This window comes from Arvicola amphibius, chromosome 11 (assembly GCF_903992535.2).
Source record: "Arvicola amphibius chromosome 11, mArvAmp1.2, whole genome shotgun sequence".
In the NCBI taxonomy this organism is placed as follows: domain Eukaryota; kingdom Metazoa; phylum Chordata; class Mammalia; order Rodentia; family Cricetidae; genus Arvicola; species Arvicola amphibius.
Genome location: NC_052057.2, coordinates 12,906,352 through 13,028,247, shown reverse-complemented (window position 1 = coordinate 13,028,247; position 121,896 = coordinate 12,906,352). Strand labels below are relative to the sequence as shown.

The 121,896-nt window shown below is 40.5% G+C and overlaps 1 protein-coding gene, 1 long non-coding RNA gene and 2 other non-coding genes across 6 annotated transcripts; 1 reads left to right on the top strand and 3 right to left on the bottom strand.

Moving 5' to 3' along the window:
- Positions 1–14,810: 14,810 nt before the first annotated feature.
- On the bottom strand, positions 14,811–79,893 carry Kpna4 (karyopherin subunit alpha 4). Of its 3 annotated transcripts, none has more exons than XM_038347197.2 (17): positions 79,547–79,893; positions 53,573–53,617; positions 52,821–52,910; positions 52,682–52,711; positions 52,532–52,584; positions 48,632–48,727; positions 47,807–47,892; positions 45,220–45,306; positions 42,817–42,986; positions 42,686–42,730; positions 35,908–36,039; positions 32,735–32,863; positions 31,082–31,186; positions 25,323–25,394; positions 23,485–23,647; positions 20,594–20,688; positions 14,811–17,671 (listed from the first exon to the last, which is right to left on the bottom strand). In XM_038347197.2, exons 1-17 carry the CDS (start codon positions 79,613–79,615, stop codon positions 17,573–17,575), a joined length of 1,566 nt encoding a protein of 521 aa, XP_038203125.1. In that variant the 5' UTR covers positions 79,616–79,893; the 3' UTR covers positions 14,811–17,572. The 3 variants fall into 3 exon arrangements, with proteins under 3 accessions (XP_038203125.1, XP_038203127.1, XP_038203126.1); XM_038347199.2 differs by lacking the exon at positions 79,547–79,893 and adding an exon at positions 72,603–72,621; XM_038347198.2 differs by lacking the exon at positions 79,547–79,893 and adding an exon at positions 63,116–63,183.
- LOC119826951 lies at positions 32,190–32,508 on the bottom strand. The gene has a single exon (XR_005287514.1).
- A 264-nt stretch (positions 79,894–80,157) lies between the features above and the next one.
- On the top strand, positions 80,158–97,574 carry LOC119826530. Its single transcript, XR_005287442.1, has 2 exons — positions 80,158–80,291; positions 97,442–97,574. It is a non-coding gene; the product is annotated as an uncharacterized LOC119826530 (long non-coding RNA).
- Positions 97,575–104,586: 7,012 nt separating this feature from the next.
- Positions 104,587–104,695, bottom strand: LOC119826996. The gene has a single exon (XR_005287547.1). It is a non-coding gene; the product is annotated as a U6 spliceosomal RNA (small nuclear RNA).
- Between the last annotated feature and the right edge of the window lie 17,201 nt (positions 104,696–121,896).

Here is a 121,896-nt window from a genome sequence, read left to right as displayed (position 1 = left end):
ATCTGCTCTGCCAGCTTCTGGGGACCCTGGCAGCTCTCTAGGAATCAATGGGGGTTGAAATGTGTGAGGATTGCTGCATATTTGCATCCACACACAGAGACAGTTATCTTTTGGTTACTTAAAAAACCTTTTCATTTAGAGATTGAAGAGCTCCTCCTCTCCTGCCATGAAAGGTCAAGGACATCACTCTGGAGGATGGAGGGTGTGTGAAACCCTGTGCTTCCCTTCTCCCTGCTTCGTTCTCTGTACTCCCTCCTCTGTACTCCCTCCTCCGTCCCCATTCATTAGACTCCAGAACAGAACAGAACAGAATAGATACAGTGTTTATTTTCAAGGCTGGGAAGAAAGGCAGAAGGTGCTGGAGAGGTGCGTACATGAGGCCTGACAGGCCAGCTCTTTAATCTATCCTTTCAAGATTGTAGTGATCTTCCCAGACCACAGTCACCAAGCAAAAATTGGTTTAGTCATCATGAGGAAAATGGGCTATGTGACTGCTGTACTTTATACTGCATAGTGACTCCAAATGAAAGCGATGCTAATAAATGACCCAATCCAAGAAGAAAGAGAAGGGACAATTTTCCCACTGAAAAGAGCATAAGAAAACTTAGTCAGTGTTACACACTTTTCATCCTGAAATTCTGCTGCTGTGTTGAGGTTTAAAAGGAAGCCTCAAACCAAAGTGATTGCTCCAATTAAGGTTCTTGTGAGGAAGAGGGTTTTGCAGTTCAAAGTCCTACTAATAACTGGTGGTCATATTAAAGTGAGCCATCAGTTGCTGACCTATTAAGGTGTTGTATACTTTGTGGGCAGAAGTAAAACCTATGCTACTGTAACCTTTTCCATGCATCTGTTTGTTCTTCAGTTTGAGGGAAGCTATCATGAAAGTAAACACACACACATACACACCCCTTCCCTGTACATGATCTAAATAATACAACCATTGCTATTTTTGTTTCTGTGGTTCTTTCCTTTCTGTAAAAATCTATTTTTTCTTAAAAAAGAAATATTTAAAGAATCTGTTATTATTATTTTAATTTAATTTAACCTATTTAACTTCTTTTCCATGCACTGAGCCAGCTAGGACTCACAAAGGTAAAAGACTGGGATTGTACCATAGAACAAATCCAAGAGAAGACCCTCCTTGGTTAAGGTAGTGCCCAGGAACAGAGTGTTCTGCCTTGAAGGGTCTCTTCAACCTTGTGTCCCAGCCAAGTCTAAAAGACAGCATCTCTCAGTGGGCAGCAGTAACTGTCCTGCCAGGTGACACTGAAAGCCAGGGAAACACAGAGGCAGCGAGAGCTCTTCACTGATTTGATACGGTACTTTCTGGCTACAGGGGTGGCCACAGCCTAACTTCAGAACTGCCTGTTAGGTGAGGAAAGGGTGCTCTTTTCAAGTCCTTTCTAGTTTGGGGTTGGAACGATGGCTCAGGGTTCCTCTCCAGGCACCAGGAACACATGTGGTACCCAGACAAAATACATGCAGGCAAAACAGTCACACACATACAGAAAGGGGTGGGGGGGGGGTCACTTGGTTTGTATGAAAGTTGTTTTAAGGTCTTGGTACTTTCTGTTGTCACACAGCAAATAACCATATCTGTGACAAGCCTTGGCATGAGGTTAGAGGGGAAGGCAACATTGGAGATGGGGCTGCTGGAGTTGCTGATATTTTAGCATAGGAGCTACTGAAGTGAGTTCATGCTTTGTATTTTTATCACTCATATATGTCATTCCCTATTTAAAAGGAAGAAAAAGAAGAAAGGAAGAGAGAGAAGGAGAGAGAGAAAACCCTGAAGAGAGTCCTGCTGGGGGCCGCTGAGGCTAACAGTTCTGTGCCCTCTACTTTCCTTCTTCCTCTCCCACCTGAAGGGTTCAGAAGATGTGCAAGAATGCAGAACATTTCAAGCAGCTGTAAGAATCTCCATTCTTGGTCATTCCTAAGCAGTGACCCGTTGGGGATGCGTGTTAAGGAGCCTTCATCAGCATTTTCCAGATTGAACCCTCCAGCTCCCATGGCCATGTAGATCTCAGCCAGCACTCTCATACAGGCCTGGGCCAGCTGCCCAGGGTGGCACCACCCACAGGATGCTGGGCCCTCCCATATCAATCAGCAATCAAAAATTGCCCCCACAGACATGTCCACAGAGCATCTGATTGAGGCAATTCCTCAATAGAGGTTCCCTTTTCTCAGGCGTGTCAACTGGAAGCCAAGACTGCATCTCAGGGTTCTGTACACAAGTCATCAGAAAAACAAGTGCTGTAAAGTGCAGAGAGAAGACAGACCCTGGACAGAGATGGAGGAAGTCGGGAGGTGGGGGATGCTCTTACCACAACAAATGCAGAGCCCTGCAGGCTCCACCCAGTTCTTCAGACCCGCACACTCATTGGCCTATGCTTGGAGGAATAAACTTTACCAGCTGAAGATAAACGTGATAAGTGCCTTGAAAGCAGGAACTAACTGAGTTGGCCTTATTTTACCGCTGAATATTCCTATGACCTAAGGCCCAACGCAGCACTCGGTAAATAGAAGGTGCTTAGGAAACACTGTGGCCCAATTAACTGATTATTTCATAAATTGTGTGCTATGTCAAAAGGTGTCTTATTGGCATGGTCTATGCTGAAGACAGTAATTGTAAATAAAAACTTTTTAAAATGTCTTTTTGTACATAGTTCATGCTGAACAAGAGATGCACCACAGAGGCCCAGCCAGACAATTCCATTTTTGTATTTGCTCACTATTTTCCATACAATAGTTAACATTTTAGAGCATACGTTAGATATATACCAACTTTCGTGGCAATGCTGGTTCTATTTGTCAAAAGATGACTTCATGGGTTATTTTGTTTGTTCCCTGAGCTTTGAGGGTGGGGGCCCAGTGGAGATCCACAACCTGGGCTCTCTCTGCACTCTTCACAGCAGCTCCCAGAGTAGCGTCTCTGAGGATGACTAAACTAGACACAGAAAGGGTTCCGTGCCAGATAACAAGCCTCTCCACTGACACAGTAATTCTAATCAAGCAGAATTGAGAATTAAAAGTCCATGTTTAATGAGTAAAATGCTCCCAGATGATTTTATTGGCCTCCAGAGAGGAAACAGGAAAAGAGACCAAAAAAGCACATGGCCATTCTCTAGGGGGCTGTTTAAATACCTTGTCTTGAGCATCTCCAGGGGAGGAGTGCTGTTTGGTGCAGTTTTCTGAAATGCAGCAGGGTTAGAGAGAGAGGCAGTGGAGGAGGGAAAGCTAAGGTGAGCTCCCACCTGAAAGGCACCAATCTGGGAGTACAGCAGAACATATTTAGAGCTCATTTTGTTGCCTTTTCCCTCCTTTTGGCCAATTGTGTTTGGTTCTGCCATAGGTCTCTCGGCTGGCTATCCAGCCTCCAGCTCCTTGACATCCAGGCATTAGACCAGTCGTTGGTGACAATTCCAACAAGTTCCGTGCCACCATTGCCCCAGCACATCTTGTAGGCAAGACAGTGTTGTGTGATGTTTTTACTCTTTGGCTTTTTGAGTGGCCCACCACCCAGCTCCCAAATAAATCATACAGAGATTTATTCTTAGTTAGGAATGCTCAGCCTTAGCCTGGCTTGTTTCTTGTCAGTTTTTCTTAGCTTAAATTATCCCAACTACCTTTTGCCTCTGGGCTTCTTCCTTTTCTTACTTCTGTGTATCTTACTTTCATTCATTCATACTCCATGGCGGGGTGTGTTGCGTGTGGGCTGGGTGGCCGGCCCCTAGCACACTCCTCTCCTTGTTCTTTTGCTCCTCTTCTTCCTCTTTTCTCTTTCTAGTTATACTCTCTGCCTGCCAGCCCCATATCCTTGCTTCTCCCTTGCTATTGGTCATTCAGCTCTTTGTCAGACCATCAGGCGTTTTAGACAGGCAAAGAATCACAGCTTCACAGAGTTAAATGCAACATAAACAAAAGTCACACACCTTAAAATAATATTCCCCAACAGATTGTAGGTTGAAAGTTTTCTGGCTAGGTTGTTGTTCCATCCCACCACTGATTGGTTACGGAAGACAGACAGTTCAGGCTCCGCATCCTCCATCTCTAGGAGTCCTCACTAGGGCCACGATCATAGATTCAAGGGAGATTCCACTGCACTAGGTTTCCACATCACCTACCAAGCAACCCCCCATTTCCATTCATTTCTCCTGACCCTCTCTCCCTCCATCCCATCCTTCCACCTGATCTCTCCTATTTCCATCCCCACCTGCAAAATCTATTCTATTTCCTCTTCCAAGGGAGATCCATGCATCTCCCCTAGAGACCTCTCTGTGCCTGTGGATTATAGCATGATTATCCTTTATTTTACAGCTAATATACCGTGAGTACATACCGTGTATGTCTTTCTATCTCTGGATTATCTCACTCAGATTTTTTTCTCTAGTTCCAAATTTTTATCCTATTTTTAACTGCTCAGTAATACTCCCTGTGTAAATGTACCACAGTTTCTTTATCCATTCATAAGCAAGCAGGATAAATGAATATCCACACTAGATACACTACTGTGAAGTTTCAGAAGAACAAATATAAAGAGAACATAAAATGAGGGATAAACCACTAGGAAATGAAAAGCCAACTCATATAAGATTTACCATCAGTAATTTGAGGGACTAGCAGATAGAGAATAATTTCTGCAGGGTCCTGTATTTCTAGATTTGAATACAGCATTCTTGTATAAATCCAAGTGAAATAAAATAGTAAAATAGAGCAAACCAAACAAACAAACAAACCCCTCCATGTACTATTCTGAGAAAATTATCTGAGGCTAATTTTTTTTAAAAAAAAGACAATGAACAAATGAGAAAACCATAGGATTCGAGTAAGCTTTTAGGTGGTGCAAAGGCACTTACTTGTAATCACTCAGGAAGAGGAAGGAGTGTGGATGCCCACTGATACGGGTTCACTCCACCTTGATCAAAGGTCAGAGAGTTCAGGCCTATTCTTGCTTCTTCAAGGCTACTAACAGGATGTTTTGACCTAGGACAGTTACTTGATGCTTGGACTATTAAGGTGATTACTTTGTCCCATGCATGGTGGTAAAGATACCCTCATTGGGCTGGGGTTTATAAAGCCTGTGAGAAACAAAGGTGAGCAGGCTCAAGGTTTACTGGGTTGCCCTCCGACTCTTCCTGTGTCGCTGTGTCTTTTCTGTCTCTCTAATTCACACCTTCCCTACCGTGGAACATACAAACCCGCTGAGGCTGGACCCTGACAAAGGAGAATCTCAACCTTGAGCCAGCCTGGCCTATACAGTCAAACTCTGTCTCAAAAGCCAAACAAAAATCTTATGAAATTCATTAATTCCACGATTACTGTGTAATGAGGCCACATTTCATCAGAAGGCTGGAAGGCTCTGGAATAGATACATACATACATATGTACATACACATGTCTGTCTGTCTATCTATCTATCTATCTATCTATCTATCTATCTATCTATCTATCTATCTATATCTATCTATCTACTATCATCTACCTATCATCTATCCATCCATCCATCTATCTATCATTTATCTATTATCTATCTGTCTATCTATCTATCTATCTATCTATCTATCTATCTATCTATCTATCTATCTATGAAGATTGTGCCATAAGCAGAAGGCTGAAGGCTGGGTAAATTTAGAGATAAGCTAAGTACATACTTTTGTGTACATAATTAGAAACTCAAGGGAAAAGAGCACAGCTATAGAAAAAAAAGTATGATAAAAACTTAAGCATGGCAAGATTTTGCACAATTAATAGAATTTAAAAGAAATAAACCATTGTCAGCCCTTATGATAAGTTTATAGACTGTAAATGACCTGAGCATAGTGAGGGTTCTCTTTGGAGTAAGGAAAATGTTCTAATAGATCATAGGCTTGGTTTGCAGAACTCCAAACTCCTACAAATGACAGAATTACATACTTCAAGTAAGTCCATGTCATTCCAATAAGTTTTCTTCATTTTTAAAAAAAGCAATGCAGATAAAAACTATGAGAGAGAAATGTGGGGGGTAGTGAGGAAATGAGGATGCCCTGTTTACGTGCCCAAGAGTTCACTGATACTGTGACAGGAAAGGTTAAGTGTGTGGAGAACTGGCCTGGGGATGGAGTTCATGGCCCAATGCTGGCCTAGTGCACACAAGACCCTGGTTTTCATCCCCAAATCCCCCACCCTAGAAAGAAAAAGGAACTAAAGGAACCAATAAAAATACTTTTTAAGAATACCTCAGTAAACATTCCAAGCAAGGGAGTGGAGAGTACTATTAATGAGCTCCATCTTTATGCCTTTTGTTGTTCATGCTACAGTTAAAGCATAATATCCAAAGTTGGTAAAAATCAGAAGCATAAAAAGTAAAAAAAGAAGCCAGATGTGGTGACATGTCTTCAATCCCAGCACTTGGGAGGGAGGGGCAGGCAGATCTTTGAGTCTGAGGTGATGGTCTACAAAGTGAGTTTCAGGAGAGCTGGAACTACACAGAGAAATCCTATCTCAAAAAAACTAAACCAAACCAAACCAAACCAAACCCAAAACAACAAACTAAAGAAAAGTAAAGCTACCAGGTATGGTGGCACGTATCTTTAACCCCAGCATAGAAGGCAAGGGCAGAGGCAGGTGGATCTCTTGTGTTCTCTTGTGTTCAAGGCCAGCCTGGGCTACAGAGTGAGTTTCAGACCAGCCAGGGATACACATTGAGACTCAGACCAAAAACAAACAAACAAGTAAATAAACAACTATAGAGAGATGGTGGTAAATTATTTAAAGTTCTGGATGTGCAGCCTTGTAGGCAACGAGAGTGGGAGTGAGAGGAAGGTGGAGATATTTCATTACCACCTTTCAAACTATTTCTTTTTCCTCACATGGGTCTGGAGTTCTTTAGTGAAAGAAAGCAAAGGCAGAACACAGATAGCAAAGATACAAAAAAATAAAAAGAAAGTATTTATGTGGCTCCTCCAAGATGCTATCATGTATGAAAATAAATTTCTTGTTTTCAATCCTCAGTTGAGTTCTTAGAAAATACAAATAACACTGGGTGGTGGTGGCGATCGCCTTTAATTCCAGAGGCCTCTAGAGGCAGGTGGATCTCTGTGAGTTAGAGGCCAGCTTGGTCTACAAGAGCCAGTGACAGGACAGCTAGGGCTGTGCAATAGAGAAACTCTGTCTCAAAAAACAAAACAAAATACAAGCACGTGACATTATAAATGTGCAAAGTAGGTTTCTATATAAAGCCTGTAATACCGCCACCTTGTGGTGGCAGAATAGCTATGGAGGAGAACACGTGCATGATACAAGATTTAAAACTTTATGCTGTGTAGTAATGCATGCCTGTTATCACAGCAGCAGGGGGGCAGAAGTAGGTGATGGTTTCAGGTTAAAGGCCAGCGTTGTACATAATGCATTTCAGGCCAATGCAGAGACTCTGTCTCAAAAAATCAAAACCCAATAAAAGATTTAATTGTCCCTTTCTTTGCAATTCCTGTTTCTTCTTAAACATCTATGTAAAACTGACCTATTTATTACATTTCTCTGAAAAGGTGTTTAACTTCAATTTAAATCCCATTTCTGTTCACACACACTCCTGCTCCCAATATCAAGCCTAGGGCAAGTGAGCTACCATTGAGCTACCCTTCAGTTCCCAACAGAAGCATTTTAATAATAAAAGTATAAATCATGTTGTAATTGCAGCACATGATGGGGCAGGTCTGAAGCCAGCTTGGGACATCAGGTGAAGCCTTGTCTCAAAAAACAAAAAAGTAACAGTACAATTAGTTTCTCACTTTTTAGATGTAGTTCTGTGAATTTTACAAGAAAATAGTTGTGAAAACATAACAATTAAAACTTACTTATCCATTCTCCCTGGAGGTCCCATAGGCCCCCTACAGTCATCTGCTTCTGCTTTGCTGCTGCATGGAAACACTGCTCAGTGACTTTCCAGATCATCCTACTACAGCGTGGCATGCAAGTAGCACAGCGTGATGCCTTTGGGCCCGCTGCCTCCACTCACGTGTGTCACTTTCTTCTTACAGGAGAGCGCTAGTCTGTCATGTCGGGGTGCCAACTGCATGAGCGGCCTCGTCAGACCAACTCAAGTAATGGAACTGCAAGTATTCGAGCACTGTTTTATTTTTTTGGCTTAAGATTTATTTACTATGTATACAGCGTTCTGCCTGCATGCCAGGAAAGGGTGTCAATGGTTGGGCACAAGGTATTTTATGTGGAATGTTTTCAATACTCTTGAGCATATTATCTAGGAGTGGGGTTGCTTGGTTGCAAGGTGAAGTGCACAGTTTCCTAAGACACCGCAACACTACGTTCAACACAAGTGGAGCGTGGTAGCCCGTCAGGCATCTTTAGCAGCAGCAAGCCATGTTAATGGCAGGAGGATCTAAACATTTTTTACACATTTCTTGTGTTGGACATCGCTGGGAGGTGGTGGTGGCGCACGCCTCTAATCCCAGCACTCATGAGGCAGAGGCAGGCAGATCTGAGTGAGTTTGAGGTCAGCCTGGTCTACAAAGCAAGTTCCAGGACACCCAGGGCTGCTACACAGAGACTCTCTGTCTTGAAAAAACAAAACAAAACCAAAAACAAACAAAAAACCCAAAAAAGAGGAACATCAGCTAGAAAACACGATATGTATTTTTCTGCTCACATCTTTCATGAGGAGTCTATGCGGCGTTGGTCATTTTAAATTGGTTTTCTAGTTGAGTGTATATATTGCGATTTCACTGATTTCCTGCTTCATTTAAAATGTTCTCTGCCTTAATTTGGAAAATGAAGTTAGTTAGTCCTTGGACAAAGTCTGTAAATATCTTCATTACTTCTCTATGACATCCACAAGAATTTTTTTTTTTTTTTTTTGCATCTGCTCTGTACAAGGAAGCATGGGCTGAAAGCACAGATGATCCCCCAGGGCCACTTGGTTCTGTGACAGCTGGAGCTTCCAAGCGCCATTCAAACAGTCCTGTACATGTCACTTTAAAGCGAGGATAAAGCTTAACACTGAGCCAGCTTATGAAGGAACAAGTGTGGATACAGTGTCAAAGTAGGACAAACTGGATTTGGAGCTTTGAGACAAAACTTGCTGACAACCCCCACCCCCCGCCACTTCCCCATCTCAACTCCACACGGCGACACTTGGGAGCACCTTTATGACCAACTGCTCTCAAAGTTTCCTCTCCAGGGTTCGCCTCCATCCTTGTCTCAACAGTGCCCGACAATCAAGATGAGATTTATTTAAAGGACCAAATCGACATCCCTTTACTAAAAACTCCCAAAGGACCACGTATTCCTCAGCGTAGGTCCGGTCCTTTTCGGCTCTCCTGAGTCCTCCGCTTCCTCCCCACTCTTCCACTTCATGTCTAGACATTAGATCACTGGAGTATGTGCAGGGATGGAGGCTTGGCTGAGTGGTAGAGCACTTGTCAGCAGGTACAAGGCCCTGGTTTGTTTTGCAACCCTAATGAAGACCGGAAAAAAAAATCAAAGAATGTTTTCTGTTCCTGGCAATAGCCTACACTCTTCCTATTATCAGCAATATCACCACCACTCCCTGCCGAGACAGTCTCATGCAGCCTTGGCTGTCCTGGAACTCACCATGTAGACCAGACTGGTCTGGAACTCAAGAGTTCTGTTTGCCTCTGCCTCTAAAGTGCTGGATTAAAGGCATGTATACTCAAATAGAAGAAATTCTGCATGACTCAATTCCTATTTTTGGTAGAGGGTCCTGAATCCAGGGCCTTGTGCATATTAAGCAGTGCTCTATCACTGAAGTACAACTATATTATGTATTTTTTTCTGTTTTACAGAAAGTGGAGGGCAGAGGCTGGCTATAAGAGCACACCTGTAATCCTAGCACTTGGGAGGTGGAGGAAGGTTCTCAATTTGGGATCATTCTTAGTCACAAAGCAAATCCTCATTTAAGAAAAGGGTGGAGGGGCTGGAGAGATGGCTCAGAGGTTAAGAGCATTGCCTGCTCTTCCAAAGGTCCTGAGTTCAATTCCCAGCAACCACATAGTGACTCACAACCATCTGTAATGGGATCTGGTGCCCTCTTCTCGCCAGCGGGCATACACGCAGGCAGAATATTGTATACATAATAAATATTAAAATAAAAAAAAGGGTGGAAAGCCACAGACCTGAAGCAGGAGCAGTGTGCACTGCCGTCCAGGCAGACGTGTAGCTGTGTGGTCAATCGGCACTCCACCATCCATCAGTTTCATACCAACTACCCTCCTTCGTGATTTGGGTTCTCTGTGCCAAATGTATTGTAACAGAAAATTAAAAGGACACTTTAAAAAACTGAATTGTGCCATTAGTTTTAGGACACACAAGGTTGCCTGTTTCATAGCATAGAACCTGGTACTTGTAAAACACACAAGGATCCATTTCCATATCCTGTGAATGCCAGACATCCAGACTGGACATGAAGAAAAGCAAACAAGCAGGCACTTAAAAAGGTATAATGTCTTTTTCCTTCCTAGACTGCAGACGCAGTGAGGCAAAATTTAAAAATTCTAAGTTGAAAAGACTTTTAGGTACTCATGTGAGAAGTTGCGTCATTATCACACACTTTTATTGAGTGCCCATAGAATTCCCGGCACGGCATGTTCATGGTGTTTACATAGCTTTGCTGATATGCTGACCTTGCCCTTAAGGAGCTTACAATCTAGCGGGAGAAAGGCGAGAAACGCAGGTGTGAAAGCAATGAGTGAACGAACAGACACTACAGACTGAAAATTCACCATCAACACAAAACACGTATTGCAAAATGAGTTAATGGGGGGTGGCAAGGATGGTAGATAGCCTTGGCTATATTCCTGACTTCCTGAAGGACATAGATTTAAAATAGGCAAGGACAAGAGTGAAGTTAAAAACCCAGGATACAAATGAGGTAAATTCTCCCTTCCTCCCTGTACCTGGGGCACAAGGACTACAGGGGTAGTGGTAACGGGGAGACAGTTTGCAGGACTCTTAGCACCTCTAACCACAGTGGAGCTGATGACAACAAAGCTACCATGAAGATGACAATCCTGAACTGCTTCAAAGGAGAGTAAAAAAGTTCTGCATCAGTTCTATTACATACATAATGCTTCAGGTTAAATGTTTAAGATGGCTAGAGATGCCACCATGTTAAAGACCAGTAGGCCAGTTATGAAAATACAGATGTGGCAGAGTTACATAGGTGGTGTAGTTCCAATACTGGAAGTTACTGGATTTGTTGAAGACTTCACCTGTTTATGAAGGAAGTACATTGGCAAATCAAAAGGGAAACAGCTAGAGGTAGAAGCTATTCAGAATAACCTGATGGCTATGTTCATGCAGAATTGAACAGAGGCAAAACCCTTAACACTGTAAGAGACGTTATCTAGTACATCCCCACTGACTGTGAGTTAAACTATGGAAACTTTCCAGTATTCTTTGGAGAAAGACTCTTTGTAGTCAAGTTGGAGAGTTAGATAGTGTTACTCTTTCCCCAAACAGTTAAAAGGGAGGCTTGGGATGTAGCTCAGCGGTGTTCAGCATGCTCAACACACATACACCCAAGCACACACACAATAAAATGGCAGCTGTATACTAATGAGAAAGGGCTCAGCGGGAAGGAGAGGCACTGAGGAAACTATCTGGAAGGCAAGTCACTACAGGCTGATTCCACCATAAAATCATGGAGATTATTAGATATTCTTAACAGCTTTTTCAAATTAGGAGTAAAAGCAGACTGGAGGACTCTTTGGGTAAAATTAGCAGCTATAGTCAAAGAGCTACAGGTAGTTTGTCCTCCTTTGTCCTCCTAAGTCTTTCTCCCAGTCAGAGTTGACAACATGATCCAGTGGTATTTATAGGGGGGCATTTGGTGTGTGGTAAGATTGGACAAGGTCATTAGAGCCTCCAAGATGACATGTTTGTGGGCCAGGAAGATACCCAGCAAAAGGACATATATAAGCGCCCTACTTCTTGTCATGTGATTACCAGAGGACAGCAAACACTAGATGCAGCCCCTTGGACCCAAGGTGAATGTCTTTAAAACTTACCCATCCCGATGTATTCAATTATTAAGAGAAAGTAAAAACCAGACTAACACAGCTATCCAGATCAGAAGTTAAACACAGTTATGGAAAATAAGGATACAGGCTTTAAGAGGTCTTTTTTTGGAGAGTGTGTGGGTACATACATGGAGGTCAGAGGCCAACTTTTCAGTCAGTTTTCTCCTTCCACCAAGTGAGTTTCAGAGATCAAATTCAGGTCATCAGGCTTGAAGTTAAGTACCTTTACCCTGTGAGCCATATTACCAGGCCCCAAATTGCTTTACAAAAATTACAAGCAGAAGAACTAAGAGTTTGAAAAAGCTAAGTAACTTGGGCTGGGCAGCATACTTTCAGATATAAGGGAGATGAAATCTGTGAAGAAAAGGCAAGAAACAGAGCAGAGAGAATCAGCAACAAGGGACTGCTGCAGCCCCATGGTGGGAGGCACTTTCCTGTATACTTAGCTGGTCTCGCAAAGCAGAAGCTATTATGCCAGGAAAAAAAAGGCAACTTGATACAGACATTGGGAGCAAAGTTTCTGTTATTTTTAAAGGCCCTGTTATTTTTTATAGCTATTCAAGTTTAATGAAATTTCTAGGTTAAGTCTCCAGGGGAAAACCTGTTAAAAAAAGTTCAGTAGACAACTGCTTCTGATCACAGTGCTCGGCTTTACAGCATTCTCCCCCCCCCCCTCCCTTTTTGGTTTTTTGAGACAGGGTTTCTCTGTAGCTTTGGAGCCTGTCCTGGAACTCCCTCTGTAGACCAGGCTGGCCTCGAACTCATGGAGATCCACCTTCCCCTGCCTCTTGAGTGCTGGGATTAAAGGGGTGCGCCACCACGGCACAGCTACAGCATTCTTTATTAATGAGTTAATGTGCACCACACAGGAAAACACAGTGGCATGTGCCTGTAAGCTCAGCTTCCATGAAGGCTGAGGCATGAAGATGGTTATGAGTAGAGAAAGGAGATAGAGACTTGTCTCAGCAACACGGTAAGAACTCGTTTTTAAAAAGGGTTGCGTTATTGCCACCAATGTGCCCTGTGATTTAGACATCTGTGCAACATCTACCTATGTATTTTAAATAAAGCACACATGAGTACTCGTGTACACACACACGTACACACACACAATCTTTCTCTCGTACATATATTTGCAGTGCTAGGATAATATCCAAGGCTCCTCACATTCCAGGCAAGTGTCATAAAACTGAACTGTATCCCCAGCCCTAAAAAGAACATGTTTTAGTAATGGGTTATTTAAGAAGTTTAACATTAAAGTGTTCAAATTTTTAGGCATGGATTTGCTAGTAAAGTATTTGGATAGTACTGAATAGCTATATGGATTTTCTAATATTAAATTATTGGGTGACACTTAATAAATCTTGCCAATAAGAAATCAAGTAAAAAAGGTGTAAGAGTACACAGATATTCAGGTTTCTAATATAGCAATAATTTAAAAATAAATTTCACACATTAAAAAGGTTTGATTAAAGATGAGTGCTTATTTGCATAAACTTTTTTTTTAGTGGTTTACAAATTTAAATAGTAACTGAAAACATTAAATGACAGTGGAAGTAAAAGTCTAGGCCTTAACTCAGTCCTTAACATGTAACTTTGGACTAATCCTCTTTTCATAACTCTAAGAGGGTTAGGACAGATCAATTTATTCTGTAATTTAGGAACTCCTACTAATTCCAACACTACACGTAAACTGCATGTATATGTACTTTGAGGGTAAACTAAACTAGAAGTTTTGATGGGTTCTTACAGGTAATCTTAATGAGAATCTTAGCTTGTACTGTGTGGGAGTAATCACTTTTAAATTATCCCAATTCTGGTATTTGGTGTTTTGTGGTGTGTAGAAAGTACAATGGCCCCCAACGCTATCTGGCAAATGTGCACACAGAGGACAGGACCTGCCACTCTAACAGACAATTCCTCTTGGAATGGACCAGAATGCACCAAATGGGAAAGGACTTTGCAACTGTAATAAGTGTACCTATTTAGTTTGAAGCTTAATCAAAGGGAACTTACCCTGGGGTATGAGGGACCTGACCTCACCAAGCCAGCCCTTTAAAAGAGGGCACGGGCCTCCCCTGAGATCCCAAAGTTTCCTGGTAGTCTTGAAGAAGCAAGCAGCCAGGAAAGGATTGTGTTGCACAAGTGCAGAGAAGAGCAAGAGCCCCCACTTCAGATGAAACTGTAGCCTTGTAAGGCCCTGAGTAGAGGATCTAGTCAAACTTTAACTAGATTCCTGACTCAAACTGTGAAACAACAAACACACACCATGTTCTAGGGCAACAAATGTGAGGGAGGTAAGTAGTTATTAGTCTTAAAAGACAAAACCTCATTTATTTCTAACTTTGTTGAAGCTGAACACAGAATTGGTAAAGAGTGTTCTGTAAGTTATACTGATGTTACAACAAACACACCTTCACCCTATGAAGTGTAGTCAAGGTAAACCTAACTAGACCCTACCAGGTACATTTTAATGTTGTGTAGATAGTTCCAAATATAGAAATGCTCTAGGTTTGGCCTAGCACAATGTGGAAAATACCAGTTCCACCATACCACATGGCTACTGATGCCTTTCAAAATTACAAAATGAAACATAAATGAAATTGAGGCAGGGTTTCTCTGTGTAGTCCTTACTATCTTGAACTCATTCTTTACACCAGGCTGGCCTCCAGAGATCCTCCACCTGCCTCTGCTGGGATGAGCGGCATGCACCACCATGGTCCGCTATGATGAACAGTAGTAAAGTTTATTTTAGACAAGGTCTACTCACACATCTTAACACAGTATTTTTATTTTTGTAGCTTTTGAGAAGGGCTTGGTGTTAAACATGGCAGTTTAAGAACATGAAAAATAATAACAGTTAGCTTATTAGACTTATTACCCTATTTCCCCCTTATCAGATATAATGGTATTTGTTAAAATTCAATCAGTTTCCTAGGTCACTGAAGAATTTAAAAAAAGTTGTGTTATTTGGGACACATTTTAGATATAGAAAAGCACACCTTAGAATTAAAAAAAAAAAACAATGTCCCATAGTGATCATAGTTAGAAACAAGTATTTAGACATTCAGGTAGCCCTTAGAGATGTGAATATTGTTCCCACACATTTTGTTTTAATTCCTGAAGCAGGGTCTCATGACAATATAACCAAGGCTGTATTTGAATGAGGTGACTCTCCTGCCTCACCTTTCTGAGAGCTAGGATCACAGGCATAGGACACCATGCTGAGCTACCTGCCAGAATTCTATATATATAGGTACCTATTACAAGCTCACTGATTACCGCTTAATTAAAAAATAGTAATTATATAAGGGAGTATACGCTCACCTTCCCAGAATTCACACTTTTTGCAAAAAATAGGCCTTGTATGCAATTTATCATTTGGAGCCACATATTGGCTACGACAGTATTTAAAATATAGCTCAAGCTGTTTCTTAATTCTATTGACTTGGGAAAGTGAAGGAAGGTCAAAATCTTGGTGTCATCCGGGAGAAGGTGCAAGTGTAGATGGTGTCAACTGAACAAATTCTGTGGACGGCAATACTAACAAGCCCAGAACGAAGTTACAGCTTTTATGACGTCTTATGCTGGTTCTAGAAAAAGGCTTAAGACAGACAAGCTAAAAGAAGCCACTGAGGTATGCTCTAACTTAATATTAGATAGAAAAAGAAATCCACACATCACACACACACCCCATGTAAAACATTGCTTTAAGTTTTAATGTTTATTTCCCCAAGACAGCCTAGCCTGTACTCTACTTGGATAAATTTTACAAGCTAGTTTTCTGCTGCTTCTAGTTTTAAACTTTAACCATGTTTTTGATGACAAGGAATGCTGCAAAAATACTCTAGTTCAACAAAGAGTTATGATCACAAAATAATTTTTATCCATTCTACAGTGTTTCAGAATTACCAGTTGATTTTTAAACACAAAGTAGATATAGATGCTAATGGTGGCTAACCTGGTATGTTTCTTATAGCAAACTGTTGTTCATGCAACACTTGTGCTCAAAGGGGAAGGCACAGGAGTTCCTACAATGAGCCACCTTATAAAGAGTTCCTTTTGTACAAATTAATTTATGACATATTTAATTTAGTGTGCGTAACCTCACAACTGAGGTATTATTCCAATTTATAAAAACCACTTGCATAACTTTTATGCAAGTTTTAAAAATACAAAGTTTTCTCCCTAAAGTGGCTCAAAATAGATTGTTCATGGCTGCCTACGTCTAAGATAAAAAGATTCTAAAACAATTCAACAGATTAGGCATATTATTGAAGGTGTTCAAACCATTACTTGATTTGTACATCTACTCAAACCCCTTCATCGGTCTTTATTCAGCAGTACATATGCACCAAATTCCATTTCAGAAGCTTCCATATCATTTTCATAGAAAACAAAGTCTGAAAACAAGTTAACATTTCAACACAGCACGGTATTCTATCACAACTGAAACTTCTCTTCTTTACAGGACTCAACAAAATCTAAAAATGAACTATGCTGTAGATTTACCTCATGCAAAGATCTTTATGTTATCTCTGAAAATGAAAAGAATGGCTTTTAAAGCACATTTTATACTATTATGGCAACTTGTGTACTGCAACACAGTCTACTGTGAGGGAAATTTATGATTTTTTTTCATGCAAAAATCTACACAAATTAGTTTTGATGATATGGAAAGCTTTTCATAGCATCAAACACTCATCTGGTGCAAATGCACAGGGAAACCTTCCTGAAGTTTTCTGACTTGAGAAGCAACTAAAAAAGCCATACTAGGTAAATAAAAACTAAATTAAAAAAAGGGGGAGAGGGGGAAGGTAGAGGGAGAATAGAAAACACAGGCTGCAGAGTAAACCAATGTCTGCTGCTAAACCGGTCTTTGTTTTCATGTCCAGTGTACATTAACACTTGTGATCTCACTTTGATGATCTACTTACTAGGTTTGTTATCAGCCCCCTGAAGGCGAATCAAGCTTGCATGCGTCCACATACAGCACCACAACCACACTCTACACAGTCACTCCAGGACTAGGAGTCCACGGCATGCGTGAAGAGCCCTAGATTGGAAAGATGAACCTGGCTCTCTACCACGGAGCCAGACACTCACTCACCACTGTCCACTCACACCGCTTCTCAGCAAGCCTGGGCTCATTTCCCTTGACTTCCATGGGCATCGCTTTCATGCTTACAAGGCTTGATGACGACAGCACTTCACTTCCCTCCATTGACAGAGGGAGTCAATGCTCCTTCTCAGGCACCAATGCCTGTGACCTGCAGCCCTTTCCTCTCAACCTAAATAAGCATTCATGTCAACTTTTCCTTACACTGCCACTCATTCTCACTCGCACCCACTCGCCACCTTGACCTCATTTGGGCATAGTCTGCGATTCCAAATGAAATCTTCACATTTTCTCTCCCGATTTAATGCAGCAGCAGATCCCATGAGCCAAGCTTGATGGATCAAACCTTTTTATATATATGTGTATATATATATATATGTCTCAGTGCTGCATTGTACCTAGCTTCCACAATATCTTTCTAAAACTGGAACCCCTCAGTTGGTACATTGGCAGATGAATTGAAACCAAATGTTCCACCTTGAACTGCCTCTGGAACAAGGCTAGGATCTTCATCAATCTGAAGGAAAAGACAAAAAAAATAATGTGATGATTAGCTTTAAGGTATATAAAAACTGAAGAAATCAGAATATACACGATAGAAACCTTACAGAATAGTACAATGGAAATGACCTCAGATTCCAAACTGAGAGGGTAAATGGTGGTACTTACTATAATTTCTCTCATACTTAGGAAAGCAAAGGTACTGGCATTAAATTAAAAAAATGAAAAGTTTCAGGCATGGTTGCAGTCTGTGACCTTAGCACTTGGAAGAGAAGGCAGAAGGATTACTGTATACTTTCTGCTTCATCTACATAGTGAGTTCTAGGACAACCAGTACCACAAAGTAAGAAAGACCCATGGCTCAAAAACCAGAATCAAAAACCTCAAACAAACAAACCTACATTAGCAGAAAGTAAATGTTCTAATTATAGTTTTGGAATGTACAAGCTATGTTATTCCTAATTACAAATTGAGACTTCCAAACTTTCAATTTTAAGACACAATTAGCTGGGTGGCAGTGCATGCCTTCAATCCCAGAACTTGGAAGGCAGAGGTAGGTGGATCTCTGAGAGGCCAGCCTGGTCTACACAAAGAGAACCTGCCTACAAACAAACAAACAAACAAAAAACCAAAAAACATGATTAGAGCTATTTATCCTTAAGGAATATGCTTTGTCTGGATTTTTTTTCTGATGTATTTAACTTCATATTTAAATGGGATTTAGTGTGGGCATTTCTCTTTCTATTTCTCTATTTGTTTAGATTATCATGTGGGTACTGGGTCCGCTCTAAGAGTAAGTGCTCTTAACTGCTGAGTGAACTCTCCAGCCTGTCTTCCTATACTTGTATATTTATTTATTTGTTTATTGTGTGTATGTGTGTGGGGGGGTATTTGCCAAATGGTACACATGTGGAGGTCAGAGTACAACTGTAAGAGTTAGTGCTTTCCTTCCGTTATGTAGGCTGATTCAGGGACTGAATTCAGACTGTCAGTCCTTCCCCTATGAGCCACCTTGCTTGTCCTAGTGAGGACATTTCTAGTGGCTTATGGTTTTCTTTCTCTAATATGTTACTCTTTTTGGTAATGTGAAATGTGGTATGAAACTTAGTTCTTGTTTAAAAAAAAAAACTAAACTAAAACACCCCACCTTATGTTATATGCCTGGGTATTTAGCCTGAATGTATATTTGTGAACCACATGTGTGCTTAGCATGGAGTCCAGAACTGATGTAGGTGGGTTTCTGTTTTGTGTTGATTTCACTTGTTAATTAATAAAGAAAACTGCTTGGCCTGATAGGTCAGAACATAGGTAGGCGGAGTAGACAGAACAGAATGCTGGGAAGAGGGCAGTGAGACAGATGCCTCAGGCAGACGCCATGACTCTCCTCTCCGAGATGGATGCAGGCTAGAATCTTCCCGGTAAGCCACCACCTTGTGATGTTACACAGATTACTAAATATGGGTTAATCAAGATGTGAGAGTTAGCCAGTTAAGAGGCTAGAGCTAATGGGCCAGGCAGTGTTTAAAAGAATACAATTTGTGTGTTGTTATTTTGGGGCATAAGCTAGCCAGGTGGCAGGGAGCTGGGCGGGATGAAAAGCAGGCCTGCTCGACTCATCACTACACAGAACCAAGTGTCAGGTGCCCTGAAACTGGAGTTACAGATGGTTGAGTCACTAAGTGGGAGCTGGGAGTTGAACCTGGGTCCTCTGCACGAGGAACTAGTGCTCTTAACCCCCTGAGCCATCTCTCCAGCCCCAAAATTTATTTCTTGAAAAGTTGGGAAAAAAATTCACGTACAGTGTAGTGAGTGGTACACGTCTTATAGCCTGAGCACTTGGAAGGCTAAGTAGGGAGACTGCATATAGTTCAAGGACAGCCAGGCACATATAGTAAAACATTTTCTAACAAAACCCAAACAAACAACTCTTTAATTTTAACTACTATTTAGTGGAACTCTAAATTTTTGTGTGCTGCTCCATATATTGCACCTTATATTTTGAGAATTTATTATGTTCATCTTGTCTCTTTACCTTATTTGCTTTTATCCAGCACTAAAAAAGTGACATTTGAAAATACAGAATAATTAAGTCACAAAGGGTGGTTATACTATTATTAGTAGTTTTGTTTGACTGGTTTTTTTTTTTTTTAAATTTCTTACTTTTCCCCAAAAACAAGGTTTCTCTATAGTTTTAGCGTCTGTCCTGGAACTAGCTCTTGTAGACCAGGCAGGCTTCAAACTCAGAGATCTGCCTGCATCTGCCTTTTGAGTGTTGGGATTAAATGCATGTGCCACCACTGCCCAGCTGCTTGCTTATTTTTTGATTTTTATTTTTTCTTTTCTTTTCTTTTTTTTGAGGCAGGTCTCATGTAGCCCTGGAAGACCTTGAATTCACTACGAAGCCAAAGACAGTCTCCAACTCCTGGTCCTTCTCCTGCATTAGCTTTGTAAACAGTGGGTTAGAGTTGAGCACCATCACACTTAGTACCACTGTTTTGTTTTGTTTACAGACATATTGCCAATTTAAAAGTATGAGAACTTAGTTGGGCAGTGGTGGCACGTGCACTTGCCCATGGGAGGCAGAGGTATGCTGATCTTTGTGAGTTCAAGGCCAGTCTTGTTTACAGAGCAAGTTCTAGGACAACCAGGGCTATAGAGAAACTAAAAAGAAAAACAACAACAAAACAGCAACAATAGTATGAGTACTAGAAATGAGCTTATCCGGTATAACAAAATTTCTTATCTTTCTGTTATTGAGTTAGTATCTTAAAAGGATTTAAAAAATACCAAAATTTGTTTTAAAAAAAGTGACATTACTGTCACATCTATGTTAGCTGTATTGCATAAAATTATACACATGTATATATTCTAGTTTTCTGTATTCTTTCACCCACACTTGCTTAGCACAGGAAACTATAAATACATTATGTATAAGTACATCGTCTGAAGAGAAGAACTGGTCAATGATCTCATAGGCCAATTTGTAGATGTCTTCATTTTCATGATTCTGAAGTTGTTCAATTTTCTCCAGTCCTGTAAGAAATTTATGAAGTGAACAATGGTAATTAATGTGTAGAAGTTCCAGTAACTTTGAAACACATAATGCAATCTTCATACTCTAAAATTCCTGGGTTATGTCTTTGGCGTCTACTAACTAAGATTTCATAAAGAATACATTTACTTTAAAAAGACTAACAATCTGAGCAACAGCATGCAAATGTGTAAATAATGTAGCAAATAAGTAAATTATAGCCCCAGTGTTCACAAAAATAGTGTAAAATTATTTTTGATTATTTAACATAGATAAGCACATTCTCCCCTTTCTAGCATCTGCCCAGCCTTTTCTGAGTTAATATGTATGAAAAAGAAACTGAAGATTCTGGCAATAAATACAATTATTCTATGATACTCACTGAAAGCAATCTGGTCAACCAGAGTATCTCAGGGGAAGGAGAACTGACCCTTAGAATGCTCATTAGATCTTCTGTTTTACAGAAGTCATTCTAGGACTGCTGCAATGAAGGGCAGTTACTCTCCCCCATGGAGTACTCCTCTACCCACTCTCTGGATAGACGATGTTATAGTGGGAGTGTGCCACAACTCACTCTCCTCTTGGTGCTTCTTCCATTACAACTTTAGTTATTATATATAGACTAAGGACTTATAATTTGTTAGCTTCACTACTTAGATTTCTTTAAAGTAAAATTCAAATGCCTGCGTACTTCCACAGGGACATTTCAGAGACTTCTGAAACTCCAACTATCTGGAAAACCATCATCACTTGCCTCCATCATTTAAACTTTTCACCCGCAATTCTTTCTCAACAATCAACGAGATCTTGGGATCTAAGAAAGCTTGTATCCCTTCCCCTCAGTCTAATCTGAGCACCTCCCATAATCATCCTGGAGTCCTGGTGTCCTCCCGTTGTCTACACTATCACTGCCTTCACTGCTGTGGTCTGTCTACTATGTACTTTGCTACCTGCTTTCTCTGCCTCCTGTCTCCAAAGGCCCCATGTACCAGACATCCATCTGAACATACCCACTTAGATAAATGTACCAAGGGCCTGTCATTCTTTATGGAAAAGCCCACTGAAATTTGTAAAACACAGACTCCGTACCAACAGTAGGGCAAGTAATGCTCAAAAAATTTAAATTAAAAAATACAAGCTTATTTTACTCATTACAATGTCTATCTGGTAAAAAAAAATCAAGTGGTAAAAGAATTTTCTTATCAGTTTTACTGATTAGTTTTCTAACCTATTCCCTTTGTCCTCTTCCCACTTTGATGGTTACTACACTATTTTTCTATTCTGTCATGCTAGCAATTTTAATATGCCTATATCTTATTGCATTAATGATAGTATTAAATATCTGTTTCTGTTGTTTCTTCTATACTATGTTTTACAGGGGTGGGAAAACACATACTGATGGAGGAGAGTCATCTGTCTATGTGTTACTTTCATTGGTTAATAAAGAAACTGCCTTGGCCCTTTAATAGGACAGAAAATTAGGTAGGAGGAGTAGATAGAACAGAATTCTGGGAGAGATAAGGCAGACACTTCAGGCAGTCGCCATAGTCAGTCGCCATGCTTCTCCTCTACAAGACAGAAGCAGGTTTAAGATCTCTCCTGGTAAGACACCACCTCGTGGTGCTACACAGATTACTAAATATGGGTTAAAGGAAGATGTGAGAATTACCCAATAAGATGCTGAAACTAGTGGGTCAGGCAGTTTAAAAGAATATAGTTTCTGTGTAATTATTTCGGGTGTAAAGCTAGCAAGGTGGCGGGACGCAGCCCCACCGCTCCATCAACAACATACTGAGGATAGATAGAACACAGTGCTTTAAGCGTACAAGTAAGCAGTTATAGAACTGTATACCAGTGTCTTGATGCCTATTTTTTATTTTCATTAGTTTACCAGTCTCTAGGCTTCCTACCTACCTATCTATCTACCTACCTACCTACCTATCTATCTATCTATCTATCTATCTATCTATCTATCTATCTATCTATCTATCTATCCATTTATTTAGTGCGTGTGTTTGTTTTTCAAGACAGGGTTTCTCTGCAGAGTTTTGGAACCTGTTCTGGAACTCACTCTGTAGACCAGGCTGGCCTCGAACTTCCAGAGATCCACCTGCCCCTGCCTCCTGAGTGCTGGGAGTAAAGGCGTGTGCTACCACTGCCCAGCTTCACTTAACTTTTATAGGTCCTTCTACTTTTTCATTCACATTCCAACTAGAGCCAGACATTTATTGTATGCTTAATCAGGCTGACATTCACATTTTGTTCCAGTCATAACTGGCACTTCAGTATTTTTGCGTAGATGTTAACTTTAAGAGTTAAAAAGTATTGTGTTGTTCACATTCTAGGTGGCTCTGGTCCAAAGCCAGTTATGGTGACTACCGCCCTACAGAATAAAGAATTTATTGTTTGACAAAGGTCTTGACCTCCCGGGGTCTGGTCCACTGGTTGCTCCTTATGCTTCAACTCAGGCTAGGGTAATTAGCACATTAAATCAGTTCATATTTAAGTCGAAACTACATGCCTTGAGGGGCTGTTTTGTTCACCACTGTCTTCCTACTACCTTAGCAGGGTGCCTTCACTACATGGCAACAATTCAGTTACCTAAGAATATACAGAAGGTTAAACAGGGCTGAATGTATACAGTATGGTATACTTTATTGTTATTCCATTATCTATGACAGAAAAATACAGAAGGGCTATATTATTCAGAAAATAAACGTAGTTACAAAAAAAAAAAAAAAAACAAACCCAGAAACAAAAAACACTAACGTGTATATAACACCTCATAATAAACGTACCACCACACTCCTCTATGAGATTGGCTATGGTTTCCGCCTCATCTTCAGCCATTTTTAATATATTACTTAGTCCATCAAGCACTACTTGCACAACTTGTGCATCTTTTACAGTCAGCAAATTGCAGAAAGGTGGAATAACATTTTGTTGGATAAGGTAGGCCACCTGAAAAATAAGGATACCATGAAATGATAAAATAAAGGTCAGCTTTTTTTTTTTTTTAAACTAAAATAAGGTTGACTCCAAACTCTGAGTATGAAAACATGAACACATCTCTCCCATGTTAGCTAGATTACACTATTAATCAACTAGCTTCTTTTTAATGCGGCAAGTTTATTTTCCTGAAAATTTGTGTGTGTGTGTGTGTGTGTGTGTGTGCGCGCGTGCGCGCAGGAGATGACTAAAATGAAACAGGAAAAACTCAACTCCGTATTATACAATATTCTTTACTATAAAGCTACTTTTACCCAAGATCCTTTGCCTCTTAAAACATTCCTGAATCAGCCAAGAGGAAGACTGACATTTTTTAAAATATAGCATCTGCTGGCCCCACGCCGTGCTGTCTCAGCACTCTGAACAAGATAGGAGGCCATTTTTCACGGCAACAGAGGAAGACACCAGTGCACTAACTTATCACCCCACTCTCCATCCCTTGGGACAGGGTCCTCAGTAAACTTGGACGTCAACATTTCTCACCGAAGCTGGAAGATCCTCCTGCCTCCCCTGTCCACAGTGCTGAAATTATGGGTGTAAGCAGCAATACCTGGCTTTTTACATGGGTACTGGGGGACTGAAATCAGGTCCTCATGCTGTGTAGCAAGTGTTCTTACCCACAAAGCTATCTCCCCAGTCCCATGTTTGCATTTAAATTTGAGTTTTTTAAAAAATGCGCTATCAGCTGCCCCTTGGCTTTTTATCTTTACTACTACGACCACTACTACTACTACTACTACTATTATTATTATTATTATTATATTTGTTTTGAATGAGCTCTGAGATCGTTAGTGGCAGTGTTGCTCCCCATATGTGCACAAGGCTAAGCTCTGCCACTTACTTTAATACCTTTGCCCCTAGTATTCTTCACCCCGCTTCCTAGTCCCAATTACGTGACCGAGTTTAATTTCTCCTTTGTTTTTTTGTTAGTGAATTTGTTTGCAGTTATTCATTTTTAAGGAGAATCTCTAATGTGATTTCTTTCTGTCATATTAATTTTAAAAGTCTTATCTCTCAATACTGTTTTTAAAAAAGTTCGCTCATTGTAGGAGTCTTGATCTTATTCTAGATTAGAAAATTCTTGCGTGGAGTCTAGGAATTTGATTTAGCAGGTAACACTTTGCCTGGTATTCATAAAGGTCTAGGCTCAATGCCTACAACTGTAACCACTAAAAGACCGTGTCCTTCCTAAGAAAAATGAGTAAAGGAAGTTAAGAAGATACTTTTACGTATATATTAAAAAACAGTATCGCAGGACAGTATTTGGAGCTGTATCCATCTCAGCGGCAGAATACAGGCTAAGCACATGGGCTCAATCTTTGGCATGTGTGATGTACATGAACACACAGCCTAAAACCAAATCCAATCTACAAAATATAGTATTCTATTCACTTAAAGATATAATTACCCAGCCGGGCGGTGGTGGCGCACGCCTTTAATCCCAGCACTCGGGAGGCAGAGGCAGGTGGATCTCTGAGTTCGAGGCCAGCCTGGTCTACAAGAGCTAGTTCCAGGACAGGCTCTAGAAACTACAAGGAAACCCTGTCTCGAAAAACCAAAAAAAAAAAAGATATAATTACCCATACTGTTATTTTTACTGGTTTTGAGAAATAAAAGTTCAACTTACTTGGTCTTTCCTCCCACTAATTGTTAAGTTACTTATGGCCCAAGCAGCTTCTTTCTGTGTGCCAAAATCTCCCTAAAAAAACCAAAACAAAACACAGTAAAAAAAGAATACACAGTAAATTTGAAAAGACTTTTTCTAAAATGATTTTCAGTTGTTTATTTCCAAGTTTCTCTGGTATGTTTATACATGTGTAATTTTTATTTACTGGTAAGTCTTGAACCACAATCAATCTATTCTGAAGAAATAAAAATTATTTTCTATGAATTCTCTAGGTTGGGGGATATGACAATATCACTACTCAAAATCAGAGTTAATGAAAGTCTAATGCAATTTCACTAAACAAATACAAACTGAAAACATTTAAAAAGGCACATGTAGTAATCTCATCTTGGAGATTTTACCAGAAGAATAATTTAATAACGTACATTTCCCTACAAATGGCTATAGCGCAGTAATAGACAAAAAGCAGACTCAGTTAACACTCTCAGCAGGTACATAATACAGTAAATTTTCAAAATCAAATAATAACCCAAGCCATTAAAAATCAAGACAACACGCCTGGAAACAATGTTATATTAAGAAAAAATATTCATAAATAAGAGCAACCTAAATTAGAATGGAAACAAGACACAAGGAAATGTAAATATCTATGATGCAGATAAGAGTACAAATGGGTACAATCTTGCAGAGGCAAAAGGGAATTATGAAGAAACATTTTCTTATTTATCCAGTTATGCTAAATATAACCTGAAAAAAACCAGGGTCTCCATAGCTAGCACAGGCTAGCCTCAAACTCCATACTGGACTGTGTCTGCCTTTAGAGTATCACGGTGACGCTACCACAACTCACAAGCTATTCTTTAAAAATGCCACTAATTTTAACAGTGAAATTCAGAAACAGCTTAAATGTCATCAATAAAGGTTGATTAAGTATCAATCAATAGGCTAGGTGAATGGACTAAGAAACAAAATCTCTCATTCTGTTGTCTACAAAAAACTTCGCTCTAAAGATAGGTACCACCCTAGAAACAAAGGATGGAAAAAGTATTGCAAACAAAGGGAGTTAGGAAGCAAACAGGTGCTGCCATTCTAATCTCTGACAAAATAGATCTCAGATTGAAACTAATCAGAAGAGACAAAGAGGGCACTTTCACTGCAATCAAGGGAACAACTAACCAACATGACATTACTTTCCAAAACATACGTGTGCCACAGAAAGCACACTACCGAAATTAAAGAAACAGATTAAAATCAACCCAATAATACTACTAAGTATTTTCTAGTACTATAGATTTCTCCTACTTTCTCCAATAGATATGACATCTGGATGAATGAAGTGTCTCTATACATTATCTACAAACTATCCACTCAAACACCACGGGATACACATTTTACTCAGCAGCCACAGAAGCTCCCCTAAAATAGACTGTACCCACAGACACAAAGCAAGTCTGAGCATTATAAAATAAAACAGAATCTAAAGCAAATAAATCTCTATTAAGTGCATAAATGCATGGGGATTGAACAATTCATCATTGAATGACTGAAGAAGTTCAGTTCCTAGCAACCACATTGTGGCTCACAACCATCTGTAATGAGATCTAGTGCTCTCTTCCGGCCTGCAGGCATATATGTGGGCAGAATACTGTATACATAATAAATAATAAATCTTAAAAACAAAATCAAATAAATCCAGAACCAGCCAGAAATATAGTGGTATATGTCTTTAGTTCCAGCACTCAGGAGGCAGAGGCAGGCAGATCTCAGTGAGTTTGAGGCCAGCCTGATCTACATCAGTGAGTTCCAGGACAGCTAGAGCTACAAAGTGAGCCCCTGTCTCAAAAAGACCAAAACAAACAAACAAAAATACTCAGAACATTCTTCACATAAATAGGAAAGAAAATCCTAAAATTCATATGGATCCATAATGAATCCCAGACAGCCAAAGAAAACCAGAGCAAAAAGAACAATAGCTGACAGATTGCTATTCCAGACTTCAAGATACATTACAGAGATACAGGAAGAAAAATAATATGGTGCCAGCACAAAAACAGACACGTAAATCAATGGAATCAAAGAGAAGACCCACATAAGAGCACACACAGTTATAGGCATCTGACAATGGTGCTAGAAAACTAGGTGTCTACATGCAGCAGAATGTAATAGACCCCTTATCTATCACCCTGCATAAAAACTAATTCCAAGTAGATCAAAGACTTCAATTTGCAATCTGAAATGCTAAAACTACTAGAAGAAAATACAGACAGTACCCTACAAGGTTTAGGTGTGGAAAAGGAATTTCTGGACAGGATTCCATTTGCTCAGGAATTCAAGCCAACAACTGACAAATGGGACCTAACAAAATTAAAAAGCTTCTATATAGCAGAGGAAACAAGAAACCTACTATGCCAGCAATATATCTGACAGAGGATTAATATCAAGAATAAGCAAAGAACTAAAACAAAAACCTCAAATAAACAAAAACCTAGCAAGCAAACAAAAAACAACTAAGTCTAGAAAAAAAAATGTCCCAATTAAGAACAGGTAGGGATCTGAACAGAGTTCACAATAGAAGAAATGAAGATGACTAAGAAATACCTCAAAATATATTCACTATCTTTAGCGATTAGGGAAATGTAAGTTAAAGTAACTTTTAAGATTTCATTTCAGGCCAGGAGGTGGTGGCACAGGCCTTTAATCTCAGCACTTGGGAGGCAGAGGCAGGTGGATCTCAATGAGTTCGAGGCCAGCCTGGTCTACAAAGCGAGTTCGAAAAACCAAAAAAGATTCCATCTCATCCCCGTCAGAATGGTTAAGAACAACAGAACAACTGAAGCGGACTGGGAAAAGGAGCCCGCATTCACTGACAGAAATGCAAACTGGGGCAGTCACTCTGGAAACAATACAGACAACCCTCACAAAGCTAGAGATAAATCTAGCATAATTCTCAGCTATAACACTTGTCATCATAAGCCCAAAAGACTTGACATCCTCCTCCACAGATACTTGCTCACCTGTTCACTGATGCCCTATACACAATAAATAGAAACAACCTAAATGTACTTCAACAGACGAATGGATAATGAAATGTGGTATACATACATTATGGAATTCTATGCAGCTGTAAAGAAAAATGAAATCATAAACTTTACAGATAAGTGGATAAAACTAGAAAATATTGTTAAATGAGGTAACCCAGACCCAGAAAGACAAAAGCCGTATGTTCTCTCATCTGCAGTTCCTACTTCCAAATCTTCAGATGTGAGTATACAACATGGAATAACCAGGAAATTATAAAGGCGCTGGGGCGGAGGATGAGAGGAGAGTAACAGGGGAAATGGGAAAACTGGGGAGTAAGGACTTCATTATAGAAGGAGAAGCAATTAGGGAACAAGGACAAATAGCACCAAGGTAGTTTAATAAAGCCTCAAGGAAATCGTATTATTTTAGATTTATTTAAAATTATATAATAAATATATACAGCTATGTATTTAGACTTATCTAAATATACACATACATTTAGAGCTTAATTACAGTTATAGCACATGGGCCAGCAATGCTCACAGAAAGAGCCATAGACTATCTACCAAAACCCCCAGTACCTGGCATGAGAAACCTCTGTCTGAGTTGTTGGTCAGAGGGGTTCAAGAGATTCCTAAACAATAGAGGCTATTGTTGTTACCCTTGGTTGCCTCTCAATGGCTGAAGGTAAGTCACTATTTCTGATGACACTTTACACTTAGGATACAAGACTAGGATTTGTAAGCTGGATCTAACCTGAACGCTTCCTTTCCTGTGGTTTAGCTTCCATAGTACTAGAAAGTATAAAAGCTTCCAAGAGAAGGAAGCAATCAACAGTCCTAACCAGCCATGTGATGCCTATGAACCATAACTAGCATGGTAAGAGCTCCCTAAATGTGCAATAATGGCACTTATATGTTGGCAGTAACCAGCAGCTATCTAATTATACTTAGGGCTGCTAACAGGAGGAAATCATCCTTGAAACTAGAAATCTAGCCAGGTGGTGCACGCCTTTACTCCCAGCACTCAGGAGGCAGAGGCAGGTGGATCTCTGTGAGCTCGAGGCCAGCCTGGTCTACAGAGTGAGTTCCAGGACAGGTAGGGCTGTTACACAGAGAAACCCTGTCTCAAGAAGAGGAGGGGAGGGAAGGGGAGGGGAGGGGAGAAAAGGGAACCTAGCCAACTACCCAGGACTAGTGAGGTCTTGACTCTTAGCAGAGAACTTACTACTGCCACTTTACTAGACTAGCACAATTCTAATTATAATCTAAATTCTATTTTTACACCCACAGAAAACCACAACTGGTCATAACGCAGAGATCAAAAGCAAAGATTAGCTTCAACAGATACATCTACAACACAACCTCTGCACTTAAGGTTCAAGGAACATCATGGAAGTTAGGGTTAGAAAGACGATAAAAGCCAGAGAACCAGAAAGACGGCTGTGAGATTATGTCTCCAAGAGATGACAGGAAAGCTGTACCCATGAAACCTCAACACTATGGCAGCCTGAATATACCTTAAATAATACCCATATCAAGTTATATTAATGTCAAAGGTAGATAGCTCATGGGGTCTCACCCCTAGACAAAGAACTGCAGGTAATTAATGACTGCTGAGAGACAGAAAATTAGTAGAGATGACCCTCCTAATTAGTTTTCAAATATAAAACAGTCAGCTCTTAAATGTATATACACAAGCAACAAAAATGGATTCCACATTCTGAATTTATATATTTATGCATTTATTATGTAACAATAATAAAGAGGCCATCAATTTGTGAAAGTGGTCAGGAGGCACAGGAGGAATTGGAGAGGACATGGAAGGCTGGAAGGGAGGAAAGAGGAAAGATGATGTAATTATATTTTAATTAAAAAAAATAAAAAAGAAAATCTGAAGAAATGTGGTAATACATGCAGAATGGGAGAATTGGAAAGTCACCATTTTGTCATTCTTTAAATAAAGAATGAAAACAATAATCAATAACTATCTGAAAACAAAATAGTCTTTTCTCCAAATCTCAGTGAGTGTAAGGAATGATAGGGTACACAATAGCACACTCACTGGCCCCTGGATTTTGGGCAAGTGATTTGCTCATGCAATCGTTTCACCTGCCAAGTGGAGATAACCCTTGTGTTGGACAATCTGTGGGGAGGAGGTTCTTCCTTTCCTTTCTCCACCTGGGTCCCAGGAATAAACCTCAGGAAACCAGGTTCACTGGCAGACCTTTACCTACTGAGCAATCTTGCTGGTTTGGCTTGTCTTATTAAAAGAGGTAATATTTGGGCTGGTGAGATGGCTCAGTGGTTAAGAGCACTGACTGCTCCTCCAGAGGACCTGGGTTCAATTCCCAGCACCCACATGGCAGCTTGCAACTGTCTGTAGCTCAAATTCAAGAGAATCTGTTATCATTATACCAATGCGCATGAAATAAAGTCAAATAAAGTTTTTTTAAAAAAGAGGTAATATTTGCAAGATGCTTAGAACAATAATAACTGCACCGATTACTGGTAATGATACCATTTGCTTTAAGTTAATTCCAAAGCAATGGCTATCTTGGGCAAGAAATGAAAGGGTCAGGAATTTTCAAAAAGAAACATTTGTTCTACATAATATTATTCAAAAGTTTTAGAATCAGTTATATTTTATAGTAGTATTACACCACTGTGGAGTGTCCTGTTAAACGGAGAAGTATTTATTATGATACCGCCTTGCTCAGGTACACATGATTTTCTTACCTTATCCAAAAGGTGTATTATCATTGGTACAAGATTGGCATCAATTACTGCCTGAACCTGCTGCTGATTTCCTGCAGTAATGTTAGACAGGAACCACACTGCTTCCTGTGGAACAAGATGCTTTTAATATTCCTCACTGAAAGAATAAAATCTGTGTCTGAACTATGAAAAAGTATTCACTGGCTAGTGTCTCTATTTTATTACTGAATGAGTTCTACAATAAAAATCTTATAATTTCAATTTTACTACTCCCTTTCTATATTAAAAAAAGAATTAGTTGATTAAAAGCTGCGCTCTCTCCTCTCCCTCTCCCTCCCTCCCCTCCCCCTCTCCCTCTCCGAAAAGGTCTCATTGTGTAGCCCTGGCTGACCTGGAACTCTAGCGATCCACCTGCCTCTCTCCAAGTGCTGAAGTGAGAGGTGTGTGCTACAATGCCTAGTCCTCCACACTTAATTTTCTGGATAACAATATAGTTTATTCATTAAATAATTCTTTCTACATTTCTTTGGATAAACCACTACTGGCTTCTAATTCAAGCCACAATGAGCTAACTCTTCTAAAGAATTTTAACAGGCAATGCTGTTTGGGGGCAGTATGATGGAAAAGAAGCTTGGCTGAATATATACCAAGGAGGATTCATAAACTATAAATCCTAAAACTATTGCAAATGAGATTCAACACATTTCTCAAATGAAGTGCTTTATTCTACTCTCTCTAGTCTGCTTAACAGTCCTATCCCAGTAGATAAATCTCAATTAGTCATGACAATGAAGACCATCAAAAATGCAAGGTAGTTCTTTTAGTGTCCTCATTTATAATAATCATTCATTGTACCAGCTCTCTCAAGAGCTAAATGTGGAACCCGTTGTTGGTTGGCTTGATTGGTCTATTTTAAAGACCTTTGAATGCTGCCCTCAAAACCACAAAGATGCTAGGCTATTGCTAGGATGATAATGATCACAAGCATTTCAGTTTCAAAGATAAGAAATGCATTGCTAAACAACAACAAAATATTTGACATCCTATGGAGAATATTATTAGAATTTACCAAACTTAAATTCACCAATTTATTAATTAGTATTGCAAACACTAACATAATCAGACTCTTTTGGATCAGATCACAGGACATTTAATGATCCTGTTAGAGATTTTAGGGTGCTGGGCTACTTAGGTGAGCTGTTTTTGGGTTATAATCATCGGCAATATTGTAATCAACAACCCACGTTATTCTACAACAGCCTCAGATGCACTCCAATATCAGCATCACCGTTCAGTGCCCCCTTTCATAGCCACCACACACACACACGCATGCACACATTCACACTATTAAGTATAAATGAAACATTAAACTAGAACTACTATATGTATTAATAATTTCCATTCATTGCAACATTCAACACCCAAGTATCTCTATTTCATCATTTCCAAGAGAGTCAAAAATGTATAAATCAGTGGTAGAGCATGTACTTAGCATGTCAAAGGCTCTGGGTTTGAATCCAGAATCCCATGAGCATCCTATAAAGAGTGAAATAAGTATTTTCTCTTGAAACTTTTAACAGTAAATACTAAAAGTCAATACTACACAGACATTCCTTGGAACCAAATTCCACAAACAAAAACTACAGTTTTATTCAAACGTTTTAAAAGACTTACTTTATTAATTTTCTCTTTGGGATGAGTGAGAAGAGCTGGGAAGTGTGAAAGAGCATCACAGTTTAAAACTACTTGTGTTTGCTCATCAGTCCCAGTGACAATGTTGCCCACAGCTCGAAGTGCAGCAGTCTGAAACGAAATGTTCAATGCTAAGTACTCTTATCAACCAGGACCACCTACTCTGTGTCAGGCACTGACGTAAGAACAGAGCATGAACTATATCAATTATAGGCCTTATGGAGCTTAAGTTATTTCAAGAGAATTGATAACATCAAAAGGGCAATTTTAGATAGTAATTACTACCATAAAGAAAATAAGTAATTTTCATTTTCTCTTAATTTTTCTCCCTATAAGATAAATGATTCAGCTATTTAAACACACCAACTTATTCTTTCAAGAACAGGCAATTTAGTACTTATTAGAGTATTCCCATGCTGCACAATCAATCTCAACCTCAAATCACAACATTTTTATTATCTCACAAAGTACATATATATCCATTAACTGTCATCACACTGCTTTCAATCCCAGGTCCCTGGCAACTACCACACCCCTGTGTCTATAAATCTGTGTATTCTGCACATTTCATATAAGCAGGAACAAGTTCATGTCAATTGGCTATGTAGTTAGTAACAGTTTACTTCTGTTTTGGGGTTATTATGAATACTACTATACAGACATTACATCTAAGTTTCTGTGCGGAGAATGCGCATCCATAATCTTGGATATGCAGCACAGCAGAAACTGGGTCACAATGTACTCCACCTGTCACTTCTGAAGAAACTATCCTCTGGTTTCCATAAGCACTGTAATCTCCCTTTTTCTGCATTGTTACCATTTTAACTGTAGTCATTCTGAATGTGAATGATTTTCAAATTCAAATCATATTTCTTTAATGATTAATGTTTTTGAACTTTTTTTCCCCTTCAGGTGCTCATTGACCATTTTGTATGTCTTCCTTGGAAAACTGTAAGAATTTTGCCACCCCCTCCCTTTAAAACATGTGTGAATGTTTTGCTTGCATGTAGGTCTGTGTACCACACGTATGCCTGGTATCTGAGGAGGCCAGAGAAAGGTGTAAGATCCTCTGGAACTAGAGCTACAAATGATTGTAAGCTGTCACATTGTACTCAGAATCAAACCTGGGTCCTCTGGAAGAACAATTAGTGCTCTTAGCTGCTGAGCAATCTCCCAGTCCTGTTCTTTAAAAAAGTCTTAATTTCTGAAGATGTAAGATAGATGAAACAATATGCTACATGAGATTATAATTATGTATACATTTTAAGGGGAGAAGGGATGTAGATGAAGTCTACATGGGGACTGGTCACATTATCTTATTTTCAAGAATTATGGTATGAAAGGAGAAAAGCTTAAGAAAATGTCTGTTAGTTGTCTGATAAAGTACAAAACATTAACTTTCTCTAAGAATGGGCAAAAAGGAAAATCCAAGCCTTATACCCTCAAGCCACAATTCTAAGGTTAATATTAAAACTAAGTAAGTCCTCTGCTTTAATTTTTTTGGGGGTGTATGTGAGTACAGGGTCTCATGCAGCTAAGGCTAGTTGTGTGCTCTTCCTACCTCCACCTGGAGAGTGCTAGGATCACAGAACTGTGCCCAACATCAAGTAAAAATAAAATAAAACCAACAAACTTATCTAATGTAAATTAGGGGTTGGGTGATGACTCAGTAGGTGAGAGCTCTTGCTAAATCAAACCCCCAGTTGATTTAAAGAGCCAGTTGAGTTCATGTGTCCATCTGTAACCCTAGTATAGTGGGATAAAGACAGGACACCCACCGTCTTCCTCTGGCCTCTGGGTGTATATCTGCTGCATGTACATGTGTGTACACACCCCCCACAAATGCAAATTTAATAAAGACATGTAACAAAGATATTTATAATAAACACACATTTTTAAAAAAATTACTGTTGGTCAAATCTTGTTGAATTAGCTATTTCCTTTTTTAAAAAAAGCATTTTAAAAAGAAATCCTTTTTATTTTGTTTGTACATGCATGTACATAAGCTTCAAAGATCAATATTAGTGTTTTCCTGTGTTGCTTGCCAAAGTCTCTTACTGAACCTGGAGCTCACGGGGCTACATGGATCCTCCCCCTCCTTGGTGCTGGGATTAGAGGCACCAAGTGCCACATCAGCACTTATGTGGGTGGTGAGGATCTGAACTCAGGACTCAAGCCTGCACGTTACCCATCTTTCAAGCACCTTTGAAATCTGAAGTCAATGTAGCCAATACAGACTTAACATCTCCACTGTTAACTACATATTTAAGAGCTAGCTTAAATTTGTAGGAAATATAATGGTTTTAATCTCTAGGAGCTAAGAAAGGGAAATTTTTTTTAAGCTTCACGGTTGATTTCAATGTCCAGCTAAGGGCAAGATAAAGTAACTTAAGCAAACAGCTTTCTTTATGTAATTGTGCTGTAGACTCTAGGCCATTATAGGAATAAAACTCATTATTTACCTTAGAAAGGTTGGGGGGCTTAGTTTATCTCCTTTACTGCAGCTTGACCATCTTTGTGTGTGTGTGTGTGTGTGTGTGTGTGTGTGTGTGTGTGTGTGTATGCTCACTCTGTAGACCAGGCTGGCTTGGAACTCACAGAGATTTGCCTGCCTCTGCCTCCCGAGTGCATCACCACAGCCCTTTTCCACTTGTTATAGATGGAGGCTCACTGCGATAGAGAGTATGTGAAAGGATTTAAAAATAAAAAAGACTAAAATAGAAAAACAAGTATGAAGTCCTTAACCCACACATTTCAGTTCAAATCCTTTATCTCAGAATCAGTAAATCAATGTTAAACAAACTCATTAATGAGTAAAAATGGATGCTTTCAGGGGGGAAGATAGAGCGGAAAAAGCAAACAAGATGGCTTCAGTGCCACTCGAGGTGCTACAGTAAAGCCCGCTTCTGCATATTAGAAATTAGTTTTTCACAGGGGAGCCTCCTGCCTGGCAGGGTAAGGACGGTTCCTAACAAAACGGAGTGCTCTTGTTTCATGTCTTTCACTCTGAAGTTAGGATAAAATAACTCACCTTTCCCCACTGAAGAGACATCACAGTGCTAGGTGAGTGACATGCTTTACACGGTTAATCTTTGAATGTCATGCTTAAATCACTTAGTGGTGAGAAAAATCCATCTTAACCAAAACGAACTTACTTGAACTTTAACTTCCTGGTGGCTGAGTAGAGGAACCAAATGAGGAACTATTCCGGAGTCTATTACCATCTGTATCTGTTCATTGCCAGCATCCGTAAGGTAGGAGAGGGCCCAGACAGTATCTACCAATATCTAAAATAAAATAAAAGTTCAAATCTTCAAATATTTTCTCATTTTAATATTTTTCTTCTTCTTGGGGGGAGGGGATTTCTCTATATATCTCTAGCTGTCTTGGAACTTACTATGAAGACCAGGCTGGCCTCAAACTTAAAGGTCTACCTGCCCCTGTCTCACTAGTGCTGGGATTAAAGGTATGTGCCACCATTTGGCCATTTTAATAATTCTTAACATCACAACCAATTTGGAATCCTTCTCTTCTTGCTTAATTTAGGAGTATAAATTAATTATAGTCCTAATCTCAGATCAGTATCTAATCTTAATTCAGCAAACCACACATGCAAATAGAAAACTACACATTAAATAGAAAATCAACTAATCAGCCAACACAAAAACCAAATGAATAACCCAACATTTTTTTCTCAGATGTTCACAATGCAGTACAATAGGTCAAAGGGCACTCCAGCAATGTATATAGTTAGACACACACACACCCATCCAACATGCACAGTGGTTTATAATACTTAGGACAGGTCAAATATATTTAAGAAATTCCCTAATACTGTTAGTTCCATGTAGGTATGCATACTACTACTACTGCTTGGAACTAGTATCCCAATAATTTTATCTCCTCACAAAACAATTCAGTCAATTTTTACTGCTGTTGTCTGCCCACAAGAATTAGACAGTAAGACCCTATTGCTGAAGAAACCACATGCCTTGGTTGTTAAGAGAGAGAGAGATGGAATTGGGATGTAAGCTTTCTCCTCTCTCCCCAGAATAGCATCAGGTTGCTGTGAAGAACTGTTATCTACAGTTTTACTCAGCTCTAGATTCTGTTATCATCAACACTGACCAGTCTGGACAGATGAGCCCACTGGTACAGTAGTGGCAGGTCTCTTGTGGGTGTAACAAACTGCTTTCTCATTAGGTTTAACACCTGCTTCATAGGAGGGAATTCACATCTGACACTATAAATCTGATAAAAAAGCCTGTGGTTGAGGATATTATAGGCCCCGGGGTAGGAAATTTATTGCTGTTGTTTTGCTAAATGGGTGAGATATGCCTGTCAAACTGCTCCCTAAATAACCGTCCATATCCACAGTAATAGTGCTTTTATCAGCTTTGCTCAGAGAAGCTCCTATCTTCATTAACCAGTCAGGCAGGACTTTATAGATTCATAACTGGTTAAAATACTGAGGACAGCTGGGTGGTGGTGGCACAGGCCTTTAGTCCTAGCACTCAGGAGGCAGAGGCAGGCGGATCTCTGTGAATCTGAGGCCAACCTGGTCTACAAGAGCTAGTTCCAGGACAGGCTTCAAAGCTACAGAGAAACCCTGTATTGATGACTCGAATTTCTTGGCACGACATGTCTATTTTATTCTTGAACTCAGAGCAGCTGTGATCATCTGCATAATGTTGGGCCTGCCAATACCATGTTATGTAACGGAGAGGGACTCGGGGCAGTTAAATGGGGGGAAGGAGAGACATTTCTAACTTCTGTAAACTAGGAAGACGTTTCTAACTCCTGTAAAACACCCCCTTGTGGTGTTATTTTGTGTTTTAACAAATAAAGCTCTCCTGAAGATCAGAGTGCAGAGCTAAACCACTAGAAGGTAGGCGGAGGAGACAAAACTAAATTCTGAAAAAAAAGAAGGGCAGAGTGAGAGATGCCATGGATCTTAAAAACCCGAGAGAGCTTAATTCTAGACACACACACACACACAAAAAGTGTTTGCTGTTTGCTGGAGCGTGCTGCAAAGAGATTTTCCTGACTTAGCAATAGCAGCAAGAAAAAAAAAGCTGTGGCATTTTAATATGAGGCTTCCTGGGCCCTGCAGCTGGTGCAAACTCCGGCTATGGAGCACTCGTGGGGCTGGTTGTTTGTGTGTCCACTGGGGGTTGGGAGGAAAGTAGCTGACATGCCCCTTGGCTTAGCTCTTCCTGCCTAGGCAGGCAGCGGGATCATGCCTACTAGGCTTGGGCAGGCGGGAGAGCATGGCGGATTCCGGCCGCCATACAGAGAGATGTTTCCAGGCTGCGCAGTGCTCTACATGGCAGATTTGGCTGTAACTCAGATAAAAAGGGTTTATGTACTGCGCGCTCATTCTCAGGGTTGGACTGCTAAGCACAGCTCCTGAGCACTGGTGGTGTTTCCACCATTTTAAAATTGGAGAGAGGCGGAGCCAACATCCAGAGCAGCTACCACCAAGCTGCTTAGCATTTTAAAAGCTCTTCTAGACAGTAAAAAATTACAGACAATAAGGACAGATTCAGACCTAAAAGGCCTAAAAATGGGTCACAGTGTTGGACAAATGTATGTGGGCTTAAGAGAAAAAAAAAAAGAGTAATAAGAGTTATAAAATAAAGTTAATGCGGGCTGGAGAGATGGCTCAGAGGTTAAGAGCACTGCCTGCTCTTCCAAAGGTCCTGAGTTCAATTCCCAGCAACCACATGGTGGCTCACAACCATCTGTAATGGGGTCTGGTGCCCTTTTCTGGCATGCAGGCATACACACAGACAGAATATTGTATACATAATAAATAAACAAGTAAATAAATAAATATTTAAAAAAATAAAGTTAATGCTTAAAAAAGGGTAAAGTCTTTAAAAAGACAGAGTAAAGTAATAGAGTAAAAACAAGCCACGTAAAAATAAAAAATTCAGAGTCTACATTATGTATACTATTGTGTTTTCTTTAAATTTTTTGACTGTAAAGGAGCTAAGTACAAAAAGATATTTCATTATATGGGCTGCTAAGCTAACCAGCATGTATATTATAAAGATATTTTGACTTCAAAATTTGGGTCTAAAGATATGATGCTTTAAAAAAGAGGGTCTTCTTTTGTTTTCACAAAAGATAAGAACCTGTAGATTGCCTCCAGGCAAATATGGTTTGATAGACCACGCCCTCCTAAAAGGATGCTGTGAACACCCTCAAAAACTTACTTTGCTCAACTGCTGAGATAAACGTACCACACAGGATACACCATAAAAGATCTAATTTACAGCACCCCCATCCATATTCCCAAATATTGTTTATAACTCTTTGTTTACATTTAAAGGGGGATATAATATAGATATGAATAAATTTACATTGGTATGGATCTTGATTTATTGATATAATAAGGTCAATCTTGTTATATGTATATTTCTGCTTTTGATTGAGGTGTGATTGTGTAGCTCATTTAAAAAATGTAACGTATAATTAAGAAATATAGGTTAATAGTCATCTATAATCAAGTTTATAGTCATGTTAGTTAGATTTTCTAGATATGCATAGATATATTTCAGATGGACAGGCATTCTTTATATCTTTCAGACTACAGAATATGGCGTTTAAATGTTTTAATAATTTAGGACTTTTCATGATGGTTGAGCCATGTCTGCTCCCGGCAGCACCAATTACTTCAAGAGAAAGATGGGCATTAAAGAGGCTCCTTATGGAGTTTGCTCCATAAGGCAAAAAATTTTTTGGGCAAAAAATTGCTCTTGCCTGGACTACTTCTCTGGACATGCAAAACCCACAGAAAAATGACTACTGAACTTGCCTAAAGGTGAGATGATACTTCAGGGTTCCTGCTTCATGAAAAGAGTCTGTGAGGCATTCTACAGGATATAGAAAAAGTGACTAAACTGTCTTTAAAATTTCCTGCTTCATGAAAAAGTCTGCTAAATACTATGGGCCTGTAGGCTAAAGATGGATGCCCCAAGGGTACAGAAGAACTGTCCAGGCAGCAAGATGTCTCTGTTAATTCTAGAGTTTTGGAAGTTGCTTACAATGCACTTACTGTTTACTTAGGTAATATTATATCCTTTTGGAGTCTTTGATGGAGTTAAAGAATGGCCAGTTAGTATTATAGTTTTCCTTAGTTATGATAAAAGATAAAGTAGATATAAATAAAATATTATAACTGTAATTCTTGCTTGATAACTGCTTTGTTATATGTAACTTTTCTATGTTAAAGTTACAGCCTTCCTTTTTGTTTAAACAGAAAAGGGGAAATGGTGTTTCTTCTGTTTGTATGTGGCTTTCATTGGATAATGAATAAAGAAATTGCCTCGGCCTAGTTGATAGGGCGGAACTTAGGTAGGTGGAGGAGACAAAACTAAATTCTGGAAAAAAGAAGGGCAGAGTGAGAGACGCCATAGATCTCCTGTCTGAGATGGACTCTGGTTAGAATCTTGCTGGTAAGCCACAGTCACGTGGCAATACACAGATTGATAGAAATGGGTTAAATTAAGATGTAAGAATTAGCCAATAAAAAGTTAGAGCTAAAGTGTTTAAATGAATACAGTTTCTGTGTGATTATTTCGGGTGTAAGCTAGCGGGGCAGCCGGAAAAAAGTGGGCCTTCTCTCCTTACAATGTGTGTGTGTGTAAAAGAGAGCAAGGCAGAGAAAGAATATGATCAAAATACATTATGTAAAGTGTAAAAGTGGCACAATAAAACCCATTAGTATGCATAATATATATATGCTAAGAAAAAAACCAAAAAAACAATGAAGGTAAGCGGGGCTACAAGTTTGTAATCACAAGTTGAAGGCTAGCTTGGGCTACAGACTTGAGTTTAAAACCAACCTGAGACACTACATGAGATCTTGTCTCAAAATAAAAAGTATAAAGAGGACTAGGGATAAATATAGCTTGGTTAAGTATTTGTCTAGTATTTGTAAGGTCCTAGGTTCAATCCTCAATGCTACAAGGAAAACAAACACCACCAGCAACAAAACCACTACAAGCAATTTCTTAGACACTTCCCACACATTAAGATCAAGGCAGTAAATATGTAAAAACAGTAATACCTTAAAAAATACATGTTTCATCTAGCTGTAACTATGGGAGGGGCTTTGTGATTAACTTATAATGACGATGCTTTGACACACAACAAATCATGTGCTTATTAATCTTTTTGTCTTTAAAACCTTCCTTTGAAAGACAGTATGGAAAACAGATGTTAAAATACAGCATATAAATAACACAACTGTTTATTTCCCCCTCCCCCAAAAGACCCCAAAATCCCTCAGGAAGAGCAAATATATCTGGAACTCCAAAACCTTTCTGAACTATGTATCAAAAAATGGAGAAGTTTAAAAATTTTCTGATTCCTAACCAATATTATGATTAAGACACTCAAAAGGGGAAAACAGCATTGCCACAGTTCCTTCAGAAATTTAAGAAAACAACCAATAAATAATAATAGGCGGTGGTGGTACATACCTTTAATCCCAGCACTTGGAGGGCAGGGGCAGGTGGATCTCTCTGAGTTCAAGGCCAGCCTGGTCTACAAAGCAAGTGTCAGGACAGGCTACAAAGCTACACAGAGAAACCCTGTGTCGAAAACAAAACAAACAAAAATTTAAGAAAGCAGTTGGGCATGGTAGTGCATGCCTACAACCAAGCTCTGAGGAAATGAAAAAGGAAGAACAGGAGTTCAAAGACACCCTCAGTTAATCACTGAGAGAGCTGAGGATAAATACACACACAAACACACACCTTTTTTTACACCCCCCCCCCCAAAGAAAAAGAAGCCAGCAAACAGCAAGAAATGGTGGTACACATGGGAGCTTAAGGAAGGAATTTGAGTGAGGTCAGCCTGGGCCATATAGTGAGACCCTGTCTCAATAAGTAAAACAAAACAGAACACTAAATGAAAGAATTTACACACAGTGATATCAATACAAGTGAAACAATTACATCTCAATTTGTAAATATATCAGGATTTGTCCTTGGAGTTTCATTATAGTAGTTAAAGTTTGTTGACAAAGGCAAAAAAAAAGTTATTTGGTCATGACTATCTATAAAAACTATATATATTCTTTGAAGACCCAATATTAAACAAATCTTTAATGTACCTAGGTCCAAATTCTACTTCAAATCAAACTTGAATTCTTACATATTTGTATCTGACAAAGTTTATAAGATAAAGTTTCTCTTTCTATTTCTATGAGGTTTAAGAATGACTAGTTCTAACTTAAGAAGGCTATATATATAATAAATATTTAGTAAATGATATAGTATTTGTGAAGGATAGTCCTAAAAAGAATAATTCAAATGAGAAATGAATATTCAAGAGCCAATTAAAAGTAAACAAACAAAAAAACCCAGGCAAATCTCATCTAGAGGTGGGTAAACAAGTGGAAAGAAAACCAACAAAGTTGTTTTATATTCTAATAGCTACAAATGTTACTGCAAATCTTTGAAAAACAGAACATTGAAATTTAAATTTAATCAAAGGACCCTGCTATAACTGGAGAGATAAGGCTGAAAAATGAAAGTGAAGATCAACAGTTTTTCATAGTTTGGTTTATGTATATAAATACAAATTCTTGTATTTAAGCTAAATATTAATTTATGCTTCAAAATACAAAAATACCACCACGTGTATACACTCTCAAAAGTCAGGCTGCCAGACAGGGTGACCATGACCATGAAAGCCAGGGCAGTGAGGAGACCTTTATGCATCTTTATGACAGGGTTGGTTCTTCACTGAAGCTAGTTTGTGATAAAGGACATATAACATAAGCACCTCAGTTCCTGAAATGGTAAAGTATGAGCGAATACAAGTATACACTTTTCATTTCTCTCCTATATCATAGGGGGAGTCCAGTACATGCATACATACACATACATATATAGTATACAAAGAGAATTTACTCACATTTACATCTGTGTGATGAATTAATACACAAAGAGCTGGAAGAATCTGAGGAGAGAAATATGTACAATTCAAAACATACACAGATGTAAAAAATACATATAATGGTATCTAAGTATTTTTCTTTTGTTTACCTCCTGAATTGTTTCCATTGGTGGCGGTGGGTCTTTGTGGCGACATAAGTTGACCATAACCCAGGTAACATTTCTTAAGAATGTTATAGGAATAGACGGACTTATGAATGAAAGCAGAGGTTTTACAACTCCAAGGCTTATCACATAATCTCTACACTGAGGTCCATCACCTGTAGAAGGATTAATTTAGTAAGATAAATCAAAGTAAGCTTTTTCAGAAAATATAAAGCACTGGGTACAATTTGTGGCTTCTAGTATTTTAATAAGCTCTCTTTAGTGTTATATAAAGTAGATACTCTCGGTCTTTGAGCCCAGAGACACAATGTTCCACCACTGCCTGTCTTCAAGAATTCTTCTATATATCTCAAGCAGATATCTGTCACTGCTACCTCAATGACTCTTTCAGTTTAACAAGCTTTCAAATTAATAGAAGAGATGCCAAAGTAACTATCGAGAAAATATTTGCAGAATTCACAGTCATGATCCAATATTAAAGACTAATGTGATGGCACAAGTCTGTAATCCCAGCATGTTGGAGGTGGAGTCAGAAGAATGAGTCAAGGCTAGTTTTAGCTACATAATGAGTTCAAATTCTGCCTAGGCTACATGAGATCTACTATTAAAGCAAAACTAAATAATCCACAAGAAAAAAATCTTTCTTGTACTATAATATCTGGTGATGTATTTGAATTAATTCCAAAAAATAACTGGAATTAAAAATAAAACCCCAAATAAATGTTCCTTTAACAGGGCAGTTCTCAACCTGTAGGTCTCAACCCCTGAGGGAGGGTGTCATATATCAGATATCTTGCATATCAGATTACCATTCATAATAGTAGCAAAATCACAGTTATGAAGTAGCAATGAAATAGTTTCATGGTTTGGGTCAGCACAACACAAAGAACTGTAAAAAGGTTACAACATCAGGAAGGTTAGGAAGTACTTTAACAGCTTTATACCTAAAACTTGGTATAAGAGCAAAGAAGGGAGGCACCTGGATATGCAACATTCTTAAACGTAATGTACTCTATACTAGTAAGTTCACAGAACAAGTGCCCACAAAAACTCTCAATCATAACATTTTCATGCTAGACTTAGAAGAGGACAATAAAGAGATATAAGAACAATACTAAATACTTACATGTAAACAACTGTGGTGACACATACCCATAACCTCAGAATTAAAGAGGTTAAGGCAGGAAAATTGCTCTGAATTCAAAGCAACCTGGGCTACACCCTGAGTTCAAGGTAAGCCTAGGAAATATATGCTGTAGTACATACGCAAACACACACACACACAGTGAAACATCATCATCTAAAAACAATCTCCAGCATCCCCCTTATCAAAGTAATAAGACCTCTAAGAAGGGATTTCAAGCCCCACCCTCCACATCGGAGGGCTCTGAGCTACAGAAGGACAGACTAGAGCTCAGATCCCAGAACTTTTCCATTATTGGTTCTTTGAGATTCGTTTTCAAACAGGGTCTTGCTATGTAGTACAGGCTAGCCTCGAACTCAGGAGAAAAGTGCTGGAATTAGTTGTTTGAATTTAAAAGTTTGGGTTACTATACCCTTCAGTAAACAGATGTGGTGTAGTGCTGCAATCCCAGCATGTGGGGAAGGGGTGTCTGTGCTCCAGCTAGGTAGGAGGATCTTGAGTTCCAGGTCAGCCAGATTACCATTAACAAACAAACAAAATGTCTCTACTGCTGGCCTTTAATCCCAGCATTTAGGATGCAGAGGCAGATGGATCTAGGTGAGTTCAAGACCACCAGCCTGGTCAACAGAGTGAGTTCCAGGACAGCCAGAGCTACAAAAAGAAACCCTGTCTTAACCACTCCCAAACCCTCTAATAAAAAATGAACACTTGAAATATTGAGATTGTGTCAATTATTCTCCCTACAATTACTAATAAGTGCAAAGGTAGTGCTTATAATGTTCAACAATTAATTAGGTTATTAGATACTCCCTGTTAATTCACAATAAGTTATATTTTATACATTACTAAATTTTAATGTCTTATGTAAAGTTTCATTTTAGACTTCTCAAGTGTACTATAAAGAGAAAAATTATTGGTTTACATTTTTGCCTATTGTTATTCTTAAATGGAGAAAGTTAATAAAAGTGGGCACTAATATAAAACAAAATTTAAGTAATTTATATATCTTACAATCCTATCAATAAGCATTGACTACCAACAAAAAGATATAACAGTAACTTAAGCAACAAACACACTCCTTTTATTTATTGTTTTACACATATAGTTACATAATTAAAATTTCTTTGCTAATTTCACCAAAACTAAATGATAAGAAATTACTTTTCAACTATTAGCAGTTATTTTTATTGGCTAGTATACGATTTTCTAACTTATTGGATTAGCATTCTAAGTTTTATACAAACCTATAATATTTCCCAATGCCCACACTGCCTGCTCACAGACATTCTGATGCGGCGAATGCAGCAGCCTTAGGAAAAGTGGCACAGCATCTGAAAAGAGAAATTATGTAACAAAGATAAGATCCCAATAAAACATAATACAAACTACCAAAATTATTTTAAAACAAATCTTTGCAAAATTATTTTTGTGAAAAAGTAACATCAAAATTTTAACATATAAACAATTCCAAATTAAAATCCCGCATTTCATTTACATTAAACCTGGGCTTAAATTACGACTGTTTATCTGGCTCCAGAGACTGAACCTAGGGCAGTCTACACGTTGTCCTCATGTCCTGTCACTGCACTATGGCCCCAGCAAAACACCAATGTACATAAAATAAAAATAATAAGTTAAAAAAACTTAAAACAAAAAAATAGTTTAAAAATTGTGAAGAAGAATATGACACAGTGATAGAACCATAAAGCCTACTCAACCTGTTAACTCTACACAAAACAAAACCAGTTTAGTAGGATTTAAGGTAATTTCTAACTAGTATCATACATATCAAGATGTAAAATGCTTTTTAGTTGGATTATATAAATCATACAAAAAGTAATCCAAAAAAATCAAAAGGACTTTGGCAAATGGGTTTACCAGTCCATAGAACAAGACAAGTAAAGGAATGTAGATGGAGTGGCAGGGCTGCGTCCCGCCACCCGGCTAGCTTTATACCAAAAATAATTACACGGAAACTGTATTCTTTTAAACACTGCCTGGCCCATTAGTTTCAGCCTCTTATTGGTTAATTCTCACATCTTTCTTTAACCCATATTTAGTAATCTGTGTAGCACCACGAGATGGTTGCTTACCAGGAGAGATCTTAACCTGCGTCTGTCTTGGAGAGGAGAAGCATGGCGACTGACTAACTTCCCTTCTTCCCAGCATTCTGTTCTGTCTACTCCGCCTACCTAACTTTCTGTCCTATTAAAGGGGCCAAGGCAGTTTCTTTATTAACCAATGAAAGTAACATATAGACAGATGATATTCCCAAATATTGTTTGTAAATGTTCTTTTACATTTAAAGGGGGATATGATATAGATATAAATAATTTACATTGGTATAAATTTTAAGGTCAATTTTGTTATATGTATATGTATTTCTGCTCTTGATTAAAGTATTATGATTGTATAGTTCATTTAAAAATATAATGTATAATTAGAAAATATAAGTTGTTAATGGATAATCATCGATAATAATCAAGCTCATAGTTATATTAGTTAGACTTTCTAGATATGCATAGATATATTTCAGTTAGACAGACATTCTTCATATCTTTCAAAGGCTACAAAATATGACATTTTAAATGTTTTAATAACTTAGGGCTTTTCATGACAATGAGACACGTCTGCTCCTGGCACCACCAATCTACTTCAAGAGAAAGATGGACATCAAAGAGGATCCTTATGGAGTTTGATAGCCATTTGGGCAAGAAACTGCTCTTGCCTGGACTGTTGGCATAAACTGGACACAAAAAACCCACAAAAAGAGGACTGCTAAACTTGCCTAAAGGTGAGATGATCTTTTGGGGTTCCCGATTCATGAAAAAAGTCTACAAGACATTCTGTAGGACACAGCAGATACTGACTAAACTGCCTTTAAAATTTCCTGCTTCATGAAAATGTCTGCTGGAAACTATAGGCCTGTAGGCCAAAGATGGATGCCCCAACGGTACAGAGAAACTTTGGGTGACTGTCCAGGCAATGAGATGTCTCTATGATTTCTAAAGTTTTGAAAGTTACTTATTTCTCATTTACTTAGGTAATATTATATCCTTCTGGAGTCTTTGATGGAGTTAAAAAATAGATAATTATAATTGTTTTCCTTTGTTATGGTAAAAGATAAAATAGATATAAATATAATAACTATAATTCTTACTTGATAACTTTTGTTATATGTAATTTTGCTATGTTAAAGTTAAAGCCTTCTTTTTTTTATTTAAACAAAAAAGAAAGGGAAAATGATATGGGAGAGTCTTCTGTTTGTGTTGATTTCATTCGTTAATAAAGAAACTGCCTTGGCCCTTAGGTGGGTGGAGTAGATGGAACAGGAAGAAGGAAATGAGGTAGATGGCTCAGATAGTCGCCATGACTCTCCTCTCTGAGATGGACACAGGTTATGATCTCTCCTGGTAAACGACCACCTCGTGGTGCTACATGTATTACTAAATATGGGTTAATTAACCAATAAGAGGCTGAAACTAATGGGCCAGGCAATGTTTAAAAGAATACAGTTTCCATGTAATTGTTTTGGGTGTAGAGCTGGCTGGGTGGCGGGACGCAGCCCAGCTGTTCCATCTACAAAGGAACATACTCAGGAGAGCTGTTTCAACAACCCTAGGTCTTAGGGGTAGATACTATTCTGTAATTTAGCTTTTAGGAGGATCTATGAACTTATTTATTTATAAAGATGAGGCCTCAAATTCATGATCCTTCTATATCAGCCTCTCAAGGGTTGGGATTAAAAGCATGTGCCACTATGCCTGGCCAGCAGTTTATTTTTCACCAATGGAGCGGAGGCGGTGGATAACAATTTTGTTAACTACTCACTGGATTGAACCACAGCTTGTGTCTGTTCAGATGTTCCAGATGCAATGTTTGTCAAAGCCCATGCAGCTTCAAACTGTAAAGAAGGACTACAAAGAGCAAGAGATTTTAAACCACACATTTCACTTCACCTACATGTCTAGTAACCTTTTTCCCCTCTTTAATGTGTTGTTCCAAAGTTTACTTATCTATCTATCCTTCAAAATATAACCCAGTCATTTCTTAGTAGCTTTAGCTCTTTCTTTACTAAAATAGATTCTTACTGTCATTCCTCAGTTTTCAAGCACTTATCTTGCCAGATTCCCAAGTTCCCAAGTTAAAGTCATTCTCAAATTTGTTTTTGGTGCTTATCATCGTTTTAAATTTCCAATTCTATCCCATAACCTCTTTCTTCTTCTTCTTCTTCTTCTTCTTCTTCTTCTTCTTCTTCTTCTTCTTCTTCTTCTTCTTCTTCTTCTCCCTCTCTCTCTCTCTCTCTCTCTCTCTCTCTCTCTCTCTCTCTCTCTCTCTCTCTCTCCTTCCCTCCCTCCCTTTTTTTTTTCTCTTCTTTTCTTTTTTTAAGAAAATCTCTCTCTACAAAGCCCAGGCTGGTCTTGAACTGAAACTTCTAGGTCTCAGATGATAAGCATATATCATCATGCCTGTTTTTTGCTTCTGATTCAGGGTCTCTAGTCCAGATTGTCCCTAAACTCATTATGTATAGCCAAGGATCATTTTGAACTTCTGACCGTCCTGCCTCTACCTCTTGAATCTTTTTCTTTTAAGATTAAACTAGAAAACCTACCCTTTCCAAAGAACATGATGTAATTTAAAATAATATATACTTACTTGTCATCTCTTTCAAGACAATGAACTAAAATAGGCAATATTCCAGATTTTATTAAGTCATCAATTGGTGGATTTCGATCACTGGACAAAAGTTTCCTGTAAGATAGATACCTCCTGTAAAACTTGATGTCATGTATTATTATTACAATTAAGTTCACATTCACATAAAATACAGGCACTGTTGTAAATCTAAAGAGATATGTAAGTATATACTTTGAAAGTTACTTCTTATACTTCATATAATGCAATATTTTCTCTACTCATGAAAAGATCGTTAAATTAACTCTACAAATAGGGCCATTAATTGGAAAACTATGGTAGACATTTTGATACTTTTATTAATCAACACAATTCCCTCACCACAGTTAGGAATATGGCAACTAAAAAGGCAACCCATTTTTTTTTCCCCTAAAAAGACAGGTTCTTACTATGTAGTCCTGGCTTCTGCCTCCTGAATGCTGGCATTTAAGGTGTGACACAACTAAATATTTCACATGTGTTATGTTTGGAGTTAATTCTATGCTTAGAGAAAAGGAATTAATAGGTTTTCAAAATACCTAAAAATTATGCATACCAGAAGAAGTGATCACAATGTTCATCCCACTCTATATATTATTAAATATCATGAAAGCCCAACAACATTAACATAAATCTTCTCCTTATTGGAATTTGCTGTACAACTACATAAAGATAAGGTTTAAGAAAGTCTAGTCAGAGCCAGGTAGTGTCCACCCAGGCCTTCCAGCACTCAGGAGGCAAAGGCAGGCGGATCTCTGTGAATTCAAGGTTAGCCTAGTCTACAAAGCAAGTTCCAGGACAAGCAGGGTAGTTACACAGAGAAAACACTGTCTCGAAAAACCAAAACCAAAAGAAAAAAATGCTAGTCAGAGCATCAACCTATATAAACTGTCCCCATATAAGGCACAGTTATTTATTCACTATCTTATGAATATAAAACTCCTTCTCTTACCTTTCAACTGCTCCATAAGGAGGCTACACCTTTCCTAACTAGAGCCTGGTACCACTGTGATCTCATCTCTAAACATTCTGTATCCTAATCTCCTTGCTCAGAATGGCTAGCCATCTATTTATTTCAGGTTCCATACCACCTCTCAATTCTAAGGTTATGTGTACAGCATAGTCCCACATTTGCTACTGGGTGCCTATTCTCTATTAAATTCTAAACAATTACTACTACTACTGTTTGTTTTTCTTTCTTCTTTTTTAAAGACAGTTGTCATATATCCAAGACTAGCTTCAAACTTTCTATGTGGCTAAGGATGATCATATATTTCTGATCCTCCTGCTTCTACCTTCCCAAAACTGTAATTACAGGTGTGTGAAAATATACAGAGCTAAACTAGGCAAGCATTCTACCAACTGAGCTATCTATACCTTCAGACCAGAATCTAAACTTCTTCAAGAGAAATTTACATACTAGCAGGACATAAAGAAATCAATCTGAAACTGACCCAGAAGCTACCTCTGTATTAGCTAGTTTTCATAGTGTGGGAAGGGCAATGTAGGCCTTTGGGGAGAGGGGTGAGCGGGGTGGGGTGGAGGAGAACAGACACCAAAGGTTGTAATCAGTGTTGGATCAGCGTAGGACAATACTGACATGCTAGGAAAGAAGAACCCACTGATGCAAAGGTGGCCTGACTGCTAACAAGGGCAACCTAAAGGGCTTTCCTGTTTCTGTTCCACAGAAGGGAATTCATACAGGAACTATAAACCTGGTCAAAAGTTAGGGAGGTGATAGTCCTTAGGGGTAAATATATAATTGTAGTTCAGCTAAATCATCATGTTGCCAAACTGCCTTCTAAATATTAATGTTTATAGTTATCGATTTATGCTTGGTCAAAAATATTTTTGTAATGATTAATACAGAGACCTATATCTGGTCAAAGTACTAAGAAAAAACTACTGTCGAGTATTCAGCCCAAAATGGGATATTTTTATTAACATGCTCTCCCTTCAGGGAGCAGTACACATCACAGAAGCAGGTAAACAAAGTATGTAAGAGTTGGAGGCCACGTCTTCAGGACCTAACATGGCCATGGAGCTCATGAACTCATGAACAGGTATGGTTACCTTCACAAGACCAAGCTTTTCCAGCATTGGATGAGGGAGGGGTTCACAAGACCTCACTCCTAGTGGCAGTTGACCATTTTTGAGAGTTATTTCTCTTTGGAGGTGTGGCCACTGGTAGGCTGCCCAAGCCCCAGTGGATGGGAAGCACTAATTGGTCTCAGTAGGTTAAAGGAACTTTTTTGAAAGGGAGGACATGAAGTTAGAAAGGGGAATCTGTTGAGGGAGAGTCAGGGAAGTGAGAGAAGGGAGGTAGATATGGTCAAAATACATTGTAGGCATGTAAGAAATTTTCCTATAAAGAATAAAAATATTCTATTAAAATCAAGAAAATATTGCACAGTATTTTCACAGTATTGTCCACAATTCATAGCACAGTACTTAGCATAACTATAAATAAAAATCAGGGGCTTTTATCTTATTTAATTTTTTTAAAAAAAATATTTTATGTATATGAATGTTTTGCTTGCATGTGTACGTTGTACCCAAGGGGGTCATCTACAGTTGGAGTCAGGGACAGTTGTGAGCTACCATGTGAGCTGTGGGTGCTGGGAACTGAACCCAGGTCTTCTGCAACAGCAGCGAATGCTCTTAACAACTGAGCCATCTCTCCAGACCCTCCTTTTCTCATTTCATAATAAAGAGTACAATACCTACAAAAAAGCACTTTGGTGCCAGGGTCTTGATTTGTGTTAAGGCTCAATAGTTTTATCTGTAGTTACTTTTGCAAAAACATTGCTAACATAGTGAAAAAAGGGTAAATAATAAGTACTAAAATTATCTTAAAACCAGTTTGCTCTTATATATCCCTGAAATTGTCTCAGGATTTCTCTGGAACCCAGTTCAAAGTCGTACCTTAATCACCTTTCCTACAAACATGAATTTGCTGTTTCAGAACGTGATCTAACTTATACCAAACTCCAAGCAATATTTTAGCCTATGGGATACAATAATGTAGCGGTGCTACATTTTCCCCATTTGTCTTAGTTAAGGTAAATACACATAAGCAGGACATGTAATAAAATATAAAAGAGTCACACACTTGATAAGATATCACACAAATCTGTGAAAATTCTCTGCACTTTACAATCTTATCAACTACAACCAGTATCTTGTTTAAATATTTTTTGTTTGAACAATCAATCCTTCTATATCTATAAATATACAAAGCAACCATTATGTTATATCCTAACACAACCATGCCTTCCTCAACATACTAGTTAATTCAAAGATCTTTCTCAATAATAAATTGGGTATATGTATGTGTGTGCTCATGTATGTGTACATGCACAAAAGTGAAAGCCAGAGGTGCAACCTCAGAATCCACCCCTCAGGAGCTACCCACCTTGTTTTTTGAGACAGGGTTTCTCACTGGCCCAGGGCTCACCAAATCAGCTATGCTGCCTGGCCAGGGGAGCCCCAAGGATAGGTCTATTCTCCACTTCCAGCGCTAGCATTACAGGCCAGCTACATGTTCAGCTTTTTACATGGGATCTGGGGACTTAACTTGGGTCCTCGAGCTTGCACAGCAAGCACTTTCCAGGATGAGCTATCTCCTCAGCTCCTCACTAAGTTTTTCTGGCTTTTTCCTAAAAATATGACAACACAAGTTTCACAACTGAAATGTACACAATAACTTGGCATTTCTGGCTTACAAAAACACTAGTGTATATGCAGCAAATATATATTTAATGTTTACTTGTTATACACGATACATTACGCTTATAACTCAATTTACTGTTTTGACTAATATAAGTACTTGGTTACCTAAAGGAAGGGTCTGAAGAACTTGAAGTTGAGCATTTGACTCACCTAGCAGCTTGTACTGCACTTAATTGAATTCCTTGGTTATCACTTGAAGCATTCTGTAAAAAAAAAGTAAAGCAATTTATCACATGAATACACAGTAATTAATTGTTTAGTTCAGAAAGTACAAAGAGAGGTGAATAAAACCCAACTTACTTGAACAATAGCTTCTAGAGAGGTATTTTGCTGGCAAGAAATTAAAGAGAAAACAAAGTTAAAAGGTCATCTTTAAATGTTCTCTTTATAAAAAAATCTTCCATTGGAAGTTTTAGATTACCAAAATAACATAACTTACTACTCTAAAATCACCATCTATATCAGAGTCTTCACAGATATCTTCATGTGGCACATTTCTTCTCTTTAAGAGATGTTCATCTCTTTTATTCTTTAAAGAAGAATTTCACATAAGAAAAACAGTTAATTTTCATATAATAGTTAAGCAATCCTGTGCCTACAAACCAAAATAATGAAGCGCCTTTTAAATGTAAAAACAAATTCAAAAAAATTAAAGCACGTTGTGAAATAAGCACTGACCCTAATCACAAACACTATTAACTTCTAGTGAACTGTGAACTATTGTCAAAACAAAATAGTTTTACTAAAATGGCTAGTGTACAGTTTAAGCCAGAATGAAACACACACACACAACACACTCAAAAGTACTAAACCATTTACACATCATCTGGAAGTGACTCTTTATTACCTAAAAGCAGAGTCAAAGCAAAAGCTGGGCGATTCACTATGGCTTACACTTTACATAAATCATTAAAAGTTAAAAAAATAAACTTGTTCATATCCATTAACGGAAAGTGGGCAAGGTACAACTTGCCCACTTTTCAACAGCTCTCTAGGCTTAGTTAAAAAATTTGTTTGGGGGGGGGGGGGAAAGAAATGCTGAGCACTTGAGACTGAAAAAAAACTTAACTATATTCAATAAATACAATTTCATTATACAACAGACTGTATATTTTACAAAAAATATAATGTAATATTTTCTATATGTTACCAGAACTATTTCTCAAAATACCAATAGTAAGCCATACTTACCTTCCTTAATTCAACTACAACTTCATTTCGTTGTCTTCTCATAGTCTAAAAAAAACAAAAACAAAAACAAAAAAACCTTTTTCTTGTTTCCAACTGCCTGTGCATTAAACTCTCTCACACTTTCACCCAAAACTGCATTTTCTGATCTTCCACAAACATACTCCAACTCCATCTTATAAATGGTCGTTCCATCCTTCCATTTGCACAGATATAGAACCTGGGGCCATGTTTTCATGTAGTATATATTCACTCATCCAACATCTTATTACCTTTTATTATCACCTCTGTAATTCTTCTGTCCAATTTGTCATTCTCTCTCTCAGACCACTGCAAATGCCTCCTAATATGCTATCTCTCTTGTTCTTTTTAAAAGTATTTTATGTGTATGTGTGTGCATGCACACCTGAGTGCATATGTACATGACGTGTGTGCCCAGGGAGGGTAGGAAAATGGCATCAGATCGCGTTAATGACAGTTGTAAGCTGCCAAGCAGGTACTAGGAATAGAACCTAAGTTCTTTTTAAGAGTAAGCAAGTGCTCTTAACCACTGGGCCATCTTCTGGCCCTCTCTCTTCCTCTCTTGCATCTTTCTCTCTAGTCTACTTTTATCAGAGCAACCCCAATAATCTTCATTGCTTTAAGTTTTGTATACTATGTATAAACTCCTTTGGCAACTTGGTAAAAATCAAATTATCTTCTGATATAGAATTTTTAAACAAGCACACACACACACACCACACACATATTTAAAAGAAGACTAAATCCCAAACGTGAAAATATAAAGGAATTTCACGTTTGGGATTTAGTCTTCTTTTCAATATATGCAAAATTTTGAAAATGTAAAGATATTCTGGCCCAAGCATTTTGAGTGAGAGATACTCAACTTGAGCAATGAACTTTGCTTATTGTAACACAAAACATCTATATTCTATGCCTCATGAAGACTGCTGTGTCTCTACGACGTATTAGCTAAAAGAAGGTTAAAAATGTTATAATAAGAAAGACTTCTGAGGGACAGAGGTATTAAATCCCTGGGAAGGTTGCATTAGTAAGCACTGCACCTTAAAGGCGACAGGAGTAGAACAATCTTTACTTTCTTCACATTGGCGCAAACTATTATATAAGTCCCTCTGCACCGTAATATAGCCTATTTATTAAAGTTAGAGGTTTCAATAATTTAGAATTTAAAAAAAAGCAAGCCAGGAAGATCTCAAACTCAAGGTTGGCCTGAGCTATATAATGAAGCCCTGTTTCAAAAACCAACTGACCTACTTGCCCTCTGCTGCCAAAAAACAGACACTAATAAAGCATTTATTGACCCAATTTAACAATGTAATAACAATGTATGACTAGAGCTACTGTTACCTATAAATTATTCGCAAAGTAAAAGATTGGACAGTGTCTTTACTATAGGATAAGAGTTTAACTTCTCTTTCCAAAGTAAACCCATCTCAAATCAAGGATTTTTACTTCTGAGGGCCTATGAAAGGAGCATAAGGCTTCTTAGATCTCTAAGTCTCCCCTCAGTTTAAGCATCAGACTTTGCATATGACATGTAGATACAATGTTTGTGAATTCACAAAATTCACATTGCACTAAAACAATTACAAAATTTTCAAGCAACTGGTTCTTAAAGAATCCAGAATGTCATTTCTTTCTCAAAAGTATGCATGCTTTTCTTTGAAAAACTATTTACCACATTTCTATCACTATATTAGAGTTTAAACATGACCACTGCTCTTAATGGAATAAAGGTATACCTTCCAATTAACAGCTACTTAATTTCCGTTGAGTGGCTACCTAACTCTTGCTAAAAGTCACTCTTTAACTAATACGCAGCTCTCTGAAACTCTAAAATTAATTCATGGTTTAACATATTGTAAGAATTTTGGTATTTAAAATTTTCTTAACAAGACCAAGACTTAGATTAATTAGAAATTATTCCCATTAGAGAAAAAGCTTTAAAAAATGTAAAGTATGAAGGTACACACCTATAACACCAATAATGTAGAATCAAGGCAAAAGACCTCTAAATTGAAGACCAGCAGAGGCTAGAAAATGAGACTCTAATCTTAAAAACAATGCCCAGTCCACAATCTATGAAAAATTTATTCATCACTTATTTGCTAAGCACTACAAATACGAAGATGGATCAAAGACACAGTATATCCACACCTTCAAGAAGAGAGAGACAGTTCAGGCAATAAAATCATTTGCCACCAAGCCTAAAGACTTCAGTTTGATTCCCGGGACCCACATAATGGAACAGAAAGATCAACTCCTACAAGGTGTCCCCTGATATTAGTAGTGTGGGGTGTATGAGTGCATAAGTGCACACAATGTAATAAAAAAAAGTTTTTAAAAAGAAGGTTGTACTCTTATGACAGAAACAGTGTTAAGACAGCCTCTTACTATGTAATCTTGGCTGACCTGGGGCTTACTATGTGGAACCAGGCTGATCTTGAACTCATAAGAAATTGACCTGCCTCTTCTTCTCAAGTGCTGTCATTAAAGGTATGTTACCATGACTGGCCTAAAAGGTATGAGAGCTAAATCTTGACAGAATGATTTAGATGAAGATATTCCAGACAGCCAATATAGTATATACAAGAAAACACAAGCTAAAAGAAGGCATTTGCAGCCAAGAGTGGTGGTACACACTTGTAATTCCAGTACTGAGAAGGCTTGAGGAAGCAGGAAGATCAGCTGATCTCAGTTCAAGAATAAGTGAGCAACACAGAGAGAAACTCTGTCTCAAATGAAGAACTACACGTAGATAATAAATAATGGTCAACATTCTTAACTACCAGGGAAATGCAAAGTTACATAAATTAAAGTTATAGTGGGATTCCATCTCATTCCAGGCAGAATGGCTATCCACAAGAAAATTAAAACAGCAAATGTTGATAAGGATGTACGGCAAATGTAACAATGATGCATTGCTGGTAAGAATGTTAATTAACTGTCACTATGGAGGAGACTGGAGATATGGTTGATGTAGGAAGTCCTTCTTTGTATGTGTTGCTTTTATTGGCTAATAAATAAAGCCGTTTCAGCCAGTGGCTTACCACAGTAAAGCTAGGCAGGAAATGCAAACAGAGATATAGAGAGGAAGTAGGTGGAATCAGAGAGACACCATGTAGCTGCCAAAGGAGACAGAATCTGGATCTTTACCAGTAAGCCACAGGCTTGTGCTAACACACAGATGAATAGAAATGGGTTAATTAAAATAGAAGAATTAGCCAGGAATATGCCTAAGCTATTGGCTGAACAGTATTGTAATTAATAGTTTCTGTGTGGTTTTTCAGGTCTAGGATCATTCGAGTAGTCTCCACCTACAGATGGTTGATGCGAGGGATTTGAAATAACCAAAAGTATGGAGGTTCTACAAAAAAATGAGCAGCATACATCTGTTATATAACCTAGCTATACTATTTGTGGGTATATATCCACAAGAATCGAAGTAAGTTTACTATAAATACATGGATAGCTATGTTTTCTGCTGCACAGAACTAGCTTCTGTGACATACACATGAATGTATAAAGCCAATATGGTATACATAGTCAATAGAGTTTGACTCAGCCAAAGAAGAATGAAATCATAGCATCTGAAGGAAAATGAGTAGAACTAGAGATTATATTACATGAAATAAGCCAATCTCACAATGACAAATATTACATGTTTGTTTTCTTCCCATCTGTGGAATTTAGGACAGAGAAAAAGGGACATGAAATTCAAAGAGAACACCATTAGAGGCTCTGGAGGAGCAAAGGGAGGGGAAATAATTTTAAAAACAGATAATAGCAAATCCAAAATATGTGTATATATTATGGAAATGAATGAAGTTTATTGCTTTTACAATTAATATACACTAGTTTTTAAAAGGTGTCATATTTAAAATCTGTGGAAGAATCAGAAATGAAGAATGAAAAGGTAAGCCAAGAGTTCCATCAATTTCATAAAAAGTTAAGTACACTTTGTTTTATCTGCAGATTTTAGCCCAAGTAGGCACCACAACCTAAGAATATTTGGTAGGTGCAAGTTCTTTAGCCCAATTAATATGGTAAATCAAGAGCTGAGCACGTAGCAGTAGCAGATTAAGTTTTCAATGCCTATAATTTATATATGGGTCATTTCAAAGCATGGCATGTAGAACTATTTCCTACAGTAATATTTTATTTATGTTTTAATAAATAAAGCTTGCCTAAAGATCAGATGGGAGACAGAGGCAGATGGACCTCTATGAGTTCAAGGCCACCCTGGGCTACACAAAATCAATGCTGAAACAAATTCAGGGGGTGGCAGCTCACACCTTTAATTCCAGTAGTAAGGATTCACACGTCTTTAATTCTAGCACTAGAGGGAATATAAAATGGGAGGAGAGAGAGGGGCTTATTCTGCTTAGTCTGTGGTCGCCCAGCCTTGGTAGTGGGGTAAGACTTCTGTAGTGGCTTGGCTGCTTTGCTTTTCTGGTTTTCGGGTTGAACCCCAACATCTGCTACAATCCCATACCACTTTAATAACTTGCCCATGCTAAATGGCTTCCTGGACTGAATAAGCCCGTTACTGACTCAAGCTCCATATCTTTCCACTGACATTGAGAGGAAACTTGAATCTGATGCTCATCACTAGTAGTATATATAATTAGAACCTTATTACTGCTGCCAATAAACACTATCTGTGAGAAATTTTAAACTATGGTTTGAAAATAAGAACCAAACCCTTTCCTCAATGAATTTTCTAGTAAAGTATCCCAGTAGGCACCCAACACTGATGGGACTGTAAATACTACGCTGGTGGCTGTTGGGGACACTGGAGAGAGGACATGAAAGCAACGGCAGTGACTGAGGATAACAAAGTAGGGCAAACAGATTAAAGTCAGCAATCACTGCTTCCAAGAATGCTCATTTTTCTTCAAACTTTTCATGTTTGCAACAGGAGAAACAAAAGCTGAAGTGAAGAAAACAACACATGAAAAGTGACACTGGGAAAAATTAGGAAATAAAATCAGATTTAATCAGATTAAGGAAGTCAGCAGAACCCAGCTTTTACAAGACTGCGGAAGAATCCAATTTCTCTGCTGATCTGGTGCATTCTGAGAAGAGGAAAAAAGTATTTTTAAAAAAGAAACAATGTTAAACTGGGCATAGCAGCTTACGCTTATACTCTCAGTATTAGGAAGGATGGGACAAAAAGATTGGCCTCGAGTTTACGGCTAGCCTGGACAACATATGGAGACTGCCTCAAAAACCAACAAACAAAAAACTAAAAACCCCGGGAATGGAGATTTGATTCAATCGTTTAGAGCATTTGGTTCCCAGCATCCACACTACCTCACAACAATCCCAAATTGCAGTTTTGAGAGATACAAGGTACTAGGCGCTTAAATGGTGCACATACATATACAATATACAAATATAAAACAAAGAAACAAATCAAAATAACCACCCACTTAAACACAAAATGTTAAAAATTCAAGATGATGGCATCATCCCAGCTCTCAGAGGATCACTGCAATGGCGATGCCAGTCTGTTCTCTATAGAGCTCCAGGGTAAAAGGGCCACACATAACCCATCACAAAATCCCCCACCAAGAAAAATTAAACAAAGGTAAAATATGAAAATCAAGACATTAGGAATGCACAATTTTCTTATGAAAACAATTTATTGTCTATTGCTTCTTAACATACCCAGAGCTGGGAAACAGCAAAGTATCCTCTCTAGGTCCTGCCTTTAAGTGAATCAATACATATAATAAAAATCAATAAAGGCACGTAAAAGGAAAGAGAATAAAGCAAAAACCAAAAAAACATGCCATTAGCAACTTGCAGGCCAGAGGCTGAGGAGACTGTTTATGTGGCTATTAGAAGTCACACTGATTAAGGAGTGGTTTTATAAGGTGTCCCTTTCATCTCTATGGACCATTTCAACTTTAGTTTCTCTAGGTGCAACAAACTGACAAACTGCCAACTACATAACAGAACATTTTATGGGTTCCCCTACTGTCTCCCCACGGGCTTCTGGCCTTTGCACTCAGTCCCTCAAACCTGCACTCCTATCCCTGAAAAAATGGTTTATTGGAGTTCCTCGGTTAAGTTCATTGTCTGCTTGGATAGCCCTTTGAAGTTGCTCAGAATGGGCTGTCACATGTCCTAGGAGGATAAGGACCTCATTAGCATGCTTTTCCTAATTGCTTCTATTCATTTTATTCATGAAAAATATTTCTAATTTAAAAAAAAATTATTATTCTATGCGCATGGGTATTTTGCCTGTATGTTTGTCTGCACATCACTTTCATGTCCGGTGTCCATGGAGGTAAGAAGGGGATGTCCGACCCCTTGAAACTGGGGTTACAGACAGTTGTGGATGCTGAAAATTGAATCTGGGTCCTCGGGAAGAGCAGCCAGTGCTCTTTTTTTTAAACTACTAAGACATCTTTTCAGCTCCTCTTATTGAAAAATTTAAGCAAATCACATTATAGTATTTTGTAACCGGAAAGAATAAAAATCATTTACTTTAAATTACTTCATTTTAGAGACATGAACTGAGACTAAGTGACTTTCTTAAGAATATCAAGTCTCTCCAGGGCATAAGGGCACATAATCCCAGCACTCGGGAGGCAGAGGCAGGCAGAACTCTGTGAGTATGAGGCAGCCTGGTCTACAGAGTGAGTTCCAGGACAGCCAGGGCTACAGAGAGGTCTTGAAAAACCCAAAATTGCCGGGTGGTGGTGGCGCACGCCTTTAATCCCAGCACTCGGGAGGCAGAGGCAGGCAGATCACTGTGAGTTTCAGGCCAGCCTGGCCTAATAGAGCTAGCTCCAGGACAGGCGCCAAAGCTACAGAGAAACCCTGTCTTGGGAAAACAAAACAAAACCCCAAATCTCCCTAGCTTCTGTGCTGACAATATACCATAGCTTCAGTATTTCAGGGAAGAGACCTGAGTGGGGTCAAAGAGCTCAAGTTGTGTGTGTGTTTGTGGTGTGTAACCCTACAAAATTTACTACACTGAACAGGACATGAATGCAACAAGATAATGACGCTGAGGTTCTGGCTCAGGCAACTGAAGGACAGAAATGTCATTTACTGAGATAGGGCAGACTGAATGATTACCAGGCAGGTTCAGGGAGCTGGATGGATCACTCACTTTTGAACTTACTAAGTTTAAAATGCTTGGAATGTATAAAAACAACTTGTCAAAATAGTCAAAGGAATCTGGACTTTAATCAGGTTGGGACTAGCTAGGCATAACAGTGCCTGCTTATATTCCCAGCACTCAGAAAGCTGAGGCAGGGGAACTGCAAATTCTAAGCCAACCCAGGCCATTATAGTGAGACCATGTCTCAACAGTTGCAAGTTAAAAAAACAAAGGGAGAAGGGGAAGACATCAATTTAGAAAGTTGCTAGTATAAAAATGCAAGACCAGATGACCTGATGAAATCCCCTATGGTACAAATACTGTGTGCTAGGAACCTCTAAGAGGTAGAAGACTAAAGAAGGAAAAGTCAGTGAGACAGAACACAGGAATCTAGAGCCACTTGGGGGAAGGGAAACTTTTCAAGGGACCATAATTATACCAAGGATACACTGATGAAGACTGTGGTGTGGCTCAGTAGGCAAAGGCACTTAACATAAAAGCCTGACAATCTCAGGTAGATCCCTGGAGCCCATGTAAAAGTGGGAGGAAAGAACAAACTCCTTAACACTGCCCTCTAACTTCCATATACATACACACACTCAAAATGCTTTAAAAATAAAAAAGATGGCCGGGCGGTGGTGGCGCAGCTGGGCGGTGGTGGCGCACACCTTTAATCCCAGCACTCGGGAGGCAGAGGCAGGCGTATCTCTGTGAGTTCGAGACCAGCCTGGTCTACAAGAGCTAGCTAGCTAGCTCCAGGACAGGCTCCAAAGCCATAGAGAAACCCTGTCTCAAAAAACCAAAAAAAATAAAAAAATAAAAAAGATGATGACCAAAAACTACCTATTACTAAATATACATTAAAAGTAACAAAACAGATAATAATCACCATAAGATTCCAAACCCTGCATCTACTATAAGATATGGCCTATTTCTGTTATCATTTATTGTTTTGTACAGCAGGTTGTGAAACCCAGAATATTGGCTACAACATACTATATATGTGATTCAACTCTGGTGCAGAATATACTGTGTAATATGATAAACTTTTAAGGCTATAAGGTCTATTCAGATGAACAAAAGCTGATATACAATGTATATCTAACTACTTAAGTCTCTGCTGAATGTTTAACATCAAGCTGCTAGTAAACTTAGATAGGTTAGCTTACCACTGTCTGTTTTCTGTACTGAAATCCACATGTAGAAAAGGGAGTAGACTCATACCTCTGAGCTGGGGAAATGATTTGGGGTTAAAAGCATTAACACTCTTCAAGGTGAGCTCAGAGAAAACAAACCTTCTGTGGAGCAGAAAGGATCTTGTGGCAGAGGCTGGATGCATATATATTAGACAGACTTTTTTTTTGGCACAATGAGAAGCACTTTTAAGTTTATACTTAGGAGACAACCAAAGGAAATTTAAAACCTTGAACTTCTGACTATGATAAACTAAGCCATACAAAAAAACTGCAATATTCATAATGCTGTACCTGGTCCTCCAAGAAAGTCCTTTCCCCAAGGTCAGGCGTTTAGACAAAAGCCCCCATTCCCACAGGGGCTTGAAGAAGGTTCCTGCTTGCTAAATAAAAAGGGAGTCGTTTTTATCTCTGGCAAGAGGAACTTGTGGCCCTTCCACTAAGGTGACTGTGGTGCCTATTAACTTGTCAAGGTCAATGCTAGCCTCTAAGCTTCCTCAGTGCCTACTCACAAAGCCCCACTCCAGCTCACCAGTCCTTTCTCCAGTTCCCATTTATCCCTGAAAATCGTTGTCCTGTCACTTCTTGCTTTCCCAGGTTTCTGTGTCAGATGCATGGGGGAGAAAGTAAAAAGGAAAGGAAAGGACACACCTGCTCCTGGGTGTGGTGAGGAGAGTTTATTACAGAAACGAGGACTTCTGCGAGAGTTCAGAGCCGACCAGACCAGACTGCGTTGGGCCAAGAGGGAAGGGAGGGGATAGGTACAGCAGCCAGGAGGCCAAAGGTCCAAATAGGGGCAGGGAACTAAAATGTCTGCGCTGTATAGGGAGGAGCCCCTGGGGGAAGAGCAGCCCAGCTCCTGGGCTGGAGAGTTCAGAGTAGAGAGCAGGGTATACCAGTCATGTCCTTTAACAGGTAGGGACCCAGGGATGCTGGGAGACCTGGTAGCCAACACCTAAACATGCTAGGCAAGCACTCACCACTGAGTACTCCTTAGCCTGGATTGCCTTTTTCTTTTTAATTTTTTTTTTTTGTGCATTGGTATTTTGCCTACATGTCTGTTTATACAAGGGTGTTGGATCCACTGGAATTTGAGTTGTGAACACTTGTGAGCTGCCATGTGGGTGCTGGGAATTGAACGCTAGTCCTCTGGAAGAACAAGAAGCCAGTGCTCTTAACCACTAAGCCATCTCTCCAGCAGGATTTACTTACCCTGGCTATTTTCTTAACTGGAGAGTGGCAATCTCAAAACAACCCATTTGAAAAGAGCTAATAATGACCTGCAACATGGTAACAGAAAATAAACAGAAAAGAATGAAATACCGCCACAGTAGCAGCTTTTTCTGAAAGAAACTGCTTTCTATTGATGCTTCCTGAAAGTTCCTTACCTGAGTGAGATGCTCCCTGTAGAACTGACAGGCAGGGAATTAGGAGAAAGGCACCTGATGGCCTAAAAAAGCCAATCTAGGCTGGTTGATCTGCTTTGCCTTGGGTTGTTTATGAGCTCAGTTAAATTATCTTCAGTAACTTAACACATATTAACTTAACACTAAGACTTAGTAGCTAGGGAAAAAAAATTAAGTAGCTCACTTGGAGCTGGCAAGCAGTATGGTAAAAATCTATGAATTCTCACAAAAACATTTAGTATCAGATAAGGTAAGAACTGGTCTGGTAACTTCCCTAATAGCCGATCCTACCTGACCCTGATCTAAAAAATAGCGGGCTCCCTGTTATTACTGAAAGTTTAATTCAAAACAAGTACTTACAAAGGTGGGATTTTAATTTTTTTAGACGCAGAAGTTAAGGCTGAAGACATTAAACTTTGCTAATGGTGTGTGGCTAATGAGATGTAATCCTAAGTCTTTTCACTCTAGAGATCAAGTTTTTCTACCCAAGGAAAATGTTAACAAATAGAAAACACCTGGGATTGCCCTTCCCCTCAAACTGAAGGTTTATTAAGAAAATAAAGTAGTTTACTTCAATTCTCACAACAGTTACATCCTTCGACATGGTCAGCCTAATGCCAGGGCTCTGAGATCCTGACTTGGTAGACTAGGAATTCAGTCTCTGTTCAGTGCTCTGATCTCACACTTATAACAGGATCTTAGACACAGATTCTGAATAAGGATCTGCAGAACAAATGAACAAAATAAAGGGAAGGGCAGAAGAAAAAGTTGGTGACAAAGAGCTGCTTGCACAAGTTCAACTGACTATTGGTTAGTAGAACTTGGTCACGGCCCCAAAGAATTCTTTCAATTAACCTTTCTTTGTTGCTTCCACAATACTATCACTGAAATGTAATTCACATACCGTTGACAGAAGTCTGTCTTACAGGATCCCACAGCCATTCAGTCCCAAAGAAACACACAGAGGTTTAACATTAATTATAAACTGTTTGGCCTATTAGTTCAGGCTTATTATTAACTAGCCCTTACAACTTAAATCAACCCATAATTCTTATCTATGTTTACCCACATGGCTTGGTAACTTTTCTCAGGAAGGCATTCTCATCTTGCTTCCTCTGCATCTGGTGGCGACTGTGTCACTCTGCCTTTCCTCTTCCCAGAATTCTCTTAGTCTGGGTCTGGTCACCTGGCCTATACTTCCTGCCTGGCTACTGGCCAATCAGCATTTTATTAAATTAATGAGTGGCAAATCATTACAGTGTACAAAAGCATTATCCCACAGCATTTCCCCACTTTTTTTTCAAAACAAGAACTCTGAATCTAATCTCCTTGTTTAGCTTTTTTTTTCCTGACCATTATCCATAATAACTTGTAACCAACACTCTAAACAAAGACAAAAATCCATAATCCATTTTTTTTGGGAATGTGGGTGTAGTTTTCTAAGTTACTTCCTGATGATTGGGGGGCACTAATAAGCCTATGGAGACACAAAGAAAATTTAGGATTATGGTCAAGTCCTGATTGGAGCATTCTGTCAGGCTGGATCATCTCAGTCAGCAGTCTTGAGGCTATTCTGGATGTAGAACTCAGAAGAAACGAGAACAGAGGTGCTCTGAATTGTTGGACCATCTGGACCATCTGTTGCCATTGGAGATTTTTCAGGGGGACTTCCTTGATCAAAGTTTATTTTTCTTAATCCTGAATGAATTCACAGCCTCTCACTTCCTGTGGAAACAAAAGCAAAACCTCTTCTCCAAAGTAACACATCTTTTGACTTAAATTTTGAAGACAAGGCATTTACAAAATATGTAGGCTGGATTAATCTAGCAGCATTTATAATCAAATGCCTTTTAGCAGCTGCTGCTCCCTCCTCAGAGGTTAAACAATTCAAAGACAACACAATAACATACAGTGTCCAGATTCTCTCTGTATTTTCCATCTTTATGTGGCTATTTTTTTCTTTTTTAATTCTATTTCATTTATTTTTAATTTCTGGATTTTTTTGTTTTGTTTGTTGATATTTTGAGAAAAGATTTCTCTGTAGCTTTGGAGCCCATCCTGTAACTAGCTCTTGTAGACTGGGCTGGCCTCGAATTCACAGAGATCGGCCTGACTATGCACCCCCCCCCCCCCCCCAGTGTGGGGATTAAAGGCATGCCACCACTGCCCACCCAGCTTAATTTGTTTTTCTTGAGACAGGGTCAGGGTTTTTCTGTGTATCTTTGGCTGTCTGGTATCTCACTTTGTAGCATAGGCTAGCCTTGAATTCCAAGTGCTGGAATTAAAGACGTACGCTACCACACTTGGCTACTCTTTTTTTTTTTTTTAAAGGACTTTCTCTATCCTTTTTCTTTTCTCTCCCAAGCCTACATTTTTAAACCCACTGTAAATAGTTTAGAGGTTTTGTTTCATCTGAATCTGTCTTTACTGTATTTATCGTTTTCTGACCACATGAGTCTTTAATCTGCTGGTGGCTGGCTCCACTCCATTCCTCAGCCTTTTAAGAGTCTTTCTGAGTGGTGGAGGTACTGGTGGGAGTCACATTTATTGCCACAACTCTGGAGTTTCTAGGTCTATGTCGCCACCAAGAAGCCTGATGCTGGCTGCTCATAAACACCATTTAAGTGTTTAATGGCAGAACCTCTTAAAAGAACTGCACAGGAAGTTGAGTCAGGAAGCCTGTCTTAAAGAAGCCATGCCTCTGCTTGCCTCCAACAAACCGAGTCTACTGGAGTAAAGACAGTTACTAAGAAGCTGCACTTGACTCTGTTCTTCTCTGTCTAGAATCCCCCCTCCCCCTTTAAAGCTTTCTGAGGCTTTATGTGGAAATTCTTGCCAAATGTTTGGGTACCATTATTCCATAGCAACATACCATATAATTTACTCACCTAAATACAATGCAGTGAGTTTTTATGACTGCTACCCTCTAACTGCAGGTGACTTTCATCACCACAAACAACAGTCCTAGTCCTAAAGCATTTCCCCCTATTTTCTCTATCCTAACTCTTAGCAACAATAATTACTTTGTCTTCATTGGGTTACTTATTCCAGATGTTTAACACTATGATATTATGAAGTATTTATTTGTGTACCACCACTGCCCCAATACATCTTCCAAAATCTTTGGAATTTCTGGACATAGTGTCTTTAGAACCCAAGCCTGGTAACATTTACCATACCTACAACCGAACAATCAGGAGGCTAAGGTAGGAACATATTAATTTTATAAATTGGAGGCCAGTATGAGCTACAAAGAGACTGTTCTCAGAAAGACTGCTAGCCAGGTGTGATTGCACAGGTATTTAAGCCCAGCAAGATCTTTCTAAGTTCAAAGCCAGCCTGGTCTATATAGCAGTTCCAGGACAGCAGGACACAGAGAGAGATCCAGTCTCAAAACAATAACAACAAAACAAGCAAAAAAAATGCTATTAGAATGATTATAAGATGAAAGTGGCTGGGAAGCCCTATGGTAAACTTAAGAGATCTGGGGCTTAATTTTATCATTTCTATTATTTGCAGAACTGTTAATCAAGCCCAGAGCCTTATATATAAGCTTTATCCCAGTCACAGGGCCTTTTCATTTTTACCTTCTAATCACTGGGCAAGAGAGAATGCTGAAGTGATTACCAACCACTTAATCATGCCTAGGTAAATGATGTCTAAAGAACAACCCCAAACCTAACAACTATCTGGTATGTTTTAGGAGCTGAATGTGTAGCAGTACCTGGAGGTTAGCACACTGGGAAATGCCATGGAAGCTCTGTGGCCCTTCCAACATAACTCTTCTATTTGGCTGTTCAATTTTAGCCTTTTAGTATTTGTAGTATTTGTAATTGTTTCCCTGAACTCTGTGAGCTACTAAAGTTATTCAACCTGAGAAGGGTAGTCATGGAAATCTAGATTTATCGCTAGCTGATCAATCAGAAGACCACAACCTGTATCTGTAAACAGCATATGAAAAGTGGTAAGCAATCTTGTGGGACTAAATCCTAGATAGCTTCTGAAACTGATTTAGAGAACATCTAGCTGATAGTTACTAAAAAAAAAAAAACCAAAACAAAAACTGCTTGAGATTAACACTAAAGAATCCCCCTCCAAATTGGGGGAAATCTTCCAAATCTGGTGTCAGAAATATTGAATGTAGAACAGTTTTGCCATATCTATTTAAATGGGACCTTACTTTTTATTTAGACAGAAAAGGGGAAATGATGTGGCATGTCCTTCTGTATATGTGTTGCTTTTATTGGTTAATTAATAAACCTGCTTTGGCCTATGGCAGGGCAGATGGAAGAGATATGAAGAGAGAATAGGTGGAGTCAGGAAGATGCCATGTAGCTGCCAAAGGAGCAAGATGCCCTGAACCTTTCTGGTAAGCCATAGCCTCGTGGCAATACACAGGTCAACAGGAATGGATTAATTTAAGATTAAAGAGCTAGCTAGAAATATGCCTGAGTCATCACCCAACTCATCAGTGTTGTAACTAATATAGTTTCTGTGCAATTATCTGGGTCTGGGTGGTCAGGTAATGAAGGTGCAGTCTCCATTTAAGTTATGGCACCACTGTGGGCCAACTATATCCACATAAAACCCGACAGAGCTTAGAAAGGAATTCTAGACATAAAATGTAGCATTTTTTTTTCAGATTGGCTCTGTTGACTGGCAGTAAGTAGAGGCAGCTCCTTTAAGAGAAGGCTTTCCATTAGCAACAAAAAGACTTCTTTGAGAGACAGCTTACTGGTTTGTGCTGCTAGTATGAATAACTGGCTCTTTCAGGAGGCTGAGCACTTAAATGGAGTCTGTGAGGAGCATGCAACAAATTGCTTAATGGAGACATAGACCTATGTCCCTGGAGCTGGGGTGGTGAGCATGGCTCGCACAGGCGGTGAGCATACCTCTGCCATGTTGAATTGGGCAAATAGGCAAAGCCACACACCTGTTTAGCATAAATAAAAAGGTACTCCTGGTCAGAAAATTAACTACAGAATTATGATAAGGCAGATTCAGATGAAAAAGACCTCTGAATGGGTCACAATGTTGGATAAATGTACATGGGCGAGAGAGAGAGAGAGAGAGAGAGAGAGAGAGAGAGAGAGAGAGAGAGAGAGAGAGAGAGAGAGAGAGAAAACAGTCATAGATTAAATAAAATATTAAAAAGTAAGAGTAATTAAAAAGTCACATAAAGATGGAAAATGTATGTTATTATATTTTCTTTTAATTTTTTTGACTGTGAATGAGCTAAGTACAGAGAGACATTTCACTGTATGGGCTGCTAAGCTAAACCAACATATATATTTTAAAGTTATCTTGACTTCAAAGTTTGAATAAAGGATGTTACTTTGGAAATGAGGTTCTGCTTTTGTTTCCACAGAAGGTGAGAACCTGTGGATTCCTTCCAGGCTAATGTGGTTTGAGTGAAAAAGACCCCCCTGCAAAAAAAGGTCTCTGTGAACCCTAAAAATACTTCACCCAACATATAGGAAGCAATAGGAGAAAACAACACCCAAATTCCCAAAATGATCATTTAAAAATATTTGTTTTCATTTAAAGGGGGTTGATTATAAGTGTTAAATGGTCATAGTCAATTTCTTAAAAAAGGGGGGGATATGAAATAGAGATGAACATTTTACATTGGTGTGGACTTTGGTTTATTGATACAAATGTAAGGTCAATTTTGTTGTATGTATATTTCTACTCTTGGTTAAGGTATTATGTCTATACAGCTCATTTATAATTAAAAATTATAGATTAATAGTTATTTATAATAGTCAAACTTGTAGTCATGTTAGTTAGGTGTTCTAGATATATAGAGATATATTTCAGATAATTTTCAAACCTTTTAAAGACCTATAGACTATGGCCTTTTAAATGTTTTAAGAAGTTAAGACTTTTCTAAACAGTGAGATGTGTCTGCTTCTGGCAACAAAAATTACTTCAGAAAGGTTGATGGTCACTGAAGAAACTCATTATAGAATTTGTCTTCCATGTGACAAGGTTAATCATTTGGGCAAAAAAATTGTTCCTGCCTGGACTGCTTTATGGTATGCTGTATGAACTGGACATGTAGGATCCATAGAAAACTGACTGCTGAACTTTCCAAAAGATGGGATTTTTTTTTCCTATTGACTTCTTACAGGAAGCATAATGTTTTCAAGGTTATACACACTGTTACTTTTACCAACAGTCATCCCTAGACTATGACTCTAATCAAAATGCCAGCTGTTGTTTCAGATTTATCTGATTATCAGAACAAGTTTTCCCATTATGCTCAAGCTATTTAGGGGCTGGGTCAGTTCAATAAAACAACTATATAATCTAAAATCAGTTTCTTCTGCGTGAAGTTATCAGGTAACTTTCAATTTTAACATAACCAAAAGACCCCATTAGCCTTCTAACCAGTAGAGAGCCAATCAATCAATCGATCAATCAATCAATCGGGTTTTCAAAATATGGCATGACTGTAACTACATAAAAGTACTAGATTAACATTTTGCTTCTTTTTCTACACTACCAAAAGTTAAAAGCAGCTAGAGGCAGGATAGATAGTAATAAGATAGGGTCACCTACAATGATCATGCAGCTCTGATAGTAAATAGATTTACAGAACTACTCCTTGGAGGAAGCACAAACATGCCATTTAACCAAATCAGGCATTAGGAGCAGCAGTAACAATGTTAGCTGACACAGCACAGCTGGGAACGCAATAATGGAAGGACACCAAGACAGTATACAATGTCTTCCATTTTTGTAAAAGGGAAGAATTTGTTTTGATTCAAGGTTCAAGGGACACAGTCCCCCATAACAGAGAGCATGATGGCTAGAATAGACTCAGTAGGCAGCAACCAGAAAATTTTCAGTATTAGAAAATAAGTTCATAATCAAACTAGTAAACATTTGATCATCAAAGGATTCTGGTGTTAATAAAAATTCAATGAAGTTCCAAGTAAATAAAATGTAATTTAAATTAATCTTACAATTTAAAAACAAAATACAACAATAACAACAAGAAAAAACAACCAGGGTCTTCTTATGTATCCAAGATTGGTTTCAATAGGTTCCTGTCTCTGGGATCCTGAGTGCTGAGATTACAGGTGTGCATATCATACAGAGTTTACATTAAGTTTAAAGTAAATTAAATTTACAGTAAAAGCAGTAAGCAAGCAAATTTTGTTTTGGTACTAATTAATACAAAAAATTTAACATTTTCAATAGTCAAGCTACTTATATTACCAGCAAATGTCTATGACCTGAAAATCAGCATGGATACTAAACAGTATTATAAATGTTAAACAGTAAACAGTACTATAAATGAATTATAAATGTTTTCTGAGTCTGGAGAGATGGTTCGGTGGTTAAGAGCACTGGCTGATTTCTACCCAGTTCAATTCCCATCACCCACATGGCTGCTCACAGCCACCTGTAACTCCAGTACAAGGCAATCTGATGACCTTTTCTGGCCTCTGTAGACACTGCACACATGTGGTAGACAGCCTATGTTCAGGCAAAACACCCATACACATAAAATAAAATTTTTAAAAAAGGGAATGGTTTTCTGGTTAAACTTACAATCTTGTGGGAAAGCAGCAACAAAAATCTACATAAAAGCATTAAGCCTAGCAGTGGTGGCACAGGTCTTTAATCCCAGCACTAAGGAGACAGAGGCAGATGGATCTCTGAGTTCGAGGCCAGCCTAGTCTATAGAGTTCCAGGACAGTCAGGGCTACACAGAGAAACTCTATTTAGAAAAAATAAAAACAGACTGATGATCTGAGTCTGATTCCTCAAACCCACATGTTCTTACTCTATCTCACAAGCCTGCTGTGGCAAATAAGCACCCATGTATACATGTACTCACATACACACAAAATAAAGGTAGATTGCTTTTCTAAAGAGTTGGTAGTAATTACAAGTGATAGTTATCTGTAACAAAGCAATGCTAATAAACTCGATTATAAGAGTGAGGTTCACTGGGCTGGGGTCCTCAGACTTTGAACTCAGAGATCTACCTGCCTCTGCCTCCCAAGTGCTGAGATAAAGGGCTTGCCCCACCATGCTTAATGGGACATTTTAATATAATTTTCAAGGTCAAAACTATCTTCCAAAAAAAAAAACCCACATTAATAATGTGTATGTTGATGTTATGGGTATACATATTCATGTTAATACTGCACTGAGGCAAAGGGTTAAAACTGCTACTGCTCTAGCATGAATTAAGATAAACCAGCATTATGCTGTTTATATATAGTGTTATTATATTTCAGTGAGGCCAATTTACTGAAGAATGTCCTTGGAGCTGGAGAGATGACTCAGCAGTTAAGAACTCTGGCTGCATTTCCAGGACTTGGGTTCAATTCTCAGCGCCCACACAGCCGCTCAGAACCATCTGCTACTTCAGTCTTAGAGGATCCAACACCGTCTTCTGGACTTCAGCAGCACCAGGCATGCACAGTGCAGACATACATGCAGACAAAACACCCATACTCCTTATTGCCAGGCACAGTGGCACACACCTTCAAGCTCTGCACTTGGACTGTGAGGCCAGCCTGGTCTACACAGTGAGTTCCAGGCCATTGAACTCATGGGTTACAGTATAGCAAGTTACTAGCCAGTCAAGACTACACAAGTGAGAGCCTGCCTCAATAACTAAACACACACACACACACACACACACACACACACACACACACACACAGAACATTTATCAATTAAATACTGACCTTTTCTTTCAATTACATGACAAAACAGGAGTATACATAAATGACTCCTGCAGCAATATCAGCTTCTATAGTCAAATGTAGAAAAAGTACTTAGGCAATTAAGTTTTGATTGAATTAGCCATTTTTTCAAGAAATACTATTTTAACTTGAAAAAAATGACAGAGGAATTATAGTTATTTTGATTCAGTGTCTAGCAGATGTTTTAAAAAATGAGCAAAGTAAGCCATGGCTTAAAGGAAAACAATTTACAGTATTTGCTGCTAATGGTTAAGATTTGGGCTTTCAATTAAAATTAGTTTTAGAAAACGGAGTCTACTATACGAGCTTGACATATTTCAAACACTAATGATTTTTCTGAACTGTACTAACAGCAATTGTAAAATTTCTTTCTTTTTAAAAAAAATCTCTTTAGGTCGGGAGGAAATCTTTTCATAAATGGTGTTGGCATTTGGAAGATCTGAACAACTTCATTTGGTTTTGTCAGTGGAATGTTTTCTGGGGGCTGTATTTTATGTATATATATATATTATCTATAATTAAGTATTCTGAAAAGGTAAATGCTTTTTTTCAAACACTTACCTGTATGCTAAATTCAGAAACTGATGTGGAAATCCACTGTCTTCTCTTAAACCAGATATCAAAGAGATATGAAAAAGATGTTAAATATGGACATTCTTCTCATTAAATAATTTTGGTCTGGGAAAGTAAGTTATTTTCCACTAAAATTTTTATATTCATACAAAATAACTTTGAGGAGTTGGTTCTCTCTTTTCCAGCACGTGTGTCTCAGGGATTGAACCTAGATCACCAGGCTTGGTAGCTAACACCTGCCCACCCAGTTACCTAGCTAGTTCAACATTTAGATAGGTGGGTCTATGAGTTCAAGGTCAGCCTGGACAACAGAGTTCCAGGAATGCCAGGGCTACATAAAGAAACCCTGTCTCAAAAAAACCAAACAGCAACACACACATACACACACACAAAATATTTAATTTCTAAAAATGGAAAATAGTGAAAGAGATATACAACTAAAAACTAAGACTTCTAAATGAGTCTCAAACCTCAAACATCTACAGACTTTTAAATTAAACACAAATTGTTGTGGCTGGAGAGATAGCTCTGTGGTTAAGAGCACTGCTGCTCTTCTGGAAGATCTGGGTTCTATTCCCCACACCCACATAGCAGCACACAACTGTCTGTAACTCCAATTCTAGGGAATCTGGCACCCTCACACAGACATACATGCAGGCAAAACACCAATGCACATAAAATAAGCCTTGTTGTTGTTTTTTTTTTTTTAAACAAACCTTAAAACAAACCCACATATTGTCCTTATCTTGAGTTCTCTCTCTTCCTCCTCCCTGGTCTCATTGTAGCCTAGGCTGACTCATGGTAATTCTCCTGCCTCAGCCAAGCCTGGTGAGAAAAGCGAGTCAGATTGCCTGGACTGGAGTTACAGATGGCTGTGAGGAATCATGTGGGTGACAGGAACTGTACCAGGTTGAAGATCAGCTAGTGCTCTTAACCACTGAGTCATCACTCCAGTCTCAGAAAATACTTCAAATCCATACTGGTTAGCACCCATCAGGATTTTCAGGTCATAAACATTTGCTGGTAAAATGAGCAGCCTGACTACTGAAAATGCTAAACGTTTATATGGGATTCTAAGCACGTGCCACCACAGCCCGGCTCTGTTGTGCCACTCAAAAACTATTCTCACAGTAGTGTCTAGCAGATGAAAGGACTCTCTAAATGGAAACAGGGTGTGCTTTTTAGTGTTCAAAGTTTCAAGTGATACAAAATTCCAAACTCTGCAGAAACAAACAGTAATGACTAACCTACAAAAATGTTAGCAATGCTTTCAAACAAAACCTTTTGACTAAAATTGAGATTTGTATAAGGCTGAGAAGAATTAAAATAGTAGAGTATAAAAATTACAGAAGGCTTTGATACACCTGAGTTAAAATCACTCCCTTGACTATTAAGGCATAAGCACAGCTTCTTTTTAATTTCTAAGATTGAGGTAAGTGAAGAGTTTTAAACATACCTGTAATACTGGTGCTCAAAAAGCCTCTTCAAACAAGCTCCTGCCTCTGTGACAAAACTAAACTAGAGGCCTCAGACAGCAGTGCCAGTCAAAACTGATCACACACTCTCGTTCAGGACAGGCCTCCAGTAAATGACCACTACCCCAGAAAACAATGAAAATATTTTAACTAATCACATCCACTGTCAGGGATTAATATTTTACAACTATCTATGGAGCTGGAGAGATGGCTTAGCAACTAAGAGTTAAGGTTTTCCAGAGGACCCAGGTTTGATTCCTATCCCCTACAAGATGGCTTACAACCACCTGTAACTCCAGGGGATCTAACACCCTCTTGTGGTCTCTGCAAAAAACAGGCATACACTCGGCACACATATATGCAGACAAAACATCCACACACATAAAATAAAAATACTAAACAAACAAAAACAACAACAACAAACCCAAATATCATTAAGAAGGATGTAATGGTTTTATGTCCTTAATCCCAGCACTTCAGAGATAGAGGCAGGCAGATCTCTGTGCATTCAAGGCTGGTCTGGTCTACACAGCAAATTCCAGGTCAGCTAGGGGCTATACAGTGAGATCCTGTCTCAGAAACAAAAACACCCTCCAAGCGAACGATCACATCAGAAAGCACAAAAGTTTGGGCTCAAATGTCTATAAAAACTAAATCAAAACAAACAACTACTTATGCATTTTTCCTAAAGCTGTTTCAGTCCTTCAAAATCATATTCACATTCTTCTCAATAGTGCATATTCATCTAATCATGAAACAAATACCTAACCAGTAAACCATAAAAAACAAGGACATCTTGACATATATATTTTTAATTTATCTTTATGTGCACTGGTGTTTTGCCATGAGTGTCGGATCCCCTGGAACTGCAGTCACACAAACAGTTGTGAGCTCCCATGTGGGTGCTGGGAACAGAACCAGGTCCTCTGAAGAGCAGTTATTGCTCTTAACCATTGAGCCATCTCTCCAGCTCCTTGATATTTTAAGAAAATTGTCAATGAAGCAATTCTGAAGTCAGTTGCCTTATAGACCAGAAAAACTGATAGGAGGCTAAAACAATAATTTAAATCCTAGATACAGTTCTATGAGATAGCTCATATTGTTTCATGCTTGGACTATTATTTGAAGAATTAGACAGTAGTTATTTTAAGCACAGTAAATATGTTCCAAGATTTGTGATGAGAGAGGTCAGTCTCTAAAGTTACTAAGACTTAATAGCTTAGCAATGTTTTTCACTCTGTATACTTTGAGTCAACAAGGCTATTCCCCAAAAACAAAACAGCCCATCACTGTTACTTCTTCATATTTTATACTCAAAATTGTGTTGTATATTAATATTCATAATTAGCAAAAGTTGTTTTCCAATATCTAATTATTTTTCTAACATAGTTACACTCTATTTGAACCTGCAAACTTTCAGAATTTTTATAAAAACTTTGAAAGTTTATTAGAAATGTTACAAAACAATCCCTCTCTACTACCAAACTTTAAGTAGAAGAGGTTAACTCGCTTGTTCCTGGCAAACCTCACTGACAGTGTGACCACTACCCATTTCCTACATTGTTCAGTGAGTTGTCAAGCATCTTACTAACACTAATGGAACAATGTTCACAGCATTCAAGAAGCAAATGTCTAGTACTGCTAGTTTTGTAGAAGAAAAGAATCCTAAGACTTAAATGATTCTTCCATGGTCACACACAGTTAGAGACCAGGTAATATTAAATTAAGCTGTCAGATTTTATACTCATTATTTCTAATCAACCTCTCCCTCAAATGTAACAACTATCTCACTCTATATGCTGTTGTATATTTATACATACACTGTCTAATAAAGTACACACACTGTCTAATAACAGAGCTACCAGCCGTCTGAGACTATTAAGCACTTAAGATACAGCTGGTCTAAACAGAGAACTACTGTGATGGTAAAATGGAATTTAAAAATGTAGGAAAAAAATCATGTGAACTATTTCATTTTTTTAAGCACAGACTAATGTTAAAATGACATTTAGGATATCCTGGGCTAATACTCGTTGTACGGCAATAGCTTTGCCTCCCTCAAAACATAAATATTAAGATCAAACCAAAAAAGCAGTAATTTCTTAGTATTTGTTACATTCTACATACAGTACATATGTAACACAACGCAGTAACTATATCTGGAAGAGGAGAAAGTGCACATACATGTTTTGGAGAAATACAAGCATATAAGTGGCAAATACAAGTAATACACTTGTATTCTAAAAGTAATAAAAGATGTTTTGTGTCATTATAAGTGCACATGATTTTAGAAGCTTTTTGCTTTCTTTTGTGTACTGGGCAGCCTCATAATGCCATAATTCACCACTGAACTACACCCACTTAGATGATTTTGAGCAAGTCATAAAAGTAAAATTTTTAATCATATTTGTAGATGGAAAAATAAAAATATTCTAATTTCTAATACATATACATGGATTCAGTCATCAAAGAGTAGATACAGATATTACGATCCCCAAAAATGCTTAATATGCTTTTTAAAAAAATTTCCACTCTCTTTTAAAAAAATATTTATTATGTATACAATATTCTGTCTGTGTGTATGTCTGAAGGCCAGAAGAGGGCACCAGACCTCATTACAGATAGTTGTGAGCCACCATGTGGTTGCCGGGAATTGAACTCTGGACCTTTGGAGGAGCAGGCAATGCTCTTAACCTCTGAGCCATCTCTCCAGCCCCCCAATATGCTTTTATATTTAGTTTTAAACTTCCTATTATAGTAGCCAGGTAGATTCATTATTTAATCTTTTAGAGACTACAGTGGCAAGAAAAACATAGGCTACATTTTTAAAGAATAATTTTAAAGCAGGGCAAGGTGGCATATGCCTGCATCCCAGCTGGGAGGGCAGTAGGGATGACCAAGCACAAAATACAAAAATACAACAGTGTGGCAGGTTGGACATGGTGGCCCACACCTGTAATTTTATCACTCAGGAGGATGAGGGAGAAGGACAGGATTGAGAGTGTAAGGCTTTCCTGGGCTACAGCTACATAGTGAGACCCTGTCCAAACTAAAAGAACAAGAGGGAGGGGTGGAAGGGGTAGAAAGGGAGAAAGTAAGTCTGGCAACCCTCTAAAAAATCTAACATTTCATATCACCTAGCATCTCTTTCTTGATGTGTAATCAAAAGAAATAAAACTGTCACATAAAAATGTGTACACAAATGCTCATATCAGTATGTAACTAACATAACAAGGTTAATGATGTGTCCATGAAGATGAACGCATACGCACAAGCTGATCTAACTATATGCAGAAATATTATTCAACCCTATGAAATATAGTATTCTTGATATAGTATGGATGAACCTTCAGGGTAGGTAGCCACAAAATATCATAAAATGTACATTTTGTTTACATGAGTCGCTCAGATGGGCAAATGAAACACTGTTTTTTGGCCTGGAGTGGCTGAGAAAGAGAATCACTACTAAAGTCTGTCAGGGGTTCTTTAAAGAGTAGCAAATTTCCTAAGTAACTTTGGTGCTGACTGCACAACTATGCGAGCGTATTAAATACCACTTTATATGAGTGAACTGAGTGTTATGTGAATCACATTCAATGAACCTGTTAAAAATACATAGCAAACGAAAGGAATTAGAAGCCAGGCCTGGAGGCAGAGGGCAGGTGGATCGAGGAGTTCGAGGCCAGCTTGGGCTACAGAGCAAGTTCCAGGACAACCAGGGCTGTTACACAGACAAACCCTGTCTCAAAAGAAAAAAAGAAAAAGAAGGAAAAAAAAAGGAATTAAGAGACTGGTTGGTTACATGATACTTTTCTGAATTTCTAAACTTTGTGGTATTTATCAGTTTTATAGTTTCCTAATTTGTGCTTTTTACCTATTCTAACTATTCATATTAGTACAAAAAAAAAAAAAAACCCCGGAGTTCCACGTGTAAATTTAATGACAACTATGAATTGTACATTTAAAAAGTTGACTTTTATGACATATAAAATTACTCCAATAAAGATGCTAAATTTGAAAACTGAGGAGATGGGTCAGTGGTTTGGCTTCAAGCACCCACATGGCAGCTCACAACTGTCTGTAACTCCAGGTTCAGGATCCAACACCCTCCTCTGGCCTCCCTGGACACCAGGCACATACACGGTGCACATACATACAAGGAAGACAAAACACCCCTACGAATGAAATCAATTTACAAAAAAGATTTTAAATTTCTACTATAAGAATTAAGAAAAATAAGCTGTATTGACCTTCAAATACTCTCTAAACAGTCATACACACCCTGGAGCACGCAGTCCTAACTACTGCAACCAGCTAAAACAGCACAAAGTACGTTAAAAGACTGAATGGCACTTTAAGAAGTGCACAAAAGTTGCTATCTCAATCAGGCAAATGCTCACGTTCAGAAACAGACCACAGCAACATGAAGATCAGTCACAAAAATATAGGGGGATAAGACATTTTACCACTTTCTCTTCAAAGCTAAACTCTTGACTCAGAATGGTTTGTGTGAAAGAAAATATAGACAGGCTCCTAAAAAAATTCCCAAAGCTGAAGAAAAGGGTTCATAGAAGCGCGTACGCGCGCTCAAACACACATACACACAGTGGGGAGAATCTCTATGTTTAATACATCGAACCTTGGAAGCAGCTGTGTCTAAAACAATGAAGCCTTCTTTCCCCCCTTTTAAATTACGCGATGGTGTCAATCCGAAGACCACCCGATTCCACCACTGCCACCACCACCAAGAGGTGGAGGGAAAGGATCCCGTAGACTAGCGGGTGACAGCTTTGGATAACCCTTTGGACTTTCTATGTGAGAATGCAGCTGCTAGACTCTTTTCAAGAGAGGGGTAAAGAGATTTGTGGAGCAGCTCAAATAAGGGGGATCCTTTTCCTGGAAAAGGGAACACCGTGGGGCCATATCTTGAATCAGCTAAGACCAGAGTGAAAGCCAGGCCGCTGGAAGGCACTGTTAGCATCACCAGGACCGCCTCTCGTGGCGCGGGTGTCTTTTTCAACGCAGAAGTTGACTCCTGTAGTTTGGACGTTGGGGTTAAAAGAGAAGTCGGGGAGATCAGGAACAAACGCCTGCATGTAAAGGCGCCGCAGGCCCGGGGAAGTTACGGAGGTCGCCGCTCGCTCCCACGCCGCCCTCTGCCCGCAACGCCCGGCGTCGGGGCCCGAGCAGAGCCGGAGCCTCCACCGCAGTCGATCCCCCGGCTGTCCGTACCCGCGTCTAGCCGGCTCGACAGGGCAGGCCTAGGCCGCGCCCGGCGGGCCCGGGCGCTGTCGCCGGCAGAGGCGGAGCAGGCCCGGCACAAACTTCCCGGCGCGGCGCCCGCGTCACGGCCGCCAGTCCGCCCGCCCGCCCAGCGCCATGCCGGCCGCCGCGCCCGCCCGACTCCGCACGCACCCCGTGTCCCGCCGGGGCCGGAGGCCGCGGACCTCACTGTACCTCTAAGTCGCGGCCTTTGTTCTTGAAATTCTTGAGCCGTTGGTTGTCCAATTTCTCGTTGTCCGCCATGGCCGGGTCGGCGACTCTCCCCCCCCCTCCCCGCCCGGGCCCCGCGGGATCCGCCCCAACCACCGCGCCGCACCGACGCTCCCAGGAAGCCGGCCGCCGCTTGCGCCGCCCGCCCGTCCGTCCGCTCCCTTCCTCTCGCCCGGCCTCCGCGGCGTCCACTCCCTAGCCTGCCGCCCCCTCCTGTCCCGAGCCCCGGCACCACAGCAGCTCCGGCGAAGACGACCGCGGGGCCGGCGACGGCGGCAACGGCGGCGGAATGTGCTGCCGGCTGAGAGGGGGAGGCTGCCTCGATCTGAGGGCCCGGCTCTGCAGCCACGCCCATCGCCGCCAGCCCGCCTCGCCGATTGGCCGGCCGGGCTCCGGCGCGCTTGGCCAATCAAAAGGGGCGATGGAGAAGCGGGGGCGGAAGCGCAAAAGGAAAGGGGAAGGGAGAGTCTGGGACAGGAAAGGGCCTGGGCGGAGGGGCCGGGGGCGGGGAGGAGCCTCGCGCAGAGGGTGAAACAGGAGGAAGCCGGGGAGAGGCGGGGCCGGCAGGGGGCGGGGTCGCCAGGGTCGAGCCGTCCCGTTTGTTCGGTGGTTCGGTGGTCGGGGTGGCCTTGGATGTTGGGATTCTGGACTCCGTTCTTTTCTCCTCCGGTGTTACGTGAGCGCTTCATTCACTTTGGAAAGCAAAGAGGTGTGTCCAAGCTCCGCGCGGGCTCCCAAACAAACCCTTAGTCCTGTTCTGGGGCGTCCCAGGGCCGGGGCGTCGGGGCTAGGACTGACTGGGGGTGACGTGCATTCTGAAAGCTGGAGGGACAGAGGAAGGAAAGGAAAGGGGCCTCTGACCAAGTGCCCGCAACAGGTAGAAACTTGGAAGACTTGATACTTCTGTGATACCTCTTTTTGGGTGTTTAGTCTTGGAAAGTTAAACTGCTTGGTCACAAACTATTAATGAATTAGAGAACTAGAACTATGCAAATGCAACGTTGTGATTCTTGATTAAGAAAGTTAATACCATCTTAACCAGGAACATTGTCACCAAAGGCAGAAGTAAAACAAGATATAAAAGGAGCCTCTCAAATTTTTCAGAAGAGGTCCGGCTGGGGACACAATTTGTAATCTCGGCTATTGCAGCTGAAGTAGGAGGATCCGGAGTGCAAGGCCTGCCTGAACTAGAGAATTCAAAGCCACTCCGAGCAGTTCAGTGACGCAGCAGCTCGCTGATGCATCTCAAGATAAAAAGTACTGAGATACTCATTGGCAGAGGCTAAGCATGTTGGAGGCTCTAGGTTCAGAAAAGAGAGTGAGGAAATGTTTTCAAGTTTATATTTAAGCCCACTGTGGTGGTCAGTGCCTTAAACCCAGCACTTGGGAGGCAGAGGCAGGTGAGTCTCTGAGTTTGAGATCAGCCTGAGTTACATCATGATACCCTGCCTAAAACAAGCAAACAGATGTGTGTGTGTGTGTGTGTGTGTGATTATTTATAAGTTTATAGTTCCTCAAATGTGTGCGGTTTTGTGAGGTAGTAGCAATTCAGAGTTAGTAGTAAAGAATGGGGAAGCTGGATGTGTTTGAGCTTGGCAAGAGACCCTATTACAAAACCCTTTGGGAACTTTCGGCTTCTGATTCTTTCTGGTATAGTTTGTTTGGGCAGAACCACAAGCAGAAATGAATATTTAACATGCAAATAGTTCATCAACACTTTTTAACTCAAAGGTGGGTTTTTTTTAAAAGTATAATATAATGGCAATGGGTTTAGACAGGACGAAGGACTGAGTTCTCTCAGGAATGGAGGGCTATAGGAGTCACTTGAAGATTGTAATGGGAGGAGGAATGGTCGAAACAAAACCCTTCAGACAGAGTAATGCCTTCCAAATAAGTTTTTGGTATTTTGTCTACTTTCTTCTGGGCTTGGCAAACTAGCTCTTTGGAAGTAATTCACACTGAAGGCTACCTTGAAATGTAAACTGAATTCAGATCTTAAAATTCATATTAAGTTCATTATGTGTGTGTTGGAGTGTGTGGGGGACACGAATGTATTCGGGTGTGCACATCCCTGTGCAGATGAGGCCAAAGAAGGTTGCCCTACATCGTTGTTTCTCTATCTCACGGCTCTGAGACAGGGTTTCTTACTGAACCAGAAGCTCACCGTCTGGGATACGTTGGCCTGTCACCTCAGCATCCTCCTGCCTCCACCTCCTAACGCTGGGATTCTAGGCATGCACACCCGACTGGCTTTGCTCGGGCTCACCTCAAGTCCTCATACTCGAAGACCCTCTCCCTCATATATTTTTATTCTCTGAAGATCCATTTAGTTGAAGTGACATTGTATTTGCATGCTGGGACACTAGTATATTTTAAAATATGAGTAAGTCAGGTATGGAGGCGCATGCTGGGAATCCAGCCCTGAGGTTGGATGACTCACTGTCACCTGTAACTCCAGCTCCAGAAGATCTAACGCTCTCTGGCCTCCAAGAGCATTGCATACATGTAGTGCACACACATACATACACACAGGCAAACAATCATACACATTCAATAATAATAAATCTCTTTTTCTAGGGTAGTTAATTTTGATAAAATTCATGAGGCTACTTAGAATATAGAAAAGACAGTAGATTGTAAACAATTTAAGGTTTCTATAATCACAATAATAATGTTACCAGATATTGAGCTGCTACAATCTAGATATGGGTATTTTATTTATGTGAGGTATCATTGTTATTTGTATGTTTACTCTTATAGCACTTATCCAGCACTATGTGACATGCTTTTTTGAGACAAGGTATTTCTGTGTAGCTAAGGTTTGCCTGTATTTGTAATCCTTCTCTTTCATGTAATCCTGGGTGCTAGGTTTACAGCCGTACCACCATGCCTGGCCAAGGCAGCCTTCTAAACATCAGTGTTACAGGGTCTCTCAGGTTAAATTTAAGCTGGCCTCTGACTTGCTGTATAGAGAAGAATAACCTTAAGTTCCTAATCCTCCTGCCTCCTCCTCTCTGGTGCTTAGATTGTGGGAGTGAGTCACCATATCTAACTGTATAAATGCATTGAGTTCCTACAATGATCCTATGAAGTAATCGTATTCACTTTACAAATTAGAAAATTGGACCACAGAGAAGTATTGTAATCGATTTAAGTCACACAGTGAACGTTAGAGCAGGCATTTGAACTGCTCCTGACACCAGAGCCCCCTGGGAAGGACTTGAAGGTGAGTATTCATAGTGAATTTTCAAGGGAGATATTATTTCCATTTCCTGTATGGAAAACCTAAGGTTTGGTGTGATTAACTTGCTGTGGGCCTCACACAACTAAGCAGCGGCTGGAGCACTAGTTTGATTCTGCGCCTGCCTAGCTCTAAGCACCACACTCTTGGTAGGGAGCTCTTTGTCTCCCTGGCGTTGCACACAGACCTCAGCTGGACCTCTCAAGTCTAGCTCTGAAGGGTATGAGGCAAAGCTGCTCAACCCTCAGTGACATCAAGATCACCTGGGACACATAAAAGCCACGTTGGTGGCTCCTTCCTCAGGCTGTCTGCTTTAGAAAGTCTGAGTTCCTGAATCAAAGCAGGTCTGCTCCCCGGGATGACGCTGAGGTCTCCTGGATCTGCCAAGCTTGGCATGACAAGCAATTTTAAGATTGTGCCAACCTTAAGGAAAGGAAAAAATTAAAATAAAGGCAACACATCACAGTGATGGGTCATGTGTCCTGCAAAACAATGCACACCGTGGTTCTAACCGCAGCTCTAACTAAAAAATGTAGCCAAATAATTTGTGTTTTAAGGACTGAAAGTCTCCAACTTAGTAAAAACCAGTTTGGTATTGCTGAATATATTTATGTTGTATTTTTCTGGATTCTTTTCTGGGTCTAGTTTTTCTCGCACATTTCTGCCAATGGCATTCTTTGGGTCTTCTTCACGAGGACTGGCTCCACAGACATAGTTAAGTGCAGTTGCTCTTCTTGGTGTTAGTTCATGTCGCATGCACTGTGGCACCGACTTCTATTCTCCCTCTTTGAAGGCTCGGGCCTGCTGAGCTCTCAAGTCAATTCCCAAAGAGTCAGGTGGTTGTGTCTTCATGACTTGGTCCTCCGCTCCTGAATCCCAACCCACTTGCCAGGGGTTGTGTTTTCCTCCTTGGAGTCTGGGTCTCAGGGCCTGCCCTGAGTGTTTACTCAGGAATAGGGTCTCCTGCTCTGGACTTAGCTTTCTAACCTCTGTCCCGCCAATAAACAAGACAGAAATGCACCTCTATGTTAGTTGCCCTGCTCAGGGAAATTCCTGTTGGATCAAATCAGTGAAGGAAAATCCCAAAGTGCTGTTAACTCATAATCCTTCATCAGTTCTACTAAATGTGACACTCTGCTTCTTCAGCTGAAAACATGAGATGTCTGTGGTTCTTTATCCCAATCTCCCCACTCCTACACTTAATTTACAGCCGTGTATTGATGAGCTAGTATCCTCACCAAGTACCCTATTCTGCTGCCTCTCCATTCCCAGTGCTAACCTCCTGCCCTTTCTGTTGAGGTCAGTAAGGCTGATTCGTGTTCACGGCTAGAAGAAGAGCACAGCTCTTCCTCCCGATTTGTGCCTCGTCAAATGGGTTCTTCAGCCTCAGGATACCTTGAGTCACAGCCCATTTCATCTTCAGAGGACGTATGAGCTATGCTGGAAAATGATTCTTATAGCCAGGCCAGGGGACAGATCTGTAATTGCAGGTATTTGGGAGGACTGAGGCAAGAGAATGGAAAGTTCAAGGCCATCCTGGGCAACTTTGGGGACCATGTCTTAAAATGGAAAATGGAAAATGAAATAAGAAATGGCAGGAGACAGCTCGGTAGAAAGTACTTGTGCAGCATATATGAATCCCTAAGTTCCATCCACAGTCTGTCTGTCTGTCTCTCTCTCTCTCTCTCTCTCTCTCCCTCTCCCTCTCCCTCTCCCTCTCCATCTCTCCCTCTCTCCTCTATTCCTTTCTCTCTTTCTCTCTCTCTCTTCCTCTTTCTCTCTCTTCCTCTCCCCCCCCCCACACACGATGCTTGCCAAACACTTGTGTGCTTGATATAATAATTTAAAAGAAATTGTCATGGCCAGACATAGTGGTGCACGCCTTTAACCCCAGTGCTTGGAAGGCAGCAGCAGGTGGATTTCTATGAGTTTCAGTATGGCCTGGTTTCCATACTGAGTTTCAGGCAGGGCTATACAGGGAGAACATGTTTTTTGTTGTTGTTTTTGTTTTGTTTTGTTTTTAAAGAAAATGTTATAATTCTTAAGGAAAAAACAGTTAAAAATCTGTGGAAATAAAAAGGGTGGATATATTAACTGTCTGTGTTCTGTCACTGCCCCCCCACCGTGTGTTGTGTGCGTGTGTGTGCGTGTGTGTGTGTGCGTGTGTGTGTGTGTGTATTTACCTTCAATTGAAGTCCTTGGAAGGCAGATAGATACAGGCAGGTCTTTGTGAGTTCAAGACCAGCCAGATCTATATAGTGAATCCCAGGTCAACCAAGGCTATATTGTGAGACCCATGGGGGGCATGGTATTTAAATTTGCTGTTTTTACACTTGTGTGTTGTGATTGTGACAGCCTCCTATCTAAAGAGATGTCTTGCACTTGTATTATACATTCTATTTTGAAACAGAACAGTAGAAAAGAAGCCAGTTGCCTGGTAAAGGTTTTCACGAGAATGGGTGACTTCCATAGCATCAGTGAAGACAGACTAGTGTCCTGAAGCAGGTTGCTGCCTTGGATAATCCCACATAAGTATGACATTAGCTTAAGGCGTTTGCTAGTTTTTGTGCCTATGAACATAGACTACATGTACATATGGCACTCTGTATACACTTATAATTGTCAAATAAAAATTAAAAACAACACAAGACTGAACACTTTCAAGGCACATAAATTATTCTTTAAATACACACCTCATAGGATTTACCAGCACTCTATTTTTAGTATGTCACCATGTTACACAAAACCCTGAAGTCCCTTGGAGACCTTCTCCAATGGAGTTTCCATGGATTCTTCAGATGCTTGCAGAGTCAAAGTGCTCCCGATGTTCCGGATAAGCTTGGTCCCTGCAGATCACCTGTGATAGACTTCAGAAGAATTTTTGTTCAATCGTTTGATTTTTTCTCACTCCATCACACTGTTAAGTGCTGGAAAACTCCATCCTTTTACCCACACACTTAATGCTAACCCTCATTAGGACCTGCCAAAGGTTGCTCACCCGTGCAACTGGAAATACAAAGCTGGGAAGTGTTAGACCATCTTTTCTAGAACCAATAACTGTGAGAATGTCTTGTACTTCTGTCTTCTGACTACAGTCTCGAGATCTGTCTGTTTAAACGTTGGTGTTCTCTGTGGCAGAATGTGTGCCTACTATACTGATCCCAAATTAGACTTCCCAGGTTTCAGTTCTACCTAGAAATAGAGTATCAGAGGAAATATTTACCTTCAATCGAAGTCCTTGGAAGGCAGATAGATACAGGCAGGTCTTTGTGAGTTTAAGACCAGCCAGATCTATATAGTGAATCCCAGGTCAACCAAGGCTATATTGTGAGACCCATGGGGGGGCATGGTATTTAAATTTGCTGTTTTTACACTTTTTTTTTTTTTGGTTTTTCGAGACAGGGTTTCCCTGTAGTTTCTAGAGCCTGTCCTGGAACTAGCTCTTGTAGACCAGGCTGGCCTCGAACTCAGAGATCCGCCTGCCTCTGCCTCCCGAGTGCTGGGATTAAAGGCGTGTGCCACCACCGCCCGGCTCGTTTTTACACTTTTGAGTGTGAAGATTCCCTGTGGGGTTATAAGAACGTGATGGAGATTGACCCTGGGTCTTTTATACATGCTAGATAAGCATTGTCAACTGGCCTGTATACCCAGATCTCTTTTTCCTTGTTTTGTTCCATTTGGTTTTGTTTTTGAGACAGCCTCGCACTGTAGGCTAGGCTGTCCTGGAACTCACTACAGCCCAGATTCATGATCCTCCTGTCTTGGAATCTGAAATGCTGGGATTGCCAAACCCAACTCTTTGAAGAGCCACCCATTTCGGACTCCTTCATTCCTGGCCGTTCTCTTGCAAGGCACTCCTATGAAGTGATCAGAGGGCACGCTGGCAGATGACTAATTTCAGCACCACCCCTATTTGCTACATTTTTGTAGGAACAATTTAAATAGACGGTGTATTTCCCATATTACAAAATATATAGCCTTTGTCACAATCCCTAAAATAAGACAACAGAAGGGGATGGAAAGAGATCACATATAGATTCCGACCCACCCCATATGCAACCATTTGGGTGCTATATAGTGTGATATGTAATAATATGGAATGCAGCATAACATGAATCTGTGTGTATGATCTGGGTTGGCTTTATGCACATGTGGCTGATACAGTTATGTAAAGCCCACGCTTAGTTTAATGTTTAATGTTTACTGTCACTATCTTGAAATTCATAGTTTTTGAACAAGGGCTCCATGTCTTCATTTCATACCGGTTCTTGCGAATTGCCTTGTCTGGTCTGGTGTAGTGTATAATCCTTTGAAATTATCGCAACTTTTTTCCATGCACTGCTTCAATTTTTAAAGGAAACGCCTATATAGTGTTTCTATTTTAAATGTAAATAAGCACTATAAATGCAAATAGGATCATCTTGGGTAGCATTTTGCAATCTGCGTTTTCACGTTGTGACATTTCTTCCTCTCAGTGTATTTCATAGTTTGCAGTGGCTAAAGAATGCTCTGTTATGTGGATAAGCCATAATTTGTTTAATCAATCTAGCAGTCTCCTACTGGCACTCCTGTGGTAATCTGTTATGACATAGAGCAAGCACACTTTAGTGTGTGTTGAGTACTTGCCTCACTAACTCAATGGGGTAAATTTTTCGGGCTTGCTGAGTCAAAGGATATAGCTGTTTTAGAGTGTGAAACACACAACCTTATCGTCCTTCAGAAAGATTACACAAGGTTAGACCACTCCAGTTCCACCAGCACTGCACAGTCATGATTGTTGCCCTGCACGCTAACTGGCCACAGTAACTCAGTTTCAACCCCGTGTAAAACCCTCTTTTACTGCCTCCTCTTGTTGGGGAATATTGTTTTCGGGTGTGTGACTTTTGTTTACGCTGCATTTGTTTAACTCTGAAGCTGTGTTACTGTGCTCATCTAAAACACCTGATTGGTTTAATAAAGAACTGAATGGCCAATAGTGAGGTGGGAGCAAAGATAGGCTGGGCTGGCAGGCAGAGAGGATAAATCAAAGGCCATTTGGGAGGAGGAGAACAGGAGGGGAGGACATCAGGGGCCAGCCACCTCGCTACACATAGCCAGCCACAGAGAAAGAAGTAAAGAGAGGTATATAGAAATAGAGAAAGATAAAAGCCTGAAGGCCAAAGGTAGTCAGGATAAACTTAAGACAAGCTGGAACTGCTCACCAGTATTCCCCAGACCTTGACATCTTCCTAGTCAGCTTTCACATCCTCACTTGCTCTGAACTCTGAGAATAAGTTGTGTACATTTTTAATAAACTGCCTCTTTTTTAGGGATAATTTACTGCAAATGCTTCAACCCATAGGAAAAACATACAAATTATTTTGTTTGTACATTATTTAAATTTCATCATTTTCCCCAGTTCATTGAACAAAGATGAAAAAATCTGATCAAATGTTTAAACAAGGGCCATGTGCTCTAGCAGTAGGTTTTCCCCTTTCTTTCCTTTTGAGTCATATTGATGTGGAATATTAGTTTAAGATGTGTGATATTCATTTATGATGCGGAACATTAGTTTAATGATGCAAAGATGTGTTGTGTTCTTTCATGTGGCATTTGTTTAACTCTGAAACTGCGTTACTATGCCTGTCTAAAACACATGATTGGTCTAATAAAGAACTGAACAGCCAATAACAAGGCAGGAGAAAGGATAGGCAGGGCTGCCAGGCAGAGATAAAGAGGGGAGAAATCTAAGCTTGAGAGAAGAGCAAAGAAAGAAGAGAAAAGGCAAAGCAGAAGAGGACACCAGGGGCCAGTCACACAGCCAGCCACGGAGTGTGAGGAAAGACATACGCAATAGAGAAAGGTAAAAACCCAGAGAGAAGATAGATGGGATAATATAATGAAAGCTGGCTAGAAATAAGCCAAGCTAAGTCCGGGCATTTGTAAGTAAGAATATGTCTCCATGTGCTTATTTGGGAGCTGGGTGGTGAGCCCCAAAGAAGTAAAAAAACAAAACAAAACAACTATGATTTTTTTTCCAATAAGTCATGGAATGGTGTAAAGAAATACTTTGGCAATAGGCATTCCACACTCTGGCTTGGTTAGATTTTTGTTCGAGTTGCATGTTTTTGTATTTACATGTCTAAAACTAAACAAGTTTTTCTTAAAGGAAAAAGTAAGACCCAATGGGTTAAAGAAGTGGCGTTTAACTACAGATAATAGAAATTTGTAATAGTAGATTAAGCTATAAAAATTCCAGAAATCTGTTATGGTCATTTACTAATTTTTATTTATTCTTTTTTTTTTAAACACAGCTGAGGTTTATGGAAATGCAATAACATGGCATCCAAAGAGACAGACACTCCTAAGGGGCAGGGCAGAACTGAAACCCTTTTGTTTATGTAGACAGGCTCTCACATAGCACAAGCTGGACCCAAGTGACTATGTAGTTGAGGCTGGCCTTGATCTCTTTGCTTCTACCTCTTGAGCACAGGTCTGCATTCTAATGCCCAACCAAAACCGTGTGTAAATTCCCTGGACTTATCTTTCCAGAGCCTTTCTAAAGAGATTGTTTTCCTCTTTCCTAATTTGGGAATTGTATTTGACTACGTGCAAATGAAGGTAGCCCTGACTCACTTAGAAAAGGAAAGTGAATATTTTGGAGAAATACCCTTCCTACTCAGCCCTAGAAATGACGGCATCTGTGTACTTAGAAGGAAGACACTAAGCAACCACCTTTTCTCTTGGATCTTTTATTAAGAACCAAAGCAGGATTGGGTTGTTGATAGCCTAGATTAAAACTTTAATTGCTAATGGACAGGCATGGGCTCCTAAGGCATCAGGTGGATCCAGGCATTAAACCCCACTGACCTGGGCTTGCACAACTTCAAGGTGCGTTAATAAGAAAGGAGCAGGTGGACATTTTACTTATTAGTCTTTAAAAAATTGTGTTACCTCAGTCAGGATGATTTTCTTCTAGTTCCATCCATTTGCCTGCAAATTTCATGATGTCATTGTTTTTTACTGATGACTAGTACTACAGTGTGTAAATGTACCACATTTTCTTTAGCCAGTCTTTGGTTGAGGAGCATCTAGGTTGTTTCCAGGTTCTGGCTATTACAAATAATGCTGCTATGAACATAGTTAAGTAAATGTCCTTGTGGTGTGAGTGAGCATCCTTTGGGCATATGCCCAAGAGTGGTATTGCTAGGTCTGGAGGTAGATTGATTCCCAATTTTCTGAGAAACTGTCGTACTGATTTCCAAAGTGGCAGTACAATATGTACTCACTCATAAGTGGGTATTAGACATAAAGCAAAGGATAACCAGCTTACAGGCCACGATCCCAGAGAAGCTAAGAAACAAGGAGAACCCTAAGACAGACATGTGGATACCCCTGGGAAGGGGAAATAGACAAGATCTCCCAAGTAAATTGGAAGGGTGGGGGCAGGAGGGAGGATGGAAGGGGAGAAGGGGAGGGAGGAGAACATAAGGGAATGGGATTACTGAATTGGGGGAAGGACAGAGAGGGGGAGAGCAAGGAAAGAGATTTTTTGATGATAGAGGGATCCATTTGGGGGTTAGCAAGAAACCTGGCACTAAGGAAATTCCCAGGAATCCACAAGAATGACCCCAGCTAAGAATCTAAGCAGTAGTGGAGAGGGTGCCTGAACTGCCCTTCCCCTGCAATCAGATTGATGACTACCTTTATTGTCATCATAGAACCTTCATCTGTAAGTGATGGAAGCAGATTCACAGCTAAGCACTGGGCTGAGCTCCCGGAGTCCAATAGAAGACAGAGGAGAGATACTGTGAATTAAAGGGACAAGACCATCATGGGTAAACCCACAGAGATAGCTGACCCGAGCTAGTGAAGCTCTCTGACTCTGGACTGACAGCTGGGGAACCTGCATGGAACTGAACTAGGCCCTCTGAATGCGGGTGATAGTTGTGTGGCTTGGACAGTTGGTAAGGCCACTGGTAGTGGGACCAGTATTATCCCTAGTGCATGAACTGGCTTTCTGGAGTCCATTTCCTATGTAGGGATACCTTGCTCAGGCTAGATATGGGGGGAGGGCCTTGATCCTGCCTCAATGTGATGTAACAGACTTTGTTGACTACCCATGGCACCACACCCTTTCTGAGGAGTGGATGGGGAGTGGGTGGGGGAGGGAGAGAGAACTGGGATTGGAATGTAAAATAAAGATTGTTTTGTAAAAAATACATAGTGTTAAGCAGTGATTTCAACCCTTCTCATGAAAATCCCTTGTCCCATTCTAGTTTCTTCCCCCTGTTCCTATTTTACAATGAATAAAAGGAATCCTGGAATCTGTCCAAGGTCCCAACAGCTAATCGACAGCACAGATTGGAAATAGAGAAGCTCTCCAGGGAGGCCACCTGGCACCTGACTGCTGTAGTCCCAAGGCATTTTCCAAGTGACCCGTGATTTTATTTACTCCAGGGTGGGATCTTCTACCGAGGAGAAGTGACTGAAAACACAATCAAAATCCCGTAGGACAGAGCACTGGGAAAGGAATCAGACTAAGGTGGGAGAGGAACAAAGCCAGGAACCAAAGCTGCCATTGTTTTAAAAATTGTGTGTGTGCATGCACACGCATGCTCAGATCAGAGGACAGCTTGCACAAGTCCATTCTCTCCTTCCACATTTCCACTATGTGGGTCCTGGAGATTGAACTTGGGTCACCAGGCTGAGCAGCAAGGCACTTTTACTCCTCAGCCATCCTGCCAATCCTTAGGTTAAGCATAATCTAGGGTTTGCTTAAAAATTCCTTGAAGTTTTCAGTTTAGCCTAAATGTTTATCCATGATGTGGCCCCTTCAGAAACCTGAAAAAAATAATTCTTTACTCTGTTAAAAGCAACTGAAGGATGTTGGCTAGAGTGATTTTAATGTTTGCTTGCTTTTATTCAAGCAAGAGCTGATGTTCACTGGCCCATCTAGTCTCTTTAACCTCTCTAATACCTCTTAATAGTAATTTGTGAAAAATCTGAAAAAGAGATTAAACAGAGACATATCTGCTGACACTGCAGCTCTGCTGCTGGCCTCTCCAGGACGCTGCACAGCTCAATCCCAGCCTCGGTTTTCTCGTCTATAAGGAGGTTTATACTAATGGCGAGGTGCATCTATTTTTACTCTTTACTCTTTTGGGGGGGGGGCCCACCATCCAGCTCCAAAATAAAAACATGGAGGGGGCTTATGCCTACTTACGAATATCCCGCCTTAGCTTGACTTGTTGCTAGTCAGCTTTCTTAAATTATCCCATCCACCTTTTGCCTCTGGGTTTTTACCTTTCTCTATTTATGTATACCTTTCCCGTCCTTCTTATTCTGTGTCTGGCTGGGTGGCTGACCCTTGGCGTCCTCCTCTCCTCCTTTTCTCACTCCCATTTCTTCTCCTTTTCTCCATATATATATATATATATATATATATATATATATATATATTTTCTTTTTTTCTGTCTGCCTGGCAGCCCTTCCTGCCTAGGTATTGGCCGTTCAGTGCTTTATTAGACCACTCAGGTGTTTTAGGCAGGCAAAGTAACAACACAGCTTTACAGAGTTAAACAAATGCAACATAAAAGAATGTAACACATCTTTGCACCACCAAACAAATGTTCCACAGCATAAAAGAATGTAACACATGTTTAACAAGTATTCCACTGTAGTAAGACTCCCAAAATAACCACACAGAAACTGTATTAATTAAATCAGTGCTTGGCCCGTTAGCCCTAGCTTCTTAATGGCTAACTCTTAACATATTAATTTAACCCATCTCCATTAATCTGTGTATTGTCACGTGGCAGTGGCTTATCAGCAAAGTTTCGGCACGTCTGTCTCTGGGTGGCTCCATGACTTCTCCCTGACTCCGCCTCCTTCTAGCATTTAGTTCCCCCCACTCCCCCCCCCCCCCCCCCCCCCCCCCCCCCCCCCCCCCCCCCCCGCTTACCTCTATCCTGCCCTGCACAAGCCCAAGACAGTTTCTTTATTAGCCAATGGTATTCATAGCATACAGAGGGGGCGTCCCACATCAGGTCAGGCCCATTCATCTTTGTGAAAACACATGGCCACAAGTGTTCAGGGTAAACCACACCGATGTATACAGAGGTTGTATGTTCTGTTGTAGGTTACCCCAGATAATGTTCCTACCCCTACTTTTTAATTCATTGTTTAGAAGCAAAAAGAATTGAAGTTCGCAGATTTTTAATTTTTTTTTAATTTTTAATTTTTTATGGTGTTTTTCCAGCATGTATGTCTGTGTGAGGGTGTTAGATCCTTTGGAACTGGGGTTGTAGACAGTTTGTGCTGCCATGTGGGTGCTGGGAATTGAATCCAGGTCCTCTGGAAGAACAGTCAGTGCTCTTAACTGCTGAGCTATTATCTCTCCAGCCCCAAAGTTAACAGACATTAAAGTCTTGAAAAATGGCTTTGCCAAAAAGTCACCTTAATTTTATGTTTAAATTGCATTCATTTACATGTGTGGGCATGGATATGCACACGCTATGGCTTGTGTGGGGGGGTGGGCATGTCAAAGGATGGCTTGCAGGAGTCAGTTACCTCCCTCCACTTTGCTAGTGCCAGGGTCACACTCTGGTTGTCAGGCTTGACGGCGAGAGCCTTTAACCAGCGAGTCATCTCATTTCAGCTCATTTTCATTTTCTTGCTTTTGTTTTGCTTCGCCCCCCCACCGAGTGTGTGCACTTAGTGTATGTTCCTGTGTGTGCAAGTGTGTTTGTCTGTGCAGGTACACACATATATGGTGGGTGTGTTGCACGTATATATGTCTATGTGTATGCGTAGGTACAAACACCTGCACGTGTGCATGCATCTTGTCTCCTCTGTCCTCATACTTCCTCATTCTTTGAGACGGTGTCTCTCCTTTGCCTAAAGCTCATGTTTAATAGACTCTGGCTAGCACGTCCTCTCCCCCAGGTCTCCTGCCTTCGCTTTTCGGTGCTGGGATTGTATGCAGATCCCTCCACGTCAGTCTTTGTACACGGGTACTGGCAATCCAAACTCGGGCTCTCAAGTTTGTACAGCAAAGCGCTGTACCCGCCGAGCTGTTTCTCAGTCTCAGTAAACTCTTTAAGATTCTACATCACTTATTCCTTTTCTTTGAACCAACATGGAGCTGAAGGAGAGAAAACAGACATAAGTCACATTTTTATGACTGTGTAGGTCTCAGGTTCTGATCTGAACACCCAGCTAATGTCTGGTGTAGAGTTTGAAGGCCTATTTTGACATACTTCATGAAGAAAGAAAATGCCCTTTGGTTCTTTGCCCACTACTCTTTAATAGGTGAGGTTACTAGTGCAACCTCGCCATGGCGGCCTCAGGAAGCATTATCCGTTTACCTAAGTCTCATTTCCAGGGGGTTCGAGTTCTGAATCTAAGGGGAATGAGTGCATGACCCTCGTTTCCTACCTTTTTTCTACTACATGACTTAATTCCTTCCTAACTTACATAGGATTCTCTGTTGTTTCACTTCAGCGCATTCACATTGCTCACAATATTCACAGGAGCTTAGAAGTTAGGAAAAAAGACAGTTTCACCAAATTCAGCAGCGCCCTCACTTTCTCTTGTTATATTTCTTGCTTTTTGTGCTCTAACAAAAAGTCATCTGGGTGAGAACAAGATTTTGATGAAAGAGAGACAGGAATTTTGAGGAGCTTGGTTTATTTTTGGTGTCATGATGCTGGGAACACAGAATTAACTTGTTCCTGTTGAGCAGATAGAGGTTGAGCTCTGTTTTTACGTAACGGAATTTTGAAGTGGGACTCTCTGAGCATGCTCTATGGAACAGTGGGGACGGGCCCAAGGGAAGAACAGCTTAGGAGGTTTGGTTTTGTGTCTTCGTGTAGATGTCTTGGTGACCCTGTTGTGGTTTGTGGTGATTGTAAGGTCATACACATGTATGATAGGAACAAAGACATAAGAAAATAAGACAGATTACCCAGTGTAAACGAACCCTCCTCCCAGTCCTACTTCCAGACATGCTGGTTCTCTTCTGAGGAGAACCATGGCTCAGGAGCTATAAGTGATGAACAAGTATGAATTGTGCCCATCGCATCAGCCTCCCTCCCCTCCCCTCCCCTCCTCTCCCCTTCCCTTCTTCTTTCCCCTCCCTTCTCTCCCTTCTCTCCCTTCCCTTCCCTCCCCTTCCCTTCCCTTCTTCTTTCCCCTCCCCTCCCCTCCCCTCTCCTCTCCTTCCCTCCCCTCCCCTCCCCTCCCCTTCCCTTTCCTTCCCTTCCCTTCCCTTCCCTTCCCTTCCCTTCCCTTCCCTTCCCTTTCTTTCCCTTCTCCCTTCTTTTCTCCCTTCCCTTCTCCCTTCCCTTTCCTTCTCCTCTCTTCCCTTCCCCTTCCCTTTTCTTCTCCTCCCCTCCCCTCCTCTCCCTCCCCTTTCCTTCCCTTCCCTTTCCTTTCTGTTGTTATTTTGTTTATTTGTAGCCTGACTGGCCTGGAATTCTCTATAGAGACCAGGCTGACGTCGACATCACAGAGCTCTGACTGCTTCTGCCTCCTGAGTGCTGGGATTAAAGGCGTGCATGAGTCATCAAACTCAGTTTTCATCTTCTAAATTTTATGTGTATGGGTGTTTTGTTTGCATATATGTCTGTGTATCACATGTGTGGCTGATGCTGAGGAAGCCAAAAGAGGGCATAGGGTCTCCTGGAGATGGAGTGATAGACAGTTGTGAGCTACCATGTGGGTTCTGGGAATCGAATGTTGGTCCTGTAGAACAGCAAGTAGTCTTAACCACTGAGCCATATTCCAGCCTCTTAAGGGAAATAATAAATGAATAGCCAAACAAACCTCTGCATGGTGGCCCATGTTTATAATTTATAACCCAGTGCTTGGGAAGCTAAGGCAGAAGAGTTGCTCTGAGTTCAAGATCAGCCTGGGCTACAGTTTGACTCTGCCTCAAACTCTCCCCTCCCTCAAGGCAAGAGAAACTTCTGGAAGAAACAGAAGAAAGCAAAAGCTGTAAGAGCTGGAGAGTGGGGAGGAGCGTTGTGAAACGGCATCTTCAGGACACGGCACAGCCTTGCACGCCTGGCCTCCCTCCGGCTGTGCTCACCTCCACATGCTCAGGCCAACAAGATTTCCCAACGTTCTAGTAGGCAATTGGACTGGGTAGGAAGAAGAGAGGCATACACCAAAGAAGCCAGGCTACAAGCCTTGGCACCGTTGCCAGGAACATGGCATTAGTCTCCTCAGAGTCATGGTTGGTGTTGCAGACACAGAGAAGATGACCCACAGTTTAGAAATGATTTTGCTATAAAAGTGAGCATCCCCCACTGTGGGTTCTTGAGTAGGTACCTTGCAGGTCACAGTTTAACCACATTAAATAAAGAAACTGTAGGAGCGATAAGGGAAACCTGTTCAGTTTCACACTTTCATTTCCACCGGCACTTACGGGATATTTCTTTCCTCTCTGTGTCATAGAAATTAAATGATTTTTTTTGGGGGGGGGGCGAGTAAGGCTGGCTCAGTGGTCAGCTGCACCAACTGTTTCTCTGGAGGGCCCCAGGTCCTGTTCTCAGCACTCACACGGTGACAGAGAATCATTGGCATCTCCAATTCCAGGGGATAAGATATCCTTTTCTAGGCTCTAAGGGCTGGGCATGTATGTTGGACACATAAACATAAAGTGAAAACAAATCTTTAGATGACTGTTTAAAATCATTGTCTTTGTCTTAATATGATTTCTCAACAAAAAACATGGTTTCCCAGATAAATCTGTTACATGTTTTAATACCTATTTGAATATATTTATCTTTGAATTTACTGCTTTCTAATTTTTTTTGAGAAATTGTTTCCTTTTTCATGTTCAATAACTGCTGTCTGAAGTCTGGTTACTAGATTCTTAAAATCACAGTGAATATACTCTCCCTATACAGTTTTCTATATTAAGTTATTGTCTTAGAATGTAGAATATTTTCTGAAAAAAATTTTTAAAAATTTTTAATGTTATAGACTATATTGGGTTATATTTTGGTGGCACAGAATTCAATTCTTTGTTAGTGTGGTCTGAACATTTCTTTCCAATTTACTCACCTCAACACTTACCTGTACTGAATTTATTTGTCATATTTTTGCATAGTTTTAGAACCACTATTGATCCAACTGCTCTTTTTTCCCCCACATTTTTTATTTTAGAATTTTCCCCTTTTATTGAAAATAAATAATATTGATTATAATTGCCTCTCCCTCCACTTCCCCCACTTCCTCCCTACTTCCCCTTTGCCTACTTTTTCTGTCTCTCGTTAGAAAAGAACAGACTTCCAAGAGATAACAACCAAACATGGCAAAATAAAATACAGTAAGATGAAGCAAAAGCTTTCATATTGAAGTTGGACACTGCGACCCAACAAGAGAAAAAGAGTCCCAAGAGCAGGCACGAGAGTCACAGGCCCATTCCTTCTCATGGCCAAGAGGCTTATACTAGGCTAAAAGCTATAATGTATACACAGAGACCTGTTTGAGCTCGTGTAGGCCTTGTGCTTGCTCCTTCACTCTCTGTGAGCTCAAGTGCACCCTGCTTAGTGATTTAGAGGGCCTGGGCTCCTCATGTTCTCCGTTCACTCTGGCTCTTACATTCTTTCTTCCTCCTCTTCCCACAGGATGCCCTGAACGCTGAGGGGAGGGATTTGATAGAGACCTCCCACTTAGACTCTCTCTCTGGGTAAAGTCTAACTGTTTCCAACTGCTGCCAGGGGACGCTTCTCTGCCGATGACTGTTTAAGGCACTGATCTGTGAGTATAGCAGAATATCATAGGAATCATTTTACAGATCCTTTTTTTTTTTTTTTTAAGATGGTAGTTGTTTGGTTTTACCCTAGGTCTCTGGGTTATTCAGTCTCTTGGTCTTGGTCACCCATCAGGGTCAGGCGTGGGTTCCATCATGTGGAGTAGACCTCACATCAACTCAGACATTGATTGGCTTCTTCCACGGGTTCTAGGCCACCATTGCCCAAGCATATTTTGTTGTAGGCAGGACAGATTGTAGGTCAAAGTTTTTGTGGCTGGTTTGGTAGCCATTTTTCTCTTTTGGTAGCCTTCACATTAACTTCCCTCACCAAAGAGACTAGAACTTAGGGGTGAAGGCTCCATATAGGCACTAGCTTGACTTCTCCATGTTCAACGAGTTGTGTGGGTGCTGTCTTCAGCTATGGGCCACCCAGTGTCAGCTATTGGCGAAAAACCTTTTGTCTTAGTAACAGCCTGGGTTACTTGGGGATTTCCATAGGATCTCCTCAGCCAACAACTCGATGGTGTACAACCTGCTCCTGCTCCTGGAAGCCTGAGAACAAGAGATGGCATATTGAGACTCATTACTAGATATCCTTATTAGATCACCCTTATAGATTCCAGGAGTTTCCACCACCACCCCATGAAGTACCCAGTTCCAGCATCTCTTCCTACACTCTGTCTCTCCACCCCATCTTCATCCCCCTACTAAGTGATTCTCCCCTCCGATCTCCACCCTCCCCCTGTCAGCCCATAAAATCTATTCTATTCCCCACTCCCAGGGAGATCCATGTGTCTCCCCTAGATTCCTCCTCCTTACCTAACCTCTTTGGATCTACAGATTGTAACTTCCTTGCTTAATGGCTAAGTAACCACTTATAAGTGAATATAAACCATATTTTTCTTTCTGGGTTTGGGTTACCTTACTCGGGATGATTTTTTTTCTAGTTCCATCCATTTGCCTGCAAAATTTCATGATTTTTTTTTTTTTGAGATAGGTTTCTGTGTGTAGTCCTCGCTGTTCTGGTACTCACTTTTCAGACCAGGCTGGCCTCAAACTCATGGAGATCTGCCTGCCCTTGCCTCCCAAGTGCTGGGATTAGAGACATGTGCCTTTAATTTTTTAACCACGGAGTAATACTCCATTGTGTAAATTTGCCACATTTTCTTGGTCCATTCTTCTGTTTTTTAAAAATTTTATTTGTGTATATGAGGTTGGGTTGTTTTGTTTTTGTTTGGTTGGTTGTCTTCATGTATGACTGTGCTCCACATGCATGACTGGTGCATTGGGAAGTTGTGAGCCTCCATATGGGTACTGGGAATAGAACCCAGATCCTTGGCAAGAACAATACACTCTCTTAACCACTGAGCCAACACTCCAGACATCCATTTTTTGGTTGCGGGGCATCTAGGTTATTTCCAGTTTCTGGCTATTATGAATAAAGCCAAAGTGAACATGGTTGAGCAAGCACCCTTGTGGTAGAATGGAGTGTGTGTGTGTGTGTGTGTGTGTGTGTGTGTGTGTGTGTGTGTGTATGTATGTATGTATTTGTGTATATGCCCAAAATATTTTTCATTTCCCTGATGGCTAAGAATGTTGAATATTTAAGTGTTCCTCAGCCATTTGAGTTTCTTCTGCTGAGAATTCTGTTTCTATCTGTACCCTGTTTTTTTTATTTGATTATTTGTTCTTTTGATATCTAGTCTCTTGAGTTCTCTGTGTATTTCGGATATTAGGCCTCTACTAGATGTGGAGTTGGTAAAAATCTTTCCCATTCTATAGGCTACTGCTTTGTCCAATTAACGGTGTCCTTTGCCTTCCAGGAGCAGGCCAATCTCATGAAGTCCCACTGATTATCCATCTCAGTGCCTGTGCTACCACAGTCCCATTCAGAAAGTCTTCTGTGCCAACGTGTTCAAGGCCACTTTCTCTTCTATCAGGTAAAACCAGTGTATCTGGTTTTAGGTTGAGGCTTTGATCCATTTCTAGTTGAATTTTGTGCAGAGTGATAAGTATGGATCTATTTGAATTCTTCTGCATGCAGCCATCCAGTTTGACCAGCACCATTTGTTGAAGATGCTGTCTTTTTTTTCTTTCGGTGTCTATTTCTGGCTTCTGTATCAAAAATCAGGTATCTATGTGTGTGGATTTATGTCTGGGTCTTCAGTTAGATTTAACTGATCGATGTGTCTGTTTTTATGCCAATGCCATGTGGTTTTTATTACTATAGCCCTGCAGTACAGTTTGAAATCAGAAAGCAGTTTTATTGTTCAGAATTGTTTTAGCTAGCCTGTTGGGGAATATTATTTTAAGATGTGTCACTTTTGTTTATGCTGTATTGTTTAACTCTGTAAAATTGTGATTCTTTGCCTATTCCAAAACACCCAATAAGGTCCTAATAAGTGCTGACTGGTCAGTAATAAGGCAGGAGCAAGGATAGGCAAGGCTGGGAGACAAAGAGAATAAGTAGAAGGAGAAACAAGGAAAAGGAGGAAGAGGAGAACAAGAAGAGAAGGTCATCGGAATCCAGCCATCCAGTCAGTCACAAAGTAAGAAGGAAGGAAGATATACAGATGTAAGAAAGATAAACTCCCAGAGTAAAAAGGTAGATGGGATAATTTAAGTTTAAAAAAGTTGGATAGAAATAAGCCAAGCTAAGGCTGGGCATTCATAACTCAGAATAAGCCTCCGTGTACATTTATTTGGGAGCTGGGTGGTAGCCTCCCTGCTCCCCCCACCCGAAAAGCCAAAGAGTGACACTTTACATAAGACTCTCTGGGTTTTTCGTTTTTCCATATGAAGTTGTGACTTGTCCTTTCTGTGTCTGTCAACAGTCATGTTGGAGTTTTGAGGGGATTCCATCCAATCTGTAGATTACTTTCGGTAGGATGACCACTTTCACTATGTTAATTCTACCGATTCATAAGCATGGAGAATCTTTCTATCTTCTGCTATTTTCAATTTATTTCTTCAAACATTTGAAGTTTTATATAAGTCTTACACTTTCTTGGTTAGCGTTACAAGATATTTTGTATTATTTGAGGACATTGTAAAGAGTGTTGTTTACCTAATTTCTTTCTCAGTCCTTTTGCCATTTGTAGAAATGATAGTTTCTGATTTTTTTTTTTTAGTAAATCTTATATCTACATAATTTGCTGAAAGTATTTACCAACTTTAGAAGTTCCCTGATGGAATTTTTAGGATCATTTATGTATACAATCATATCATCTTCAAATACCAATGCTTTGATTTCTTCAGTTCCAGTTTGTATCCCTTTGGTCTCCTTCAGTTGTCTTATTGTTCTAAATAAAACTTCATGTACTATACCGAATATATATGGGGAGAGTGGACAACCTTGTGTTGTCCCTGGTTTTAGTGGCATTGCCTTGAGTTTCTCTCCATTTAATTTGATGTTGGCTATAGGCTTCTTGTAAATTAACTTTATTATTTTGAGGAATGTCCCTTCTACTCCTAATCTCTTGAGGACTTTTATCATTAAAAAGTGTTGGATCTTGTCAAAGGCATTTTTCTGCATCAATGAGGTTATCGTGTATTTTTTTCTTTCAGTTTGTTTATATATTACATTTCTGATGTTCAGATATTGAACCATACCTGCATCTCTGGGATGAAGTCTACTTGGTTATAGTGGATGATCTTTTTGATCTTCTTGAATTCAGTTCACAAGTATTTTTGCATCTATGTTCATAGGGGAAAATTTGTCTGTAATTCTTTTTTTTTTTTTGTTGAGTCTTTATGTGGTTTGGGTGTCAGGGTAACTAGACTCATAAAATGAATTGGTCAGTGTTCCTTCTGTTTCTATCTCGTGGAATAATTTGAGGAGTATTGTTATTAGCGCTTTTTTGAAATTCTGGTAAAATTCTGCTCTAAAACCATCTGCTCTGGGGATTTTTTTAGTTGGGAGACTTTTAGTGACTGCTTCTATTTCCTTAGGGGTGATAGGTCTACTTAAATTGTTTTTCTGATCTTGATTTAACTTTGATAAATGGTATCTATCAAGAAAATTATCCATTTCTTTTAGATCTTTCAATCTTGTGAAGTAAAGGTTTTTAAAGTATGTCATGATGATCCTTTGGATTTCCTCAGTGTCTGTTGTTCTATCCTCCTTTTTCATTTCTGATTTTGTTAATTTGGTTATTCTCTGTTCTTCTTTTAGTTAGTTTGGTAAGGGTTTGTCTATCTTGTTGATTTTCTCAAAGAAACAACTCTTTGTTTCATTGGTTCTTTGTATTGTTCTGTTTCTCTTTTTTTCTGGTATCAGCCTTCCGTTGGATTATTTCTTGTTGTCTACTCCTCTTGGGTATGATTACTTCTTTTTGGTTTAGAGTTTTCAGGTGTGTAAGTCGCTAGTGTGAGATTTCTCCATTTATTTTGTGTAGGCACTTAATGTTATAACTTTCCTCTTAGCCCCATTTCATTGTGTTCCATACATTTGGGCATGCTGTATATTCTCTTTTCACTGAAATCTAGAAAATTTCTGATTTCTTTATTCATTTCTGTCTTGACCCATTTTTCATTCAGTGAAGAGTTGTTCAGCTTCCATGAGTTTGTAAGTTCTCTGTTGTTTCTGTTGTTGTTGATAGCTAGCTTTAATCCATGGTCTGATAGGATGTGGGAAGTTGTTTCAATATTCTTGTATCTGTTGAGATTTGCTTTATTTCTAAGTATGTAGTCAGTTTTGGAGAAAGTTCCATGAGGTGCAGAGAAGAAGGAATATCTTTTGTGTTTTGGTGAAATGTTCTGTAAATATCAGTTAGGTACATTTGGTTTATAACATCTGTTAGCTCCAGTATTTCTCTGTTTAGCTTTTGTCTGGATGACAAAAGCTCTCTCTCTCTCTCTCTCTCTCTCTCTCTCTCTCTCTCTCTCTCTCTCTCTCTCTCTCTCTCTCTCTCTCTCTCTCTCTCATTTTTTTTGAGACAGGGTTTTTCTGTGTATAACCTTGGCTGTCCTGGAACTGTTCTGTAGATCAGGCTGGTCTCAGTCTTCTGCCTTCCCAGTGCTGTAATTAAAGGCATGCACAACCGATTTGCTTCTTAGGTCCATTTGCTTGGAATATCTTATTCGAAATCTTTACTCTGAGGTGATGTCTATCCTTGATTTTCAGATGTATTTCCTAGAAGTAACAGAAGAATGGATCTTGTTTTAGCATCCATTCTGTTAGTTTTGTGTCTTTTTACTGGATAATTGAGACTGTTGATATTGAGAGATGTCAATGACCAATGATTGTTGATTCCTATTATTTTGTTGTTGGTGGTGGTATGTGTGTGTGTGTTTCTTTTTTCTTTTTTTTTTTTCTTTTGATTTTTCGAGACAGGGTTTCCCTGTAGTTTCTAGAGCCTGTCCTGGACCTAGCTCTTGTAGACCAGGCTGGTCTCGAACTCACAGAGATCCGCCTGCCTCTGCCTCCCGAGTGCTGGGATTAAAGGCGTGCGCCACCACCGCCCGGCTTGTGTGTGTGTTTCTTTTTTTGGTTTTGTTGATATGAAATTATTTATTTCCCATGTTTTCATGGTTGTAATTAACTTCTGTAGGTTGGAGTTTTCCTTCTAACAGTTTCTGTAGAAATATGTAGACTAAGAGCATCCTTGCTGGGCACAGTGACACATCACAGAAGGAAGTCAGGGCTCCTCAGCCTGCTTTCTTATTTCAGGGTCCCTAGTCCACGGGTAGCCCTGCCTACATCAACCAAGAAAATGTACCACAGGTTTGCCCACCAGCCAGTCTTGGGGGGAGGATTTTCTCGATGGATGTTTCTTTTTTCCAGATGACTCTAGCTTGAGTCAAGTTGACATAAAACTAGCCAGTGCAGCCTCTACACTTGCCCATGTCTTCTCTTGACAATATGCTCTATCCATGGCTATAAGATTGACACCTGTGTTCTAGCTAACAGTACCACGTGAGCTTGAGAGCTTTCATTGCTCACACCTAGTCTGAACTGGTGAACACCATTGCATGTTTTACTCTTTTAGCTTTTCGGGGGTCCCACCACCCAGCTCCCAAATACATGGATGGTGGCTTATTCTTTGTTTTGAATGCCCGACCTTAGCTTGGCTTGTTTCTTGCCAGCTTTTCTTAAACTATCCCAACTACCTTTTGCCTCTGAACTTTAGTCTTTCTCTATTTCTGTATACCTTTCTTTATTTCTTTCTCCGTGGCTTGCTCTGTAGCTCGGTGTCGGGCCCCTAACGTCCTCCTCTCCTTGTTCTCTTGCTCCTCCTCTTCCTCGCTTCTCCTAGTTATACTTTCTTCCTGGCAGCCCTGCCATTCTTGCTCCCGTCTCGCTATCGGCTGTTCAGCGCCTTATTACACCATCAGGTGTCTTAGACAGGCAAAGAATCACAGCTTCACAGAGTTAACCAAATGCAGCATAAACAAAAGCCACACACCTTAAGATAATATTTCCCAGCACAGCACGCTGTATTGTTACCTCGCCAGTGTGCATGACTGCCTCTGAACTCTCTGTAGCAGAACTCTTAGTCCACCGCAGATTCATTTGTTGAAAGCTTAACCGTCTAGCTGAGAGTGTTAAGAAATGGAACATTTGAAGAGTGATTTGGTCATGAGAACAAAGCTCTCGCCATTGGTGTTAGTGTCCCTGCTGAAGAGACTTCACTACACCGAAAGATGCCATCTATAAACCAGAATACAGGCCCTTACCACAATCTGAATTTGCTGCAGCCTTAAACTTGTGCTTGCTAGTCCAGATCTCTCTCTCTCTCTCTCTCTCTCTCTCTCTCTCTCTCTCTCTCTCTCTCTCTCTCTCTCTCTCTCTCTCTCTCTCTCTCTCTCTCTCTCTCTCTCTCTCTCTCTCTCTCTCTGTGTGTGTGTGTGTCTGAGACTTTCTGTTTTTGAACAAGGTCTGTCTATGAAGCCCTGGCTGTCCTGAAACTCACAGAGATCCACCTGCCTCTGCCTCCTGAGTGCTTAAAGATCTTAATCCCTCCTGAGGGATTAAAGATGTGCACCACCCTGCCTGGCTCCCAGCTTCTGCTTGTTACAACCACCCTGTTTAAGAATATCTTCTCCTTGTGCAGGGACCATGCTAATCTTCCCTGTATTGTTCCAATAAAAAAAAAAAACCCTTCTCTCGGCACTCTGAAGGGCTAAGATACTTCTCATGCCTGTTCGCGTCCTCACACCTTTGCCCTCAGCATTTCCTCGACTTGAGTGCACCTTCCATCTGTTTCTTCCTCGACATTCTCGTTTCACCCATCAGAACTCACCTGAGACGTCTTCTTCTTCCTCCTACTTGTTTCCCCAGTGAATTTTTCCTGCTATGACCATAGCTGTTCCTTTGTCTTACTCCCACAATGCACTGTTGGTTGCATATAGTTAGATTGTCTCTCTGTGTTATTGAATACTGCACTGCTGTCTATAAATACTGTAAGTTATAGAAACTGTAAACTTACTGTTTTATTTAAAGGAGGGTCATTGGGGCTTGCCATTTACTGAACCTGAAAGTAGACTGGCACATGGCAAACCACAGAGTCTCATCTCTCCACCCTGCCCTCTCACAGGGCTGTGTTTGCAGCTGTGCTTTTGACCAGGCCTGGCCGTATTTTCCCCCTGAGGTTTTGCCCTCACATCCTGAGGTGTGGGTTTGCGTTGGCTCACAGGCTGGCTTCAGTCAGGACATGGAAAGAACAAGATTGAAAGACTCTGTGGAGGACAGAAGATGTAGAAAGATGACCATCTTCAGATTCTGCCCAGAGTAGCTGGATAATCGTGTACTGCCTGGCTGCCTGTCAAACCACGTTTGCAAAGGAGTTTCTCGGCAACCAGACGGACAACACAGACATCCTTAGACATAGAAGAGTTTTGATCATTAGACTTACTTAAAATCGCCAGGAAGCTTGTGGCCAACTACCTCAGAGTGTTTCCTGTAGATAGAAATTGATTTTTTCCAAATTCTTGCTTCCGTCAATATAGACCTACTAAATGCCTACTTCTCTGCCATCCTTTTAACCCTGCTTCCGACCTCAGACTTTATTCCTGAATGAAGTACTACACTAGGATTGCTTGACTCACCTGGGCGTCAGTGGGCTGTAGGTCCTTTGGGACACCCAGTTAACACCACCTGAGAAACTACAGCTTGTGAGGTTGTAATACTATTGGTATGAATGTAACCAGTGCACACCTTCCATGACCCCAATACATATGTCTAGAACCAGTACATGAAGAGTGAATGACACTCTCTATGATACCTCTCCACTCTCTTCTTAAATTTTGACTGCCTATCCTGCAAGTTTTTTCTTGTCGTATGTTTTTGTTTCTGTTTATTGAGATAGAATATCACTGTCTAGCTCTGGCTGGCCTGGAACTTGTTATGCAGACCGGGCTTGGCCTCAGACCCACAGATCCGCCTGCCTCTGCCTCTGAGTCCTGAGATTAAAGGTGTGTGCTACTACTGCAACACTGAATAATTTTGTTCTAGCAATCTTGCTACCAAGGTGAGGAATCTTCTTTTAGGACATACAAGAACAGTCTTGTTGAGCTGGGCTGGTCTGGTTCTTTTGCACTTCTCTTGCCTCACGAACAAGGGAAGAAACAGATTATGTGTGTTGGGCCAGCAAAATGACACAGCAGATGAAGCTCCTGCCATGCTCGGCGGGCGACCTGAATGTGACCCCTGGAATGCATGTAAAAGTAGGAGAGCCCCGAGTCCACAAAGTTGCCTTCTGACACCTCCACATGAGTGTCACGGCATGTGTGCACCCCACACGTCACACATGCGCAATAAACAATAACAAATTTTAAAATTGATTGTGAATATTGTCAGAGATGCGCAATTCTGATTTTACATGGGGATATAAGTTTCTGGAATACATTGAAGGGGGCAAGAGACTATTTGGTCCTTAGAGCACCCTTTACCTTTGACCAGTCTAGCCAGGAGGAGGCAACCATGCAAAACCTCAGAGGTCTACATATCAGGTCATAAAAGGCTCAGATCCTTTAGGAAGGAAGGTTAGGTCACCTCATCAGGTCGATGATGCCAGGCGTTTAAGCTTCTAAGGGTGTGGGCGGCATTGCCTAAGTCCTAGAGAAAGGAAGTTGTAAGGACAGTCATGGCCTCGTGACCTCACTTTCTTCCTTGTTTTAGTTTTTTCCTCTTTTTCTTTTCCCTTTTCACTCATGACTAACCTCATAATTTAGTCTATACATTTGAGGGTGTCAACATCTAGTCGTAACAGACTAGGAAAAAATCATTCATTACCTAAAGGTAAAGTTTTTGATGAGGTTCTGTATCTCACAGGGTGGATGCATGGATTTTTTTTTTTTTTTTATGTACCAGGAACAATTGGTTAACAAGGGGCAGGACCTTGTTGCTGTATTTGTAATTTTAGCATGGAAAATGGATGAATAGATACTTAATAAAAAAAGTTAACTGGGTGGTTTCTTTTTCTCAACTTAACACAAGTCAGAGTCGACTGGGAAGAGGACTCTCAATTGAGAAAGTGCCTTCAACAGATTGATGTGGTGTTCTTGGTGATTCTGTAGGGACATTTCTTGACTAAATGATTGATGTGGGAGGATTCACCCCATCGTGGGTTGTGCCAACCCTGGGCAACTGGTCCTGAACTGTATGAGGAAGCAGGTTGAAGAAGCCATAAGAAACACGTCCATAAGTGGCACTCATCCATGACCTTCAGCTCCTGCCTCCCGGTTCCTACTTTTACTTCTCTATAAGTTTGATGAAATCAACCCTTTCCTTCCTGGGCTGCTTTTAGTTATGGCCTTTATTACAGCAACAGAAAGCAAACTGGGAAACAGAGAGATAGACAGTGGCAAATACTTGTCATTGGCTCTTCGCACATCTCCAGTCTCATTGTAGCTCGGCTTTCTGAGCTTTAAAAGCTGAGGAGCTAAAGGACCTTGCCTATTAAGTCATCTCCACAGCCCAAGCATCACTTCTGCTTTGTTTTATATTGCTACAGTCTTCCTGAAACTCCACCACTGACTTTAGAAGAGGCTTGGAGTCTTATTTGTACAACTTAGAATAAAATATCCAAATCTTAAACTGAAGGCTTGATTTATTTTTAAGCTATATCCACCTATGTTGTTGCTACTCGGATCAATGATTAGACTGTGTTCAGTGTCACATAAGGCTCCCTTGGGTCAGGCTTCCAGTCAGAATTTTTCAAAAGATAATCAGTATTTTTAACCTCTGATAGTTGTTTGACTGATTTCAAAGTCCACATAATGAAATTATGAACTATCTACTTTTTTTCTTTCTCATCTCTAATTCTTTTATTATTTTTTCCATATGATATATTTTTGACTATGTTTCCTCCCTCTCCAACATCTTTCAGTGCCTCCTCACCTCCCTGTTCCCCTACGCTGGCTAATTTTATGTCAGCTTGACACAATCCAGAGTCATTTGAAAGAACAGAACCTCAATTGAGAACATTCCTGCTTAAGATCCGGCTGTAGGGCATTTTCTTAATTAGTGATTGATGTGGGAGGGACCAGCCCATTGTGGGTGGGGACACCCCTGGGCTGGTGGTCCTGGATTCTATGAGGAAGCATGAGCATGAGGAGCAAGTCAGGAGGCAGCACACCTCCATGGCCTCCGCATCAGCTCCTGCCTCCAGGTTCCAGTCCTGTGGGGTCTCTACAGTTTTCACAGGTCTCAGAGAGACAAGCCATGGGAGGCAAGAAGGCAGTGCATCACCCCATGACTCAGTAGCTGGGCTTGGTTCTAACTTCAGGAGTCTGACTCTGAGTTGTTTATTTTAGGCATATTTAAACACAGCACAATCTGGTGAAAACTATTCTTGTGAAGATTAGCTCAGTCCCACGTGCACAACAAAGCATACCTAAGTCTCTTTGAGGAACAAAGTAAGCTAAATACAGAATAAGTGTGACTACATCAAAACTCTGTAAAGTACCTTTCAAAAGAATAGATTCTGTGGACTGACTGAGAGAAAGGTCTGGAGGAGGGTCTGGTGCCGGAAACTCTTCAGACACAGACTGCGCAAAGGTCAGCAGGCTAGAAAGCATGTCTGCTCCAGCCTTCTGGACAGAAAGCAGGTTTGACATTCCTTCCCTTAAAGGAACAACCTTGTGTGCTTCACATTCCAGGTTCCCCTAATGCTCGCCTGAGAGCCCAGAGACCTCTCTCTGTACCCTCTACACTGCCCTGCTTGAGTTCCTGCCCGCACCGCTTTTGATGATGAACCATTATATGGAACTGTGAGGGAAATAAACCCTTTCCCTCCCAAGTTGCTTTTGCTCATGGTGTTATTACAACAATAATAACCCTACGACACTACCCAACTTATATTTTCTCTCTCTCTGAACGATCTGATTTTTGTTCTTAGATTCCTTTGTTCAGCATGATGTTGATAAGATTGGTTCTTTTTTATTGCTATTTTCATCCCTTCTCATGGACATACTGTATCATGTCAGAGGGCATTGGGATGCTTCATGAGTTAACATGAATGAAGTCATTATGAGTATTCTTGCATATGTGGTCTTGGTAGATGCTAGCATAATTGCCATTGAGTTTATAGCTAGGAGCAGAGTTGCTATATTGTTGGATGTACATACAACTATCTTATGTGGATACTCTAACTCTTTTACCAAAATCATAATACCCATTTATACTCCCACCAGTAAATGCTTATGTGTTCTGATTGTTCCACACCGTTGATATTGCTCTATATTATTGTTGGCCAACTTATACAAATATACATCTGAGATGAACACTGAAGTTATAAATTGCTGCAATACTATAGAAAGCATCCATAATTAAGACTAATAAAAACTAATACCATCCATTGAGCATGTGTTGTTTGCCAGACACATTCTAGGCACCTTGGCAGGTTGTCTTATTTAATCATTGTAACCGTATGAAGGGAATTGCTGTTACTCCCATCTTATGATTGAGAAATTTGAGGCATACAGAGACATATAGTTAATTTATAGACTCGAGCTAGCTGAAAGTACCTGTTCAGATTACTAAACGTAACCCCTCTTTGGTCTGATCAGCCTGCCCAGAAAGCATTTTTATGAGAGATAAAAAATTTGGATTAGAAGCCGCTGTGGTAGTACACTCCTTTAACCCCAGAACTTAGGGTCACAGAAGGTGGATCTCTATGAGTTCAAGACCATCTTCCTTTGCCTGGAGAGTTCCAGCCCAACCAATTTTTCATTTTCATTAATGAGACCCTAGAGGAGAGAAAGAAGAGAGAGAGAGAGAGAGAGAGAGAGAGAGAGAGAGAGAGAGAGAGAGAGAGAGAGAGAGATTCATTCCTATCAGGACTTAGCACTGTGATTTTGGTTTGTGGAATAGTTTTACCAAGTTCTAAAATAATCTACGGAGTGTCAGGTAAGATCCTATAGTAAAAATATTACATCTAATGGGACTAAAATCTAGTAAGATTTTGGGGAAAGAACATAAAGATGTCTTAATTTTCTAAATAATACAAAAGTAAATTATGTGAACATATTACTAAGAAGGTCTAGTGGTAGTGAAGAATAGTCTTCATTATCTCTAGTTCCTGGTATTCATGACCTTGTACAGTTCCTCTTGCCTATTGAGTCTCTGTTGTCTTTTACCAATGTGGTAGAGCTGACAGTGAGTCACTTCTGTAGCTAGGGTATAGAAATATCATTAACCATCTCTCTCTCTCTCTCTCTCTCTCTCTCTCTCTCTCTCTCTCTCTCAACATTCACTTTGCAGAAACCCAGCTCTCATGTTATAGGAACACTCAAAAGAAGTATGAAGAAAGAAATGATCCTTCTAGCCTATGATCATGTGAAGTATTTTAAAAATGGATGTTCGAGCCCTGCTCAGGCCTTCAGATGACTGCGGCTCTGAATGGTAGCTTTGTAAACTTCCGAGATAGCCCAGTACAGACCACCTGATTCTCAGAAATGGTGTAAGAAAAACAAGCTTATTGTTTAAAACTGCTGTGTTTAGAACAACTTGTTATGAAGAAATTGGTGATCGTGGCTTGTGGATGTCGCTCAGTTGGTAGGGTGCTTGCCAAACAAGTGCAAAGCCCTGGGTCCAGTTTCTACCATTTTATAATCTGGGCCTGGTGGTACAAGCCTATAATCCCAGCATTTGAGAGGTGGAGACACAAGGATCAAAAGTTTAAGGTCATCCTTGGCTACTTAGCAAGTTTAAGATCAGTCTGGTATAAATGAGACCAACCCCCTCCCTCTCTCTCTCTGAAAAAGAAAAGGAAAGTGAGAAAAGAAACCATGGGGCCTGTGACACCTGAGTTCAATCCCTAGAACTCCCTACAGAAGGAGAGCCTGAGCCCTGAAAGTTTTCCTCTGACCTCCCCACACATGCTGGGGCACATGAGTATGGACATTTCAGACAAATGCATATAACATACACATTTACAAATAATAATAATAAATATGTTAGATTTAAAAAAGAAGTTGGTAATTAATGCAGACTCCGTGCAGAGCCTTGTGAGACCTACACTACAGAGAGCCCTAGCTCGGCCTCAGTCACAACATCAGTATGGTAATTGACCTCCGCCTAGGTTAATAGCTGAGACTCCTAGGTAGTCACAGCAGAAATGACTAATTTTTTATTCAAACTTTGTCATCAAACTTTGATTGCGTCTATCAGAAGGCCCTGCCTATGTGTCCACTTTCTGTTACTGAAAGAAATGCCTGAGATTACCCACTTAGGAAAGCTTAAATAATGCCTCACGTGCTCGTAACTCAGCCTCAAGATTTGTGCTGAGGCCATTCCCTTGCCCTGTATGTTTGGGTTTTTTTTTGCCATTTCCCTTACACATTTACCTGTTCTTTTATAGCAAATGCCAAGATCCCAAACATCATATCATTTTGTTGAAAGAGTTTTAACTGTAACGTAAGAAACTCCCTTTTCCTTCTGTGGAATCCAGTGTTTTGGGGGGTTGTGAAAGGAGCCAGTTCCCGTTGCTTCCCAACATAGATGAAGACAGACAGAGCTGTAAGGGAGGACTTCCTGCTCCGGTGCGAGGCGCAACCCCCTCCCTTGAGGTTCCAAACCTTTCTCTGCTCCTTGGAGCATCGCTCCTATAAAATGATCCTGGGTGCCAGATTCTCAATGGCCAGTATGAAAACAATGGGAAGCCATAGATAGGTCATGAGCTGGCACCATGATTTTGGCTTAGCTACTTGTGTGCCCTTTGACCATTAATTTAATCACTGAAATCTTTATATCTTCTCCTTTACAAAAGAGATAGGACCTATTCTGTGTGCTTCATTGGGTCAATAGAACAATAGGAGCAGTGAAGGTTTTTTAAAATGTTAAATACCGGGCTAAGAATGTAGGTCAGCTGAGGGCTCACCTAGCATGCACAAGGCATTAGGTTTGATCCCCAGCACCTCCTCAGACTAGGTGTGGTGGCTCACCCTGGAAGCGGAGGCAGAAGTATCAGGAATTCAAGGTCACTTTCACCTATATAGAGAGTTTAAGACCAACCGGGGGTACATCTCAACTAAACATTATATAATTACCAGTTTTTAACATGGAAGGGATTTCAAGATGTGCTTTTAATTCTTATTTAATGCTTGCCTCTAGAGTATTATTCGAGATCATTTAAACTTCAGGATTATTAAAAATCAGTACTAACAACAGGAGCAATTTTTTCCAGGTCATTTTCGAATGTGAATCACCATCCGTGATGGGAAATTGGCTTTGTGGTGTGTATATTTCTAAACATAATTCATTTGAGAAGATCAGACAGCACTATAGTTCTGTAAGGAAAGGGGAAATAGATTCTTACCTAAATTTTGCCCTGAGTAACTTAGCTTTTCTCCCCTCACGACTGGCCAGATTTGATCTAGATAGCTGGGTAACCTGAGGTATTGAGAAGAAGCCAGCCCTGCATTTTCAGACTTCAGTGGCTCCCCTCAAACAGAATGCATCTTTCTGGACTCCTGAGCTCAAGACCAACTGAACTGGACTGTCAGGAACGTGACAGTCGCCAGGGAGAGACAGAGCAGTCTGTCCCACTTCCTGCAGGCTCTCTGAGCTTGCTGTGCCTGCTCAGCAGCCGTGAACTTGCACCCTGGCAATCTTCGCCCCATCCCAGCCCCTAAGCTTACCTCTTAACTCTGTGTTCTCCATCTTTGCTCATTTACAACATTTCAGCACCATCATTATAGAAGTGTTTTTTTTTTCTCCTTTTAAGGAAATGTACATAAAAACATGGGAAACAAGCTGTTTATTTTATGTACACACACATACACACACAGAGTCAGAGAGACACAGAGACTGATGAGCACAGATGTACAGATACACAGAGGACAGCAGAGGGTCAGGTATTCTGCCTTATTGTTCAGCTACTCCGTCTTACTGTCTTGCAACCCTGGAGATAGCCTGACTGCCAACAAGCCCTAACAATTGTCCTGTCTCCACCCCATAGCTCTGGAGTTACAGGGAAACACTCTACCATGTTCCGTTCTTTTTACCTGGGTTCTGGGATTTGAACTCAGATCCCTGTGTTTGTACAGCAAGCAGTCTTACCCACTGAGCTATGTCCTTAGCCTTAGATACAGACTGTATTTTGTTTTGTTTTCTGAGACAGGGTCTCACTATTGTAGCCCAGGCTGTCCTTAAATTTCTACCTTCCCGCTCATCTAATAACTGTAAAGTATCTCCTTGTGATTTATGATAAGCCCTGACTTACTGCATTTTAAATTCTTATAGGTGTTAACTTAACATTGTAAAATTTTAAGATTTATTTTTGTTATTTTTAACTTATGTGTGTATCTTCTTTGTGGAGGTATGCACATGTCTTTGTCAGAGATGCTGGCTCTCCTTGGCGCTTGAGTGACAGGTTGTGAACCACTTGACATGGGTACTAGGAACCAAACTCAGGTGCTCTGTAAGAGAAGTATCTATTCTTAACCGCTCAGACATCTAACATATATATTTACTTACTATTGTAAGTATAAAAACCAGTCAACTGTTGCAATGGCCTCTGACAGGTGACAATGGTGAAATAACTTGGGCTTCCCTGATAAAGAAGTAAAACGATGGAGGACAGATGTCCCTGATCTAATTTATGAATGAGCTTAAGGAGAAGAATTTTCAGTGAATTCTGTAAAGACTCAGGTGCTCTACTCAACCTGATAACTAAGTGTCCAGTTAATGTGGACTTTCAAAGTAATATTTGAAAGGAAGGTAACCCTAGGCAAATAGATTTCCAACATACGGGGCTTAGGTGTCTAACTTTTAGGGACCACTTGAACTAGGAGTGAAGAGTTCCATAGTGCTGCATGTATTGACTCCTAAAAGAAATGAACATTTTTTTTTTCTGTAAATGGGGAGGAAATGTCTTGGACTATGAAAGCAAATACCACGACTCTAAGTTCCACTATATGAAGAAAAAAATGGAGTGAGCCAATTAAAATTTTCCATTCCATCTAATTTGAAAACTTGCCTTGTCTTCAACGAGAGAAAGCAGAGGCCAGGCCAAAGAACTAGAAAAGGAAAAGCGTAAGCGAGTTCACTGTGACCACCACTGGCAGCGGCTCCTCCTTTGGCTTTCATTCCTGTGAGAACAGGTTGCAGAGTTAGTTCAGGATTCAGCCCCTGCACCACAGCTGTGTTCCAGGCCCAGGGAACCTGATGCCCACTCCTGACCTCCGTAGGCATCAGGCATGCATGTAGGCACAGACGCGCATTCATACAAAACGTTCATAGACATAAAATAATAAGCTGATTTTTTAACTTAAAATCTTATTGCATTTTGTTTAGTGTGTGCATACGTGTGTGCATGTATGTACATGTATGCGAGTATATGAATGGAGCTCAGAAAGAAACTTACTAGAATCACTTCCTTTCTTCCATATGTGTCCCAGGGATAGAACTCAATGTAGCATAATTAATAAAAACCCAGAGACACAAATCGGAGTCAACCTGTAGGTTAGAAAAGCAAAACAGCCAGTCACTGGCTCTTACCTCTACCTCAGTCCGAAATGGCAATCCTGCATCCAGGAATCTCTGAGACTGTATGAGAGCTGTCTCCTCCCGTCTTATAGTCCTCTCTAGGGCTAGGATTAGAAGTGTGCCCCACTGGGATTAAAGGCATGTACCACCCAGTTTCTATGGTAACTAGAGTGGCTACTGGGATTAAATGTATATGTTACCACTGTCTGGTCTGATAAGAGGGGTTGTTTTACTCTCTGATCTTCAGGCAAGCTTTATTGATTAAAATACAAATGAAATATCACTACAACTCAAATCCTCAGACTTGGTGAGAAGTGACTTCACCCACTGAGACATTTTGCTAGCCCCAAATTTCATTCTTCCTCATGGCAGAACACAGTTCCATTATGTATATATAAAACATTTTCTTTTTTTAAGATTTTTTATTAATTTTTAATTTTTTTCCTATACAATGAAAATGGAAAGCTGTACAGAGAGAAAGGGTCCATCCAGAGAGGTGCTTGAAGTACTGATGGCAACTCTCATAAAGACCTAGAAATACCCAGACAAGGGGCTGCAGTGAGGGCTCCGAGGTTAACAGTACTTGTTGCTCTCACAGAGGACCTGGGTTGGTTTCCAGAACCCACACAGTGGCTCACAACCCCCTCTAACTCTAGTTCCAGGGATCCAGTGCCTTCTTCTGACCTCCATGGGCACTAGGGACAGGCCCTGGTCCCACTGCTGGGGGTCCCACAAATAGACCAAGCTACACAACTGTCACACATATGTAGAGGCCTAGGTGGATCACATGCAGGCTCCCTAGCTGTCGGTCCAGAGTCTGTGAGCTCCTTTGAGCCCGGGTTAGCTGTTTCTATGGTGAACCAGACATCTTATGTAACCAGATTGATGTCTAGCATAATGGTTATCAGAGAGGCTTCATTCAGCAACTGATGGGAGCAGATGTCCACAGCTAAACATTAGGCAGAGCTCCGGGCATTCTGCAGTAGAGAACAAGGAGGGATTGTAGGAGCCAGAGGGGTCAAGACACCACAAGAAAACAGCCTAGAGAATCAACTAATCATGGTCTATAGGGGCTCACAGAGACTGAACTGACAACCAGGGAGCCTGCATGGGACTGATCTATGTCCTCTGCATATATGTGATGGTTGGGGTTCCTGTGGTACTACCATTAATTGGAGCGGGGCTGTCTCTGACTCCTTTGCCTACTTTTGGGACCGTTTTCCTCCTACTGGGTTGCCTCATCCAGCCTTAACATGAGGGGACTGCCTAGCTTTATTATAGCTTGATATGCCATGTTTGGTTGATATCCCTGGGGGGCCTGCCCTTTTCTGAAGAGAGAGGAGGAGGAGTGGAACTGGGGAAGAAGGAATATGTGTGTGTGTGTGTGTGTGTGTGTGTGGTGTAGGGGGGAGGGGGGACTGGGAGGAGAGGAGGAAGGGGGAAAATAAGAAATAGCAACAACAAACAAAACCTCGATCCAGCCCATGTCAAGAGCCAACTGCGTTGTTCTTATAAAGATCCAAGCTAAAGACCCCCGAGTTCCAGAACTGTTTTCTGCAATGAACTGGCCTGGGTACACTCACAGCTGCAGCTAATTGTCAGAGGAGACCAGGTATCCCTGGCTGGAGGCTCCCCATTGCTCTAACTAGAATATTGCATGTTAGTGACAGTGGCCCCCCCGGCAAGAAGAGATGTTCATTATAGGGGGTGTCCCCACAGGGAAGAGGATGTCACAATGAGTACCTTCTCTTTCAAAAGGAAAGGAGTGTGCCATTCGTGAGAGCTGGTTCCCCATTGTGAGCTTTTTAAGGTTTCTGTGCTCTACGGCAGTGCTTCTGTGGCGTTACCCAAGGGCTGGCCAGACAGCTCAGTAGATAAGGGTACCTGCCGCGAGCCTGAGGACTTTGATTTTGAAGCCTGGCACCCACAAGGTGGAAGGAGAGAACTGACTTCTGCAAGGTGTCCTTTGGCCTCCTCATGCACGGGGTGGCACATGGGCAACCCCTCCCCCACTAAATAAACATCATTGAAATGTTTTAAAATATCGCAGTGTGGTTGAATTACCCAGAATGCTATTAAAATAGGTTGACGGGCCCCACTGTAGATGTCCTGATTCAGTAAGTTGGGAGAGGGGCCCAAGAATATACACAGTAAACTTCGTTATGTGGCACACCTGTGTGCTCCCGTTAATCCTCGTGGTACCAGACTCGTATGGGGAATTGCTAAGTGACACAGAGATAGAATGCTTATTGCAACCAGCGCAACTTTTCTCCCTGAATCAGAGTCTGTCTGGACCACGTTGCTTCTTCACCTTCCCCAGAGAAAGGTCAGCAACACCCACCCACGAAGCAAAAGCTACAGTGGGGGATCCCCTCTATTAAAAGTGTATTCTTTATTTGTGTGTGTGTGTGTGTGTGTGTGTGTGTGTGTACAGATATTCACAGAAGCCAGAGGAAAGCCTTGGATCCTCTGGGGCTAGAGGTGCAGAGAGTCATGAGCCTGCCGTTGTGGATGCTGGGAATCTCACGTCAGTGCTCGGCAAGTGCAGCGAGGGCCCTTGACCACCGAGCATCCTCTTCAGTCCCCTTTCTTCTTGTTAATCTCTTCCTTCTCTTTCTTTGACTTCCCAACATTAATATGCAGAAAGCAACTGTGAATAATGCGTGGAAGAACATAACTGAGCAATTGTCTTCTAGGGGCTCAAAGAAAGGCAATCAGGAAAGCTCAGGTGGAACTAAAATGGGAGCCTGACCTTGAGGAAGGGTGGTATTTGGTTAGCCAGACAACAGGGAGTCCATGTTTCAGACCAAGATGGCAGTGTGGGCAAAGCCTCAGATGCAGACCAGCAGGGAGACAGACCTGCAGGATAAGATAGGGAGGTCAAAAAAGGAAGACGCAAATATCCAGCTCATTCGGTAAGACATGGGAGGGTGCTGGTGGTTTTATAAAGATCTGCTTCAGACAGGTGAGTCAGCCGGTGAATGGATGAGCTGGCTAGCCACAGAGGCCACCTAGCAGACACCTCTGAGAATTCAAACCTGGACAATCTGTCACTGGCTCCTCCTTCAGCCTGAAATGTGTCTAATTCACACCCTAAGACACCCTTAGATATTCCTACCTCAGCATGTCTGTTTGGTTCCATAGCATTCTTTCCTTCCTTCCTTCCTTCCTTCCTTCCTTCCTTCCTTCCTTCCTTCCTTCCTTCCTTCCTTCCCTCCTTCCTTTCCTCTCTCTCTCACTCTCTCTCTCCTTCTCCCCCACCCTCTCTTCATCCCTCCATCCCTCCCTCTCCCTCTTTTTTTCTTTTTTTTGGGGGGGAGGGCTTTGAGACAGGGTTTCTCTGTGTAACAACTCTGGTTGTCCTGGAACTCACTCTGTAGATCAGTCTGGCCTTGAACTCACAGAGATCCACCTGCCTCTACCTCCTGAGTGCTGGAATTAATTTAAAGGTGTGGACGACGACAGCCCAGCTCTTATTTTTTAAAACAACACTGTTTCAATCTTTTCCCAGTATAATATTTTTATTGATTATTTGGGAATTTTACACAATGCACTCTGATGACACACGATGCCCATTCCTCCCAGGTCCATCTTCCCACCCTTGTTCTCTTCCCCCAGAATGAAAAACAAATACACCAAGTCCGATTTGTGTTGCTCATAAACTCACTGGGGCATGGTCAGGTTCCCAGTGGCCAACCCTTTAAAGATAACGGAGTCATGAGTGTGTGGTGTGTGTGTCCGTGTATGTCCCACAAGATGCCATCAACTGTGAAGAGCTCCAGTTCAGCATCTTTACCACAATTTTTTTAAAAAAAGTTTTTGTTTGTTTCAAATTTAACTTTCTATTGGTTCTATGTGGATTTCACATCATGTGTCTCAATCCCACTCACTTTTCTGTCCCTTCCTAACTACAAGTTAGTAGTAACCTCCCACCCCAGGGTAAAACAAGATAAAATTGAAAAGAAAAGAGAAAGAGAAAACTCTCGTTGTGAAGCTGTAGTGTGACACAGTGAGTCACACGGCTTTTCAGTCCGTTTATTATTAGTTGCAAGTATTCATTGCACTGAGTCATTGGTCTGGTTTGAGGTCTGCTTTTTGCTACATCATCAATACTGGGCCTTCCCTGGGACTCCTCTCAGATATCCTGTTGTTGACCTGTGTTGCGGGGATTCTGCAGCTTTGGGTCTGCAGGAGACCAGTCCCTTCCTGTGCTCCAGCAGATCACAGGTGGGGTGGATGATGGGATGGGCCAACTTATAGCCCTGCTTCTGGGTCTGTGGCTGGGTTGGTCAGCCTGCCAGTTCTCCCTCACCCTCAACATCAGGCTGAGCTCTCCTGCACCACCCTATGTAGTAAGCAGCAAGGGGCGGGGCCTATTCTCCTGCTCTCGTGTCCTGGATTGTCTGGCACACTCCTCCACCACCAGGTCCAGCTCTACTGTGTTGCCCAAGTGAGGTGCAGGGCTACTCTGCCCAGTGCTGCAGCTGGTGAGAGGCCTTTATCACAATTTCGAAGAACTCTCTTCAATGCTTTCCTGCCTGGACTGTTTCTTCCCTTTTGGGGAGTGGTGGTGGTCAGAGAAGTCTTCGATGTCTCTCTCAACCATGAGTCTACCATCACCGACACCACTACAGAAGAAGCGTCCCTGCTCAGAACACCTAGAGGTAGCCCAGATCATGGATTCCCATGTGGTTTCTAGTGTTTCTTGTGCGTTCAAAAGTCGTTTTCATGCTTTCTGCAAGCTCAAAGTGGTAGCTCCAGTATTAATTAGTTTCCCAACTAGTCTTTTGAGTTTTTAGCTACATTTTGTCTGGGATGCTGGGGGCCTGTGGTGCACATGTGGAGGTCAGAGAACCTGCAGTCTGTTCCCGCCTTGCACCATACGGGTTTCTGGGCTTGAACTTGGGTCATCAGACTTGACTCGCGGAGCTATCTCGCTGTCTTGAACCACCTCCCATTCTCTTCCCTCCGGGCCTTTCCATTCCTCCCTCACTACCTGCTCCCTACTGGGTCGTCAAAACCTAAACTGGCTTTATGTTTCTTTCCCATTTATCTTAGTTTACAGGCATTTTCTCCCCTGCTGATCAAACTCACTAGAATATACGGTGACAGATGGATTTTCTCCTGATGTTGCTTCCACTCAATTGATCTCACATGTGACTCATAGATCATCTCGGAATTACAAGCAGGATGCATTTCTTCATCATCTGAAGACAGGGAGAGAGTAACACTATCCCCTACGTTCCGTGTGGAATCCATGTTTCTCAGCAATGCCTCTCTGTCTTCTCCAGAGAAATACAGAGGTCAGGTTAGACCCTTCTATGGGAGACTGCTGCAGAGCTATAGACCAGGTTAGAACCTTCTACAGGAGTCTGCTAAAGACCATGCTTTCCCGGATCCCTGGCAGGCCACCACGTGGTTCCCACCATCGTGACATGTTCTCCTCTCTGCACACTGGTGTATGTTCATGGTTGCAGGCCATCAAGTGGTTCCCACCATCCTGGAATGTGGTCCCACCATTGTGACATGTTCTCCTCTCTGCACACTGGTGTGTGTTCATGGTTGCAGGCTATCAAGTGGTTCCCACCATCCTGGCATGTGGTCCCACCATCGTGACATGCTCTCTTCTCCTCTCACTGATGTGTTCATGTTTGCGTCTTCACTCAATTCTCAAAGGCTAGCTCACTCCACCCTTGTCTCTCTGCTCACCCCCTTCCTTGGCCACAGAGCAGATGCACTGGTGCCATGTGACTTGTGGGTGCCCTGTTCTTTATCTCATCTCCAGGAGCAAAGCTGGCGCCCAGGGGCTGATCTGAGCAGCCATCACAGGGACATCCTTTGGACTGCTATGGTCCCTTTCTTTGATCCCTTCCTAGTACCACAAATCAAGCAACTACACTGACTCTTCGTATGGAAACAAACAGAATCTTGCATTACGTTGCATTATTTATTTAGATGATTAATTTATTTTTAATATTTTTGATGTTTTCAGATACACATGAAATACATTTTTATATTTCCTTTGGTCCTCCTATACTCCCACTAATTTTTCTCCTCCCTTTAGCCCCGCATTGTGTATATGCATGTTTGTGTGTGAGTGTGCATGTGTGTGCGTGCGTGTTATGAGATATTTGTACACTGTGTGAAGGTGTATTGCTGTGATTGGTATAATAAAAAGCTGAACAGCCAATAGCTTGGCAAGAGGTGTAGGCGGGACTTCCTGGCAGAGAGAACTCTGGGAAGAAGAAAGGTAAGGTTGTCAGCCGGACAGGGAAAAGAAATAGGAGGTACAAGATGGAAGAGAGGTAACACCACATGGCAGGATACAGATTAATAAGAGCTAGTTGAACAAGCATAAGGGTGGTTTCCTAATGAGTTTAATGGGTTTAATGGGTTGCTTACATGAGTAGAGGTGAGGGGTTATTTTTTCTTTTTACAAAAATTTTATTTATTTAATTTTTAATTTCATTTTACATTTCAATCACAGCTTTCCCTTCCACCCCTCCTCCTTTCCCCCTTCACCTCCCCCAACCCAACCCCATCCACTCCTCCCAAAGGGTAAGGGCTCCCATGGGGAATCAACAAAGTCTGGCACATTAAGTTGAGGCAGGACCAATCCCCTCCTCCCTTCCTCCCCTCCTCCCCTCCTCCCCGCATTAAGGCTGAGCATGGCATCCCACCATAGGGAATGGGCTCCAGCATGTTAGCTCCTGCACCAGGGAAAGATCCTGGCCCTGCTGCCAGGGGCCCCAGGTGAGGACTTATTTTCCAAAGTCTAGGTAACTTTAAAGATGAAATGTTTCCCACTCCCCCTCACTAGCTGGTTTTGTAAACTTCGGGCAGATTTAACAGTTTCTACAAGTTTTGGGGAAATTTGTAAAATGACAGCAGGGAACTTTCCTCTTGTTTCTCAGCCTCTCCCACCATGTCCTAATGTGTCCAGGACTGAGGTTTCCGGGATCTTTATTCCAACACATCAGTTCTGTCAGTTTTTAAATACCATTGCAAGACCAAAGAATTCAGTACACCAGTGGCGCTCTCTGCATTCACGGAAAACACTCCTGATCACACGCTCGGTGCCAAACAATGCTGTAAGCGCTTGGCTCACAGCAGTGAGCAAGGCAGACTGAAGCTCAGCTCTCCGTGTAGACTCACAGATGAGAATAAGCAAACAGGCAAACATACAATTTCAGAGACTGATAAGTGTTATTGTATTAATTAGGACTCCCTAGGGGAACAAAATGAACAGAAAGGATATGTTTATAATTACGAGAGGAGGTTTATTGTATCGGCTAATATGATTAGAGGCGGAATGATCCCTCGGCGGCCATCTGCATGCTGCATGGCTGCTCAGTTCAGCAAGCTGGAGGCCTCAGGAGAAAGACAACCTGTGA

Coding starts and splice junctions, on each gene's coding strand:
- Kpna4 (XM_038347197.2), bottom strand. CDS start 79,615: ATGGCGGACAACGAGAAATTGGACAACCAACGGCTCAAGAATTTCAAG. Junction 53,618..79,546: donor ACAAAGGCCGCGACTTAGAG/GTACAGTGAGGT, acceptor TGTTTTTTTTAG/ACTATGAGAAGACAACGAAA. Junction 20,689..23,484: donor TCTCATAGAGGAGTGTGGTG/GTACGTTTATTA, acceptor AATTTCTTACAG/GACTGGAGAAAATTGAACAA.